General features: G+C 47.7%; 14 protein-coding genes and 1 long non-coding RNA gene across 21 annotated transcripts in view; 8 read left to right on the top strand and 7 right to left on the bottom strand.

Annotated features, from left to right (window-relative positions):
- LOC115252901 (phospholipase B1, membrane-associated) overlaps positions 1-2,885 on the top strand; it is a 4,605-nt gene extending 1,720 nt beyond the window's left edge. Inside the window, exons 9-16 of one of the 2 annotated variants that reach the window (XM_029849147.1) lie at positions 37-117; positions 185-250; positions 338-429; positions 532-613; positions 714-815; positions 892-987; positions 1,069-1,140; positions 1,215-2,885. In XM_029849147.1, the coding sequence (XP_029705007.1) occupies positions 37-117; positions 185-250; positions 338-429; positions 532-613; positions 714-815; positions 892-987; positions 1,069-1,140; positions 1,215-1,472 (849 nt within the window). In that variant the 3' untranslated portion in view covers positions 1,473-2,885. Of the gene's footprint in view, positions 118-184; positions 251-337; positions 430-531; positions 614-713; positions 816-891; positions 988-1,068; positions 1,141-1,214 lie in introns of both variants that reach the window. The other variant, XM_029849148.1, reaches the window with a different exon arrangement.
- A 906-nt stretch (positions 2,886-3,791) lies between these two features.
- Positions 3,792-8,494, top strand: chga (chromogranin A). The gene is made up of 8 exons (XM_011611956.2): positions 3,792-4,054; positions 4,230-4,279; positions 4,739-4,832; positions 5,342-5,410; positions 5,489-5,566; positions 6,073-6,339; positions 6,816-7,129; positions 7,477-8,494. Exons 1-8 carry the CDS (start codon positions 4,009-4,011, stop codon positions 7,558-7,560), a joined length of 1,002 nt encoding a protein of 333 aa, XP_011610258.2. The 5' UTR covers positions 3,792-4,008; the 3' UTR covers positions 7,561-8,494.
- A 247-nt stretch (positions 8,495-8,741) lies between these two features.
- Positions 8,742-11,444, bottom strand: ccn2a (cellular communication network factor 2a). Its single transcript, XM_003971612.3, has 5 exons — positions 11,082-11,444; positions 10,756-10,972; positions 10,426-10,677; positions 10,129-10,340; positions 8,742-10,034 (listed from the first exon to the last, which is right to left on the bottom strand). The coding sequence occupies exons 1-5, from the start codon at positions 11,130-11,132 to the stop codon at positions 9,738-9,740; spliced, it is 1,029 nt and encodes a 342-aa protein (XP_003971661.2). The 5' UTR covers positions 11,133-11,444; the 3' UTR covers positions 8,742-9,737.
- A 16,168-nt stretch (positions 11,445-27,612) lies between these two features.
- Positions 27,613-32,652, bottom strand: stx7l (syntaxin 7-like). 2 transcript variants are annotated; one of them, XM_003971611.3, is made up of 10 exons: positions 32,223-32,652; positions 31,349-31,442; positions 31,141-31,210; positions 30,972-31,062; positions 30,718-30,855; positions 30,554-30,600; positions 30,385-30,475; positions 30,232-30,304; positions 29,638-29,720; positions 27,613-28,907 (listed from the first exon to the last, which is right to left on the bottom strand). In XM_003971611.3, the coding sequence occupies exons 2-10, from the start codon at positions 31,431-31,433 to the stop codon at positions 28,812-28,814; spliced, it is 774 nt and encodes a 257-aa protein (XP_003971660.1). In that variant the 5' UTR covers positions 31,434-31,442; positions 32,223-32,652; the 3' UTR covers positions 27,613-28,811. The 2 variants fall into 2 exon arrangements, with proteins under 2 accessions (XP_003971660.1, XP_029705687.1); XM_029849827.1 differs by lacking the exon at positions 32,223-32,652 and adding an exon at positions 31,728-32,188.
- Positions 32,653-33,426: 774 nt separating this feature from the next.
- On the top strand, positions 33,427-35,594 carry LOC101065087 (protein LEG1 homolog). The gene is made up of 8 exons (XM_003971610.3): positions 33,427-33,793; positions 33,894-33,980; positions 34,081-34,154; positions 34,421-34,522; positions 34,648-34,766; positions 34,835-34,976; positions 35,063-35,159; positions 35,244-35,594. Exons 1-8 carry the CDS (start codon positions 33,496-33,498, stop codon positions 35,393-35,395), a joined length of 1,071 nt encoding a protein of 356 aa, XP_003971659.2. The 5' UTR covers positions 33,427-33,495; the 3' UTR covers positions 35,396-35,594.
- A 362-nt stretch (positions 35,595-35,956) lies between these two features.
- LOC115253035 (uncharacterized) lies at positions 35,957-36,680 on the top strand. Its single transcript, XR_003891352.1, has 3 exons — positions 35,957-36,068; positions 36,148-36,268; positions 36,361-36,680. It is a non-coding gene; the product is annotated as an uncharacterized lncRNA (long non-coding RNA).
- A 631-nt stretch (positions 36,681-37,311) lies between these two features.
- Positions 37,312-48,135, bottom strand: dpf3 (double PHD fingers 3). Of its 2 annotated transcripts, XM_003971609.3 has the most exons (12): positions 48,003-48,135; positions 43,619-43,779; positions 42,912-43,019; positions 41,567-41,700; positions 41,399-41,494; positions 40,948-41,020; positions 40,554-40,595; positions 39,740-39,877; positions 39,532-39,660; positions 39,241-39,353; positions 39,062-39,143; positions 37,312-38,919 (listed from the first exon to the last, which is right to left on the bottom strand). In XM_003971609.3, the coding sequence occupies exons 1-12, from the start codon at positions 48,032-48,034 to the stop codon at positions 38,852-38,854; spliced, it is 1,176 nt and encodes a 391-aa protein (XP_003971658.1). In that variant the 5' UTR covers positions 48,035-48,135; the 3' UTR covers positions 37,312-38,851. The 2 variants fall into 2 exon arrangements, with proteins under 2 accessions (XP_003971658.1, XP_011610257.1); XM_011611955.2 differs by lacking the exon at positions 40,554-40,595.
- A 435-nt stretch (positions 48,136-48,570) lies between these two features.
- On the top strand, positions 48,571-51,692 carry wdr21 (WD repeat domain 21). The gene is made up of 14 exons (XM_011611954.2): positions 48,571-48,826; positions 48,907-49,024; positions 49,101-49,228; positions 49,370-49,527; positions 49,638-49,720; positions 49,811-49,913; positions 50,004-50,147; positions 50,250-50,299; positions 50,387-50,466; positions 50,538-50,630; positions 50,735-50,832; positions 50,908-51,084; positions 51,197-51,311; positions 51,390-51,692. Exons 2-14 carry the CDS (start codon positions 48,918-48,920, stop codon positions 51,620-51,622), a joined length of 1,569 nt encoding a protein of 522 aa, XP_011610256.2. The 5' UTR covers positions 48,571-48,826; positions 48,907-48,917; the 3' UTR covers positions 51,623-51,692.
- Positions 51,693-51,700: 8 nt separating this feature from the next.
- Positions 51,701-56,543, bottom strand: zfyve1 (zinc finger, FYVE domain containing 1). Its single transcript, XM_003971551.3, has 12 exons — positions 55,402-56,543; positions 55,083-55,326; positions 54,734-54,994; positions 54,445-54,659; positions 54,259-54,365; positions 54,069-54,177; positions 53,904-54,001; positions 53,707-53,824; positions 53,339-53,509; positions 53,087-53,267; positions 52,907-53,020; positions 51,701-52,826 (listed from the first exon to the last, which is right to left on the bottom strand). Exons 1-12 carry the CDS (start codon positions 55,888-55,890, stop codon positions 52,594-52,596), a joined length of 2,340 nt encoding a protein of 779 aa, XP_003971600.1. The 5' UTR covers positions 55,891-56,543; the 3' UTR covers positions 51,701-52,593.
- Positions 56,544-56,758: 215 nt separating this feature from the next.
- pigh (phosphatidylinositol glycan anchor biosynthesis, class H) lies at positions 56,759-58,700 on the top strand. The gene is made up of 4 exons (XM_003971550.3): positions 56,759-57,413; positions 57,582-57,791; positions 57,868-57,951; positions 58,073-58,700. Exons 1-4 carry the CDS (start codon positions 57,237-57,239, stop codon positions 58,142-58,144), a joined length of 543 nt encoding a protein of 180 aa, XP_003971599.1. The 5' UTR covers positions 56,759-57,236; the 3' UTR covers positions 58,145-58,700.
- Positions 58,701-66,579: 7,879 nt separating this feature from the next.
- On the bottom strand, positions 66,580-69,245 carry rhov (ras homolog family member V). Its single transcript, XM_003971549.3, has 3 exons — positions 68,844-69,245; positions 68,666-68,724; positions 66,580-68,243 (listed from the first exon to the last, which is right to left on the bottom strand). The coding sequence occupies exons 1-3, from the start codon at positions 69,046-69,048 to the stop codon at positions 67,797-67,799; spliced, it is 711 nt and encodes a 236-aa protein (XP_003971598.1). The 5' UTR covers positions 69,049-69,245; the 3' UTR covers positions 66,580-67,796.
- A 501-nt stretch (positions 69,246-69,746) lies between these two features.
- On the top strand, positions 69,747-74,213 carry vps18 (VPS18 core subunit of CORVET and HOPS complexes). Of its 2 annotated transcripts, none has more exons than XM_003971548.3 (10): positions 69,747-69,911; positions 70,030-70,167; positions 70,258-70,399; positions 70,472-70,563; positions 70,713-70,963; positions 71,039-71,392; positions 71,473-72,735; positions 72,866-73,075; positions 73,171-73,407; positions 73,491-74,213. In XM_003971548.3, the coding sequence occupies exons 1-10, from the start codon at positions 69,851-69,853 to the stop codon at positions 73,785-73,787; spliced, it is 3,045 nt and encodes a 1,014-aa protein (XP_003971597.2). In that variant the 5' UTR covers positions 69,747-69,850; the 3' UTR covers positions 73,788-74,213. The 2 variants fall into 2 exon arrangements, with proteins under 2 accessions (XP_003971597.2, XP_011610255.1); XM_011611953.2 differs by having other exon boundaries at positions 69,747-69,915; positions 73,491-73,787.
- Positions 74,214-74,835: 622 nt separating this feature from the next.
- Positions 74,836-98,133, top strand: ino80 (INO80 complex ATPase subunit). Of its 3 annotated transcripts, none has more exons than XM_011611952.2 (37): positions 74,837-75,003; positions 76,094-76,152; positions 76,265-76,455; positions 76,539-76,690; positions 76,796-76,863; positions 76,933-77,079; positions 77,155-77,275; positions 77,360-77,565; positions 77,653-77,706; positions 77,804-78,007; positions 78,083-78,287; positions 78,360-78,427; positions 78,490-78,711; positions 78,789-78,869; positions 79,226-79,321; positions 80,090-80,149; positions 80,234-80,376; positions 80,792-80,876; positions 80,955-81,072; positions 81,241-81,326; positions 82,042-82,209; positions 82,279-82,412; positions 82,669-82,736; positions 82,812-82,905; positions 83,015-83,228; positions 84,686-84,826; positions 84,996-85,221; positions 91,724-91,851; positions 94,365-94,459; positions 94,699-94,771; positions 94,842-95,000; positions 95,129-95,231; positions 95,320-95,408; positions 95,744-95,899; positions 96,117-96,288; positions 96,727-96,954; positions 97,026-98,133. In XM_011611952.2, exons 3-37 carry the CDS (start codon positions 76,304-76,306, stop codon positions 97,232-97,234), a joined length of 4,725 nt encoding a protein of 1,574 aa, XP_011610254.1. In that variant the 5' UTR covers positions 74,837-75,003; positions 76,094-76,152; positions 76,265-76,303; the 3' UTR covers positions 97,235-98,133. The 3 variants fall into 3 exon arrangements, with proteins under 3 accessions (XP_029705090.1, XP_011610254.1, XP_003971656.1); XM_003971607.3 differs by having other exon boundaries at positions 95,741-95,899; XM_029849230.1 differs by lacking the exon at positions 76,094-76,152 and having other exon boundaries at positions 74,836-75,003; positions 95,741-95,899.
- A 93-nt stretch (positions 98,134-98,226) lies between these two features.
- chac1 (ChaC, cation transport regulator homolog 1 (E. coli)) lies at positions 98,227-99,823 on the bottom strand. The gene is made up of 3 exons (XM_003971547.3): positions 99,167-99,823; positions 99,037-99,072; positions 98,227-98,923 (listed from the first exon to the last, which is right to left on the bottom strand). The coding sequence occupies exons 1-3, from the start codon at positions 99,335-99,337 to the stop codon at positions 98,540-98,542; spliced, it is 591 nt and encodes a 196-aa protein (XP_003971596.1). The 5' UTR covers positions 99,338-99,823; the 3' UTR covers positions 98,227-98,539.
- A 3,425-nt stretch (positions 99,824-103,248) lies between these two features.
- On the bottom strand, positions 103,249-111,050 carry dll4 (delta-like 4 (Drosophila)). The gene is made up of 11 exons (XM_003971606.3): positions 110,594-111,050; positions 110,194-110,448; positions 109,823-109,880; positions 108,937-109,200; positions 107,426-107,486; positions 106,858-106,988; positions 106,592-106,761; positions 106,284-106,503; positions 105,035-105,773; positions 104,732-104,840; positions 103,249-104,302 (listed from the first exon to the last, which is right to left on the bottom strand). The coding sequence occupies exons 1-11, from the start codon at positions 110,645-110,647 to the stop codon at positions 104,297-104,299; spliced, it is 2,067 nt and encodes a 688-aa protein (XP_003971655.1). The 5' UTR covers positions 110,648-111,050; the 3' UTR covers positions 103,249-104,296.
- Between the last annotated feature and the right edge of the window lie 23,793 nt (positions 111,051-134,843).

The raw sequence follows: 134,843 nt of genomic DNA, 5'->3' as shown, positions 1-134,843 counted from the left end.
GGACCGTCTGACTCCCTCTGCTCTCTCCTGCTCCAGGGTCTGAACTTCGAGAAGGACTGGAAACTTCTGACGATCCTCATGGGCATGAATGACATCTGCGATTACTGCAAAGACAAGGTCAGTAGGTCGGTAAAAAGACGTTTTAATGAAACATGTGGGTGGACTCTCCGCGTTCTCTCCTCAGACTCTGTTTTCAGTGGATAACTTCATCCACTACATGACCGTGTCTCTGGAAATGCTGATGAATGAGGTAAAAAAGAAAAAAAGTAGAAAGTATCAATCGAGTATGAATCATTGAGGTTCCAGAGGCCCCCTGGGTGTTTCCTCTGCACTCCAGGTTCCTCGTATGATCGTCAATGTGGTCCAGATCTTGCCCATGCAGACTCTGAGGGAGGTGCGCAAGCCCACCGCAGGCTGCCTGCTCCAGAGGTGATCGCAATGACTCCTGTCATCATGATTCATGCAGCACTTGATGGATTAAAAGCACTCAGTTTTCATCCTCATCCTCCTCCCGCTGTCGTTCTTACTCAGGTCTTTCTGCTCGTGCCTGATAGAACCTGAAGCCAGCTCTCCTGAACTACGGGAGCTGATAGAGGTCAATCTCACCTTCCAGGTATGGTTTCTACATTAAGATAGAAAAACATAAAGACTGGGCTGTTTGATGAACGAAAAATCTGTCGTCAAATCGATTTTCACGTCCTTTCCGGGCACAGAAACGTCTTGAGGAGCTGCTCTACAGCGACCGTTTCTTCAAGGATGACTTCGCCGTCGTTCTCCAGCCCTTTCTGAAGCACGCCGACCCTCCCCGCCTGCCGGTACTCCTCCATCCCTCCAGTAAACACACATGTATCAAAGCTACACTAATCTTCACCTGCCGCTCTGTCTGAGCAGAACGGGAAGATCGACATGACCTTCTTCACCCACGACTGCTTCCACTTCACCATCAAGGGCCACGAGGAGCTGGCCAAGGGCGTGTGGAACAACATGGTGAACGCCATCGAGCAGTCAACCAAAGATGAAGACGAAGCATTCATCCGCTCATCCTTTTTCTCTCTGTCTTCCTGTTAGTTTCAGCCTGAGGGAGGAAAGATGATCGTGAGCAGTTTTTCCGACCCCATCGCGCTCATCTGTCCATCGATGGTAGGAGAACTGCTGCTGCAGAGCATCTTTAAAGCTTTTATGCGTTCAAACAAATGCATAGTAATGCGTCACAGTCTTCTGCGCTTGACAGGAACACCCATATATCTTCACCCGGCCGCTCTCTGCCAGGTCAGCTCAGCCTCGTCTGCAGCCGGGCGCTCCCTGGCGCGTCAGCGTCGCCTCCACGCTCTCCCTCCTCGTGGTGTCGGGCTGTCTCGGACCTGCCTAGCGTAGGTGCCGCCGGACTATTTGACGACAGCCTGAGACGACCCGCTGAAGTCCGTCAGCCCTTTCTCGGCGACATTTCATGTCAGCGATGCAACGCTACGTGAGGATCCCGCAACCTGAATGAATCCACTGAGACTTGGAGGGCGCCTGCGGCCTTCTGTGTGTGGTAAAACCTGTGGACAGTTTTCTTTTACTCCAACATAATTAAGTCAACATCCCTGACACACTATATTTGTAAATAAAACCGTATTGTGGCTACATGGCTATTTCTAATTTGAACGTTACACATTCAAGCTTGAGCTAATACGGCAAAAAGAAAAGAAAATCGCTACAAGCATCACATAGAGATGATAAAAGATTACATTTGGTTGAGTTTTCAGTCTGCACAACCTCAAATGTACCAACTAAGGATGCTGTTCTGCACCGAAGGCTAAACTAAAAAGCCTTTTTTGCGCCTCATCCTTCACATAGCACCAGATATCCCAGGAGTCCCATCTCTACAGACCTACACAACACCATTAACTCTCTTTGAACCAGTATTTTTGATGGATGCGGTACATCGTGTGCACTTATTTGGCACTGGTGAATAAAAAGATTGCAATTCTTCAGGAAAAATTGGCATTTCTTGGTGTAGAAATAGCTTAGTTTTTTTTCTATTTCCATCTGCTGGTCCAGTTCCTCCTCTGTTATGACACTGACGGTGAGGAACTAGGAACCACTTCCCCACCGAGTATTTAGAATAATGTAAATCCCTCTCTGTCTGCCTGCACAGGCATCCATTAGCTGCAACATCGTCTCTGTATTGACTGCACGATTAGTGCGATCACAACGACAGGTGGAAGCTATATTAAGACAGCTCAGGTTACTGAGGACACTCATGATGCACTCAGGGCAGGTTTGTCTTGGAAAAACACAAAAGAGCCCTGAAAACTGAGGATGATTTTTATTTTATTTAAAACATCGCTTGCTTATGTGTTTCCTAAAGTCCTGATTTTCTGCTGTTTCCCTGGGACTTTCCAGGGTTTTAATCAGTGCTTGTAGCTGCTGGATTTCATAATGATCTTATTAAATTCAGAGGAGAGGAGCCCTCTCCATGTTCAAACAACGCCGCCGCCTTTATGTGGGACAAATATGCATGACGCAAATTGGCCCTTTATTGTCGGCCGTAATGAGGAATGAGGCAGGAAATTTGAAGCAGCAAGCACACAAACCCACTGCTCCTGTGCATCTGCCTTTCTTTTTATCACCTGAATAAATAACAAAGGAGATGTTTAACTCGCAGCTGAGAGTCGGTGGTTTAAACAAATATTTTTAACCTGTTCTGCACGTTGAAGTAGAGGCTATGCATTAAGCCCAGTGATATAATGACTTTGTAAATATGAAATCACTCTTTTTAAATCAGACACATATGAAGGGTTTATCGGGTTCCAAACATGTTTTACTACTTTACCTACTTACAGTCAAGGCATTTCATCTTTATTTGGAAAAAAACAACAACCCTGTGAACATTAAATAGTTCTTTAATGCCAATTGTTTTGTTCTTTTTTTCTTGGTATACTGTGGTCGCTCTGGTGACACAAAGGTCATTAGTTTGATTATGGGGGCCACTTATTTAAGCGATAGATGTTCGGGAGGCTGCTTCATTAATTATCACAACCACCACAAAGATTAACTGATCATCAAAGTGTGCCAAAACGTAGTGAGAACAGATTGTTGTAGATACATTAATGATTTGAGTTTTGGGGGTTAAATTACATGCTAGCACTCAGAAAGGGACCCGCGGCACCGTTTATACAAATATCTCACTGCTAAGTGAAGTAAACTACCGTAACTGCTATTGTTATGTGATTATACACAATAACAATCATGTTACATTTTAGATTTTAAACATCTTTTTTAAAAAGGACCTTCAATTTGAACAGCTGACATCTGTGTCTTTGTGATTTGATCTTTGGGTTGATTAGCATCTAATTCTACCCATTTGCTGACGTTTTTGTCCACCTTTGGGGGTGAATTGTCCCGGTTATGCAATGGTCCACCTGTCCATGATTCAATAAGGCACAATAACGGCCCTCAATTTCAATAAACTGTCGCCTAGCAACATATTCAGGTAGTACAGAGACATCATTGCCAAATAAAGCCCCAGGAACCGTCTTTGTTCAATAATGTAATGGAGACAAAGACAACAAACTCTGCATCTGGATTTAAAAAAAAAAAAAAAAAAGAGGCGTTTTTTTCCCCGGCATTGACGCAAATATAGACTTAAAAAAAATCAACCCCGATCATTAATAATCCCTCAAACAAACCATTAAAATGTCAGAATCAGAGGATGTGCTCCAGATGTGCTCACAGTCACAGGTACATGACAATAGCGCTAATTAGCGTTCGGGTGACGTCACTTCCTGCCTCCGCGGCGGACTATAAAAGCGGGAGCTGTCGCCGGTGAGGTGCTGAAGGGAGAAGCAGAGAGGACGCGGAGGCTCATTCAGCTCTCCAGAGACATCGAGAGGCGACTCAGTTTGGTCCGGAATGCGCCTCTGATCCAGCCAGAGGTCCAATCAAGCTCGGCTGCTTTATTTCAATTTCCTGTTCCTGGAGAGCTTAACGCGCCTCGTCCGAACCCCGCAGCAGCATTAAAAAATGATCCGGAGTGGACTGTGCGTGCTGGCGATGCTGTCAAACTGCGGTAAGACCCCGCAATTTCTCAGGCAAAGTGAGCTAATGTGACGGTCTTGTGAGGAGCTCCAGCACCGAGGACAGCAGCCAAAGATGGAGAGGCTCACCTGCACCTTTGGCACATTTAATCCCCAGCGGCGTTTCCACACAATGATGTCATGATTCATGTTTGTTGTTTGTTCCAGTCCTGTCATTGCCACTGACTCCAAGTCAGCAGGAGAATGAGGACGTGAAGGTAAAGCAGCATTTGCACTATAATTCCTGCATTTTCCGCATTCTCTGCACATCTAGGCTGATCTTTTCTGCATGAAATTCAAACATCTTAACTTTCTAGAGTGGATTCAAGTCAGTGTGACCGTTTTTAGGGACAAAAGGAATAAAAGACCGAGGTTTATAGAAAAAAAAACAGGCTTGGAGAGACAACGGTATAAAGAATGGATGGAGATGGGAGTTTTGAAACGCAGCCAAGTGGTGTTCAAAGATTTTGGCAGACGTAAAGAAAAAGAGTGGATGAAAAACCAAGATCAGCGTGCGGCACAGGCTCGATGTCAGGAGCACAACGGGGGTCTGAGCGATTTTAAAGTTGCGTCTTTGGCTCACAGAGTCGAGATTTGTAGATTTTGTCCCCCCCTCCCCCATCTTAATTCTGTCTGACTGCATCACCGATGCAGTAAGTTCATCTTTCTGTCTGCAGGTAATGAAATGCATCGTGGAGGCTTTGGCAGACGTGCTGTCCAGGCCCCGCCCCCTGCCTGTCAGTCAGGACTGCTTGGTCACGCTGAGGTCAGGTAGGAGCCTTCAAAGGTCTGTTTTGACAGAATTAAAATAAAACAAATGTCGGGTCTTTTTGGGCTATTGTAAATGTTCCAGCACCCGTCGAGTAGGACCTGCTTCAGGATTTCTATCAATATCTTACGGCTAAGTGTGCAAAAACACAGCAAATGTATGCAAAAGAACCAAATATGTGTATTATAGCCTATTTTCTGACAATGAATTATCACAACCTTGCCTTCCTGCGCTTTTCTGAAAATCAGTTGATCGCAATGCATGCTGGGTAATAAAGGCCACTCTCAGGAGCACTCAGGGACGATGATGTAGTCACATGGCTGTGGCGTTACCTTGATCCCGTCCTTGCTGTGGTAAAAATCAATCAGCGTTGGTCTCTGTTACCGATATCAGCGATGAAGTGAAACAAGCACCAGCGGAGGGACGAGGAGGGGGGACGCGCTGGGCTGGAACGTGTTGGACAGATTCACTTCTTCTCACACGATTCGATGTCTTTTTATTCCGTCTTCAGACGACAGGCTCGTCTCTATCCTCCGCCATCACAGCTTCCTGGAGGAGCTGCAGGAGATCGCTCTGCAAGGTGAGTCGCTCTCAGCGGAGGACACCTTCGCTCATACCACCGGAGGAAGCAGCGGCTTATGATTCATCTCATTATCAGGTGGTCAGGAGGGAGCCGAGCGGGACGGGGGCGAGGACGCGGCCACGCAGGCGTCCGAGGCTGTCAGCAACATCCCAGGTGAGCTCTACCTCCACAGCTCCACTCGAATAACTATATAAAGTGATGGAATTTATCTTAAAGGGAACCCAGATCATTTATTTAATCATCTCCTCCTGCCTGACAGTTATGTGAACAGTGCTGCATGAATAATCCATTTGTCTTTGTGCATTATTCATAGAGACATTTAGAGCGAGCACTGATGCATTAATTTGATTGTTATTGCACATTTGACATTTATTAATGAGCGCCGGGGAGATTCTCCCTTCGCTTCTTTTTTCATTTAATAAAATGGAAAAAACCTGCAAACACAGATGAAGAAATTAAGCATAAATAATGGTTTAATTCATCAATAAATCAATTGCTTCCATCTCAACGAACTGAATAGTAAAAAACCTTATATGCTCGTCAAAAGTCAGGGAATTTGACCCCAATGCCATTTCCTGCTTTTGTAAAGTGGCGCTCTTTGTAACATCAGAGGAAAATCAATCCGCTCTAGTAAATTAAATTCCCCCCCTTGTTTACAGATCGATCCATGTTAGAGGCTTTAGGATCCCCCGGTGAACAATCAATCCTGTCGGAGCAAACGAAGCCGGGAAACAGAGACGCGAGCCGTCAAGATGGAGAGTCACCGAAGGGCGGCGAGGTTGCCGAGAAGAGGGAACACGAGGAGATCCCGGGACATCCCAGATCCCCTCATTCGGAGGAGGAATCCAGCGAGGAAAAGGCTGAAAAGAGGAAGGATGAAGAACGCGAGCAGGAACCTGATGAAGTCTTAACCAAAGACAAGGAAGGCGAGTCCAGACGCTAGTTAGCAGAATGCTAATGAGGGTGAGCTGCCACCAGAGGACTGTGGGGCAGCTTGAAGTGCATCAATCAGCATGATGAATCTGAGCCGGGGGAGGGGGGGGCACAGCTGGAACACTGACAGCCCTCCTAAAGAAATGATGTCTCCATGTCTGTGGGCATGGTTCCTGTCTGAAAAACCTCCAGTTTGAATCGTCACCTTTTGCGCTGTTTACGCCAGAAACTCCAGTTTTATTCTCAAGGTTAAAAAGGTCGATTAATATGCCGACTTATCAAAATAAAAGGGAATCGTTTGAATACGCTTAATTCCCGTAAAATGCCGCAATCAGAGTGCAAAGCTGCCAGCTGGCGCGGCGTCTTTCATTAGAGGGAGTGGAGAGATGCTCCTGTTGGCAGTCGAGACAAAGTGTTCCGATTCGAACGCTAACAGACGTCCGTCTTCCCTGTTTTTCCTTCCTGTCAGGTGGAGAATCTGGTGAAAAGAGAAGCGTACACAGGAGCAAACCGGAAGAGGAAGAAAAAGAGAAACGAGCTGCCCATAAACATCAGGAGAAGCGGGAGGATGAGACCCACCAGCGTTGGAGCAGGAGGGGAAAGTCAACGCCCGTGAAGACGGAGGCGCCACATCATTCCAAAGAGGCCTTTGAGGAGGAGGAGATGGAGGGAAGACGCGCCCAGACGAGCCCGGAGGAGAAGGAGCTGCAGATGATTGCAGGGAGGAGGCACGAGGAGAAGAGGGGGTCCGAGGAGGAGGGGAGTGCCAGCAGGAAGTCAGAGGTTTGCTCCTTCCTTTCCAGCCAGCATGGAAGCTTGTTGATTTCACTATCTGCCTTTAAATCAGAATAAAAGATCGTGGTGTCACTAAAATGATGCTACAGGTGTCATCTGGCTTAGCTCGCCCACAAACGGAGGAGGAGGCGGGACTCGTTCCTTTATAGCAGCCCACCAACAGGGGGCAGCTTTAATTGCAAAACTCAGTGAATTTAATTGCAAAATGCTAACGTTAGGATGCTAAAGCTCTCAAATAATTTACATTTGGAACAATGAATGAGGATACCTCCTGTTTCAACAATGACGACCACATTTTCACCCTATTATCTGCCACCCTTTCATGCTGTGCCCAGGATCAAGAGATCGAAAGCCTGGCGGCCATCGAGTCCGAGCTGGAGGACGCCGCGCAGAAGCTCCACGAGCTGCGGCGAGGCTAAGAGAGCGAGGACCCTTGGTGAACACCGCGGCCTCCTCGGCCCCCCCCGCCCTCCTCCGTTTCACCAGCTGCCTGGTATTCAGTGATATAGCCTGCGTGACAGGATTTGATCTCGCCATGTTTGTTACGACTTTGCGTCCTTGCACCGCGCTGTTGCAGCCTCCCTTGTGACGTGCGACCCGCCGCCACCTGAGTTTCTTTATGTTTCTCTGACAATCATCACTTTCTCCCTGCACAGATAGCCCAGTAACCTGAATTAGCAGATAAAGGTTCTTGTCTGATACCAGTCAGGGTGAGGCTGCACAGCTATAGTATGTACACTTGTACAAAGATCTTTAATTCAGATGCTTTGCTTTAGAAGAAGTGGTGGTCCAATTGTAGACGCCAAGGCGATACCCCGTCCTTTTTAGCAGAATCCTGTCGAAACTAATTTTGAACTGACCTAAATTTATCAGACAATAAATTTAAATGAGTTTATCTGGAAATGTCTGGGTTATTTTTTATTTTTTTTTGATTCAGTGAAAGATGTGTGTGTAGCGTATTTGTTGGGTGTATTTTGCTTCTGTGGGCGCCAGAGTCGAGGACATGAATCACCAGGCGAGCGCACAAGCTGTTTCTACAGCCTGTTCAGCAGGATGTTCACCTTTTCCATACGTGTGTTTGTCTGCTCTTATGAAGAAAAGGCAAGTGTTGATTTAAAAGATTACTATAAAGTCTCATTCTTTATATATTTAGCTCTTTATAATAGGCTTTAGGCTACTTTTTAACCTTTGCCTGCACAGACTTTTCGCACATTTTGCTGTGAACTTTGCAGCACCAGATGGCGACGTTAGACTGCTGGGATGTGAAAGGCTGCCTGACCAGTTTTCCATAATGGATTTGTCCATTTTCACTTTTGTCAGATGAACCACAATAAAAAAGATTCCTCATGAAAACACTTTACAAGCACGTTTCTAATGTAGCTGAACCACCTATTAATACTCATATTTTCGAGGTTCTTGCCCACAAAGGACCTCATTTGACTCTGTTTAGCTTCACTGTCCAACACCTCCGAGTTTATTAAGGATGGTTGTTTATTTATCCTCTGAAATGGTTTTCCTTCACCGTTCCTGATGCGTTCATGGTTGACTTCTATTCCTGGTCTTTGGTGTCACAACAAAAACACGCGGACATAAGGAAAAATAACGTGTTTGTATCAAAAAATATAACATTTTATTTCCAGCTACAACGTGAAACATGTAACATTTTTGTCACACTTCTCAATAAAATAAGTAAAAAACACAGCCGGCAATAAAACACACTATCGATACACGTCAAAGCACAGAACACATTTGGCTTTTAAATTAACTTAAACTGTACAAATATACACATCATTTACACATCAGCAATAAAAAGGAATGAAATCACAATTCTTCCAGTCATCTCGCTTTTTTCCTACAGACGGTCGCTTCCTTCCTTCTGACCTGGATCAGCAATGGTCGACATTTTCTCAGTGCCGTGGCGAAGCCCGCCGCGTTCCGTTACCCCGACCCCCGAATCAGCTGCTTCCTTTCTCATCCGCAAGCTGGACGCAAACACTGACCTTTCCTCTACAGAGTGAGTCGACTCGGACACAAGGCCCACATTCAGGCCTGCGCAACATGCACACACACCTACGCGCGTGCACACACACACACATACACACACACACACACACACACACAAGGACACATTCAGACCTGTTTGGACAAGGGAACACTGGCCCGCTGTGGTCTGCGTGCTCCATCTACAGCTGCTCAGGGGTCTGGTCTGAGGGTGGTGGTGGGTTTGGAGAGGAGATCATGGTATAGATAAGGTATAGACCGCAGGACATAATGGACAGGTCTATAAGGGGGGGGGGGGGGGGCTGGGCGGACACCTGACAGCAGGTATGTCAAAAATAGAAGTAATAGTGCAGGAATCATTTGGAGCTGCTAGGCAACCCTCTGTCTGTCTTACACGGCTGACGTGCACCAGCCAAAACACACACACGAGCGCGCACACTCGCAGACACCTGGGAAAGTGTCTGCGCTTCTTTTACAATGAACGTTAAACATTAATATATGCTGAGCTGCAAAACGAGATGGAGTTCCTTGTTTTTGTTGGGTTTTTTTGTTCGTTTTTTTCAAGTCCCAAGCTGCATCACGGTCCTCGAGTGGCTCACGCCATGTCCCCCATCATCTTCTTGTAGTACATGGACTCGAAGATGTCGTTCTCCCCCGGGCAGTTGTAGTGGCAGGCGCAGGACTTGATGAACATCATGTGCTTCTTCATCACCTGCCCGTCGGGGCACTTGAACTCCATGGGCAGGGTGGTGGTTCTGTGAGGGGTGCAGCAGCGCCCGTCCAGGCACACGCCGCAGAACTTTGGCCTGTAGGACTTGGTGGTGGTGCAGCCGGAGATCTCGAACTTCATGGGCTTGGAGACTCTGGGGGTGCGGATGCACTTTTTACCTTTCTGCAGAGGGATGGACAGATGTTCTTGAGCATTTTTCATCAGCGTATCAGATCATTAACAAAAGCCGTCGGGGGAGGTGGGGGGGGGGACTCACCCGGATGCTTTGCTCCAGCTGGGACTCGCATGGGCGCACCATACACAGCCGAGTCTGTTTCTCCAGGCGACATTCGCGATTGTCGTTGGTGACCCTGGTGGAGATGCCGAGGCCGCAGCTCTTGGAGCAGGCGCTCCACTCAGTAGTCTGAACCAGGCAGTTCTCCCTCATCGTGGAGAGGTCGGGGCCGTAGGTCTCCTCCTCCCTGTAGGCTGCGGAGGGGAAGGCCGGGTTAGAAAACCAAGCCCTGATAACGCCTCGCAGGTGCGGATCTTCTGCTTAAAAACATCAACTTACCAGCTAAAGCAGAGCCCACAAAGCTGTGTCTGTAGGGAGAATCACACTCCCACTCCTCGCAGCACTTCCCTGGAACCTTGACCCTCCTCGGCATGGGGCAGTCGGGGCTGGGCAGCCGTATGTTCATGGAGCAGAGAGGCACGCAGCCCACAGCTCCGTCCAGGCAGGTACACTGGTACTTGCAGCTGCTCTGGAAAGTCTCTCCGCTCTTGTACACGGTGCCTCCGAACACACAGGTGGCGCCGTCTCGAGCTGCGAAGGGGGGAAAGGTCAGGATTCGGGTTGCTCTCAAGGGACAGTAACACGACGGATTAAGCGGCAGCAGCTCACCTGTGCAAACGCCGATGCGCCTGTTGATGCGGGCCCCGAAGTCGCAGTAGAGGCCCTTGTGCGGGTCGCACACGTCTCTCTCGGTGCACAACTCCCCCATCTGCTTGGCGCACACCCTGCAGCAGCCGCAGCCGTCGAGAACCAGGCTGACTCCTGGGGGGCACTCGGGGGGAGTGGAGGGGCACGAGCACTGGTTGCCGCACTCCTGAGCCGCAGCCTGAGCCCGACAGGCAGACATTAGATAAACGCACTCTCCAGGAAGTCAAATTTCATTTGAACTTATTCAATCATCAGGGAAGAAAAGGGAAACTGTCGATTTTTCTTACCAGGTATGAGAGCAAAGCGCACAGGAACATCAGGAACATCATTTTCTCCATCTTTTCTTCCTTTACAGAAATAATTTGTAGTTTTTCCTTAAGCGTCGAGAAAATCTTCCCTTAGTCTCAGAGGTTGAGCTTCAGAAACGTCTTCCGATCAAGTCGATCTCTTGTCCCCTTCGCCTCGTAGCCTTGGTCTGCTGCTCCAGTCACGGTGGTTCTTCTCTGTCTTGGTGAAAGCTAGAGTTTAGCTTCGGTACAGAAGTGGATCTGAGCTCTGCCTGCCGAGCCGGGCTCCCTTTATACGCCCTGGCCCTCGCAACACGTCACTGGAAGCTGAATGGAGAGCCAGCCCTGGACAAACATGGACATAGCTGGCATTCTTTCCTCGCTTCCTGACCCCCACTCCAGACATCCCACATTCCTGCTGTCTGAAGGCAAGGCTCTGCTGCTCGGCCAAACAACACTGTCTCTCTCACAGCAGCTTTCATCTGGAATGGGAGGTTAGGTCTGGTTAGAGGCTTGGGACCCCACACTGGGAATTCCTGAAGACTGACTTCACCCAGAGACAGCTGGTGTCTATAAATATTAATTTTCAAAGAAAAATAAAAAAGCCTGCGGTTCAGGGGGGGGGGAGGGGAGGGGGGGGGACTGTTACATGACAACCGTTGACAAAGAGCAACGAATGAAGACAACATGTAATGACTGATGACGAGTGATGTGTGAGGAGTGTTTAACACTTAAAAAGAAAAAAAAATGCAACAGCGTTCCTCGGCCTTGGCTTCAAAAGCACCCAGACATCTGCACTTAAGTCAATTAGCAGCCAGGATAAGGGATAATGACATTTATTTGAATCATTAGCTGGTCATCCATTAGCGTGCTCTGAGACGGCTGCGCCCCTGCGTTCGCCTGCGGGACAATGCAGTAGCATTTTTGTGCACTGACAACACGAACAGCAGCTAGCGTGAGCTAATTGACACATTATGGTTGTGTGACAGAGATGCTTTGATGCTCAGAGACGCCTTATTTACATTCGTTTTTTTCCATTAGCCTATAGCAGCAGGCTAATGTACTGGCTTTAGCTGCTAGTTCAAGGTGGGTGCATCTCAAAAAGGTCATAAATGTAGAGCAACATGAGTAATTGAAAGAGGAAAGGTCGGCTTTTGTCGCCATGATGTTTGCAAATGGCTATTTGTGCCCAGTGCAAACACTTTGACTTATAGCTCCTGATTTGCTTTCTGGCTGTTAACATTACTCAGCAGCACCCTTAGCAACAGAGTCAACGTGCTAAAGGAAGAAATTAACAGTGGCAACAGTGCAGGTGTAAAGTAGAAACTGGAGAGAATAAGAATGGAATTTAGCACTAGCTGTGATTCATCCCCAGGTGTGTGTGCCTGTGTGTGTCCTGAGATGGAATTGTGAGTGGTGTCTTCGATTCCACAGCCCAACGTGACCCCTGGTCAGGAATAAGCAGATGAGTCGAAGGTGAAACATTCAGCAGCTTCTCACCTGTCTAACGAGGTTTAGGGGAAAGGATCTCAGGAAAGAGGCTAGACGAACATTTGTGTACTTTGTTCTTCCTGAAAAACACATCGCGCACACATCAGGCCAGACTTTTCTGAAGGGCCGCCTGGCTCCTTCAACGGCCGACAAATCGGAAATGAAACTCTGTAGGTGAAGGAATGCGCATTAGAAGCCAGCAGACGGGGTTGTTACTACGGAGGAAGCTTCCCCATATACGGAATTCTGCTCTTTTCCTAATATGGATATGTTCTTTCTGTGCTGGCTCAGTACAGTAGGAGCTCCTGTTAGGACATACGAATAAGAAAAAAGGGGAGGCGTCGGTGCAGACAGTGTGTGTTATTGTGTGTGCGGTGTCAGTCAGCAGACAGCAGATATCTGAGGAAACATCTTGACGGAGGAACGCGCTGCAGACATGCAGCAAAACAGGCGTCCAGCCTGGCCGCATCTGACGTGCGCTCGACTTATCTGACAGAACAGGCAAACTCTGGGACTCTCATCTGGGAGGAAGCCAAATCCCGCCGTGCTTTTTCTTTATTTAATGGCTGTTGAAGACTGACGAGCGCGTTATCAGAGTACACGGCGCCTCGCTCCTCGTTGTGCAGCCCAGTGTGGGGCCGCTCGCTGCCAGAGGTCAACCCAGGACTGAAATGTGACCCCGAACTATCGTCGTGACGCCGCTGGCGTCCGCGACTGTCGTTTCCTGTGTTGAGTTAGAAGGGCCGCACGTTTGCTGTTCCACTGGTCTGGATGTGTGGATGGGACGATTGTGGCGGCCAAAGGAAACACAGAGTGTTGCTCTCAGTGTGTGGTTGGCCCGGATAAGTCAGGGCTAAGTATAACCAGAACTATTTGTGTTAGACAGTAGCCGCGGGTCCAGATCAGTCATGGAAATAAAAGTGGCCACATCAGGGGAGTCTGATAAGCTCTGTGCCTGCTGGCGTCGCGCCCACTGTCTGATCTTATAGCTTTAATCGTGTGAGGTTAACAATAATAGTAATAAATGGCCCATTTCAGTCTGTTCAATGCACCACAAGGGTCCATAATGTTCAAAACATCTTGTGCCATTGTGGCAACAGGCGCAACTGTAACGCGCGACTAGCAACTCATGAGAAATATGGTATTTCCCAGCATGCTTTGGAGCTATTTAACATTAGCAATGTTCCGTAGTTAGCTCTGATGTCATTCTGAATTTGGGTCACGTGACCAGTGTAGTAAATCCGGGTCGAGGCTCGCTGTTCGTTGTTTCCCGCTACTTATAGCCTCATTAGCTCACCGCTGCGTTCATAGCTGCCGTGTGACCTCGGGCTGCATAACTCTGCTCCAGCTGGGATGTTTCGAACTGATCTGTTTATAAAGGAGGCCACATTTTTCTACGGCCGCATCAGCGTCCCACCATGACACCGTCCTTCTCACGTCTCCCCCCACACTTACGGAAACTTGACTTACCTCCCGGATTTCACCGACACCTCAGGTTTAATAGATGGTGATGATGTCATAGCTGCGCTGATGTCACACAGGAGGCCTCTGTGTTCTGCATCTCGCAGCAGTTTCCAGGCATCCAACACTGCTCACATTCAGCAGGACAGACACCCTCCCAGCAACGTCAAAGCTAAATCAGTAAATATCTATCAAAACAGAAGAAAAAAAGCAGTAACGGCGAAGCACTGCCCGGACTGAGATTGTAATAAAGGGCCGAACTAGGTCAGATGCACAGTAAAAGCAAACCAGGCTGGTTTGAACCTAATCTCCTAAAACTAAAATGGATTTAACAGCATTTTTAGCCACTTAGCAAAACATGCTAGTCTATTTAGCGTATCCGTGCCCTAAAAATCTAAATTTCCCATAACTGAAATGAGAAAAACGTCAAACAGTTTGTTTTACAGTGTAGACTTTGTTCCTTTTTGATCATATGTTCACATTTTAATGTGTTTTTGTCCATTTAGCAGGAAGACATTCGTCATGGGTCCATGAACGAACCAAGGCCAGATAGTAAACGTCAGCACTCATATTTAATTCATCACTTTTCAGTGCCCTTCAAACCTTAGAGCTACCTGCTAAACAGATCTGCAACAACAAACTGATTTAACTGTGTGTTTACAGTGTAAAATGTGATTCATTTGTGTTGAACTGCTTATGTGCTCGTCTACATTTCAAAGCTTTGGTTGTGTATCTGTGTTCAGCTGCCCATTTGACTAAATTCCATTAGCGGTAGCTGGCAGGCTATTGGAAGAATGTTCCCTGGCCTTAGCCTTCAAACCAACATGGTACGTGTACCCCCGCGCAGCCCCAACATAAAACCAGGAGCTCTAAATGATTTTCCCGCCGGCGGATTTGTGCGTCTTTGAACTCGCCGCCGCTCGGAGGAAAACAACGCGCCGAGAGAAAAGACACTGCTGTTATTGTGCACAAGCGTTCGCAGAGCTCAGGACTAAAGAGCACGCGTGTAAACACAAGGGCAGGTGAGGGGCCATGAACACAGAAACCTATGTGCACCTTTGTGGTTTTCATCCCATCAGCAGACGCACAGAAAAAAGGCAACCCGCTGCTTTTCCAATCAGCAGCCCGACTGCAAAATCACTCACGGAGGGTCTTTTAAATGATGATGTGTTGAAAGCAGAAGAGACGGGGGAGATCAAAGAGCTGCGGACAGATGGGAACTTTTTAAAGTCTGCCTATATGAAGAGAAAAGCTCTGGAAAGCGTCCATGGATCCGGAGCCCGGGGACCGTCCGTCGGGTTTTAACAATAGCGTCGGCGGGCAGATGAACTCTCAAGATGGAAACAGGGTCTATTTAAAGCCCGGAGCTGTGGAAAGTGTTCGGACTGGAGGCCGACGTGCGATCCAGATCTTTTTTCGGGAACAACCTGTACCAAATATTCGGTTTTTACGATTATTCGGAGCAATGAGCCGCGGCATGATATATGGAGCATCCCGTGCCAGAGCGCCGTAGTTGGACGGCAGTTTGCATTTCTGAGCTCGGTTTTCTTCATAAATCAGACGGAATGCTTTTGCCAGTGGGTTCCAACGGGGGGACGGGCGCTGTTTTCCTGAGCCAAGTGTTTTTGACTAACTGGAGCGCGCAGGTGGGGAACAAGGACTGGACAGAACACACTGGAACATTTCTGGAGGTGCACAGGGGCTGATGGGTAGCTGAACTCTGTGTGTGTGTGTGTGTGTGTGTGTGTGTGTGTGTGTGTGTGTGTGTGTGTGTTTAGACTTGAGATGCTGTGAGAATTTGGGCTCTTTCAACAATCAGCAGAAATTCAGCTGAGCTGCCACACACACACACACACACACACACACACACACACACACACGGAGGTGGAGGTGAGGAGGTCTGGACATAAACACAGCGTCGTGTGGGTCCCGGGACGGCCCGGTGCTTCTCCTCCGGTCACATCAGAAGATTCCGAATGTGCGGAATCCTTCCAGGGTCGAATGGCAGCCGTGACCCCGAAGACAGACGTTTCCATTTGTGTGTAAATTTAGCATCGTAGCTGCACGCGGGTGGGCGCACCCACATCTGCAGCACATTTGGACTTAAAGGAATAGCAGCAACCTTTGGGCTCTGGTGCTTTCCTGTCTGAGATTAGCTGAGGGTGACGCGCTTTCCTGAAGCATCACGCGGCTGAAACAAGACTCTTCGGTTCTAAAAACGCCGACGGGGAGTCCCACGATTTTGACCTCTGGTGGGGCCCGTGACCCACTCCCAGGCCGTGGCGGACGTGTCGTGCATGCAGTTGCACAAGGGCGTACAACAACAAAGAGACGGGTGTTATTACCAGAGGTCAGGACACTGTCACCAACATCGGGGCCTTGTTGTGCTCAGGTGACATCATTTCCTCTTAAGCAGTAAAACTCAGTTCATCACAATGTGGCGCGGTTCGGAACAGAATGGGCTGTTCTTGGTGTGTGTGTGTGTGTGTGTGTGTGTGTGTGTGTGTGTGTGTGTGTGTGTGTGCGTGTGTCCGCAAAAAAAGAAACTGTCCACTCATGGTGAAAAAACTGAAAAAAACGCGGACCTGCACACAGGACCTGCTGCTGAAAGGAACCTGAAAAACACACACGAATCCCCATCGAAACCCGAAGAATCCCGGAGCCGCTGCCAACCTTGAGACCCAAACAAGCGCCGCATTTTCTCGTCTGGTTTTGCAGGAGGAAGCTCGCATTTTTGAAGCGGGCACATCTGAAGGAGCAAATCAGCATTTCAAAGGAAGGTTTATTCCGCAGCTAGAACAGGACAAATAACCTTGGTTGGGTTTTCTTTTTTCACCGACTCAGACCACATCCTATCTTTTTACAGCGTTCGGTTTTTGAAAAATAATCCACGTTTGAATTGAAAGTCTTGCGGCCGGTGCAGAGAATGTAAATACGTATTCCGAGGCCACCGCTTTCCTACAGGAATGTCAGCTTCCCCTCTATTAGCTTGGCGCAGGAACGCATAGCTCAGCTAATTAGCTTCCTGCGAAAGCCTCGAATCAAAACACGGACTCTCATTACGCGCCGCTGCTTTGTCTCATTGGCTGCCAAGGCAAATGTTAACGCAAGTTGAGAAAAAGATGTAAAAATCCCACTTTGATTCAGAACACATTTGTGCTCAGAGGACAGGTGTTTCAGGCCCCGATCTCCGGTCCAGGTCGAGTCACCTTCGCATTCCTCATCCATCCATCCACACTGCTCCTCTGTTATGACGCCGACTCAAGGCTTTCACTCATGTCCTGTTTTCCCATCTCCTCCCCTGAGATCTCAAACTGTTCCTGAAAGTGTGTTTTTACTGTTACTGTTAATTACTGTCTGCCAGCAGGGGATGTGTGCTCTCATAGCGTTTCATTTAAAGCCGCACTTTTACTGTTTGTTTACTGCCAGTAAACTCGTCTTGCTCCTCAGATGGACCTCCTTGACTCATTTGGCAGCAGCGAACCCAAATTTCAATCTAACCGACCAATACAAGCTGCTGAACAGACAGTTGAGCCTCTCACAAACTCTGGGGCGGACCGCTAAAGATGGCTGATGCTAGCTGCTGCTAGCTGCTAATATGGCGGAAACTGTTGGAGTTTTACTTGATGGCGACAGATGATGTTATTGATTAATCGGGGTTTCCAGACGGTGGAATTGGGAAAGGCCAGACACGGGTCAGTGCATCCTGGACCTACCGGTTAGCATCGTGTACACGTGCTCAGGCTGGTGCAGGACAGGACGTCACTGTTGGGCCAGCTGATGGGTCCTGCTGGTGGTGTGAGAGCGAACCAGAAAAACAGCCGAACAGGAAGGCGGCTCTCACGTTGCATGTTCCTGTGAATGTGTTCTTTCACTGGAAAAGTTGCCGTCAACACGGGAGGTCAGGAAGGAGCATCTTTGTCCTTTTCCACAAAAAAGACGAATGAATCAACGGAGTGGGTGTAGATTTAAAATAATGAAAGTCTTCTACTGATGATCTGACTAATCCCAACCAAGAGCCTTCAGAGCACTTTCAACATTAAACCAGCCCACAGACTCCCAGAGGTTTCCCATTCTGGGAAAAACATCAGCAAAATGAAAATAGCCTCTGGATCTAAAGGGGCTTGGCTCCAGCCGGCGAGGGTCTCATTAGCGGGACGCCCTTTCCTCACAGCTGGACTTTTAGCTTTGCTGATGAGCACCCGCTCTGACCCTTTCAGAACCCAGTGTCCACGAGGCAGTTCCAGAGCCCGACCGCTCTGAGTCAACAACGGTGGAGGTGTTACTGCTGAAAACAGCAAAAAGAAGGGGAGGCCCGTTTCAGATGACTAATCGGAATGAACAAAAGGTGAACAATCAGCCTGGGAAGGAGTGATCCTTTAAGCACGGCTGTGAAAATATTACCCTTCCAGGGCTTTGCCTTTCTCTAAACTGTCAACGCCGTCTCAAAAGAGCGCCGTCAGTGGCTGATTTACAAGTTGTTGATGGAATAATGAGCTGCGATCTTTGTGACCGGTGGTTTCGGCGAACAAACAAATTAACAGATCTAACTGCTTCCAATTAACGTTTGTTGGATCGCGCTCGGGCCGTAGGAACAGCCCGGCTTCCCATCTCCCATAATTGTTTCCAGACACGCGCTTTCTGCACAGTGGCTGACAACACCCCTCCCAGTCTCCGTCTGGAACCAGAAGGCCTCTCCCAATCCGTCTGCACGCTCCAAGGTCGGAGCTGCAGCCGACACCCTGGATCCTCGCGGCGCAGCGGCAACCCGACCCCTCTGTCCTCATGGCTGCTTCAGCTGGAAGGTCACACCTTGATCGATAAGGCGAATCCACAGGTAAAATCATCACTTAAAAGGATCCAGCCGGGTTCCGGGCACCAAGCATTTGGGGACGGCCCGTGAGACTATTTGCTGCCTACCTGCTGTCTCCAGACTGACAGTGGAAACCTTTATGCACCCATCATCCTCTTCACAGCAACGTGGAATATTCCCCAACGGGAGCGGCGCAGGGTGGATTCCTCTGCAAAGTGAGGAGGAAGTGATGACGCAGGAAGGTGCGAAACCGGCAGCAGACGACCCGAGTTTGACATGTTTCTCCAACTTCTCCCTCGCAGACGGCGAGAATTGTGTTTTTCCACTCGCTGGCGGAGGAAACTGGGCCTGCAAAACAGAGTTTTAGAATAGTTTGGTGGTAATTTGGCAGTGAGGAAGCCCGACTGTCCGAGCAGCCAAAGCATGATTGCCCCCGCCCCCCCATTACAAATGCTGTTTATTTTTCTTTCATTGGAACATTACATAACTTCCACGCAGAAAATGAAGCTCCAGCAGGAAAAGCCATCAGCAGAAATCAAACAACAAAGCGAATAATAAGCTTTAAAATCACCACATGTCAGGTTAAAGGTGCTGTGTCTCGATGCTAAGCTGAGCTAAACATCCCAGATGTCAGCCTCATCCTGCTTTTGCACCCACCATAAAGTAAACAAAGTGATGTGCACCTCTGGAAAACTGGCAGCACGCTGTGAATCTGACCAACACGCACGCGGCAGTCGCATCACGCGTTCCAGCCCGCTGCTATTAGAGATGGATGGATGGATGGATGGATGGATGGATGGATGGATGGATGGATGGATGGATGGATGGATGGAGGGATGGATGGATGGAGGGATGGATGGATGGAGGGATGGAGGGATGGATGGAGGGCTCTGAAGCACACGTCTGGAGATTAGATCACGTCAGGACCCCCCCCCCCCCCCCCCTCCTGGGCCCCAGAGCCGTACCTGAGCAGGGCCCCAGGAGGGTCCCTCTTAACGACCGAAGGTTGCGACAGTTATGCAACCGTGAGGTGTCGTGCGACGCTGTATGAATGTGAAGCCTTGTCCCACCGGGGGAGGGGGGGGGGACCGGTGGGTCACAGTCTGACAGCGAGGTGTCCTGTCACCGCCTGTCAATACCGCGCCTGTCTCAGGGGCCCGTTTCCCAACCCGCGCTGGTTTTTACACATTTACACGCCAGATTAACTCCACCATCTCTGATTTGTCCGCGATGCGTTTAATGTCACTCAGTTTTATGTCTCGCATATGCAGCGAAGGCGTTTTTACACGTTCTGGCAGAATTCCTCCTTACGTTGCAGTCTGAGTTCCAAGGAGAACGCACAAACCCGGGTTTGGCGCTTCTTCTTTTGAACGCCTCTCTTCTTTACCTTTGCTTCTCACGGTAACTGTAACCTAGTATGTTATTCTCCTGAAGTTTGGACATGTGGTTTAGCGTGCCTGGCAGGGGCGGCGGGCGGTCCTTTTTGGCTGGTTCTGTTTATGCAGGTGCAGGACATTGAGGACACACCGCCCTGCAGAGCTCCCCCCCCCCCCCCCCCCCCCCCCCCCCCTTTGAGGGGCTTTTGAGAGCAGCAGACCCTGCAGTATTAGAAGGGGCCGCCTATATGTGGCATTTAGTGGGACAGCCCTGAAAAGGCATTTCCTCGGGTTACTGGAAATTGAGCTGTAAATGCTTTGAGACAAAGTCAAACATATCACAGGCAGAAATGTTTTAGTGACATGTCAGAGACGGCTGTTCAGTAACACATCACGGACAAGTGAATTATAACCCAGATGTGTAAAGGAAAACATCTGGAGGTACGAAGGTGAGCGAGCAAGCTCTTACAGATTTGAGAAAAGAGTTTGAAGGGCTTAAAATGAGCTGACAAAGAAAATACCACCAGTTTTTTTAAAAATTGAACTTTAACTGGAGCATCCATGAAGACCTGCACACAGACATGAAGGTTTCCTGGAGGTTCCTGACGTGGAACCCTCCTTCAGCGTGATGGTGCACTCACTTTTTAACTAAAAACACCCACTTGCATGCCAACATTTCCTTATATCTCATCCATCTTCCTGCTTTGCTCACCCAAATTTCCGAGCTAATGAACACTTTTGGTTTGTTCAGCCAGTAATGGAACTTTGGGCAAAGGGATAAAGGTCTGAAAGTATTAGATGGCAGGCCTGGGTTGTTTGTCCGGTGAGCACGCCGAGTTTGAGCAGGTCCTCTGCGCTGCGGATAACAGCAGATTACTGGTTAGATAAGTGGATTGTTGGGAAAAAAAATGTGGGGGGAAGTCCAGAATCGCAGAACAACACACGGCATTCAAGTTCAAGGCTTTGTCTCGTTCGTAAAACCCGGTGAGCCGGATTCAAGATGTACAAGTTTTTGGGAATCCTGGTATTTCAATCAGCCGTGCACATTAAAATACCAGAGCAAACAGAGCAAATCCTTTACTGATTGCAGTGAATGTGAACTAAATAACAGGCCCTTTGGCTACAGAAAGCAGAGTTTCTTCCAATAGGAACCGGTAAGTCCTCGTATTAACAACCTACACTGGTGCTGGCCGGTTTTGCACAAGGCTCAAAATGTATAACTTTTTTTTTTTTAAAAGAACCCTCCAGTATGTTCCACTTTAAAGCTTGTGAACTTTGGCACTAGCTTAAAATGAGCACATGCTCAATGAGCCACACTGTTGCTGCACGGGCACAAACACTGGCGCACACTTAACGCACACCTTACTGCATAGTACGCGCATAGACACGCGATACACTGCGCTTCCACATCGGAGGGAACTAGGTTGAGAAATGTAAAAGAAAACAAACAGGATTCCAGAGCGTTGCGGTGTGGCGTGAGGCTGCTGGACGGAGGCACAAAGAGTGGACTGTTCGCTGCGTACAGGAGCATTCCAGCTAACAGAACAGGCTCTGGGACGCTGTTGACCTAAGCTACTTTAGAATGTTTGTGCAATAGCTTTTGACCACTTGATTAAAAATACCGTTTGATGCTGGAGCGGCCATGTCCTGGCGAGGGGCAGTTCAGACTGGTCTGAGCAGAGCAACATGTTTCCGCATGAAGGGAGGGTGGTGAGCGATGAGCCGTTAGCTCGGAATAGGGAGCCACAGTTGAACCACTGAGGATGGATCTGTTGGCGTTGCATTGGCCAGTTATATAATAATGATTATGCTCAAAGACAAGAGCCAGGAATGTGCCTCAAATGACAAATGGAACGACAAATGCGACGTGGTTTGTGTTTTTGATGCTTTCGTTTGTTACATTTAGGTATTTTGGACAGAGGTGGTTCCCAAATCTGGATGTCAATGACTATTTTGAGGCCTGTGGCCTTTTTTTTTTGTTCTTTCCAAGCCAATAACTATGACAACTTCCTCCTATTGTAAGCGAAGCCACTAAAACCTGGGACACGCGTGCCACCATCGTGCACGGATGACATCATCTGGAACCAGGCTGCTCATAGTAATGAAGACTTTTTCCAGTTCCATCCGACTCCCTCAGGTGCAAACAAGGCACAGTTATGGATCAAGGATCTTCGGGGTTAGGTAATAATCACTTCACACAGGCACATTTGGGACAGACCGGCATCCACCAGGATGTATTAGAGATGTATTAACACAGCAGGAGCACCTACAGAGCAGCAAGCAGCAGCAAGTACGTCCAACGAGGTGACAACTTCAGGAGGATCTGTCACTTTAGACTGACTGATGACTCCTAACTGCATCAGAGGTGACTCTCATAGATTATTTTGACCCAGTACTGGACCGATCTGGTCACCCCCCCCCCACACACACACACACACACACACACACTATCAGCTGGGCTAGGCTCCACCCCCTCCGACCACATTAAGGATGGATGACGGTTGATGGATGGCGTTCCAAAGAATCTCCACCAAACCCTGGGTTTCTTCTGCTGCACGTCTCAGGCGCTTCGTGTTTAGACAAGTGTGAGCTGATGAGAGTTTGGATCCACGATTTGCCAAGAAAAATCAGGGAAGTGAACGCGACGTGCTCTTTCCCCCCCAGGCTAATACCATAGAAATGTCCTTGAGCAAATTTTTTAATGCCCAAATTGCTTTGGTGGAGCTGCCCCGCGGACCGACTCTAGAAGGCTGCGGTTGCACTTGGCAGCGGCCGGGCGTGAATGTGTGTAATTCTGTACGTGTGAAGTCAGGTGTTGATGAAAGAGAGTGTGTGCTTTGCAAATATTCCCTGGATAAATTAAGGCAAAAACTAAAAGTCCCTATAGAGAGCTATAAAGAAAGCATGTGATGTGGCGGCAGGCTTGCCTGAACTGATCAGAGAGCTGACCAAGCTAACCCCAGCTTCTTTAAACTCCCGCGGGTTCAGTTGAGAATAGGTTTGTTAAACCCACAGCGAGTATATAAAGATAAAAGCATCTCCCAAAAAAGCATTTCGATTTCATTCACCTTTATCGTTCTTTCAGCCGATCACCCGCTGTCTCATCAGTCGGGGTCCTATCGGGGTCGTGGAGGGCGTGGGTCTCTGTTCCCGAAGACAATTCAACTTTATTTATATGGTGTCTGTGACCCAGAGAGGCCTCCAAGTGAAATTATGGTCTGGTTTATCTGTGTTTGCATTGGTGGGACCACAGAACGGTACAGTCCCAGCGAAGCCCACACGCCCCACAGCGGATCAGGTCCTGATGTGATTTGTCACCTTGTAGCGTCCCCTTGTCTGGGGCTGCATCAGCTGTACCACACTTGGCAGCCTGATGGAGATGCCAGACAGTGAAATGGAAAGTCTGAGCATCCCCCTAGTGTGAAAACATGACGAACATATCACAACGCTGTGAAAAACCGAAGGCCTCCCTCCGTCCACCCTTTCCTCCTTTGCCCCGCACATTTGTCCGTCCACGTTCTCACACGGACCCCGGCCTCCTCATATATCTGTTGTGTTTGTGACAGCAAACTGTGTTTGCCGAGTGGGTCTCAGCCCGACACCCCCGCCAGTCAACCGCTCTTAACCTCTGACCCCGGCAGCCCCACCTGCTCACCCGGACACACTCACACACTCTTCACAACTCTTGTCCTGTTAGCTTTGTCCAGCACTGACGTCAAAGGCCTTTCAGTTCCACCTGATTAATGGGTATAATCCACTAGGGGCTCAGGTCCAGGATCTTTTCAAACCATCTTGTAGGACCATCTTCATGTTTTTATAGGTTTATTTACTATTATTACTAGACTTTCACATGAAAAAATAGAGCCGTGTCGGTTGTCTCTCTAGCCACAAAGCACCATTTGACAGGATGTGTTGGATGAACCTGCATCCCATGATGTCCCACCTTTACCCTCCCGACACTCAAGGCCTTAAAGCAGAGGCCTTGATTTTCTTCTTTATTTGGGTCTTCTTGGACCAGAAACGCCTCGTTCTTCTCTGCTGTTATGGTGGAGCTTCAATTTAGGTGGACAAACCCCATGAAACTGCATGTGGCCGTCACCATGGAGCAGCAACAAACATAGAAAATGATGTACTGTAGATTTTGTTACCTAATTACCGCAAATATGCCGAAGCCATTTTTCCTTTCTGGCGAGTTGTGTTTTTTCTTCTGCTCCGTTGAGATCCTCTGGGTTTAACTGCAGTTCAACAGGAACTTCAAACCAGAGTCAATTCCTGAAGTCCCACCATGACAAGCGGCCGCAATTTATTACCCACCAGCACAGGAACCGGGAATTAAACCAGCACTTGCGTAGAAACCCAGACTTTTTTTCGGACGCTCCCAGAGTGGCGGAACAATAACGGCTTGAGCTTTGTGTGGCCTCGCGTATACATTCACGTCTCTGTTTGTGCTCGTGCCTGTGTGGTCCCACACCAGCGCCCACATCCTTCCACAGCAACGTGGCCACCTGGGAGACCTCCGTTCCCACGTTTCCTCCCCGCCGTCCTCCATCCCTTCACCTTCACCGCTCATTCTTCTGCCCCACCAACGGCGAGGCGGCGAGATCCTGACGTCTGTTGTGTCTGACGGGGTGGGTTCAGTTTGCCCCCTTACATTTTTGTGCCAGGTTACATCCCGCTGGACAAACAGACTCCCTCATATATACGAGATAAGCAAGCAAGGATGGCATTTATGCTGTTCTCACACCAGCTGTGGCGCACAACGAACGAGGCGGGAGGTCCTCCTCTGTTTAAAATGAATAAATCCACTTGTGTTGCAATCAGAGATAACTGCAGGAGAACTCATGTAAGAGTTCAGGAATGTGTTAACACAAATCGCCCGCTAACGTCAGCCAAAACAGCTTTTTAGGCCAGTATTCAGCCATCAAAGTCAGGCAAGTACAAGCAAATGTGACGAGATTGTAGCCCCGTTACCAGGAAAACATGGCCGTATCCCCGCGATGCCTGAGACAGTCGGTCTGTGAGGTGTCCACACGGCAGCCTTGAGAGAGAGCAGCTGGAGAGCAAAGTGATGAGCTAAATGCAACCTAGTTGCATGACAACAGAAGCTCAAAGCGAGCAACATTCCATTTCAGGTGGTGGGGGTGTCGGAGTCGGTCAGAGACAAGCAGATAAATATGTTTGTGGTCATTTGAGGAAACCTCTGACATTGTGTCTCTGCTTTCAAGTCCGATCAACTGGATCCCCACTCATCATCCTGCTGTGTTTGAGCGCAGGAGGAATAAACAGTTGTCCACAGGCAGACGGGGGCCTCTGCAGCGTGGAGCCAACAGGTGAGCGCAGCGGTTTCCTCTCCTGTCACATAACTCAAACTTATTTCTTCCTGAGGAAAAACATCAATATTTACTAAAACACAGAGAGGCCTCTCAGTAATCCCTCATACCTCGCTGGTGTGTTGTTCTGTTCCGGTGCCAGTTGTCATCATACTGCGCCAGCTCTACCACATTTATGCATAATTTCCCCCCCATGCAAATAATAAATAATCCCCAAGCAGAGCTCTTTTTTTTTAACAGTAAACACTCGTGCATTCCTCCTGCTGGACTCGTGGGATGCATTCCTGTGCTGCTGGCAGGAATGTGGCCTTGGCGATTCTGGACCAGATTTTTCTAATTCAGGTGAGAGGAAGGTGCACAGACACAGGCAGGTAAACACCACCACCACCTCTCACTCCTTACATTTTACCTCTAGTCTCACTTAAACCAAACCTGATTTATTATTCAGCATAAATCTCATGGAAATTGGGAGTTTATTGACAATCATTCTTTCAAAGACGATGGTTAACCTACTTTTAATTCAGTGGATAACATTAGCACATGTGAAGCAGATAAGTTTTCCATCAGTATGATGCAATATAGTCAGAGCATCTGCTGCAGATGTGATGGAAGGTCACGCAGAAGACAAAACAGGACAGGAGAGGAGGCTAAACTGAAAGATAATACATTCTCAGGCTCTACCAGGGTAATTATTATGGACTGCTTTGCACCCAGAGCTCAGCAAAAGGCTCATTGTGTCCCCTCAAGGGCGCTGGAGTGGCTGCCTGAAACATGAGTAGCAGCTCTGAAGGACAGACTGGGCTCATTCACACGGTCACTGCCAAATAAACCCTCCAAAATGAAATATTTGTCATGAAAATGGGTTTAATCAAGCTTAAACTATCATTTGTTATGAGGATATGTGATATCCCAGCACATTCATCCTTGGCTGGGATTTTAAGTGTATAGTGGACCATGAGGCTGTAGTACAGGATGTCCTTAAATAATTGGTGCTTATGGTCTTCGGTGAAATACTGCCCCCTGTTGACAGCAGTGCTTTCTTCAATGTGGTACGTTAACATCCATCTCATTATTGATAACTGATACGATGGAATCTATCTTTTATGGACTTTAAGCTAAAAGAAATGAAAATATCTGCATTTCTTCACATTGTATGGTTAGATTTCGCTAAACTGCGGCTGCTTGTCTGACTGCAGGCCTACAAATACACACAAAGGAAATTTTGGCCAAAACAAGACTCAACTGTTGCATAACCATTTTCCCTAAAGACCCTTTGTAATTACATATTTACAAGAGCTAATTTACCAAATGGAAAGAACAGCTCATAAACCTTTTCCTAATGGCGCATTTAAAATGATGTCATGCGGCGAGTTGAGTGTCCACATTTGTGACACAACCATTTTATGCTCTTTTAATGACACACATCAAATGATTGGATAACTGTAAGCTGTGGAATCTTGGCAAGACCTTGCCACCGCCCCCCCCCCCCCCCCCCCCCCCAACACACACACACACACACACACACACACACACACACACACACACTTAATTGAGGCAGTAAACAGACATTAAGGAAAATGACAACCTCATGTCAAACTCTCCCCGTCCTCATCCCAGTCTGTCTCTGGGGAAAAGTGCAGCTCAGCTCTTTGCATCTACCTACAAGTTCCCGTGTGTGCAGTCAGCTCCAAATACTCCCTGTCCTACTGACGCCCAGTTCAACCTGTTCTCTGCACAACTGCCTGTTTACACTGTGTCCAAACCCTCCTCATCTCACGCTCCGCGGAGAGAACTCTGCGTCATGGCGGGCCATTGCTTCCACATCCCAGTCCAACACCAACACCGTCTGGTCTGACACACATCAGCTAAAACTCAGCTGCCAGATGTGTTTTCCACCCTTGTCAGAGGTGTGCCACGGGGAACAGCCTTCGTCTACTGAATTTTTTTTTTCCCCCATCTACATCACAGGTTCATTAATAGAACTTGTATCTTTTTCATATACTGCTCTTTATTTCATTCGATTGTAAAACACGACTGATTTTAACTCCCCAGATCTCCAGTTGAAGTGACTCAAAATTATATTTTAATTAAGAAGTGCATCTTTATTTAAGACCATGTATCTCGTTCATTGGGCACAAACAGGCAGCCATGTCTCAGTTTTAAACATTTGATCATCAAATTAGAACAGTTAAAGCAGATAAGAACTATTAGTAATATCATGTGTTAGTAATGCGTATACTAATTCGGGCAGTGTCTACTGCCTTTTTCTCATAACTATTTATTTATTGATACAGTTTCAGTGCTGCTGCAGTGTTGGAAAGAATCTCTGTGGCTTTTCTACTCCACACTTACAGCAGAAAAAAATATTTCATCTTGATAACAATGGAGTGTATAACGCAATATCAACTCACAACAGCATGAATTGTGACGAAGATTAAATAGCACTTAAAACAAATAAGACAACAGGAAGTCTCATAACTACATCATTAATCAGAATATTTGTCCCAAATCAACAGTCTTCATTGTTTTATTAAATTACAAGAAATTCTGGGGGTGGGGAGCTGCAGAGAATCCAGAGCAGATAATAATCACACCTCTGAGCCTCGGACACCAAACTGCAGCTTTAACATGCAGAAGCCTCCTCAGGTAACAGGTGGGGCTGCAGCGACGCTCCACCTGAGCTCACCTGAGCGGCGTACAATGAATTCAGAAGACCTAAGATGACGTCATTCTCTCTGAAACGGTTTCAGGAAAATGGACCAGCGTGTAAAAGCCACCTACAGGGGGAGCTGCAACAGCGCAAATAATGAGAGGAATCTCTCCTCCAGGCGATGTTTGATCTCTTTTTGCACTAAAGAAAAGCCTGAGACAGAGGTAGCTTCGACAAATGTTTGTTGCTATCTGATTGTTGAACCATAGTTCATAATAGTAATAGTTCCAATAGTTCCAATAGTTCCTCGGTGATGAACCCATAAAATAGTTTTAGTGTGGTCATAAATGCCGTTATCACGGGACGGGGTGAGCGTGGAGTTAGTGACGGAGACGTGACACAAGCTTACAATCGATAGCCGTTTCAGAGTTGGACATTTCATAGCACGGCCCTCAGGTGAGCACCAAAAAATACCCCTCCAAGATCTGGAAGACCCTTAAAGCTAAGGACAGCTGAGCGGGTGAGAGTTAGGCGGAGAAATGAGGGGAGAAAAGACAGCGTAGAGGCCGAGGAGGGTGGGTGGAGGAGGGGCGGAGGGAGGAATGGCCTTCACGATTTGACTGAACCCCAGATGATGAGCCCGACAACAACCGCAGCTATAGCCAGCACGATCATCAGGATGCAGATCTTCTTCCTGGAACTCCGCTGTGAGTGAGAGGGGTGACACAAAAAGTAAGATCATGAAAGGGATTTAGTGGTGAAGTGACTCACAGCTACCACATGAATCATACAGTTTAGCCGTGTGATTTACTGAACGGAGACACAATGGGTGCCTTGTTGGGGAGTACCACCAGAGGGGAGGAGGAAACTGTCCTCAAACTGTCTCTCCCTCTGACAACACTTACAGTTTAGTCCAATTACAGCCATTTTAGGCAGAGGAAAACCATTTATTCCTGTTAACGGGGTCATCGGAGTCTATCCCAGCAGTCACTGGGTCAGAGGCAGGACTACGCCCCTGCACAGGTCGCCAGTGAATCACAGGACACGCATACACTAACCCTCTTTTCCTCCAATACTTCCAGGAACTTTTATTACCAGGAATTTATTTAGCTGGATGAGAATATCCATCCTGGTAATGTGTCGGGGCTGATTTTGTAGGGGGACACTCGCCAACCCCTCCAGAGTTGTTCTGTTTTACCGATCATGTGACTGACTTGGCCCTTGAATAACATTCTTTTACCTCCAAAAGCTCATGAATTTTTCTGCTTCTGCAAATCATTTTTAAGACCTAAAAATGTGTCCATAACCTCGTACACGAAGTGGCTGCAATCCCCAGAAATGGAACCTCCTTAATCAAATTGTTTTTTATCATTAATTGCATTTTTAATCACATTATTCCAGGATAAAGGACATTTTTCTCCATTTTCTGGTTTACCTGGTAGTCTGCTGCACGTGACAGCTGCTGCGTGCCGCTGTGCACATGTGTCTCTGCACTCTCCACGTTGGCCTCTATGCTGTCTGCAGCACACACAGGAAAGACTCATTATATTTACAAGTGAAGCACCTGTGCACTAACCTACACAGACGTTTGTAACTCAAACAAGATCCCTGTTTTAACTTATCCATGCTTGCTTACATCATTGGTGAACTATTCCAGGAAAAGAGTTCACCGACCTCTGAGCTGAACCACGAACTTTGTGCAAACTAATCCTGAAATGATCTGTTCACTGTGTTGAAATGTTCAAATGTGTTGTGTCTTGTGAGCAACTGCTTTAAAGATTTAAAAAAAAACAAAGCACTGAGACTCATAACAGGCTAAGATCACCACAAATCAGTGCGCTGAGAATCAGATGTGATGATACTGTCCACAGATATGGTTGGCATTCGATTAAATAGGTTAGCTTAGCCTAGCATACAGACCATGGAAAACCACAAGCCTGGCCTTGGCCAAAGGTTGATGAGCTGATTAACATCAGGGTGGATGACAATGTTTCAGTTTTGTGGCTGGCGGAGAGACGGACATTCTCACCAATCATGTCTCCCTGCTCGTGGACCATCATCCCCAGGTCTTTGAAGATGTCGTTAATATCCGTGATGTCAGACTAAAGGGACAGACAGGCAGTTTTGTGTGAGAGATCGTGGCCTCTCCGAACTCTGCGTGTCACTTGACTTTCATCTGCACCTCTAACTGCCTGATGGATAACTCCCGCTCCTGGATCAGCCTCAGGTCTTCTTCAGTGATGGCCTCTGTCTGAGCCTGCATCTGGGAATCACTGCAGGAGCAAAATCAGGTGACACAACATGATACCGATGCTAGCATAAATAATATTAAAAATAAACAGTGGAGCTACCTAATAAACTGAGGAACATCTCCAAAGCTGTCTTCTGGTTGTCCTCCCTGTTAAGATAAGGTGATTACATTTGAGTGGACTGTGTGTGTGTGTGTGTGTGTGTGTGTGTGTGTGTGTGTGTGTGTGTGTGTGTGTGTGTGTGTTCAGCAGAGCTGGTCCCTCACCGACACCCTGGAGCTGGCTCTGACTCTGGCCACGAACTCTCTCTCTCTGTTGGCCGCCTCTCGCTGGATCTTTTGGAAACTGTTCAGAGCAGCGGAGAAGTCGTTCAACAGGCGCTCTTTCTGTATCTTTCTTTGCCTCTGAAGCCAAAAACAGAGCACAAACTTTAACAGAGACAAAAGTAAAGTTTCCCACCTGTCAAATTCAGGAATGCATGAATATACAGAGATGTTTTTAATTAGAGGTGAAGCAGCACCTGATCAGGGCCGACAGGGAGAGAACTGTACGCCTTCATCAGCCTGTCAGTCTCCTTCGCTAGCTGGTTGCCCTGCTGCTGTTTCTGTTGCCTGGTAACCAGAGACAAAACTGTTACCGAATATAATCGTTTTGCATTTGGAGGAAAACCACCCCGACGATGAGCTCACAGCATCTGTCTGAGCTGGCTGGTGTCCTGCTCTGTTCCCAGCAGAGAAACAGCCCTCTGAAGCTCAGAGGCTGGTGATGAGGAAAGACAACAGTGTGAAGGAAGTCAAACATTATTCACAAACATATCCACATCCTGCTGCTGGGTGTCGTGATGCAGCTTATTTTAAAGGCTCCACGTATGTATGTGTGGGAGAGAGTGTGTATTACTCAGCAGCGTCAGCTTCTGGATGCTGGAGCTGATGTTGTGAGCCAAGGCATTGGGCTCCTCTTGAATCCCAGCATGGTAGGACATGATGGAGGTCTGCAAGGAGAAGAAAAATGTAAACACTCGTATACACTCGTATGTGTGCTGCTATCGGCATTTCCTAACAGACATCTTAATCCAATTATTAAACATTTTCAGATCTAAAACAATCAGAATAATGCAAAACCAAAATGTACACTAGAATCATATGCAAGATTTACTATAGCAAAATTATGAATATGATACATTTAGGCAGAACTGGTTCATATGAGGCCGTTTGGAGTGTATTTTGAAGCCCACACTTAAAAACAACTTTTATACTACTTTGCTACTTTAACCTACATAGATTCCGACAGGGCCCGGGTCAGGACTTGTAACCCAGTGAAGTGGACTTCCTGTATCGGGGACCAATGCAAATAGATGCAAAATAAGATACAACTCGAATTCTCGACATTCTGTGGCCTGTAAAGTTGAAACGAATCTTTGGGCGTGTTTTTAATGAATCCCGTAAAGTCCCTCCAGCCTGTCAGATCTTCTCCCAGCGACCAAAAAGCGGAAATAAGACAACATCTACAATGACAGGAACACGCCACGGCGCGATCATCTGCTACTTTCTCCCAGACTACATTACTGTTGCAACGTCGTCATAGCGCCTCTAAAAGTCTGTCATTTGCCTTCAAAATCGCACAATCTCTGATCCCCACTGACGCGCTGTCCGTTCTGACCGGTCGCGGAGAATTTAACGCAACTTCAAGACGACGTTTATCGGTCCCGTCTGTCGGTTCCGTCACTCTTTCGTAAAGGTTCTGATGAGTTCTGGAAGAATTTGTGTTTTACCTTTCTGGCGTCTCGCTCAGCTGCGGAGTTACTTCCTGGTTGTGTGACCCGCCTCGGTCACATGACAGCTGCAGCCGCGAGGCCTGATCACGAGAGGGAACAGATGATGGTGGTGGATGTTCCTGCCCCGATGGATCAATAAGGGCTCTGTTTTTACACGACACTACCCGAAATCACACTTTAAGAGTAAAGAGATTACAGAAAGTTGAGTCCCCCGATCGAAAATCCACGAGTGGGAGAGGAAAAACCGCGACGTTTGATTTCTGAAGAAAAATCCCGAAATAAAAAGTGATGCGGAGAAAACTCTTCACAGTGTACCGCTTGAGCGCTTTTAAACCTCTCAATCTGTATGACTTTTTTTTTTTTAAATGTAAAGCAACCTTTGCTTTACAAACATCAATGCGGGTCCCCCTCCGTTAGCTTAAATGTTCAACTATCGCGTTTCTACGGTAGCCTAGAGTTGACAAATACATTTGAAGATTAAACCTGTTACTGTTACATGTCAGTTAGAATCTGGCACAAATTTGAGCTTGTGGTGCAATAATATCCTTTTTTGTATATAAAAAAATAGAGATAGTTGTATTGTAGACGACTTCTGTCGTGTTCCCGGGGTTACTTACATACGTAAGTGCCTCAGTAAAGGGAGCACAGGTCAATTTTTTGTTCATATTTTGTTTTGGGTCTCTTTATTATTTATTTTTGTTTTTTTTTAAGTTGAACATCTGCTGTGTGGTATCTGCTGTCAAGGTTCAGGTGTTTTAGCCACAAAGCACACCATCTGTACTTCCTTACCTATACTGAGAACTACTGTCACAACATTAAGATATTATTTTATGCGCTTATTTTCTTTTAAGAGTTTAAAATGACATTTTGTGTGTTTTATCATTATAAATCACACAGGGCTCTGTAACTGGAAAAGATTTAAAAAATCCTTTTTTTTAATATTTAGATAAATCTGCTTCTGCACCCAGGAAGGTCTCATCTTTCCCCCTTTATGAACAGCCCTGTCGATAGAATCATAAAACCTCTGGTTATAATTTCTTACATTACATATTTCCTGGCTTCAGGGTTTAATGGGACCTGCCGGTTATTAAACCATTTGTTTTGTTTGGACAATATTGGGCTCCATGTGCACACGTTATCTTATCTCCTCAAGGGTCCACTGACCCATTGTCAGATACAGAGTATTTAAGCCCTGTGTCAACATTTGGAGCCTCAGTCTAGAGTCGCTCCTCTAGGCTCCATCTCTGTCTGCAGTCCCAGCTCTGCAGCCATGCTGCGTTCCGTGCTCCTCAGCCTTCTACTGTCCTGCTCAGTGTCTCTGGGCAGTTCAGCTGTCATTCTTGACAACGGTGCGCCCATCCTGTGGGCACAAACGTTCAGCCAGTTGTCTGAGTTACCGATGCTGAATGGCACCGTGACTCCCAACCCCTGGAACTACCTCCATCGCATGAGTCTTATCCGACTCACGATAGCGGCCACAGACACTAACATGGGCTTTATTGGGAGCAGCGGCACTGCGAGTCCTCTCTGGGGACTGCCGCTGCAGCTTGCATGGATGCTAACGTCAGGTACACTGATGCAAAACATCTGATTCACTAGAGGGGTTTCCAAACGTAGCATTGGACACATGCACTATAGATGCAACCTGATTATCTGTTGATCCCACAGGCCGTCTCGCTGACCCAACCGGAGCCTCAACATGTGGCGTCCAAACGGGAGATCCCATGTGTATTTCCACTCAGAGCTGGTGGGGCTGTAAGCGTGACACAAAAACAGCGCTAAAAATAAAAAAAGAGAAAGAAAATAGAGCACCAGATGTGTTTTGGTTTTTTTAAACACTTGTTTCCCTCTTTAGGTGTGAATTACTTCAGTTCTGTGCTGCCCTTCCTGTCTGCTGTGCAGCAAGGCTTCATGGGAGCAGAAGTTCAGGTACTTTCCCGTCAAACCGCAGTATAGATTTGAGCTCATATTCTCTAGCAGGTCACCTTTTGAAAGCTTGCGTAACAAATACAGCCCATACCTTGTTTGCTTTGGCAATACTGTTCAAAACAAAAGTCCTGAAGTTAGCATGCAGCTCCTGCTTTTGATAAACCTATCAAATTCCTATTTTTGTTAGGAAATATAGCACTTCGCTCATCTCTTTTTGTCCCGATGTCATAGTCTGGAGATTTAAAATTGAATAAATAACTGTTTAGGTCCAGCTGCTGTTGCCTGAAGGCGAGGACTTTTGCGCCACATATGCCGATTGTGCCGCACGCTTCCCTGACGCCATGTCCAAGTGGGATGCCTTTTACCAGGTATACCAGCACTGCACCTTCCAACCATCTGCCGTTAGGATGGCACCCAGCCGTCCGACCCCCTGCCTTCACTTAAAACTACAATCATATGTTCAGTCTCTGTTTGTCTGTCTGTGTGTTTGAAGGGTCTGAAAGCTTTAGTTGACTCTCCTCTTCCTGAAGGCGTAAAGAAAGACACGCTCCTCGGCCTCTACTGGGCAGCACAAATGGCTACATCGGCTGGCTCGTCGGCCTGCAGCACCAGGTCGCCTGTCTGTCTGCTGTAACAGAAACTGTGAATTATAGGTTTAACTCTTCTCCTGGCTATCTCAGGCAGAGACATTACTCCTCCGCAGAAACATCTTTTGCAAACAGCTGGGTGAGCACAGCCGAGTATGTCGCCGCAGCACATTTCCAGTCCAGTCTGGAAAATTCCGCCATGTTCATCAAAAACCTGCCAGGTCGTGTGCTGAAGGCAAGTACTCCCAGCTCCACCTGTGAGTGCATTACTTTATTTAGACCAAATCTTCTCATCTTTTCGTTTTGTCTGTCACGTCGTAGTCGGATGATCGAGCTCCAAACATCGCTGACTTGAGTCAGGAGGAGAACCACACTCTGAGTATCTTCTCCTGGATGTCAACTATCAACAACATCCTGGGTGATACAGCCGTCCGCACCATTGTCGTCTTGTTTTAGGATTAAATCAGCGGGCTTTGCAGGGTAACAGCGATCGTGTCCACAGGTGGATCTCTGGTGCGGATGTGGAAGAGTGCCATGTGTTCGGTGACCACCAGGGAGAAAGGCAGAGAGATGCTGGGCCAGCTGCTGTTGAACCCCAGCTTCGCCACCAGCAGTTTGCTGACCATCATCACTGAAACGTCTCGAAGCTGCTGAGGAAGCCAGAGTTTTCGACTGACATCGTGGCCCTCCACAGAAATCAAACTGTGATTACATTGTTTAACGTATCACGTAGAACAGAACCCCAAGCTTTACCACCACTCTTATTACAAATACCAACAAAAAATTAAATTGTTTATTAATTCAATGCATTGCTTTTGTAAATCACTTGAAATAAATCTAGTTATGATTCATGTCCTTAGTCTTAAATACCAATACTTTGAGTCATTATCTCTAGAAATATGTTATGTCCAGCATATTTACTGAAAGCTAAGCTAAACACTGTCCTCTAGTGGTCACATGAGGAAGTAATAACCTAGTTGAGAAGCATGATAATCATATACAGTCTGTAGAGTTGTGTCTTGATGCACTGGGCCCTCTGGGAGGAACACAACGCATTTTTACAAGACAAAACACAGCAACATGTACTTTCCACCATTCTGGAATTTTATTACGCTGTAAACATATTTGCAAGCGTCTTTGAAGTGCTAAGTGTCGATCTCTGTTCATCTGCACGGCTCAGGCAGCAGTTAAGAGTTTCTGGTCCTTCCTTCGCAGTTTGTGCCCAGAATCAGCTGCACTGTTTGGCTCATGAGGAGCGTTTTCTCTGTCCTGGGAAGATTGTTGGTGGACACTGGGGAAGCATAGCCTGATCTTCCTGATCCACTTGGTAATGCGACTGGAAAAGCGGATATGTCTGTTCTTCTTCCCGGTTTGGTGGCTGTTCCTGAGTGCCTCTGCGTTCACAGCTCCCGTGATGCCAGTTTGTTTGGGAACCTGACAGAAGCTGTTGGTAAGAAAAGGATGTGCAGAACCTCCAGTGGCGTGATCCGCTTGTCTGCATCCAGCTGCATCATCTTCTTTAAAAAGGTCCACGAATGTCTTCTTTTCACTTGTGTCTCCATAATTCATCAACTCTGGGATCCCATCAAGGCTGATACTCTGTGTGGTTCTTGTTTCAGGCCCTGCGTCTTCCTCAAACCCCAGATATGACCTAAATCTCCAGCGCGGCTGTTTGTTGTTTTGTTTATGAAAATATAGAATAGTCCAGCACGTCAACTGATGATTGGCCAATGCAGGTGATGATTTCACTGAGCTCAGCATCATCACCTTTAGCTCTAAAGAGACCGTCTGAGATGGCTAGGTAAACCGCTGAGGCTCCAAGAGCCCACACATCTATGGCCCCACTCAGAGCCATACCCAGTCTAATCTCTGGCACCAATCTTCTGTAACAACCTCAGTTGGCCTTGCTGCTTTGTTTTTTATGATTACCCGTCATTAACAATATACATATTTTATCCATATGATGATGTAACAGTCGCTGAACAGGCACATTTCTAAACCCATCCCTGCCGGGCCGTCAGCACCGTCCTCAGCTGCCCATCAACTCATGCACAGCTAGGAAATGTGACCAGCCGTAACGTGACTTGGTCATAATCAGTGGTAGAACTGTCTGTTTATTCAGGGTGATGCAGCTTCCCTACTCTGCACAGCCCACAAACCTCCAACAGGGAAAGAAAGAGTGTGTCTTATGTCTCACCCATGCACCGTCTACCTCCGAACATCCCAGTGAAACTGCAGCTTCTGGTGTCACCAGTTTAATTTAGCCAAAGCATATTGGATTCCCTTTCAATACAAGATCTGTTGTTTCTTTTTATCTGTTGTGGTTTTGTTAGTATTTAAAATAAAGAAAAGCATAGACATAATGCAGTTTCAGGGTATAAATGTGGACTGGAGAAATCGGCAGCAATGCAAAGTGCACTAAAGTGGCGGTGGCGTGCTCTGTGTAGACATGGAATATTAAAATAAAGTCTTGTCTAACATTTGACTAAAACATGTTTGTATGATAGAACCATCCTCTACAGTGATGTCATCAGGAAGGTCGTAAATTCAGATGGATTACAAATGTGGCAGAAAGGAAGGTTTAATGGAAAAGTCTTTATTTCCAAACAAAACATATACATATAAAACACATTACACATTTCAGACCCATTTTGGATCATTTCATTAAACACATCAAGATGTTTGGAAAAGGAAGACGCTGGGGGTGAATCCATTACTTACGCAAAGCACAACAAAACCTTTTTTGCATGGTTTTCTACTCTAACACATGATTGTCTGATGAAAAACAACATATGGACAATGAAAATACACACAATGGAAGACGTGATAACCTGTGTTGATGCTTACACCCATTAAAATGTATTTTATTAATGTTATTACTGAACTTGTTTGTAGTCTGCTGCAGACAAAAACTACTTTAGCCACAAATCAGAATGGGAGAGAAAATAGACATGAGTCAGGCAAACTAGAGGAAGTACTCCAGCATTTAAAATAAAAAAACACAGGTGTAACAGTTCAATAAAACAAGAATAAAGGAGGGAAATGATGATATTTGCATCCACAATATTCTTTATAGAGTTTGGCTAAAACTAAGAAAAGCATGACTAAAGGTCCTGTTTGTGAGATTTGGCAGCATCTAGTGGTAAGAATACAGATTACATCAGACCTAGAAAATTAGTTAAAATGTTTTAGTTAATGAATCTGGAATTAGAATTAGCAAATTTGATCTTTGATCCACCTTAATGGTTTTATACATTAACATGCTGCTACAAAAGCACGTCTCTATATATTTAAATCCTTATAAAGATGATCAAAGATCTTACACACCGGACCATTTAGAATTTTACATCTAATCAAAACATAATCAGCAAGATCAAAATAATTGTGACAATAAAGGTTTTTCAATCGATATCAGCTAATAAAAGTGCAACATATTTGCATGTTTCTGCCCTTTGTCTCCCAAATCTACTGTCTTTAGGCGTTTACAAAATGCTTTCCGGTTGTTTTTGCAGTGTCTAATTGAGGTGCACAGCATCCCTCCAAGGGAACAAAAACCAGACAGCAATAAAAAAAAAATGTCACCGTGCTCTGAGGCACGATGCCCGCGGCTGTTTTATCACCACGTTTCCCAGTAGTGCGAACAATAAATCTGCACAGGGCTTGACAAAAGCCTGCGTTACCAAAGCTGAGCCTGTCCAGATATTAAATAATGTCACCGTCAAGTCTAAACACGGGAGAAGAGTAAAGCTGGGAGGGAGAACTTAAACAGACATAACTCAGGATCCCCCCTGCTGTAGATCCTGAACAGCAGACACTTCAACATAAACACACTCCAGTACAAACAGATTCAAATTTTATTTTATTTTTTTCCCAGATGTTTGGCTTCCGCCCAGAAATGCTGCACAGCGTGGGCCATTTTCTGGCTTTGGCAGCAGGCGAGGTAGAAAAACCACTTTATCTTGGCATCGTCTTCACCTGTAGGGTCGCTCGGCTGTAGCTGAGGGTGTCTGTGCCCCACGGAGAAAATTACCCTGATAATTAGCCTGCTAATACACCGTGTGTGTGAGTGTGTGTGAGGAAAGTGTGGGGTGAAAACCTCTGCTGAGGGCATCACGCTTCTCCATAAGCGGAGGCTTTGTCTTTTAGCAGGTCCAGACACAAGTGACAGCTCCAGCTCCCTAGAGAGAGAGACAGAGACACAGAGAGAGAGAGAGAGAGAGACAGAGACACATAGAGAGAGACAGAGACACACAGAGAGAGAGAGGGGTGTTAGTTTTCATTCCAGACGCCAGTAAAGCATCAGGCGTGTGGCTGTTGTACCCTCAGGAGGCTGGGTCATCGGAGGCTTCAGGCAGTACATGTGGTATCCTCGGTCACAGTCGTCACAGAACAGCAGCTGATCCTAAAAGGACAAGCAGAATTCTCCGTGTTAGCTAAACATTTGAAAGATGATCGATGCAGTCTGGACCAGGTGTATCAGGGTGGAGGGTCCGTCTTACATCGTTCTCTGAGGTGCCGCATATGCTGCACGACTTGCACTCTATGCACTGCCACTGGTACGTCCTCACCGCCTGCATCATGTTGTCGGTGAACTGCAGACACGTGGGGTGGCCTGTGGAGGGAGGACGGGGACACTGGAGTGAGTGTGGGGCCGGACGGAGAGTGTGAACGTTTTAGATCCCCGAGGAAATAGCTCGGACGCAGAGCCGATGGGGACAAAATGTGACACTTTTAGTCTTTTTGGTTGTCTTGGCATCAGAAAGAAGCAATCAAAAGATTTTGGTTCTCACCAGAGCGTCCACAGTCGGAGCAGGACACCAGCTCCTCAGCCTGGCCCGTCTTCCTGTTGGAGTCCTGGTCGCCCAGGCAGAAGTCACAGTAGTCGTTGGGGATGATGGTGCCGTCAGGACCCTTCTGAGCTGCAGACAACAAGAGATCCATGTCAAGAAAAGGGGCCTTTTCTCCCCTCTTTCTAATGTGTGATTATCAGGGTCTCACGTTTGTGGTTGTCTGAGGGCCGCGGGGGGGACGGGGCCGCCTCCGGTTCCTTTTCCTCCTCGCCCTCCTCCTCCGCCAGGTGAGTGTGGGTGTAGTGGTAGCTCAGGCCGGGCCGGTTTTTGTAGCGTTTTCCACAAACTGCAAGAAAAACACGAGCGCTCGATCAGAAAAACAACATCCAACGGAGCCCCGCCGTGAATTTTTCAGGTTTTTAACTGTTTACGCAAACAAAACCTCATAAATGTCTCACAACCAACTGCCGTGATTACAACTCTGAGGTCGCTTAATCTAAGAGGACATTAAAGGGAGAATTTACTACTGCTGATGCTGCAGTGGAGCTAAGGGAGTCAGATTATGCAAAAATATTGTGGATCTACAGCAGAAAGGATTGAGGAGCACGCAGACCTGTAGCCATCATAGAAGTATGAAGTGACGGCGCCGGATGTCACTGATTTCTACAAGTTCTCATATATGAGGGATCCAAATGAAACTCCTTTTCACTCCCACTTCTGCAACGGCTACAAAATGGAGGTCACGCCAGCGCCCGTGAGGGTGTTACAAACATGCATCCGTCAGCGCTGGCTGCTGCTGAAGCATCGTTTGTTTGCATGCCGCGAAGAAAGCGAGCGAGCTTTAGGGCACAGCGTAGCGCTAATGTCATGCAAAGCTACAGCCTTGACTTGAGGAGCCCCTGATGCAGCGTTTGAAGCATGAGATCTCTGAAAGGGATTAGCATTCAGGCAGCCATTCTCAAGACTGGATGCCCGGAGACACGGAGCATCTAAGAGGACAAGATGGCGACAGGTCCAGATACCTTCTTCAGCCTTTTTTGAGTTATGCTTTTGTTTGTATCTATCTGGAACAGAAAAGACACAAAGGCAACAAAATAATAAAGGAAAGACAGAACAAGACACAAAATGAGGAACGTGATTCATTTGTCGGGCTTTGTCAGCCCGTCTCTCGGCATCCCCGCGGCTTTCCTCTCCAGAGGGATTCTGCCCGAGTACGTAAATGGCATGCTAGTCTGGATTAACGGAAAACCCCTTTGTCATGCTGCAGCGGACTGCTTTTAGGACATAAAGAGAGCGGAAAATGAAAGACAAAGGTCTATAATTCATCTCTGATGTCTACAAATACAAAGAATTTGGAAGATGCATGTACAGAGAGGGAGCCAGCCCCCACCAGGCCCATGTGTTCTCTTCTCTTACTATCACAGACGTAGGGTTTGTCCTGGTCTTCAATGCTGACAGCTTCTGCTCTTCTGCGACTGGATCCTCTGTTCTGAAAGACAACACGGGCACACAAGCGTTGTGAGATTTCTGATTTAATTTAATGTTAAAAGGAGATAATAAATTAACAGTACTGAATTAAAAAATATTCTTGAATAAAATGGACATTTTTTGATTAATTTATAGTATCCTTAGCCCATTATAGTGTTTTTGATCATTTAGAAGGATATTTAAATAGATACTTAAGCGGCTTCCCCTCCATAGGTGCTAGCGTGCTGCTCTGTAGTGTCTTTTTTTTTTTTTACCAATAAAAAGGCACTAAAAGTGGGATTAGGTTTTCTGCTGATTCCTTGGTTATTTGACAATAATCCCGTCCTGCTAATACCTCTGCTGCTGCTGAAACTCCTTTGACTGTGCTCTCCACACTCACTTTGTTTCTGTTTCTGTTCTTTCGTTTCGGAGTGTCCAGCTCAAACTCTTCGTCGTCGTGGAAACCGTCCCCGTTTTCCTCTGCCTCCAGAACTCTCTACAGCGACACGCGTGCAAACACAGTCATCGAGAAACGGTTGAAGGATCCCGTCTGTCCCGATGAAACTACCTGTATTTCCAGCAAAGTCTCCTCCTCCTTACAGAGGTTGTTTTTTTTCTCCAGCACGCCATCGCCCCTGAGGAGGGCCTCCAAGGCCGTGGAATCCCCTGGAGGGACCTCGCGTTTCGGAGCCAGCTCGGCTTCTAAACGGGGGGCAGAAATTAAAATCTGTCGTTACTGTGGTTTTAAAAAAAAACGCCACTGCCACTCGTATAGAGGAAGGCCGTTGCAACCATTTCACCATATCTGGGCGCTGCTCGGCCCATGAGAGCAGCTTGAAACCATAACCCCGGCGATGTCATTCTCATGTCACGTGGATCTGGGATCGAAGATCGGAAAGAGCATTTGGGAAGCAGAGGTCAGATGAAATATGCTGCTGAATCATATTATGGAAAATGTAGGATCTGGGAGATCAGGGAGATTATGGGGAGGGAAGGGAAGCGGCTGCTGAGGCAGGGAGAAGATAAACTAGGAAAATCCAGCCGATCTTCAAGGATTTTCAATTCCATTCCTAAGTGACAGTGTGACAGAGCGTCTGTGCAGCGTCACCCGAAGACAAAAATGTCCCCGGTCCGGAAGCGTTAAATAAACATCAGACGTACCGGAGCGCCGCAGCAGAGCAGCATCGACTTTCCAGGATCTCTAAACAAAACAGCCTCTGTTAAAAACAGAGCTTGTCTATTTCTGCGTGTGACCGCTTTTCTGTCTCCCTGGAGTTTGTTTTTAACATTTGGGCTCTTCCAAAGATGAACTGCATCTGCGGGAAGCTCGGGAATATTATATTACGGCTGGAAGATGGCGAGGAGGAAACAAAAGTGAGGCGAATGCAAAACAAGGATGGGCCTTTATTTCTTCACTTATCAGGCTGCTGTGGCATTCCTTTGTTAACCCCCCCCCACCCCCATGATGAGGGCGCGCATACAAGCGCACGCGCGCACACACACACACACACACACACACACACACACACGAAAAGGCCAGACTTCCATCTCATAAGATTCATTACATTCTATTGCCTCATGGACAAATGATTAGAGAGGCCCGGTTTAGGGTGCTTCTGTGCCGCTGTGAGGGGGGGTGGGAGTCGTGTGGGGGGGTGTTTGAGCACAGTGCATGTGTGTGTTTGTGAACATAAAGAGGAGGCATTGATTCAGGGGGAAGAATGAACCTGGAGACCTGGGGGGAGAGAGAGAGGGAGCGAGAGAGGCTAACCAGAGCCAGATGGCCAGGTAGCGAACGCTAACGCCACCGAGCTCGCCTGACACTTTGAACACAAACACAACATGTACAGCAACGTGCACTCGCACAAAGGTGGCGGATGTGCCGTGAGCTCTGACAGTTTTTTCCTTTTTACCTAGGCGAAGTTCACACAGGCGGAGCTGGGGGTCGAGGGGCGCGAGGAGTCGTCTCTTCTTTCTCCAACAGCGGGCGGGGTAGGTATACATCTGTCCTGCTGCCTGGCCTACACACACCCACCCACACACACACACACATGCATAAATAACACATATGCAACACATAAAAAAGAAAAATCCTGCATTTATGGCCAAATTTTACAAACTAAAGACCCAGTGTTCAAGATTTAGTGCTCTTCCTGACTGGTCAGGTGGTTACAGGGTCATGGGTCCTTTTCTAAATCCGTTCTGCTAATAATTAAGGCCTACAGGAGGAGTGAGTGCCTGATTTTCAGCAGAAATGGAGAGGAAAAAACAGGATAACAACGGGGGAGGGACCGACCTAGAATAAATTCAAATATTGTCTGTTACTGTAGGTCTGCCACAAAGTATAGGGTGTGGCCTGGAGGGCTTTGCATACAAGATGGAGAGCGGGCTATTTGCGTCCGTCCCTCAGTAAAGAACAGATTGTTCCCTTTGGCTGAAGTGGGGACCCAGATGTGCATAAAGCATTCTTGTCATCGAGTGGTACCTCATATAATATAGAGGAGGGGGCTGTTTTATTAAAGAGCTGGTGTATAAATCCATCCTGCCCCCACAGAGTGTTTTCACTTTGATGAGGTCTTGGGTTACACTAGTGCCGTTGCTCGCCCTCTGCCCCGGTCACCTGGCTGCCGCTGGCATTTTTCCATCCAGATGTAGCAGTTGTTCTGGGCTACGCCGGTTTGAGAGTCCAGAAAGGGCATGCGCACGCTGCGCTCGGCACAGAGGCGAGCGTTGTAGCTGCGGCAGTGCTCGATGGCCTCCTGGTAGAACTGGTCACCGAGCCTGATGGCAGACAAACAGAGACAGACACTCGTCAGCCATTTTTGATTAAACTCAGGGTTCACTCCTGTTGAATTGCTTCCGTTCGGCTTTTTCATTTCCATGAAGCAATCCCGTTATTTAGCGTCTAACAGCTTTTTGGATGGTTTGCAGCACTAACATGCCCCGAGCAGCTAATAATTTACATCACCTGTGAGCAGACCCGGTCCATTAGTCAGATTTAACTGTGCTGGCGCCCAGAATGATGCATAGATCCAGGTCTGTGCGATCAAAGCTCACAGGATACATATGGATGTGCTCAGATATTGACCCAGCGAGAGTGCATGCATTATAGAGTGAGCCATCAATATTATTTTCTATAGCCTCTAACAGATCCACTGTTTTACACTCTCAGTGGGTTTCAGCCTTCATTTAATAGCTGAAATCAATGGGAAAATATGGGAATTATAATGGGTCAGAGCAAAACGAACACTGTCTGCCTGATCATTATTGGCTGCTCTATGTGAACACGTGAAGAATGTTAAAGAGTAGCACCGGTTGTATCCATTCCCACAAAGATGTGCAGTGTCTTGACGAAGAGGATGGGGGAGGAAAAGCTGTAACAGAGGCTATGAATAAAGCAGGCATGTATAGATAGAATGTTTAAATTGGGGCTTTGTTGATTTGAGCGCGCTCTTCACCCACGGCCTGTTTACGTTACCAGACATTTATTCACAGCAGAAGGCCGAAATTAAAGATTGTGTCTTAAATATCACCGAGGGCTTTGGGGGCATTTGCAGCAAAGGCACGATCACCAAGTTGTTTGTGATCTCAGTTAAGGTGAAAGAAAGAGGCCAGATGAACGCAGAGCTGTGGAATGTTGACAGACAGGGTGGGAGAGGCCATATAGAGCAATAAATGAAGATTCTTGCAACAGGTAACATAAAAAGCATTCCAGTAATCAAGGCGACAGCTTATAAAAGCATGAATTAGCATTTATATGCTATCTGACTGCAGCGGGTGATAGCAGCCTCAGTCATAAATAACTTAGGATGGGATCAAGAAGGAGAAGACATTACAGCTAATATCACTGTTCACATCTGTCTCTCATAACGTCTGGTGAGGAGGATGCATTCCAAACAGCAGCACCACAACCATGCAATCAGTGAGACCTCTATGGTGGCCTTTGTTTACACGTTTAGCGCCACAGCGTGCGCTCAGTGCGACATCTGCACTGGAACATGTGGTGTTTTGCTAGCTGAGGGGTTTTTTTTTATTCGGGAGACCTACGGAGATGAGGAATGCAGCTGGTGGGTTTTTACAGTACGGCCGAGCAGCGGTCGTTGTGATCCAGACAAATCCGGGAGACTTCCTGTCACATACCTCACATTCCCTGAAGTGAAGCTGCGCCTCATTCATCATTTGCTGCATCCCTGCTCATCTGTCTTCGTCCTGTGCTTTTGTGCTCTACTTTTAACTGCCATTGTCCCCAGGCAGCTTCGTAAACTCTTACGTAACCAATTGTAAGTGCTGCGTTCATGTGCGTGCACATGGATCGGTTTAAATGGGTTGTGTGTCCTCAGACATCCTCCCCCAACCCACTGAAAATGATCCCATCAGATTGGTCTTATATAATTCCAGGTTTGCATGTTGGACAACACGTTCTCCTTGGTCACCAGCTTCCTGGACACTGAGGGCTTGTGTCCTCATGATTGTCTCCCATTAACAGAGGAACTTTGTGTGCTCCTCAGTAAAAGCTTCCTCGAGATTGAGCTTATCCGCTTGAATCCAAAGAGTCTTCCGGCTGCCATTCCCATCAGACTCATCACCCGGGTCTGTTTTATTTTCTCTGATAGTTGCGACTAACAGCACACAGAGCTTAAAGAGCAAAAAGCAACCAACCATATGACGATGGAGATGCGAGGACATTCAGACGTTTCTCAACAAGATTTTAGTTATTTTATATACAATTTAAATCACCCAAGTTACTTGTTGTCTCAAACATGTGGGTCATTGCTAATGAATATGGTGAAAAAAATACTCTTTAAACATGAAACTGTTGAAAAGGGTCCTTGGCAGCAGTGGGGTGAGGAGGGCGTGAGTTATCTGCATCTGTGTCAGGAACCACAGGAAGAATGGGAGGAGGGGGAGGAGCCAAGAATGGGATGGAAAGAGGGGGTCTCTACATGTCCCGAGGCACACGTGCTCCCTTTCAGACCCTGTCACACTAATTTCCCCCCAACACGGGGATGTGTGTACGCACAAGCACGCGTATTTGTCTGTCCACAAAGGGAATAACGGGGAAGTGGTGCCAGAGTTCCAGGCCTGGAAGAGGCACAGAAGCTGGAGCCCTGAGCTAAAGATGTCAACATTTAAATATTTTATACCTAAAAAACAGTGTGCTTCGTTTCACCGCTTTCTGGGACACGAGAAGTAAAAGGTTTCCATTTTTAAAAAAAATCTGGAATATTTAATCACCTTTGCCTGGAAACCATTCCTGGATATTCTCAATCCCCCAGCTGGGAAAGACAAAGGCCAGAGTTCACCTCTGTGCTGTGGGTGTAGCACAAATGCACTCAGTGAGTGCAGCGAGACAGACCCCCCACCCCCCCCGAAAACCACCAACGCTCCCCTCTCACGCATATTGGGGGAAGGGTGGGTCTCTACGAAACCATCGCCTACACGCGCAGTAAACACTCACAATAAAAACGCACACATGTTGACCCCCTTCATACGCACATAATCACGCATCTACTTGGCCCACAATCCTCACGCAAACAGGGGCACGACAAATCCAGATCCTGGTAAATATGCAGGGGGGGCTGAATTAAACACCAGCTTTTATGGAACCATCTCTGCACGTGAAGCGTGTCCCTCATTTGAATACTTATCATGTCAGCTCTGAATTAATGCCCACTGTGCAAACACATACACACACACACACACACACACACACACACACACATGCTCATGGCGGGCCAGGATTAATCACAAGAAAAGATGCAAAGTGTGAATGATTGCCGACTGATGATGGTACGAACTCATCTTGGGTGCATATGAGACTGTGATCCATACGGATGACAGCCACGTTCTGTCAAGCCTGTCAAATTAGTCAGTTACACTGATACAGTTTGGGCCAATTTGACAGTGTTCTGATGCTGTTTGGTTCGGAGGGTTGGGATCAAGCTGCTGCTTTCAGCCTACGCGAGCACTGTTTTCCATTTCGTTGCAGATATGGCAGGTCAGGGGGTGGGGGTCTGTCTGAGAATTTCAAAATATAAACGGCAGATGGGGATTCCCTCCTTCCATTCTCTCTCTCTCTCTCTCTGTCCCAGCCCCAGCCTCTTTACATGCGTCTCAGCAGATGGACCCAGGAGACCTCTGGGACGCTGCTAATCTGCTGTTCAGCATGACTGCAAAGATATAAGCGACACAACATAAATATCCATATACACCTAATCTGTTTAGAATACACCAGATTACAGGTTTTTCCAGCCAGTGTGCTTCTCTTAGGATATTTCAGGTTGTCAGTGGGTTTAGACAACTATAAAATTCAGTGTTTCAACACCAAAGTGGATTCTCATCTGTATGTTTTACGCAACACATTCCACGTGAGCAATCAGATTTAAATGAGTTTATTCACTGCCAAGCCCTGGTGGCGGCTCTCTTCTCTTTATGCATATTATATATAAACTCTATTTTGGTGGCGCGTGCTGCGGAGCTGCAAAGATCATCAAGAAATCAGTTTCTGCATCTCCAACTTCAGGGGGAAAAACACGCCCCCCAATTATGTTATAGATTACGGGTTTCCGCTGCAGACATGAAAGGAAGTTAATTTCTGTTATTGGCTGCTATTTAATAACCGGTTATTCAGGTGGCGCAACAAAAAAGCCGCTCTGTGGCAATAAACGCGTGAAATCGATGCAGGTTTGCTCCTGCAAAGGTGACACAGTGTGTCAGTCGCTGTTATTACCGAGGAATACAGTCAAAGACAACTTTGTGACCAAGTGGAACCAAGTGCACGAGTGGAGATTTGCGCGCTCGTTAGAGATGCGAGCACTGATCCACGCTTCTAGACCATCATCTTTACTATTATTGCACAACATCACAACAACTGAACGGCGCGCGCGCACGGAGAATGCCCTCAAATGTCCTAGAAATACATTTAGAATGAAAGCACCTTTCGTTCTCATCAAATAAACTGAGAGCAAAGAGTTGTTAGTTTGTAGGGGGGGAAAAGTACTCACGATTTCAGAGGATTATGAATGACAGTCGCCATTTTCCTCCTGGACTGTAACGTAATATTCCAAATCTCGGTTTACTTTGGGACCCTTATGGAGAAAAAATACATACATACACAACAGCCAATGCGGTCCTGGGCACTGTGCGCCCTACCAATACAACCACGGCATGCACGTAGAGGGCGTGGCTTAAAAAGAGTATTAAAACCAATGGTCAGGGAAGACGTGATCGTTTCATGAAATATAATTAACTTTGCTTAAAGTGCTACCAGTTGGAAATGAAAATAACCAACATCCTGAGCTCTGTCTAGCTGAATTATGTATCTTTCATTAGCTGAAGGTGTCTTAGATAAGACAGCAACACGTAAACAATAATGCATCTTGAAATTGTCATTAATCATTTAAAAACTATAGTAGGCGCGGAAAAACCTACTTCTGGCATTACTTTACAACTTGAATGTTTCTTTGTAAGCGATTATATATATTTGTCTCAGACGTGGCTGATAAATAACAACCAATAGATTTCTGTGACGTCATTTACTATTGTTAAAGATTAACCAATGAACGTCTTCAGGAGGCGGGTCAATATGGCTGTAGCTGACAGCACTCCGGTTAGCATGTGAGGGGACTTGAATCTTCAAACTGTAAAATTATCAGTTTAAGGGGTTAAGATACAAGAAGTCTTATGATATACACGGAACCTATTTTGATAGACGTTGTGGGAACACTTACGTGCGATAAATTTAAATTAATCGTCTAGCTAAAGGTGTTTGAAAATGTATTGCTAACGTTAGCTAAAAAAGGCTAATCACAGCTAGTCCAGCTAAGAGGTAAACATGCTTGCCTGACACGTTGGAATCTGAGATATATATTTTTAAATGATCGGTTTGCTATTAATATCCTGCGTCAGAATATTTGGGAATGAAGAAATGGAATTGGCGAGAAGGGCTGCGGCCACACCGACGACCAGGTGCAGGTCAATATCGAGGCTGGCGCAGAGGTCAAAGGTCGTCTCAGGAAGATCAGCGGTTTGTCTAATAGTCTTGATGATTTTCTGACGTCCTTATACAGGATACCAGCTCATCATTTGTGCTGTCTTTGCAGGTATGGACCGAGTGAATCAGGGCCATCATATAGAGCATCTCGTGGGAGACATGAAAACCAGTCTGTTGCTGCTTCTTCCTCTACCTCGTCTTCCTCTCGCTCCTCTGAAACCAGCACTGCTGCACCAGGTCAGGCTCGGCACCAGATGCTGCCACATGAATGTGACAGTAACTAATACTCACTACTGAAGTTTAATCTTTGATCAACAGTTGTGCTCCAGGTATTGCTGTAACGATTGCTCGTGCTTTTTTTTACCCTCCCTACCCCAGAGCTGCCTGGCTTTTACTTTGATCCAGAGAAAAATCGCTATTTTCGCCTGTTGCCTGGGCACAATAACTGTAATCCGCTCACAAAAGAGAAATTACAGGAGAAAGAAAGGGAGAAAGAGAGGCAGAGAATGCTGGCAGAAGATGAAAATCCCAGAAAAGTGAGTTTCCTGTGAGATCACTGCAGTCATATGAAATATATACCACATTTATAATAGAATATCTGTTCTTTGTTATGGAAGGGCTCGACTGAAAGTTATCTTTTATCTAGAAAGCACCAAGAAGTGGACTGAACTCATCCTTGGTCCTACAGAAAAGGCACCTCGGCCTGTCACAGTTACACTCCTATTGCAGGTAGAGGTCATGTCATAGTTCTGTTAATGTGAGCCAGATGCAAATAGCTGTGATGAGGCATCTGAACCGTTCAGTACTTTATGTCTCCAGGCAGGTCCATGAGGTGAAGGTCAGTGGGATGAGACGACACAAACTGGAGATCCAGAGTACAGATAACAGCAACCCAAACACTGACAACTTTAGACTCATAGTGGTGAGAAGAAGCCCTTCACGCATGTGTGCTTCATGACAAGCTTTTTTGAGGTAAATTGTTCTCTGACTCTTTGTTCTTTGGCTCTTTTAGGCAGACTCTGCTTGCGAGCGAGTGTTCACAGTCAACGATGTGTCGCACGGAGGCTGCAAGTACGGCATCATGAGCTTCAGCAGCAGCAGCCAAGGATCTCTGTCTGTGGAGCTGTGTGACAACCTCTACTTTACCAACCGTAAGGTGGGAGTATTCCACGCTAAGCTGAAGCAGTTGTGCTACTTTATAACTCAATGATCAGAATCGTGCACAGGAGGAAATCTGACCTGGCTTTACCTGTTTCAGGTGAACTCCATCTGCTGGGCCTCTGTAAACTACCCAGACTCCCACGTCTTGTATCCTCTTGCAGGTGTCACTTAAACGTTTAAAACTCAAGTGCTGGTTTGATCCCACCTCTGTTCCTTTACTCTCCTGACTGTCAGACTTTGCCTGGTTGGAGCGGCAGATACTCCTGGCTGTGTCAGCTTGCTCCCTGCTTCCCTCTTCAGTAATTCCAATCCAGGTTATGATCAATAGCATCATGTCAACATGTGGTTGGTCGCCCCCCCATTTACTAACTTAATCTGTCCTCAGACCAACCCGGGATGCTCTGTAGCTTTAAGATCTCCTCAGCTTGGTCTTGTGCTTGGTGCCTCAACCCACAGTTTGATAAAACCTTCAGCACAGGTCTGTCGATGCCTCCTCTTTATTACATATTTATAACGAGTCTGACAGCCACCACCACTGACCTTTGTAGTGGTGACATCGGTAAATAACTGTTTTGTTTGCAGGTCTCTCTCATAGGGTGATACTGAAAGACGCAGAAACGGGCCGGACACAGACGTACAGCTCTAGCAGCGACGTTTTGGCTCAGCAGTTTGCTCTGAGGGTGAGACATCTCTTCAAGTGAAGGTGTTGGGCCCAGTAGGACACGGAATAGGCACCTGTACCGGTTTGTCTGCAGGTACCTGTGCTGTTTAATGGATGCAGATCAGGAGAAATCTTCAGCATCGACCTACGGCAGCGTGGTCGCAGGGATCACAACTGGAAGGCCAGTCGCTTCCACCAGGAGTCGGCCATCACCTCCGTGCGCGTCCTGCAGGATGAGAACTACCTGCTTGCTGCCGACATGTTGGGCCAGGTCAGCCTTGGTTCAAGCTTACTAATGACTAAGAAGATTAGAAATTTAAACATTCAGCAGATTAAGCCAGTCACATAAATACCTGCCATTACTTCTATTCATACTTTTGCAGATTAAGCTGTGGGACGTTCGCGTCACAAAGCCTGTGCAGGAATACAAAGGTCACCGCAACGAACATGCCTATCTTCCCGTCCATGTCTGTGAGCCCGAGGGACTTCTGATGGCAGGTATGAGAGACGCAGGTACCACTTGTGATTAGAAATACAGCCTTCCAGCCTGAATCCCGTCCTCTGTTCTGCTCTCAGTTGGACAGGATTGCTACACCAGATTGTGGAGCCTAAAGGACGGCCATCTACTGAGGACCATCCCGTCGCCTTACCCTGCTGCGAATGACATGATCCCCAGTGTTGTCTTCTCCTCCAAGATAGGTGGCTGCAGGGGGCTCCCCGGGCTGCTCATGGCCGTCAAACACGACCTTTACTACTTCCCGTACAACACAGACTACCAGGACGTTGGAGAGAAGAACAGTGGCTTTTAAGAAATTGCTTCTGTTCCATTTTTGCCAAATGTATAAAAGGACTCATAAAATAAATAAGCAGTTGATTGACAGCAACGTGGTAAACTGAGATGTTTTATACTTGCTGAAGAAAACAAATGTGTTGGAGTCTTAGTGAGACAAAAACTCGCACTGGGTTATTGCATTTTAATACATACTGTATGAGCTTACATGAGGATACAGGTTAACCAAATCCCCCTTCCAGTCATTAGGTAACATCCCAGGTTAATCTCACAGATCCTACATGTTCAAACTGGGCAGCCTGAGTAATGAAGCATCTCCTGTATGAGGGGCCAGCCTCAGAATCTTTTTTTCCCCCCAGAGGTGTGCTGCTAACTGAGCCAGCCACTCTGTAAACACCAGTCTGACCTCATAGCCTGGCTTTAATAGCAGGTTTTCCACAAAGCCATGAAATAAACCCTTTTTTCCTTCTTATATATGAAGGTTGCAAGTAAAAATGAACAGTCTATGTTAGCCTTATCGTCACATCTATTATTTGCCCACAACTAAAAACAGATTTGGGATTATGTTAGATGGTATTATTAAGTAGTCACATAAGTTGGAATGTGATGCTACATTTGCTTTCTTCAGATGGTTGGACGCGAGACGGCAGCTGAAACTGGCTGTTGATTCAGAAGACGTAAAACACTGTGTGGTACTGGAAGATTGTCAGATGGTTGTTAGGGTTTCAAGTTTTAAGGGGAGTTTTACAGCTTACCTGATCTCAGTAAACAAGTGTGATAAAGAGTTGCTTTGATAAGGTTTCCTCACTCCCACCTAGATATTCAAGTCTTATTCTTGCGTGTTGTTCACAGTGTGAAAGAGAGGCATAATCAAGTGACGTAACGGTGTTGTGCTAGCCGGGAAAGTCCAACTGGTAAAAGAACCCTTTTTTTCTCTCAACGTCTCAGTTCCAGTCTTTGCGTGGAACCTCGGCCACTCCGCTCCTGTTGCTAGAGCTCCCCGGCTTTCTCGTTGCAGCTGTTGCACACCCTCACTGTGTGGTCCCAGCCTCGAGATGGCACGGCCCGCCGTCCCTGAGAGCAGTCGCCACACACACCCTGGCCACAGGCGCGGCAGTGATGGATGGAGAGGCGAGGGGAGAACTCTCTCTGGCACTCGTTACAGGAATGGATGTCCTGGTCGGGGACCCAGTAGGCCGGGCGGGCTGCGTCTTTTACCAGGCCTGGAAGCACCAAAAGGATGCCACCACTGTTGATTTGTACCAGCAGATACTAGTTAAATGCAGTTGGATCTGAGGCTCACCCAGAGGTATGTCGATCGCACCAACTACAGCTCCTAACGTGTTCTGCACGGCCTCCCCGACCTTCCTGGCTATCAGGGTGCCTCCCTCCTCCTCTAAGGCAGCATCCAACAACTCTGCAACATGCAATTTAATAAAATCAAAACGTTAAATGTGTTGCTTCGAATGGAAGCGGTTCGTACCAGTTGGGATCCCCCTGTTGTGGAAGCAAGCGTCACAGACTCGTACGGGTGCCAGGCCCCAGCCCCTCTCCGGGACCGGCCGTGTTTTAGAGGAGCATGAATCACAGAAGCCCTCTCCACATGCACGACAGTGGTGCTTGGTGTCATTGGGTTGGAACTCTTCGCCACATTTATGGCATTTCTAAAGCACACAGATTATTCCTTTAAGATGTCGCATCGTTTCATAGTGATTCAACACAATATGTTACATACCAAGATGAGGGAGTTGGGCTTCCAGTAGGCAGGAGCTATCTGATCAGTGAGCCACGAGGTCACGGCTTTGGCAGGTTTGACGCTGAGTTCAGACACTGATTGAGAAATGTATTTGACTCCATCCAGCAGCCTTTGAGCAGCATTGTTGTTGTCTTTCAAGAAGCCGTCAGACTGAAAAAGAACCCAACAGACAGTAAAATACAAATATATACCTGATAAAACTGTTGCTTTTACAGCAAGGGTCTGACCTGACTGTCTGCACATTTACAAAAAATGTAAATATAGCCAAAATAGGCTCGCATGGAAACAGCATTTAGCAGTTAAGCTAAATGCTACATGAAAAAGTGACTATGCAATGATGTTCTTACCCCAGGCCATACATGCTGGATCTCTGTTCTAACCACAGTTTCCACTGGGTCCTGATTCCCATACCAGTATTGCCTACTTCTGTAGATCACTGCGCAGTTTGGACACTCGATAACATACCTGCACAGAGATGAATCTGTCTCACATGTTGGATTTGAACACGTTATTTCTTCTGAAAGGTAAGGCATCGTTTTCTCACCCGGACCATGCATAGATGGCCAGGCCAAACCAGGGTGAGTCAGAGGACGCTGTCGTTTTGGGAACCACAATCACCTCCTTCCCTTTTTCATAGCAGGCCTGCGGATTAGCACAGATTTTCAGAACCCCAACAAGCAGGTCTGGCCTCGGCTTACCTTCTGCTTACCTTGCATGTGTATATATGGTTGTCGTACTGTGCAGTGTAGCGGCAGCGGTGTTTGGCCTCGTGGTCAAGCCCCTCCTTTAGGTGATTCATGCTTTTTTTACAGCCCGAGCTGAAAGCGGACCCCCCAAAAATCTTTTTAACACTTAATCAGGATGCGATTTGATGCACAAGCAAGGACAGCGATACGTACCCACAGCTGAGGCAGACGCTGGAGCAGGTAAAGTATTCATCTGGGAAGAATGAATTACTGCTGATGTGCTCATCTGGAATGTCACCACTGAAGCTCTCACTCAAGGCCTGGCGCAGGAGACAGACAAAGTTAGTAGCACCACACTGTAGCCAGGTTAAACATCTGCCTCCAACCCGCCACCATTACCTGGAGAGCCTTGTAGATGACGCAGGCGGCGCGTGGCGAGCGGGTGGTGTTGTTATCCAGCTGCTGCTCCAGGCTGCGCAGCAGGCCGCTGAAGTCCGTAGGGGGGTTGTAGGTCCGAGTTCCGCGATACTGGATGGAGCTGAAAGCTTCTGGAAACAGTCCCAGCTTCCTGAAGCGCTCCTGAAGAAGGCGGTCTGTTGACTCAGCAGGTTTATCTGGAGAGAGAGAGAGAAGAAACGATCACATAAGTGAGATTCGGTCGGTGTCGACCCCGGAGTGTTTCCTGTACCTGATCCTAGGAGCTTTGTGTGGACGGTCTCGTGGAAGATGATTACTGCGGGACCGAGAGTGGACAACGGGACATCCAGACCGCAGCGAGCGGTAGTCGCCTTCAGCTCCTTGGCGAAATGTTTCAAGTACGCATCCGATGCATCACCAAGGAACTTGAAGAGGTCGTCATGGAGACGGTCCGCGTGGGTTCGATAGATTACCACATCAGAGACGGCCAAGACTTTAAGGAGCAGCCGCGTTCGTTGGCCCTGATTGGCTCCTGATAAGGTGAGGGTAAAACACACTTGGGTCAAACAGCCCCACCGTGTCCGCCACGTTTATTAGATATTGTTCTTTGTGCATCATACCAGCCCCGAGCAGGCCTTCTGTGTCAATGACTACCACATGATGAACAGGGTCCATAGCCGCCCATACCCCTACGGTGCAGGACTCCTGGGTGGGTGAGGTTGTGAACACCTCTCGTCCAAGGAAAAAGGTGTGGTTCAGAGTGTGAGACTTGCCCTCTCCGGTGTTTCCAAAGATGGAGACTACCTTGAGGAGCTCAGTGGGATTGCAACCCAGTCTACTCACAAACTCCTCCTCATCCTTCACCTGAGGATTAAGACAACAATCAGCCTTGTAGGCATGACGATATGTCATCAAAAAGGCTGGAATGTCGCGGTGTACCTGCATCTCCTCCCTCTCATCCACCAAACGGAAGCTGCAAACCTTCTCCAGTTCTGCTTTGAGGATTTCAATTTGTGACAGCTCAGCGCTCCCGCTGTTATCCTGCGGAGCTTTAGCGGTGGGGTAGGGAGACAGGGGGTGCTTCTTCTTGTTGACCCCGCTGTGGGTGCGCTTCTGGCAGTCCAAACACAAGTTGATCTTACAGCCCTGGCAGCGGACCAGCGCTCTGATCCGTCCGCCACTGGCAGAGCAGCTGCTGTCACCTTTGCAGGAGTCACAGAAAGGAACATGGCCCGGTGCGATCCGAACCCGGTCGTGATTCCTCATTCGCTCCTGGCGATGGAGCTCCAGTTCGCACCTGGTACACTGCAGGCTGCCACATTCATCACATTCATATGTGGCTTCATCTGAGCCGCCGCAGGCATAACTCTCCTGACAGCCCAAGACTGTGTTCAACCCTTTATCAACATCTGAACCTTGATGGCTCATCTCAAAACTGAGGTCCGAATGAGACAAGTAAAACAAGCTATGGCTCTGTTAGAGTACACGTAACCGGATATGATGTACTAGTCTTTTGTTTTGAAACCCCCCAAATCGCCAACTCATAACTCAAGTGTTAAACTTTTAATAGATATTGCAGAGTGTTCAGCTAAGGTCCAATGGTGTTTAGTTAAGGACTTGCGTAGCACAGTACGTTGAGATAGTAAAATAAAACACTTTCCCTGAGTAAAATTTACTTTTACTGTTAACCGCCTGCTACCTAAATTTAGCCATCTTGTCCGGTTCAAACTATTCCATCATTATATGTCAAAATAGGCCTCAACATTCGCCGTTAAACCGAAATTTAGTTGATGTTAATGACACACACGTAGACTGACTCCAGACAATAACAAACAACCTTGGGATCAGTCGACTGACCTAGCTGGATCTACTCTCGTCCCATCAACAACGACACGTCAACTAAATGCTGCCTCTTCATCACGGTCCATCGCGAGTACAGACCGATACAGGAAACGAAAGAGAGGAGAAAAACTTAGCTTGTGGGGCTTTTTAAAGGGTCAGACCGCTGTAGATGTTACTTTTACACCAGCTGATCGGCTTGTTTTCATACAAAGTTCATAAGTCATAAAAGCAATGCATTTTGGGAAATGGAGGACTTGTCAGTCCGCAGGCGAGCTGTAACTGTGTTAATATTCTGCTTCCATATGGCCTCTTTAAGTTTATATTATTATATACTAACGTATGCCCTACTATGTGTTTGTAATGCAGTGACAATGTTGATATTTAATTATCTAAAGTTGTATTTGTACGCAGAACAAGGTACTACACGCTACCCAGAATGCGTTGCGCCATCCAGCTGCTAAGGTGTTTGCTTGTATTTTAACCAGCGTACACCGACATTGAAGCGGACGGAGACAACATTCATGAACAAAACAACTAACTCCAGGACCTTGGACCTTTACGCTTAAAAGAACGTTATTATAAAAAAAACGTAAATCGACAGTTTCCACCATCCTTACTTTAAGTTCGTCAGATATCGAAACGTATATTCAGGTACATTTAACAAGTGTACCCTCAGTGCAGTTTAATCGATGCGCCCACACGTCCTGCTTGTGTCAGATTTATCTGTTTTCCCGTCGACACTGTGGTGATTTCATTATTTGCTGTTTAAAATTACGGTAAATTAAATCACGCAGTCGCAGTTGGGTTTTTCCTCGTAGCTGAAAGCCCAGTAAAGCAGCTGACATAGCCTGGGGACTGTTAGCCCAATGCTAACCCGCTTTCTATGGTGATTAGCTAAACATCGATTCTGCTCGTTTTTGTTGACGATCACGATGGAGGATGAATCGTTCACCGACATCTCTGGCAAACCCGTATCTCTGGACTGTCGGAACCACTCCAACTTTTGCAGGGAGTTTACTGTAAGCTCAGCCAAGATCTCTATCGGAAAAGTGCTGGCGTACACCTGCTGTGTTTGGCTCTTGGCATACGCTGTGTTTTGGGTCACGGAGGTCAGTCAAATACTTCTTAATATCCGCAGAAATCTGAAATGCATTGAGTCCTCTCATTCAGATCTATCGTTACTTTGATATAATGAATGCATGCAAATCGAATTTCCCCTCTTTTTTTTTAACGTGATGCAACTACTAATGAACAGTTCCCTGTCCCCTCTCTTGCAGAACACGGCTGTCCTGTCCAGCGCCATCCTCATCACCCTGGTTGGCATGACGCTTCACATCCACTTTGTGAAAGTAGACCACGAGTCTCTGCTGGTCATCGGCTCCTTGGGCATCCAGGTGTCCTCCAGCTACGCCTCTGGCCGAGAGACCACCACGTTCATTGAGATGAACAAGATCAAGGATATCGTCATCAATGAAGCCATTTACATGGTGAGACAAGCCACAAAGGTAATTCCTCTGTGAAATCATTTTTAGATCTTCTGAACTGCCGTCGTTCACCTTGCAGCAACAGATCATCTACTACCTGTGTGTGCTGTTGAAGGACCCCTCTGACCCTGAAGGGGCGTCGAGCGTCGTACCCTTGTTTCAGGTGAGGCTAATCGCAGCTCAAAGCCGCTGTCTTGAAGGCACCTTTCGGTGTTGATTATCGTCTCGTGTGGAAAATTTACCCTGTTTTTGATGGAAAACATGTGCGTGTCTGTGTCTCTCAGAGCTCAAAGCCGAGGCTGGACTGTCTGGTGAAGGTTTACAAAAGCTGCCAGGAGATTCTTTCCAAGTGCTGATGACAATCAAGTGGTGCATAAATGCTGTGTCTTGAGCTGTTTACCCTTGTTAACATAATATGCAGTTTATTTTCCCGTTTTACTCATTTTGTCACACGATTCACAAATATATGAATGATGTAAATGTACAGAATAATTCAAATCTATTAACAGAAACCTTTTAGCATTAGTTTTAGGTATTTATGCATTTAGATTGTATTATTATTGTAGTTTCTGTATTTTGTATCTAGTTTTGATATATTTTATGATATGAAAACCAATTAATGACACAAACAAACCAAGGTTATTGTTATTGCTCACTGGTTGTTTGAGGTTTGCTGATATACCAACTTTCTCCAGGAGGTGGCAGCACAATCACACTGCATAATTATCCAAGCCTGCATTACTCAAACAACGTAAATGTCAATAAATACAACAAACTTGGGAACATCGTGTCCACTCTCAGTGCTATTTTCATAAGCAAACAGAGAAGAATCTAAAAAAAATGTATCAGTGCGCTGTCAGATGAGTGGCGTGTGCAGTAAAGATTCAAAAATAAACGTTCACGCCTTGTTCCTTAAACGCATTCTCACTTCCTCTTAAGTACTAAAGGTGTTTTTGCGGTGTTGCGACTGTTGATGGGCTGGACCTTAACTTTTGGATGTTAACTCGTTCATTTTAAAGGTGACAATTATAAAAGTGTGGCCAGAATGATCTTTCCTGAATAAAATGAACATACATAAAAACACTTTTTTTTAATGTTTTAGTTAACCCGTGCTAAGATGATAATTTCGTTCCTTCATCCTTTTTTAAAAATTTGTGTTAAAATCCTATTTAACGATTGGATACTACATGTATTTTTTAGTTTTATGACATGGTAAATAATACAGAATACGCAAGCAGTTTCACAATAAACCGCTAGGAGTCAGTATTATGCGGAGGAAGTTTTGTAGGTTGTTCACAATCAGTCCTGCACATCTGGACACTGCAATAATCACGCATTCTTCTGGGCAATGATGCTAAAAGTATCAAGTTGCACGAATCTATTTTCACTCAAAACATTGACTGTCTTCAAACTCTCTGTAGGCATTTGTTTTACTAGAGGACGCATCTTCAAAGTCTTAGTTCTGCTGTAGAACTTTCATGCATCAATCATCATCATCTAACTGTTCAGATTTTCAATGCTTGTAGTGTTTAGTGGTGTGGAGATGGCCTTCATCAGATTAAAACAAACCTTCTATTTAAGGTGTGTTTGTCTCTGGATGAACTCTGGTGGGAAATCTGCCTTCACAAGATTTTATCTGCAGAAGCTTTTTTAAAGGCACAAACCCCTTTTTAAAAGGTGATAAAGTGTTTAATGATATGCTTATAGTTTAAAAGGCCTAACAGCTCTGAATCTGAGGCGCCCGGCTCCAGGCCATCCGTCCAGCACTCTCCGAGTCCTGCTCAGACCTGCATGGGCGCTCCATCCTCCACAGGCCATTAAAATAAACAGGAGGGTGTGATTTTCAACAGGGCAAACCTGCGGGAGGCCTCCAGGACAATGTTCACCTCCCAGAGGTGCAAAGTCAGTGACCAGGCGGAGGAGACACCCTGGGAGTGACCGAGTGTGACACCTCGGGGCTCGAGAACTGGCCTCATGAAGCAGCCGCCCTGTCCCTCACAGGTAACGTGGAGGCAACAAACAGAGAGGCTTTCTTTTCAGCAGAGGTGGGGACTGTTAATTACCCTCCTTTATAACAGGGCTTTAATGACACATTCACCTTTGTGGCTCCTCCTCTAGTCATTTCGAGAACATTAAAAGTGGTTTGCGCAAATTCTGACCTCCTTCTCTGATCTGTGGTAAATGTTTTATACAGATAATCCGAAGGATGAGATCTTGGGGTCAGTTTACAGGGACTGAGTGGTGGGAAGATCGACCTGGAGCCCGCTGAGATGGGGAGTTCCCCTTTTACCACCCGCCGTGCACACACAGAGGCGTGCACCTTCGGGTCGCCCACACGTGGAAAACATATTAAAGATGTGTTTAAAGGGCGTCAGACAGGGTCAACTTAGAAACGGTCTCCTTCTTATAGGAGGATTTTAGATTTCGGCGCCTCCTGCCGTGCCTTCTGACCTCTTGTTGCCTCCTCTGGTTGAATGCAAACGGTTTGCAGAAGTTGACAAAACCAGTTTGTGAGACAATGGCGGGATTGTGTCTCGCTCCTGCGCGCATTGTCGTCCTCGTGAGCCGAGGAAGCCGAGGGAAAATACTCTGTTTTTGTTTGAAATGCGCCTGTTTACCCGCTCAGAACAGTGGTCGGAGGCAGGTGTAATCTGACGTCTGTTTGGATTTGAATGTTTGGCCTCGGAGGGGGGTCGCGGCGCTCGGGTCAGCCGTGCGCTCTTGCAGAGCCTGTTGTTTTCTCCTCCACCACAACAGGATGATGTGAAGATAGACGTAACTTTTCCATCCTCTCAGAGAGGAAAACAAGTCTCAAGATGTGTTCTTCAACAAGAGAGAGATCACCTGAACGGGAATGTTTGACGTTGTGGCTGTTTTTACTCAGGGAGGACGGATTATGCTCGTGTTTGTTGAGCTTTTCCGAGTTGAATCTACGTCAGCGGCTCTGGAGGAAGCTGCGATTGAAAAGGTCAAGCCTGGTTGGCATTGTAGAACCGGTCTTGGCACATGAAGAACACCTACCAGCCTCTCAGGAACCATTTCCCTCACATGAACCTGTGACCAAATGCACGTTTCCAGTCATGGAAAGTGCTCCTGATAGCCATCTTAGCTTCTTTAATCCTAGAATCAGGGCTCTGAAGAGAATAAGTAGGCCGTTACACTGAGCTGCTGTGGAAGCGAGCGTCTGCTGTGATTAATAATTCAGTCTCCATGGGCCACTCTTGCTTACTCAGAAACCAGTTTCATGCTGGAAAGTCCCCCCTGACCCCCGCCTCGCGCAGGTGACAACCTAAAATCCCAGCTCAGGCTGTCACGGCGTGTGTTTACCAAAGCTTGTCTCACCTCCGCCAGACCGCCACCGCTGCGATCTGCTGGTTACCTGGGCAACGTGACACCTGTCCATTTTTTTTTTCAGTTGAAATGCAAATTGAGCTTTTGACTCAAACGGAAAACCGGCTTCCGCCGGCCACGCCCTCGCCGAGCGCCACCTGCGAGCCGCGAGGTGAGCTCCAGCAGACCTGCTGGCAGGAGATAAGAAAGGGAAGGAGCCGGCTCGACAGGTCCGCCCGGGTGGTGTGTGCAAACACACATCCGCTCTCCTCTGGGGCCAAGCCTGCCTCCTTTTGAAGCCTCTGGCCTGTACTGGTTCTCTGACTGGTCTGGCAGTGAGCGATGTGATTGCATTTCCCTTGTGACTCCTGCTGAGCGTGTGGGTCACATGTCGGCCCCCCGATCCTGCGTGAGGACCGGCTGAGTCAGGCAGCAAAAAACAGGCCGTAAATGAAAACAAATGTGCCTCTAATTCGCGACGCGCCTGTTCCGATTACCGACCCGGGCCGAGGAAGGTGACCTCAAACGCCCACGCTGATGTCACCCCCCGGCCGGGACACCTCGATCTAATGACAGAGCCTGATAATAAACACATGCGTGTCCCATACGTCACGCATAAGTACAGCACGCGCGCTCTGCAATCAGCTGCTGCGGGTATGCGAGTGTGGCGTGTGGAGCGGTGCCCCCACGCTCGTGGCACCTACAGCTCGCACTACAGCTCCACACGCAACGTGACATCACCAGAGCGAGCGGGCCGGGATCAGGGCCAGTCAGGAAGGAAATGGAGGATGACTGTTTGGTGTCTGACTTTTATTTCTCTCCTTCTCTGCATATGTTGCTTGTTAAAGGCAGAAAAGAATCTGCTGGCTGAACAGAGGAGGAAAGTTTGAAGACATAACAGTCCTTCATTTGGGTGCGTTTGACGCCACAGCTGGAGGCTCATTTACGGGACGTTATAACAGATAATGACAAGTGGTCCCTTGGAGCCCTCTTTCTGTTACATCATGACAACAGGTAGAAGAAACAACACACACTTGAACGTTTGTACATCCTGTTCTATAGACATTTAGGCTGTACTCACAGCTTACGTAAGGCTGATCCTGGGACTATTTTCTATATTCACAGATCTCCTGTGTCTTTAAACAAAATCAGATAAAACCACAAGAGAGACTCAACCTGATCAAAGAAATATGCCCGATTCCTTTTATGCAGATTCCACCCGACATATTGTAATATTTTACATTGAGGTGGCCTGATTGTAACTTCATGGAACTGTTTAAAGTTTCTTTCAAACCTGCTTCAATCAATTTGAAAACCAGTTGAATCAATAAAGATAATCAACCCATTTGGAGGTTACAAAAGTCCAATAGGTCTTGAGTGTTTACCGCCTCCCTGTCGCCCTCTTCTTATCCAATCATTTTCTTTGTTAATTTGGCCTTACCATGAAACCAAAGTGCCCCTAATTACTCTATTTAACAATTATACAGATTTAGACTGTTATGGTGCTTGTTCCGGCCTCGTAAATGCTCATGATTCACAAACATTAAAGTACACACTATTTGTTCCAGACCAGTCCCAGGAACCAAAGGCACCCAGTGTCCTTCGCTGCTCTCCCTCGTATTTCGCACTAATGGTTTTGCAACTGTAATTATAACACTTGTGTTTTTGTCTTCCCGATGAGGTCACGCTGGATCGATGTCGTAAACCGGATGAGTAGGTGTGCGCTTACTAACCGGACGGCAACCAGTGACTCTCTGTCAAACAAGTCCAAACACACCTGTGTCGCTCCGACTGAAACGCACAGTCGCCATTGTCGCCGATCCGAGGAGCAGGTAAGCAGGCGAGTACCTGTCACAGCTGTGCTGGTGCTACTACGATGGCTGACATCACCGCTTACTACAATGCCACAGTGTCACAACAACCCCTGCCTCCCGCCTCTCCTCAGTCTCCCCCGCTGTGAGAACGCCTCACCCCCTTGATTCCCAGACGGGCGCCACACCCATCCCTGCAGAGCGGCAGCCAATCCAGGCCCCTCTCGTGGGTGAAAACAATAACCGTCAGTTTTCAAACGGATCAATCACAAGTTGTTTCACCCGTGACTCCCGTTTGAATCTGACTATACAACCCCCCCCCCCCTTCCGCCGTGATCATCTCTGCACAGAAGGTCGTCCCTTTCAGTTCAAATCAGATGAAGATCACTCTCCTTTCTTTCCCAAAGATAACCCCATCGTTTAAAGGTGATCGTCCTCCTGAATAGCCCGTCAGACGAGGACAGTGTGCAGATAACACCCTGACACCTTCGGGGAATCAACATCCACACATCCCTTCTACTTTACATCACAGAAGCCACCGTCAGAAACACTCCAAACATGCAAACAATTAGAATATAATTGCGAGGAAAAGATTTTAAATACACTCCTGGCTGGATTGTTTGTGGAAGAAAAGTTTGGGGCTGCTTTGATTGGTAAAAGCAGACCTATAAGAGGTCAATCTGGAATAACTTTCAACTCTGGGGATGCAAAATGATCGATTTCTCTACGATTGAATTCACCAGTCTTCTTTTTTTGGGAGCAAAACTTTCATTTCTGCACCAGGCTGGGTCTTAGAGTCATTAACTACATAACGACCTCTGTAGCCCCCCCGTTTGAGATGCTAAATTCGAGCTGAATACACTCTGAAAACGCGCATATCGCCCGTCTACTGTGCCCAGCTTTGATCAGGCGCGCTCAAAGATCTACAGTCATTAAACCCTTCGATGCCCATCAGCAAAGAGGCCCAAACTGACGACATTTAGTCGTTCAAAGCGCCAGATAATGACCCGACTCGACTTCAAGCATCCTGCAGCAGCGAGCGGCTTTATCGGCTGCCGGTGCCGTGAGAGCGTCTGCCTGTGGGAAATTGTTTGCAGGTTCACCCTCCTGGTGTCTTACTCAACCTGAGCAGATGAATCTGTTGACTGTGGGACGGGAATAAACGTTGCTGCCTCCAGGCTCCCTCCCATTGGGGGAGGGGGGACGGTTCACACCGAAACTGACTGTTTATGTTTTGACAGTTTGTTTTCATTGAATCCGGTTTGTTTGTCTGATTGTGGTTGACTCTGGAGTTGAAAATAGATGGAAGGAGAAGGAGATTACCTGTTGATTCTTGGTAACACGCTTCACTGCTCAGGAGTGAGCGCGCACGGGCGCGCACGTGTGCAATCAGTGCAGCAAAGGCAGAATCTGCAGAAATCTGACTTTTCCAGGTGCATTATGGGTCCGGCGCGTGGCGATGACCTCGACGGCGGCGTGACGTCACAGCGGCGCCGAGATCCGGGTCATATGTGGAAGAAAGTGGAAGAAGGTTGGACAGAGAGGTTGTTTTGGGGCTTTTTATATATGCACGCGTGGAAAGGCAGATGCTGTACCACACGTTTCAGTTCCTGTAGGGTTCTACATTAATTCCAAACAATACCGGAACGCGCCAGCATTATGGAAGGTCCCCCAGGGACATCGATGAAGGATTGTTTAAGAAGTCACAGTCACTCACACACACACACACACACACACACACACACGGTCCAGGTTCTCAGAAAAAGTCGGACGGCAAACACAATAACAACAATTTTCTGGGGAATCTTTTGTCTGTCCGTGTGAACAAAGATGCCGGCGGCTGTGCCAAATCCTCCGCAGGGCATAACTGTTCAAACGGAACGAGGTGCACCAATGAGCTCCGTCATCGGGCCGGCGGACCTGTCGGTGCACCTGCTGATTCCCAGGCCTCAGTGCCAGTTTCGGACTGGAGCCAAACCCAGAGGGAGTGAAACTGGCCCGGATCCAGAGGAGGAGCTGGTTGATGACTCCTGATACGGGCGCTACAGTCAGAGGAGTCTGGTAGAGAGGGAGCAGAGCGGGAACCTAAAACCAGCGATTGCACAATGTTGTAGTGCAACTGCAGCCTTTGTACAAGTGTTGGGCTGTATCACAACTGTTTAATGACTCAAAGGATTGCCCAGGTTTCCTTGAGCAAGGTACCGAACTGACAAATGCTCATATAGGGTTGGGAGGTGAGTGGACCCTGAGACAAGATGAGAGACACTCGAGTGTTCTCCGATGGTTGTAGGGAAGACGCTGTAAATAATAGCAGACACCTCTGCAGAAACACGCTCCTGGTCATGAAGCTATCTTTTAGGACATTAGCTCCAACAGCCAGGCCGGCAGAAACATTTTTTAACAAGCCAAGAGTTCATTCTGAACCTCCGATGTCCAGAGGTCAAAAGGAAAATATTGGTTTTCAGGGGAAAATGCCTGTTTGAGTCAGGACTGGACAGAAACGGTGGTGAACCTGTAACTGAAAACTCAGAAGTGTTTAAAGGAGATGGGATGAGTAACAGTTTCAGGTCTGTTGAGCAAACGCTGACGGGAAAATTGGACTTGGCTCGGTCCAAATGTCAAAGGTCATGATGAGATATGATGAGATCAAGGCTACAGTTAGCATCAGGCTAGGGTTAGGCTAGACTGAAACCTTGAGACCTGGTAGACGTGACTTCTTAAAAAAACTTGTGGGGATCATTCTGTGTGTTTGATGATAAGCTTGTGTCCAGTCAGGTGTGTGTGTGTGTGTGTGTGTGTGCGTGTGTGTGTGTGTGTGTGTGTGTATTCCGCCTCCCGACAACCACGCTGTGATCGACTCGTTAGCTGAAACAATAGACGCGTTAAAGCAAAGACGCTAAAAGAGCAGATGGGGAATAACTTGATCTGACGATTCCTCTGCAGGTTAAACCTGGGTTTGCTTTTCATTTCCCTCTTGGCGTCGACCCGAGCTTCCCGGATCATCTCGGCTCGCAACAACTGGTCCCGGAGTCAAAAGGTCATCGCGTGATGTCAGATGTCAAAACCCTCGATCCTCTCCGCGACCTCTCCTTATGAGGTCATTTATTTTTTTTGCCTCAAGGTGAAGGCAGTCCTGCAGTGACCCGCTGATAACAGCCCTTCAAACAGAACCCAGTCATGTGACAGGAATGATGGAACACTGACTAATTGCTAACAGATTGCTGATTTATCGGGCCCGGCTTTTGTTTTTCCATCTCTGACTCACCCGCTTGGACCTGAACACAGCAAATCCGCTCGGTCTGAGTAGTTTTCCAAACTCGGGCAGCTTTAAAGAACCGGCGGTGGGTTGAACTGTCAGCTCACATGATTTAATCACCCTTCCAACCATGTTGGGAGACACGGCCATCAGTCACAGCATGGCACTGCCGAACCCCTCCGCATTCATGTGGATTGCATTAGAATCGGTTCGGCGGGAGCACGGCTGGAAGCCAGAGGTCACTTATCATATCTGTGGACCCAGGTCCGGTCCAGGAAAAGTACCTGGAGTGGAGAATCAGATTAGTGGAGACTCCCCGCGGAGAGCAATGGCTTTGTTTTCCTGCCTCCCCTAGATGCTAAATAATCCCAGCAGTCCCAACAATACAGGAGACTTTAGATTTTCCACTCGCTTTATTTGAACCACATCGTTCAAAGTGAACAAAAGGACACAGAAAATGACGCCAGTTGATAATGACAAAAGATACAAATGCTCATTATTGTCCACGTCTTGCCAAATCATGACCCGTTTAAAACAAACAGAGTATTCCGACTTCTATAAGAAGCACAAAAGCAGCGCAGAGCCCGCCCGGCTCTGCTGGCTTTGATACACATTTACATAGAAAAGTACTGGTTTCCAGTCACATAGCAGCAGTTAGAGGCCGTTCTGATGCTGCAACGATTGTCATTTGAAGAGTTAAGGAGGGTTTAAATGGAAAGAAAAGGGCCCGGCTGATGGAGGCGGGTGGAGGAGGACTCCTGCAGAGCCCTCTTGGTTCCAGACTGACGGGAGTTGGGTGACGAAAGCCAAAGTTTGCCTCTGGCAATCACAACCTTTCACCCTTCCAAACCCACAACAGTCTGAGAATCAAGAAGAGGGAAATACGGATCTACAGGAGCGCCCGCGAACGCATCCTCCAGCCCTGCTCAGCTGCTGGTGGCGTTCAGTAACCTGGGCGAGCTTGGAGGTGTGTAGAGCGGCTGCGCTAGCAGGGAATATCTAGCCAAACCAGCCCGGGGAGCCTTGACAGGCAAGTAAGAATGTGTGACTTCGCGCTGCAGCCGGGACGTGCAGCTGATGCGTATAAATAGAGCCGTGTCATCAGACACTGAAGGAGGTGACGCCCCAGCTCGAACGCAGAGCGACACTTTCTGTCGCCTTCTGCTTCGTGTTGATCAGGAAGTCCCCTCTGGGACTGGGGCGTTTCTCTGTGAGCTGTGGCCAGGAATACCTGGTTCTTTAAAAAAAGAGCTGCACTAAAGCAACGGTTGTTAACCTCATTAAATAAAACCAGGGTTTGCCTCATTAAAGCGGTTTGTACAATGTATAATGAAGCACAAATGTCTCCGGAGGCCAAAAGTGAGGAAACTGGAAAAACGGAAGTGCAGAAAACAGCGACGGCGCCTTTGATCCTTTGATCTCTCTCAGCTCCTCCGCTGCCACAGAGGTTTCTCTGGACTGGTCCCAGTATGGAGGAAAACACCTGGAACAACCTCGAGGTCTCTCCGCCTCCGCGCACGTCCGCTCACCGACCTCGCTGCGATTGTTTTCCTGAATCTTAAATAAATTAAATCACAAAAGAGTTTCGTCCACCAGGGGGAGTCGAGAAGTTCAGACGAAGCAGAAGAACTTCTTCCAGCTGCACCTGGAGAAGGCCTTCACCCGCCTGTCCGAGAACCTCCTCTTTTTGCTCTTGCGTGCTTTGTTCTTAATGGCGGCGAAGATGGCCGCATCAAAGGCCTCCTTCAAGTTCTTTTGTGTGAGGGAGGAACACTCGATGTAGTCCGCCGCCCTGATCTTCTCGCCGATGCTCCGGGCCCGGGAGCTCAGCACGGGCTTGACTTTAGAGCGGTTCAGGTTGATGAGGATGTTCACGTCCAGCAAGAGGTCCGACTGGGTCCCGACCAGGACGATGGGGGAGGACGGGTTGTGAGCCCGGATCTCGGGGACCCACTTCTTGGTGACGTTGTGGAAGGAGGTGGGATTGACCAAACTGAAGCAGAGGAGGAAGACGTCGGTGTGGCCGTAGGACAGCGCTCGGAATTCATCAAACTCCTCCTGGATGGACGAGAGGCGGAGGGTTAGTTTCTGACAGAAGGACGAGTGAAAACGGGCTGAGTCACCGAAGCGGAGAGGAAACATCGACAGTTGGGGTGAAGTATCATCCCTGAGTCACGGTTCGGCTCCTGACGCCATGGCTCAGCTCACGGGAGCGTCACAAAACGGCAAGTGCAATAAATCTGTCAGGTGCTGAAAAACTGCCCAATCGGTGTTATAAAAACGACCAAAATGATCCCAAAACGCTACAAAAATGAGAAGATGTTGCACCATTTGGACCTCTATGAATATTCAGACTCTTCCCACAAACAACGACTTATTTCAAAAGGAATAACAATTACTATTGTTCAAAATGACGGATTCTCAACACTTTTGAAACAAGGACAATTTTGAGCTTAACATGATTCCTGGGGGGATCTTACCTGTCCTGCAGTGTCCATAAGCTGGACTTTGACCGGAGATCCTTCGACCTGGACCTGACCTGTGGCAAAAGGCAGCAATAAGTTAACTCTAATCGAATTGTACTTCGAAATTGGGCTAATTTATTGAAATTCCATTGTGATTTCACTTCAGGAAAGCTGACAACAGCTCGTGACTCACCACAGAAGACGTCAAAGCCCGTCTGCTGGTACTCTGCCGGGTATCCATTGGAGGTGTAGCTGACTATCATGCTCGTCTTCCCGACGGCTCCGTCCCCGACCAGCATGCAGCTGATGACATCGGGGTCCAGCTCGTCCTCCCGGGTCAGTCCACAGTCGGAGGGGACGCGGGACTCGTGGTAGAAGTAATCCATCTGAGGTGGCATGTCGAGGCGCGCAGGAAGGTGGAGGAACGCGGACACTTCTCCAGCTCTGGCGGACTTCAGGCCGGGAGTCGGATGAGCGTTTCTGCCTTGTCTGACGGGCAGCGTGAGTGGGACGGTACTTATCTGCTGGGTTTCAGGGTTGCGCTCAGGCTGGTCGGGATTTACATAAACACTCCCACCTAAGAGGCGCAACTGTTCTTGCTCGGCGCTCCAGCAGCAAAAGTCCCTCTGTTGATTTTTTTCGCAGTTATAGTATCGCAAATTTATGATTAAAAGTGAATGCAAGAAAAATGGATTTGAATGCAGGTCGTGAAAAAAAACAACAGTTTATAGCAAAAGAGAAACTATTTAACCCACAAGTGTTATATGGACGTACACTGCTTGCCAAAACTAATGAGCAAATCCGCAAAAGTACTATGAATTTATAAATATCAAAATAAAACCTTAAAAACGGGCATTACACGTGTACACTTAGGTTTGCTATTAAGATTTGTGTTACACTTTGAAGATGTTTGAACATCATTTCAGCCAAGAGAAGCTGCAAATTATTGGCTCACGAGGAAAAATCACGTAAACTAGAGAAAAAATATCAGAATGATGCGAGAATAAAACTTAAATGGATATTTGATGTACACAATCACGAACTGCCCGAAAATCTGCGCAAACTGCGCCCCCTGCTGGTAGCATGACCACAATGCCCAATGTGATCACATGACTCGTCACCTGATTCTCGTGCTCTCCCTGTGTTGTGCAGTTGGAAGCTAAGCTAGCGGCATGAATGATTGAATTTTAATATTATCATATGTGTAGTGCGTACCGAAATATCGCCGGAGATTACACACCAGGACTCGGTTTAGAGGAATGTATGTAAGTAGGCCTGCTGGAGCCTTTTAAAAGGAGAACTTAATGCGCTGTCGACACAAGTCGTTTCAGTTTTTGGATGAGAACAGTCATTTTAGCAGCCGCGACATTTATTTATAGGTGGTGAAATAAGGTGGTTTACGCTTCATTCTGCCATGGCATCGATTCTGGACGAGTACGAGGACTCGCAGAACCGAGGGAAAAGCGCTCAGCGGCTAAGTCGCTTGTCGACCACAAACGTCGGGATACCGCATACAGGTGAGCCCCGTCTTATGATTCAGGCTGCACTATGGATGTGAAAACAATGGATTGCGCACTTAATCCTCACACCGACTGTCCCCATTTTAGGTTTCGTCAATGTTAGACTCGAAGAAGAGAAACCCATATTCAACAAGCAGAGGGTCGATTTCACTCCACCAGAGAAGATAAATCATCTTGTCGTCTGCAATAATCAACTCTGCATGAATCTAGGAAAGGATTCCCTGCTGAGGCAAATACTACTTTGCATGATGACTGCCCATCTTTATTTCCACCTTGTAACCTGGAAATCTTCTCCACTCAGGATCGACCTGACCAAACCAGATCAACGAAACCAGATTGAGTTGGGAAGAAAAGACGACAGCACAGTCCACAGACTCTTCCTTGACCCCACTGGTGAGAAAAACCCAGTAAACATTCACCTTTCATTCATTTCACCTTTCATTACATTCAGTCACATGCAGTGATTAACTATTTATTTGGAGGAAAGATATTTTTTTCTGACAACCTCATCGACATCCTCCTCCATCTTCTCCATATTGCAGGCTCACATCTGCTCATCGGCTTGAGCACAAGAGAGTGCCTGTATCTCAACAGGAACACACAGAAGGTGCGTAGTCTGTCCCGCTGGAGAGGCCACCTCATTGAGTGCGTGGGCTGGAACAAGCAGTTTGGCAACGAGACCAACACAGGACCCATCCTGGTTGGAACCAGTCAGGGCGTCATCTTTGAAGCTGAGATCTCTGCAACTGAGGCCAGCCTGTTCAACACCAATCCAGATCAGTACTTCAGACAGGTCGGGGCACGTGCAGTTTTTAACCCCGGCTTTTATGACTGGGACGCTGGATGATTCTGATTCCGTCCTGGACAGGTCCACTCGCTCGAGGAGGATGGTAATCCTGCGCCAGTCTGCTGCCTGGAGGTGGAGCGCGGCCTGGAGAACAAGGACTACATCATTGCCACCACCCGCAAACGCCTGTTCCAGTTCGTGGGGAAGGAGGTGGAGGGGTCCGAACAGCAGTGCTTTAGCTCCATCTTCAGCCAGAACCAGGACCAGCTGCCCAGTTTCCAGGAGTTTCCAGCCAACATGGGTTACAGCGAGATCACATTTTACACCTCAAAGCTTCGCACCCTCCCAAATGCGTTCGCGTGGATGATGGGAAACGGAGTTCTCTATGGTCAACTAGACTTTGTCAGGCCCAACTCTCTGTTGAGCGACGTGCAGGTGAGTGTGTGTTATTAAATTTACATCCCATACCCTCTTTGTTTCACATCATTTGTCCACGATCCTCCTGTTGCACACAGGTGTGGGAGTACACCTCGGACATTGACATTAGTGCCAACAAGCCCATCTCCATCGTGCTGACGCAGTTCCACTTTCTGCTGCTGCTCCACGATCGCGTCAAAGCCATCTGCACTCTAAACGGGGAGGTGGTGTACGAGGATGTGTTCCCAGACAAAGCTGGCACTCTGAAGAAGATGATCAAGGATCCGGTTGGTGGGCTGGTCTGGATCTACACCGAGAAGGCAGTCTTCCGCTACCACATCCAGCGTGAGGCCAGGGACGTTTGGCAGATGTACATGAGCATGAATCGGTTCGATCTGGCCAAAGAGTACTGCCGCGACCGGCCCGAGTGCATGGACATGGTGCTGGCCAAGGAGGCCGAGCACTGCTTCCAGAACAAGAGATACCTTGATAGTGCTAAATGCTATGCGCTAACCCAGAAGTATTTTGAGGAGATAGCGCTAAAGTTCATCGAAGCCAAACAAGAGGAAGCACTGAAGGAGTTCTTACTGAAGAAACTAAACAATCTGAAACAGAACGAGAGAACTCAGATCACCCTGCTGGTCACCTGGCTCTCCGAGCTCTACCTGAATCAGCTGGGCCAGCTGGAGAGCGACGGAAACACCATCATCTTCCAGGAGACCCGCAAAGAGTTTCACGACTTCCTCAGCAACCCCAAGCACAAGGAGTGCCTCTTCAACAACCGCAGCACCATCTACGACCTGCTGGCCAGCCACGGCAACGTGGACGACATGGTCTACTTCTCGGTCGTCATGCAGGACTACGAGAGGGTGATATCGCACTACTGCCAGCACGACGACTACAGCGCCGCCCTGGAGGTGTTGTCCAAGCACTGCGATCCGAAGCTCTTCTACAAGTTCTCCCCCGTCCTCATGCAGCACATTCCCAAAAAAGTAGTCGACGCCTGGGTTCAGATGGGCAAGCGGCTGGACCCAAAGAAGCTGATCCCGGCTCTGATGAACTATAGCCAGATGGGCAGCAGCCAGCAGATCAACGAAACCATCCGCTACATAGAATTCTGCGTGTACGAGATGACCGTGACCGAGGAGGCCATCCACAACTACCTGCTGTCCCTCTATGCCAGATACAAGCCAGACTCTCTGTTGTGGTACCTGGAACAAGCGGGCACGCAGGCCTCAGAGATCCACTATGACTTGAAGTACGCCCTCAGGCTTTGCTCTGAACATGGATACCTGCAGGCCTGCGTGCTGGTCTACAGGATAATGGAGCTGTACGAAGAGGCCGTGGACCTTGCTTTACAGGTAAGTGACGCAGTAGGTTGGAAATGCCCCGAGATGAATCGAAATACTGTTTTTCATCAGGTTATTTTCAACCCTGGAATAATACATTTTGAGAAATGGTGCTAACTTGTGATGTGTTCACTGTCCACAGGTGGATGTGGACTTGGCTAAATCTTGCGCGGACCTGCCCGAGGATGACGAGGAGCTTCAGAAGAAGTTGTGGCTGAAGATCGCTCGGCATGTGGTGCAGGAGGAGAAAGATGTGAAGAAGGCAATGAACTGCCTGTCCAGCTGCAACCTGCTCAAAATTGAAGACATCCTCCCTTTCTTCCCAGACTTCGTGACCATTGACCATTTTAAGGTCTGTAATTAGCCGACGTTCAAGCGTGTTCCATAAGAGTCCCATCCACCCTTACTGACAGAATGCAGAAAATAACAAAAGCCCTTTTCCCTCAGGAGGCAATCTGTAGCTCTCTGGAGGAGTACAATCAACACATCGATGAGCTGAAACAGGAAATGGAGGAGGCCACAGAGAGCGCCAAACGCATCAGACAAGACATCCAAGAAATGAGGAACAAATATGGCGTGGTGGATTCCCAGGAAAAGTGTGCCTCTTGTGACTTCCCATTACTCAGCAGGCCCTTTTATCTGTTCCTGTGCGGACACATGTTCCACTCCGACTGCCTCTTTCAGGTAAGGATGAGGCCGCACGCACAAAAACTCCCTTTTGCTGCTGTATTTTCTAAAAACACGGACTTCTCAAATCTCGCCTGCAGGAAGTGACCCCCCAGCTGTCGTCTTATAAGCAGACTCGTCTGGAGGAGCTGCAGAGGAAGTTGGCCGCTACCGCTCAGACCTCAAAGTCCCGGCACCGTCCAGCCCCCAAGGAAGAAGGAGACACCTCCAGCATAGGGAAGGGCAGCGCGGTCACCAGCCGCGAGCAGATCAAATCAGACATTGACGACATCGTGGCGTCTGAATGCGTCTACTGCGGCGAACTGATGATCAAGTCCATCGACAAACCTTTTATTGACCCGGAGAAGTTTGAGGAGGAGAAATCCAGCTGGCTATGAATGAGCGCTTACCGTGTACTATTTATGTCGCTGGCACTGTAGCGGCTGCATCGCCTCCATCTTTGTTATGCAGCTTTCAAGCTATTTTAAAGACCTTTGTATGCCACTGTCAAATAAATGATGCAAGATGTGGAGCAGGGGAATAGTTCCCAGCTTTAAAGTAGCTTCATTGTGCCTGAGCATCTCTTATATTGACAGAAGAAGGTTCAAAGCCTGAAATCTGACATAACTGCACTATTGATCAATTCCATGCACTTGATTTGTCTACTAAAAATACCGAATCTGTGATCCTTAGCCATTGCGTCGTGCTGGTTTTAGTTTTTTTCATTCACTCATTGTTTAGCAAATCAATGATGGAACATTCAAGCTCACTGTAGCCACCCAGCTTTGTTGTTTAAATGTAATAAATACTTCAGTGTCGAATAATCAGCTGTTCTGAGAGACAAGTGCATCCACGTAGGAGCGTGTGTTCATGTATGTAGTCGCACATGAGGTAGCGCAAGCAGACCATGGATATTTGAGGCAGAAAGCTAATTTATGCAGCTAGAAGGTGTAAACGTTGGAATTCCTAAAATTATTCACAGGTCTCTGTAAGTATGATGAAATACACATATACCCATTCCAAAGGAACACTGCTTAATGCATTACTGTGCAGTTGTGTTTATTAAAAATACGTATTTAATGGGTTCACTAAAATATCCTAAGCAACCCCCCCCCCCCCCCCCAAAAAACAACTTTCATTTTATTATAGACGTTAACTCCCTCTCTTTACCTAAAACGGATTTCCCCTGTGGTGACGTCAGACGTAGCTCGGCAATCTTCGCAGTAAGCAGACGCTACCAATCGACCTCGGGAATCAATCGATTACATTTCAGTAGCTTGTCGATTTTAGCTTTAACCCCCCGTGAATGACAGACCCGCGACTATTAGTATTAGAGATGGAAAAGTAATGTAACTGCGACAGCATTTGGTCTTGTGGGTGCCGAGAAGCGGGTCTCCTGCGATCTGGGATCGATTGAGTTGCCTGCTCATTGCTGTCCCCTCGCCATGGCGTCGTGTCTCTCCTCTCAGTAACAGAAAGTGGCCGCCTCTCTGCTGCTGCTGCCGACTCAAAGCTCGAAGACTCACTGGGCGACCCAAACCGCCATTTTGGAGTCAGAGAACCGAGAGTCGGCAGCAGCGGAGAGAGAGACGCAAAGGGGGACACGGGGCCGAGGTGAGAGTCTCCGTGGTGGTTGTTATCGCGAAGGAGCAATGGGGGAAGATGGCCGGGAGGGAGAAAGAATTTGAACATGGGGATCATTCGTTCACCAGGCAATCGAGTCCCCGCGAGTGTCCGCAACAAGAGCGGATGAGGCGCGGGCGAAGGGCCTTGCTGCCGCCGCATCGCGGCTAGCTTGTCTATGCATTCGCCGTGAAGCCAATATCATATCTTAATACATTGTTTAGATGTGGAGGTGGTGGCCTTAAAGAGACAGAACCAATTTGAATACCTCACATTAATGGCACGAGAGGACGTATGTGTCAAAATTGATAAGCTAATGTCTTGTGGTGGCTACAGAAGAGCTGCAAGCATGTCGTCACTGAAAACAAAGATCTGAAAACGGAACCACTTTGGCCAATTAATATACTGGTTGTTTCCATAAAATAGTTGCTTGGCTGTGTGTGTTCTCCGCCACCTTGACCCTTTACTATCCTTGATCTGTGGTAATGCTACTTACAGCACGGCAGCTAGCTGACAGGCTACACGCCGTGGTGCTGGCCCAAACATTAGCATTAGCGTAAGCTTCTGCTAATGCTAGCTCTGCTGTGCTAGTTAGCTGACCACATTACAACGGCGCCATAGCCCAGGAATCTAAGTAGATCATGATATATCTTAAAAATTGAAACACAAATCTTAACTATTTGACACCCCCCCCTCCACACTTTTTTTTAGCGTCCTATTACAAAAGGGAATAAACTTTGCACTCGGAATTAAATTAGCCACACAGCTGGTTTATGGTTACCTTGTTAGTGAAAAGTAGAATTATAGAGGATAATTTAATTAAAATAACTTAAATTTAGATTTCTAAAATAAAAAAAATCACGCTTTACCATGTCAATGAATTACAGTTTTTGTGGAGAAAAGTGAAATCAAGGCTAAAAAAGTCCAGTACAATCAGGTCTCGCACTGATATTGACATTTTAAAAGTTGAATTTAAAACAATACACATTTAAGCCACATTGCACACAAAATAAAGTCCCTAACACGTGACATTCACATAGTTTATTGTTGTTTATGTGATTATCATTGTTCTTTTCTTTAGGGTTATCGCTTTTGATCATTATCCTCGGATGCAAATCAATGCAGTCAATAATTAAAAAGGTCGGTCTGCTGATTATGACACTCCAAATCTCAATTTTTCTGCCCCGTTTCGGATGGCTGTAAAGCTGCCACTTGTCCCATGTTTGCTCAGACCTTTATTTTATGTGTCCAGTAAAGTCGTTGCCCTCTGGGGCAGGAGCATCTGTGCTCGATGGCATCAGGGCAGGGTGCCCTGATGGAGGTTGGGCCATTGGGAAGCTCCACCTTGGCCAAACCTCTTTACCTCCAGCGGCTGGAGAGAGCCCTCAAGTTAGATGGTTTCCTGCGCCAGACGTCGGGGGTCTTCAACAGAGACATACCCAGGTAGATTAAAGGCGGCGTGCAGGTGTAAAGGCCAGCTCACACCGCTGCCCAGTTTACATCGACTTTCCATTTTTGTTGGCCAGTGATGACAGCGATGACAGCGACGCAGCTCTGGGGACGGGGTCACCCCTGGGTCCTTCTGCTCCCCACTCATCTTTGACCGTGAAAAGGGAGCCATGTGAGCAGGAGGACGGACTGACTGAGGCGAAGCCCTTTAATGGAGCGCTGCTTCAAGGTGCCAAACATTCAGCAAAGGCTTGATATTCACTGATAATTACACATGACCGCTGGAAGGGGGCTTTGAAGTTCATGCCGTGTGTTTTTTTTGATAACTCTACAGACCACAAGGCTGATAAATCCAGCCTCTACAACTTCTCCAAGTTAAAGAAGAACAGGAAATGGCTGAAGGTATTTCAGATCCACCTGACAAACCCAAGTTGGTGTTTCGCGCCGCTCATCCCCCCCCTCTGTTTGCAGAGCATCCTGCTGAGTGACGACACCACCGACTCGGACACAGACTCCGACGACTCTGACTTCAGTTTGTCTCGGGAGGAGCTGCAGGACATGCTGAGGCTCCATCGCTTCTCCAGGCAGCATCAGAGCAAGTTCCACTCCGACCGCGAGGTGCGAACACGCACAGAACACGTTTGTTTGGCCACGTGAACGTTGCATTTATCCCACCTGTGTATATCTGACCAGCTTCACCAGTATAAATACTACAGCACTGGTCTCTTGTCCACCCATGACCCCTTCTATGAGCAACATCGCCACCTACTGGGCCCAAAGAAAAAGAAAATCAAAGAGGAGAAGAAACTAAAGGGTATTTTTATCAGCCCAAACCCGAAATACTGAACATTTCGGTCACGGTTGTTGATGTCGTGTGATTGTGTGTATTCTTTGACAGCCAAGCTCAAAAAGGTGAAGAAAAAGAAGAAACGGGGAGAGGGAGATTCATTGGACGAGGGGCTTCCCTACATCCCCAAAATCTTTGCAAAGTTTTCCCATGATGCACCGCTGCCCGTGGTCAAGAAAAAACATCTCACTATCGAGCAACTGAATGCACGGCGACGCAAGGTCTGGCTCACCATCGCTAAGAAGGAGATCCCCAAGGTGAGCATCTCAAGTAGACCTACACACCCTTTTGAGTGTGTGGTGAGTCCTTTTAGTTCTAATTATCCTTTTACTCCTCTTTTTAAGTCCTTCAAGCAGAAGACATCAGCCAGGAACTTGGTGCTGACCAACGCTAAAAAGGTCCGTGCCTGTGCTGCAACAATACACTCGAAGTATCGGCTCTTCAGCTCAACGTGGTGCTCATGAAGGCCAACATCTGCATTTTTTTGAACCACAGCTGGCTCACCAGTGCATGAGGGAAGTCCGGCGCGCAGCCATCCAGGCCCAGAAGAACTGCAAGGAGACGTTGCCTCGGGCTCGCCGGCTGACCAAAGAGATGATGCTCTACTGGAAGAAATACGACAAGGTGGAAAAGGAGCACAGGAAGAGGGCGGAGAAGGAGGCTCTGGAGCAGCGCAAACTGGACGAAGAGATGAGAGAAGTAGGCGGCGGGGAAGCCGTCCGGCGGGCTGCATGGCAGCAGAGACGCCAACTGGTGTTTTGTTTTCTGTCGCAGGCGAAGAGGCAGCAGCGCAAGCTGAATTTCCTCATCACGCAGACGGAGCTGTACGCTCACTTCATGAGCGGTAAGGCCAGCGCGGCGGGGCCAGAGGGAGACAGGGCACAGGAGGACATCTTGAGGAAGCTGGACGACGCCACGACGCAGAGACAGATTGACATCGGAGGAGGGCTGGTGGTGAACACGGGACAGGAAGACTACGGTACGGACCGGCCGCATTTGAGCAACCCGCGGGTGCCAAACAAATGTGGCTAATCCTGTTTGTATGTTGCAGACAGCGAACGCTACAAATCCCAGGCCTTGAGGAACGCCAAGGAAGCCTTCCAGATTCATCAAGAGAGAGTAAGTCCCACACACGCTCACACACACCTTCGACTGTTCGTGCTTATTCTGAACTCTTGTAGACGCGGATGTTTGACGAAGAGGCGAAGGACAGCCGCAGCGCCTCGCAGCACGCGGCCTGCGGCTCATCCTCCGGTGGCGGCTCAGGGTTCGGAGAGAGCTACAGCCTCTCCAACCCCTCCATCCACGCAGGCGACGACATTCCACAGCCCACCATCTTCAATGGCAAACTGAAGGGCTACCAGCTCAAGGGCATGAACTGGCTGGCTAACCTCTACGAGCAGGTGCGCCGACCCGTCCGGTGTCATGAGCAGGATCACTGTTGTCTTTCGTTTTTGGTGAACGTGTTTTCTTGCCACAGGGGATTAATGGAATCCTGGCAGACGAGATGGGGCTGGGGAAGACAGTCCAGAGCATCGCGCTGTTGGCACACCTCGCCGAGGTGAGAGGGCTCGACGCTCGAGGGCTTCTTTGTGCACACTTCAGAAAAGCTTTCCAGAAGATCTTCTTGATTTTTGCTGTCGTTGCTGGCTAATGAAAACATCCAACATCCAGCACCTGCATCCTTTTGCGTCCCACGTTTCTGCCTGTAGATTCCATCAGATGACTCATGACTTTCTTCATTGTTTCGAGTAACCGAGAACTGGCAATGTTTCGGCCCCCTAACACCAAAGTAGCCGATTCCAGGCAAATGTGTGCTTTCAGCCGAGCCGTCAGTGGCAGGAAGTCGCTTGGAATGTTCCTCCAGGACGTCCTGTGGCCGATCGCTCACATGCTCTTGTATTCTGTGTCCCGCAGAGAGACAACATCTGGGGCCCGTTCCTCATCATCTCTCCCGCATCCACACTCAACAACTGGCACCAAGAGTTCAGCCGCTTTGTGCCCAAATTCAAGGTGAGCGACCGATGGCGCTGCTGACCGAGCATGTTAGGAGGAAACACCTGCGAAATCCTGTCTGGGAATCTCGAAAACAAATTCCGAATAGGATGTATTGTCATCACCTGGCATCGCTGACACATACACCCACAGCTGCACTCGAGGGTTCACAACATTTATAACATAGAATCACAAGCTTTGTGAAGGTATAAATAAAGAGTTTAGAATATAACAGCCACATCTTATCTAATTTGCCATGTGTTTCAGAAGTATCCGGTAGGGGGCAGTGTTGCGCTGTGACACACTCCTAAATAGTTATCAATGTGCCGCTTTGTTCTGTTTTTGGTTGGACTCTGATAGGCTGAGCTCCTTCTTGTTTATCAAGCACAACAATATTGAGACTACACACACACACACATTTGTGTAACTCTTTGTCATGCCTAACAATCAGCTGGGGTTGTTTTTGCTTTCTGAGTCTGAAAATAAATCAGCTCATGTCTGTTTCACTAATGAGGTGTGAAAAGAGCCTATTATACAAATTCGAAGATAAGCTTCCTGTGCTCTGAACACAATGGCGCACCAGCATGTCGCTGAGTGATGTAATGATGGTCGGATCGTTTCACATCATTTTACTGCAGCGAGCGGAGCCGTGATTCATGCGGGTTTCCTCTGGCGCCCATCGCATGACTTTTACATCACACGGCCTGGTGCGAGAGTGTGAATGTATGGTAGTTCGGTGTGGTTAAATGTTCACATCTGTTAAAGAGTGGCCTGCTTCTCCGTCAGGTGCTGCCTTACTGGGGGAATCCTCACGACCGCAAGGTGATCCGGAAATTTTGGAGCCAGGTAAAGATGTTTTTTTTCCTCACTTGTCCCATTAGCTTTTTGTTCCCTCCCATTAGTCTGACATGTTTATCTACATGTGAACAGAAAACACTCTACACGCAAAATGCCCCGTTCCACGTTGTGATCACCAGCTACCAGCTGGTGGTCCAGGACGTGAAATACTTCCAGAGGGTCAAATGGCAGTACATGGTTCTGGATGAGGCCCAGGCGCTGAAGAGCAGCAGCAGGTAAAACACCCCACCAGGCTGCTGTCTTATCTTAAGCGAACATTCCCGACTTCTTCTTTAATGTGTTTATATGGGTGTAATGACACATAATGGTTGGGTGGGGCTTCTTTTGTCCCACCCGAATGATTCAGACCAATCACGAGGTCAGAGGTCAGCGACTGGTTAAGACCTCGCAGACATCTGACGTTCAACATTTGAGCTTTTGAAGGTTTAGAAGGTATTCCAAGCTATCACTCGGAAAAGGGGAAAAACAGATTTCCGTTATGTTCAGTCGAAAAAGAAAGTAAAAAGCTTCTCATTTATGCAATTTGTATTCAAAATAGCAGGTAATGATGGAATAAGTCTTTCTAGAAACTAAAATAAAACTATTTAAACTCTCGTCGTTCTCGGGATGAAATCTTTTCTCTCATTTCAGCGTCCGGTGGAAAATCCTGCTTCAGTTTCAGTGTCGAAACAGGCTGCTGCTCACGGGGACGCCCATTCAGAACACCATGGCCGAGGTGAGTTGTGCGCGTGCCCGAGTCAGCACGTGAACCCGACAGAGGTGTTGAAAGCCGTGTGTCATTGCTGTCCCTCAGCTGTGGGCCCTGCTGCACTTCATCATGCCGACGTTATTTGATTCCCACGAAGAGTTCAACGAGTGGTTCTCCAAGGACATCGAGAGCCACGCCGAAAACAAATCGGCCATTGACGAGAGTGAGTAGCGGCCACGGTCCCGGAGTCCTTCCTGTTACCCCGCTGGCAACACATTGAATGTGTCCAAAAAGCTTATACACGAATGTAACGGCGTTAAAGTGTGCTGTGCTGAGGGTTTGCAGCCATTTCGTGCTAAGCTTGTGTTGCTAATCAGCCATCATGTTTCAGACCAACTCTCCAGGCTGCATATGATCCTGAAGCCTTTCATGCTGCGTCGAATCAAGAAGGATGTGGAAAACGAGCTCTCGGACAAGGTAAAGGAGAGTAGTCTCCTGTCTGTGTGCGGAAAATCCAAACGAGCCTGATTTTTGACCGCGAACGCCTCCTTTGCATCAGCCTTGAGTGATGGCTGTGCTGGCAGATGTTGTCTCGGTGTCTCACACACACACAGACGTGTTGTACGAGTCTGTCAGAGGAGCGACGGGGTTCGCGACTCCCCCGCATCTGTCTTTATCCACCCCCACACCCACGTGCGCTCCCGTCAGCCAGCTTCCTCTTTTTCGGTTAGCGGTTGGGCCTGAACAGTTGTTGTTACTCCGTCTTCATCTAAGCGCGACTCTCCGACCAGAGGGCTTGGTGTGTTTTAAAGCTTGTGGGTCCCGAACCCATAAATTCATTTACTTGATTGATTCCATGTGTAAACATCTCGCCTGTGCAGTAGTGGTGCATCAGCGGTGTGTAATGGGACCACATGTTATGTGCATGCAGACAGCCTGAAAATCAATCATTTAGCTAAGCAGCTCCAGTTGAGCATGATTTCTTTCGCTCTTTTCTTCCCACACATAATTTGATTTAGTCCTCAAGTTCAGTCGACCGCAATAACCTTTGACCTCGGACGGTTGGGCGGATGGATCTACAATGTTTTTGTATCTGATTCATTTGAAGAAAAGTTCTATTTACTGCCTAAAACAACAGGAGCCTGTCAGGAAGCTGTCCCTGACCCAGACTTGCTGCGTCTTCCTTGAACAGATCGAGATCCTGACCTACTGCCAGCTGACGTTGCGGCAGAAGTTGCTCTATCAGGCCCTGAGGAACAAGATCTCCATAGAGGATCTGCTGCAGTCTTCCATGGGCACGGCTCAGCAGGCCCACAGCACCACCTCGTCCCTGATGAACCTGGTTATGCAGTTCCGGAAGGTACGGCCTGGGCTGAACAGGTGCTGACCTTTCGCCCTCTTTTTTACTAATCGCTGTGCTTCTGCGTAGGTGTGTAATCACCCAGACCTGTTCGAGCGCCAGGAGACACGTTCCCCATTCCACATGTCCCTTAAACCCTACGTCATATCCAAGTTCCTCTACCGGCACGGCCTCATCCACGCTCATAACCAGGCCAAAAACAAGTAAGAGGAAACTCCGAGACGCACTTCATTTTCACCAGTAGGCCCGAAATCCAAAGAAAACACTTCTGCACTGAACAGAATTTACATTTCTACTTACATTGTGAAATGCAGCTCCTCAGAAAGTCTGTGTCTTGTGGACATTGGCTGATTTGTGTGTCTCACAGGACAATTATCCCAATCGCAGCTATTACCAGGGTAAACGTGGGACCATATTCTTTTGCACAGTAACTGAGTCTGTGACTTTCTTCCCTTTCAGAATTCTTCAAGTGCTGCTGTCTCCCTTCTCTGCAAACCACATCCAGCAGTCTCTTTTTCACAGGAAAGGTGAGCAGATTTAAGCTCTTGACTCTTTGCCCCCTGCTCTTTTTGTATTTACCGTTTTCATCGTTACTGTTTTAGGCGATGACAGAGGAAGCTGTTTCTCGTTTCTGCGATTCATCGACGTGTCACCGGCCGAGATGTCCAATCTCATGCTGCAGGGCACTTTAGTGAGGTGGGACAAGAGCCGAGAGAAATCCGTCTCAGAGTGGTGCTCCTCCAGGCAGAAAGCAGTTATCACCTTCAGATGTGTGATCACCTCGTTTTTATGCGTTCCTTCACAGATGGTTAGCCCTTTTTCTGTCCCTCAAAGCTGCGTATCGGCTCCACCATCAGCGCCTTTTCAGCCTTGAAGAAGGCGTTCAGGAGTCCGCAGACTCGCAGCGGAGCAGAGAAATGTCACAGTCCAAGAGCAAATGTCTTTCTCGCAGGGACTTAATTCTGTGGCTGAACAGACCCACCGAATTTCCCAACACACACGCCAGCCCCGTCCTCCAGGTGAGTTATACCTGCGATAAACCGAAGCAGCACGACATGCTTTAGTCCATAGCTCCAGGTCCCTCTGACCCCCACTTGGCCTTTTTTAAAAAAGCCTTGAGGTCACATAGTTGACACTCGCCCACAGAACTGGAACGGGAGAAGAATTAGATGGATTGATGGTGAAATGAAAGTCAGCCTGTGTTACTTCAGCTTCTACTGGCAGTGAAAGTGAAGCAGAAAAATGGAGTGCGGTGTTTTTAGATTCTCAGGGAAGGAGCAGATCTGACAGATGGGTCCTATTGTGGTTTGAACTGGGCGCACTGGTGAGCAACTGGATTCAAACCACTTCCCTCATGCTGTATTATTCTCTCTGTCTAAAGACAGTGATGCTCGGCCATGCGTTCTAAAACACTGCTGTCTTGCCTTTGTGGTCCGGTACACATGTTCCAAGCGTCTTCTTCTCATTCTTCTCCACTTGGCTGATCAGTGCAGAAGCGCCGTGTGATGTGTTGTTTTGTTCCCATCAAAGAGTCTTGGCAGCTCGGCGGGCAAACGCACCACGCCTCGGCCCTTTTCATCTCTCCTCCACTGCTTTTGTGTCTGTTGGGCGCTGACAGCACATAATTCTTTCTCTTTTTTTGAGTTATTTGGCAGCACAGGAACCTAATTATTAGTCAGAAACAGGACAGGATACACAGCACATCTGCAGGGTCCAATTCAAACATGAGGAAGACAAACAGCTGCAGCCTGTAGATTCACAGCAAGGTCACTGCTGCAGTCAAACTATTAGTCGACTGAAGAATTCTGCACGCTTTCGGCTCTGTTACACTTGCCTTGAAGGCCAGTAAAAGGGATTTTTGCCTCTGGGTTCTTTTCTATGTCTCATTTTCAGTTTGTACTGTCCCTCGGGCAACATGCCTGTGCTTAAACTGCATTTTTGTCCATGATCTTATCACTGAATTTACCATGTTGGCTTCAACTCCAGAGCCAGTCAGGCGAAAGAACAGTAGGGTTTTAGGAAACCATTTTAATTATGAGACAAAGAAACGTACCTAGGGATTGATGGAAGGACCAGTGTCTGCAGACTTGAGAAACGAACCGCTCTAACTAGGTTCTCAGCCCTGCCATTAGGGGGCGCTGTATACTCATCCTTTATGTCGTGTCACATGGTGACGAAAGGATATTTAAACATATCTAATGCTCTACTTAGATCACACACACACACTTTTTTTTTTTTCCTCTAAGGATTACACGATGATGTATTCAGTCATCCTACAACACTAAACATAAAAAACAGCATTATTAAATACTTTATATAATATTTTTGTGCCTGTATCCAATATTTTATGTAACATTTTAGGCATGTTTCCCAGGTAAAGACTTACTCAAACTATGTGCTACACTTGTATCTGCATATTTCTATCTGTTGGCATTTTACATTTCTCAGTATAATACAGCATTTGTGTGTGTTTCAGGACCTGGTGTTTACAGCGTTCAGGCCTGGTATGATGGGATACACCGACACAGTGATTCACTGTCGAAACTCTACCAGGACATCGCTGCGGCCCTTCCAGCCCCTACTGCCACCCAAGTTTCTGTTAGCTGCTGCCCCCAGGGTGCGTGTGCGCGCGCAAACATCGCAGCTTTCCTCACCATCTCCAGCTTAGATCGTTTACTGGGGGAAATTTGACCGAAAATTTACATAATACTCGTTAGCGCACGTCCAATTTTTCTCTGTGTTTGTTGTGTTTTCTCGCAGTTTAATTGTGTCTTTTGGTTTCCTAGGTAACAGCAGTTCTCATGGAGCGTTATTGTGCCGACCGCAGCGCGGAGTACGAGTGGAGGGTCACGCGTGGCGGAGGGGGCACAGTCTTCAAAGAGTGTTTCCTCTATGGCTCCCCCGAACTTGCGTCCGACTGGCGTAGGAGGGCCAATAGCTTCCACCCACGTTGGCCGGGCGGCGCGATGGCACTCTACCCACGTCATGGATGGTCCTTCATTCGGATACCCGGTAAGGACTTTTAAAGCTGCTTCAGCAGGGAGCAGCAGTTCACATTACTGCAACTGTGAACGGTTCCTCTTCTCCTGCACAAAAACAAAACTCTTCCCATCTGCGATGAGGCTGGAGACCAGGCGGCAGGAATCTGCCAAGTCCCCGGTTTTCTTGCAGACCACCCTTAAGATGTGCGATGATGTAGCGACACTCTCATGGGTAGTCCAGGAATAGCTGCAACATTTGCTTTAGCAACATTTGCGCCTTCATGTGTGCACTGACAGCTTTATCAGATGGTGGCCAGCCAATCTTTCACAGAAGGGTGTAATGGGGGTCTGTGGGAGAATGTGCAGAGGCCAGTCTGGGGTCAGCAGGGCAGAGGCAGGCTCATCAACCTCCCCTGTCGCAGCCTGTCTCGCCGCCAGGCAGCCCCATCCCTCACAATAAAATGGAACCGCTGAGATAAAGAGACTCCTGCCGGAGGTCAGGCAGGCAAACACCTACGAGCCGTTTCCATGGAGGCTCGAACGTGGGATCGGGAGCGCTTATCACGAGGGCCCGGGCTCGTTTGAGCAAAGGGTCACCTGGAACTGAGTGGGAGCTGATTCGCTGCCAGCGTTCAGATAACTGATGGATGTCCAGGGTGAGAAAGGCCATTCCAGTTTTACAGACAACACTTCCCTTCTCACTGACCCGTGCAGCCCCCCCCCTTTGGCCATGCATTATGATGACTGCTCCTTTTTTGTGTTTGGACATAGGTTCCTGACACAAACAATAGATATACTGTATATGTCCTCTTTATACCCTCAGCCAAGCCTGTAACACACAACAGGCTGCTTGTTCTGCCACTTAAAGATGCCGATAGTGGAATTTTTTAGAATTATATCCATTTATATAAGGGACAATAAAAGGATCCGTTTCTCACGGGTTTATTAACATCTTATACCCATCTATGCACACACGTACTTGTGAGATTGTTTGTGTGTAAAAGTGAGAAACAAAACAAGTATTTGTGTGTCTGTGTGAGAACAGTCTGAAGGCTCTTGTGAAGTTATACGCAGGCAGACAAAGCGAGGAAGTTTAGCTACTGGTCATTGTTCCAGCGCTCGGTTAGGTAACACTAATAGATGGTGTGTGTGTGTGTGTGTGTGTGTGTGTGTGTGTGTGTGTGTGTGTGTGTGTGTGTGCATGCGCATGCATGTAGGGTCCATTCAGGGAACCATGGAGTGCTCTCACGGGCTGAGGTGTCTCCCTGCAGGATCTCCCATGCTTGCCAATAAACACACACACACAGACACACACACCAGACTGAGGTGGACTAGCTTCACCCCATCACCAGGGCTGCAAACTGATCTGATGTCAGTTTGGCCTCCTGCTCCTTTCTCAGCTTGAGTAGGAAGGAAGTGACCCAACGCGCCGGCACCCGTCCTCGGGCGAACGCATTGTTGCCACATCAAGGCCCAGATATGTACAGTAGCCCAGATGAAGTTTCCCAGCCTCCATCTCCTCTGGGCTCCCGGCCCCACACCTTCCAGAACAAACGGCAGAGCTGAATGACTGTTTGTTTTGAGCGCCATGGCGTGAGTACGGCTGCCGTCTCATATCGACGGTGGAATCTAATCACAGGACTTATTAGAAATCAGGACACCGCAGTGGAAAAAACAATTGAACCTGCAATGTCCTGTGCCTCAAATGAGCGTGTGCTGTTGACGTTGTTATGGTTACAGCGATGGATGTTTTCAGAAGTTGAGAGTGCGGCAACAGTCGAATGAAATCGAATGGAAAAAGTTACAAACTAGAAAAGGCTGCAGACACACGGGAGGGAGGAAACGGCACAACAAGTGGTGCAGCTCCATCATTGTAAGTGACGTGTGACGTGTCCTGGTTGTGTGTCCAGTGACATAACGGCGCGAGCGTACCTCCACTTATGCGGGAACAAAACACACTTGGGCTTTTGAAAAATCGCCCCTCTTTCCGCGTCGTTGGCCCCCGGAGAGTTAAAGGTGCAAGTGGGAGTCATCCGTAGCTCAACACCAGCGTGCTTTTAAACACACTGGTTGTTCTGTGCCGCTGGACGCTCATGACAAGTTGCACCTTGAAAGGAAACGGATTTGAACGTGCGTGCATTGGGAGCATTCACAGAACATTCCAGGGCGACACAGAAATAACTTCCCATGCTGTGTGGCCCCCCTGTGTTGTTTTCGGTAATCACAGGGAACGGCTCTGCTAAATGACGGCCTTCTCACTTCTCACCGGCTCTTTTTTCGGACTTATTGTGCGTCGAGATTTCGCCGCCACTGGAGGAATGTGTGTGACAGAGGCGGCGTGTATCTCGAGTGTGCGATCGAGACAGGCCCTGGCCCGGCCGCTAACATCAGGCTGTGGGAAACGCAATTCCATTTTCCTGTCCCTTCAAAGAAAACCTTGCTCTCCGCTTAAATGGCAGGAAGCGGCTCCTGGGTTCTCTGATAGACGGCAGATACAAAATGGCACTACAATCGTGTGTCTCTACCACACTGAGATGCAGCTGAATTCATGAAAATGTGCGTTTTTCTTTAATTATTCTGGTCCCATTTATGACTCTTAATGTGTCCCCAATAACTGAACTATCAGGTCCAGAACTGGCCTGAAGGGGGCGACATTTGCCATATTTTACCTCCGTACTGACGCCTTAAGACATCAAGACCGCTCATTCCGTCTCAGCCAGCTAACTTCCATCTGTGGTCTGCGATGGGTTTGTGCTGGCCGGGGGTAACGGTGGGTAATCTATCTTAATGACAGAGTTCACAGTGGGCTGCTGTGGTGTGGTGAGATTCCCCCATGAACCTCTACAGACTGTCTGTCTCTGTCCCTGCTTAATGACTCTTTGAGAACCAAGAGAAGTACTTATCTTGCATTTGAGAGGCGAGACGGTGATGCGTCCGCCGCGTCCATCGACTTTCCCCTCACAAATTCTCCCACGTTAACGTTTCAGCGTTGATTCTGCTGACGGGGATCTAAAGGTGACGTTTTCCTGTTAACATCTGGACGGGCCGATGCCACAGCAAGCAAAAATTGCATTTCAGTCTGAATACTGTCAATACACACAGAAGCAGCCTAATATTTCCATTATCGTCAGTGTGGAACAAGTGTTGCCCATTGACTTATTGATCGCAGTGTAATATATCATCATACAGTGAGGGGCTGACTCACATGGCCCCCCATCTGTCTCTCTTTCTCACATAACCATCCAGCCATTTTCTTTCATCAGGTCTTTTTTTTTTTTAAATTCTGCAATCTCATTGCTGTTAATCTCCTCTTTTTGATGGCATCTGGCCCACTTCCTCCCCTGGCTGAGGGTGGCTCTGCTCTCCGGCTTTAGAGGCAGCAGCGAGAGGGGAAGGGGACAGGACAGTAGGTTGTTCTGGCGTATTAATGAAATTAACGGGTGTAGTTGGTTTGGGAGTATCAGGCGCCAGGCACCAGGGCTGGGCCGGGGTTAATTAGCTGGCAGCAGGCCTCTAATTGGGTCAGGACCGTGTCAGGCCCCTGGCTCTGGCCCTACAGGGATTGGATTACACTGTCAGGGGACAGACAGTAGGGGGAGGACGGCAGAGAGGGTGTGTGTGAGGTGGGGGAGACAGGAGTGTGCTGGGCGCGCACGTTGTGGCAAAATAGGGAAGCACGGAGAGGGTGTGTGGAAAAGGCGGGAGGAAGGCTGGGGTCGCGCGGCCTAATCTGCCAGCAGGAGGTAAAAACGAGAGAAGATGGGGGGGCGGGGGGGCGGGGGGCTGAATACCACCGTTAGACTGGATTGGATTTAGGTGGGTGGAGAGGGGAGGGTAATATGAAAGGGGGGATGCAGAGCAGGTGGTGAAGCTTGATATGTGTATCCATAGAAACAGAGAAGTGGTGTGACACCACATGGGATTTGCTCGTGTTCTCGGGGTGTGGTCTAAACACAGGCTCCCTCCTCAGTTTGGCAGGAATAAAAAGTTGTTTTTTTGCGTCCACGCTGGTGCCGCCGCGTCCAAACATTTCTGCATTCCACAGACGCTTCGTTCGTTTAGCTGCTGTTTACGGCCCCTCGCGCGTCCCCCTGCAGCCACATGTAGCTTACTGTAAGCCATAAGTGTTATGTTGGAATGAGACGGACCGCTAAAGCCACCCTAAATCAGTTATTAGTTATCTTGGCTTCGCTTTATAGGATGCAGGGTGGGATTTGCGACGCGGATCTAAATATTTTGAACTCGGCCACCTTTTCCTGCAAACCGCACGCACAGATGGAGTTCCGGCTGTTATATCAGGCGTCGGACTGCATTAATAACTGATTAATAGGGGCGTTCAAATAAATCGAATGTCACATATGCCGCCGTAAGTCCAACAACGGCATCCGGATGCTCGAGATGGGAGTTTTTCATGTTGACAGTTTATGCCCAAGAAGAATTGGTTTACAGCCATCCAACATTTATCCCCGAACGACTGCAGACATCCTCAGACGGGGTCTTGAATCCGTCTTCAGACACGATGCCGGGCTCCGAGGGCTTACATATAATCACCTAAACAGAAACAGATTGAGCGCCGCAGCCTTATATGAGCATCTGTAGCCGCGCCAAGTCGCGGTTAACGTCGGGGTGTTTGTCAGCGTGGCCTCCAACACGGGTTGCCTGGTCCGTGCCCCCGGCTGAGCTGGAGGCCCGGTTAGACTGGCACCTGTGGTGAGGAGGCCCCCGTCTCATCTCAACCACAACATCGCCACTGCCGCCGCCGCCACCGCTGCGCTATTACGGCCTGGGCGCAGCCGGAGCCACCACAGACCCCCTTCACTCTCTGTCTGGGGCGGCTTTTTCCCTGTATTCCTCTCTGTGTGTCGCTCTCTCCTCCTTTTACTTTTCAATTCATCCGCTTTTGTTGACGCCAGGGACAATTACAGGGCTTTGAAGGCCGGATTTGATGATTGTGTATTTCAGACGTTGCTGTGCTGGTTTCTTTGTTCGCGCAGCGCTGAGCCACAGCTATGCACAGAAACGGAACACCGTGTTCCGAACACCATACAATAAAACTAAAGTTAGCCGAAACTGCAACAGATTAAGTTTATTGTCTGGTGCTATTTGTGTCGTGTGACTCATACGAGCTAGGACGGGTTGTCTTCTTTCTTTCTTTAAATGATTTCACGATATAATCATTTAAACATATATATAATTCACATTTAGTGGTTTAAAACAGGTCAGATAGCAAACAAATCCTGAACTGCCAGCTAATAATTCATTACTCTTTCCGCCGACAGCCTGAAGAGACTCGGGTTTACTAATTTTCCTTGACTAATCCTTTTAATCTTAGCCATTTGTAATGACTTGCAGAACATAACTTAGCATGCCAGCTGCGAGGGTTTTTCCCGCGATCAAATGGGATTTTTAAACCCCCCAAAAATAACATTGTTTCGGACGTCATCGCTCCAACGCTCGGCCGGTTGGTACGGGTCCAAACGTGTTTGACTGGCTATCAGCACTGAGCTGCAGGTGAGGCCGCCACCAGCTCCCCTGAGCCGTTCGCCTGTTCATCTGTTCTATTAGTTCCTCTTTAACATCTCGAAAAGCCCTGACCTTCTCTCGGGGTTAACCTGAAGGGCCTCGGGTCAGAGTTCAGCCCGAGTACACATTAGCATAAAATGCTACCAGATAAAAGCGGCAGGTGTGGTTGGTTTTGTTACCCATCGTGGTTGATTCCATGTTATTAAAGCTCCCGTTTAGTAATTTCGCTTAATTTAACAACGCCAGAGCAGGAAATCTGAGTGACAAGCCTCTTAGCAGGTTTGTGTTGTACATCGAAAGTCTCAGGAACAAACACTCGAGTGCAAATGGACAACCTGACTCTCCCCGAGGGACTCTGAAGCCACCCTGTCAGCTGACCCTGGCCCTGGCTTTAGGTCCTCCACACTTGGGGTCGTGACCCTGCGGTCAAGCACCACAGTGTGCCTGTCACTGGGTCAATGGCAGCCTGGGCCCCTTTCTTATGGTGTTTGATTGTGCAGGATGACGTTAATTCCTCATAAGCTGCCGATTGAAGGGAAAAACCATTCAAATTCAGAGCCGCTCCCCATATATGGACACGGGATGCGAACCTGGCAGCAACAGGGCACATGTTTTTAAATTTCTTTTATTCCCTTGTGCAGAATTCTGCATAAATCGCTGTCTCCAGGTCTCACTGTCGGTCTCGTCTGCGCTCGTCAGCTGCCCAGTCGATGGAGCACATGCTTCATTTAAACAACCACCAGATCAGGAACAGATTAAGGAAGATTGATCCCGGGGCTTATCCCCTCTGGCGAAAGGATCTTTATCCTCAATGACGTGGCCCCACGGAAGATTCCTATCGATCGGGAAAGAACAACATGCGAGTTGATGAGACGACTTTGCACTTATGTGACTGTTACTGCGGAAGATTTTAAATAACCAAATAGTTTAATAGTCTGATAATGAGGGCGTAGATCTCCCAAAGTTATCCTACTCTACCTATCTTAATATCTCTCTTGTTTTTTTCCTAGATAAGGAGAGTCTGATCATGGAAAGCGGCAAACTGCACACGCTGGACGTCCTGTTGAGCCGTCTCAAGTCCCAGGGACATCGAGTCCTCATCTACTCCCAGATGACCCGCATGATTGACCTGCTGGAGGTACCGGCAGAACTCACTGCACTTAAAAAAAAGTCTAAAACACACGTTTTATGGACCGCACGTGAGTCTGACACATGACCTCATCGACACACCTTCCCGGGACGTCTTGGCATCAATCCTCATTGTTTTGCGCCTGTTCCTCAACTGGTTTGTTTCCACTGGTAGAATATTGAGCACCAGTACCTCTAATCATCCTGCCTGTCTCTTGTTACTCCACTCATTAGAGGGCTAATTAACAGGTCAGGCCTAATTCGCAGGGTCTCATCTGCAGGGGAGGCAGCCAGATGGGAGGGATGACTGGAAGGAGTGAGGAAAGGGGGAGACGGGGGACGCGGGGCGTGTCGAGGGCTCGGATGAGAGAAAAATAGTTAATGAAAAAGAAGATATGCAGAGACTGGAGGGGAAATACAGAGCATTTGAGCTGCAATCAGGTTTTTTTTTTTAGTGTAATCAGCATGGAAAACCTTACTGAAGGACTTTCCTTTTTGTTGTGAACGTCACCATGGCGCCAAAAGCCTCTGGAACAGCACCAGGACATACTGATTCATCATATAGAAGCTGGCTCCACACTCAGTGTCCTTTTCTCTGTTTTAACAGGGGGGGGTTAAAGACCGTCTTCCTGTCTGTAGTGTGTTTAAAAAGTCAGGGTGAGAATGATCTTGAACGCACCGCGCCAGCTTCCCCGTCCCCTAACAGTAATGGCATCTCTCTCACTATCGGGTTAAAAGATCTACAAACGAATCGGTGTATTTAGGCCATCTGGGTTCTGTTTTCTTGACCGTATTATCTTCTGTTTGGGGATGAAAAACCGCTCCAGATGGAGTTGATTTCCTGAACGCCAGACCGTAAGTGAGCGAGCACAAGCGACTGATGCTAATCTCTCTGATTAGTGTCATTGTTGTTCGCCGCCGGTCCGCTGCTGGTTTTGCAGGTGACATCACAGGCCGGAGTGGCGGAACGGCCCGAAGAAAACTAATATCGCCGGCTTTCTTTGGCAGGGAGCGATGGTGGGAGCGGACCACCAAGTCGCTTGGCTGGCGTGTCTGCGGCTGCTGAGGCAGCGTTTGGCCGCATGGCTGCAGCTATGATTACAGCGCCGCTGGAAATGCCCACACCGACTGCTCGGCCCCAGAGCCATCAACTCGCTATATTTGCCTTTGTCGCTTCCTCTTTGTCATCCTTCCCTGACATGATGAGGAGCGCGGTGCCACATTATGTGATACGGAACATTCAAAATAGATTTAGGCAGTTTTATTGTGAATTTATGGGGCTTTTCATTATGTTTCAGGCGAGGTTTGCACATAATGGCTGCTGGGTTGAGGTCAGCGGGTAAATGGCAGCGCTGCATTTTTTCCGAGCATACGGTGCATTTAGGTTTTATGTATTCCAACAATCGGTTGGCAGGAGTGAAATTAGCGCTCGACTCTCGCAGTGTTGTGGGATGGATGATGGACGATAAATCAAGCAGCGCGACCAGAAATCAACGTCGGGGCTGCGCGGCCGAGAAGACGCTGGCTCCAGCACAGTCCGCAAACGTCCACCGTCTCCTGCTTCAAACGGAGGCGAGCAACAGATTTGGGCTCCCTAAATTAGCATAATTAGCGGAGGGAGTTTTAGATGGAGGATTTCTGACCTGCAGAAATTCCCCCACGTCGCTTTTGATTAAAAGCAGCTGAAAATGCACTGGCATTATTATTATTATTTTTTAAAACAAAACATCTGGAAGGCTGCTCTGGGGTTTCTGCGCGCAGGCAAATCTTTCAGGCTTTCAGCAACATCTGCAACATCCTGCTGGCAAACTCTCAGGATCCATTTGAACAAGGTCAGCAGCAGTTTGGAAAGCGCTTGGCTAATGGCGCCTAATGTAGTGTTCACTCGGAGCAGATGGGGCTGCTGGGAACAGGGCCAGGCGAAGCCCCCACCTCCCCCCGGGCGTCATGACAGTGGTTGTTGGGGGGGTCACAGAAAACATAATGTCAAATCATTGCTATCATTGGTAATGACTGCGAGAGGTGAGCTGTGACGGCTCCACGACATCGGGGGCTCTGACATGTCTGAGTGAGGGGGTCAGGGGTCCTGGCTGCACTCACCAACCTCTGCTATCACACCAAACACACACAGAGCAGCTTGTCCGGGGGGATGTGGGATCAGGTTCTGCTGCTCTCAATGTCTCTCTGGGTAGAAAGTGAGGTTTCAGCTGCAGCCAGCGTGCATAAGCGGTGCGGGGTTTTTGATATGTTGGACGCGGATCTGCAGGAAAGGTTCATGTTTCTGAAGAGGGAGTAAAAACTGAAAGGCAGGAGAACATTTGAGAGCTGCCAGAGCTCTGGGGAGAAGGTGTGAGGTTCCAAGTTCCTTCAAGTTTTGGAGGACGAGGGCAAAAAGCAGTGGGCGATCTTGGCCGGGGAGAGTTTAGGAGGAGAATTAGCCCAAACCATTCCAGGGTTTGTTTATTTTTAGTCGTTTTTACTTCAGTCGGTGGGTTTCTGAAATGTTTTGACTCATTTTTCCAGGAGTACATGGTTTACCGGAAACACACCTACATGCGCCTGGATGGATCCTCCAAGATTTCAGAGCGCAGAGACATGGTGGCGGACTTCCAGAGCCGGTGAGTGTGTGTATGTGTGTGTGTGTGTGTGCGCGTGTGTGTGCGTGTGCTCGAGTACGAAACATTTATCTGTCTTTTAGTAGAATTTATGTTGTAGCTTTTCATTTCCGTCTCTTAAACTTTTAATAGGCTGCTGTAAACGAATGCTGCGTCTTTGCTCTGGTTTATCGCAGCGCTGCAGCATTTATATGGGTGGACTTTACTGTTCTGTTGTAAACGATACCGTTCCGTCTCTCCAGGAACGACATCTTTGTCTTTCTGCTGAGCACCAGGGCAGGAGGACTCGGCATCAACCTGACGGCCGCTGACACCGTGAGTGGCTGCAGCACATCAGCAGCGCTTGTTGGAGGTCAATAAAGGTCACGCTGGGTTTCTGTTCCAGGTCATCTTCTACGACAGCGACTGGAACCCCACCGTGGACCAGCAGGCCATGGACAGGGCCCACAGGCTGGGCCAGACCAAGCAGGTCACGGTCTACCGCCTCATCTGTCAGGGCACCATCGAGGAGAGGATCCTGCAGAGGGCCAAGGAGAAGAGCGAGGTCTGAAACACAAAGGCGCCTCCTCACGCTCCCAAAGAGGGAGACGCATCCATGAAACGGCCCCGGCTTTACTGCAAATGTGAATTAATTAAGCAATCGATGGATGCTTTCTGTCCTCATGTAACAAGATCCAAAGGGTGGTGATCTCCGGAGGCAACTTCAAACCCGACACGCTCAAACCCAAGGAGGTGGTCAGCCTGCTGCTGGACGACGACGAGCTGGAGAAGAAACGTGAGTTGGTGGTGTTTTTTTTGGTTTTTCTTTCCGGAGACCTTGGAAGAGCGGGAGGAAACGGGGGATAAATTGCCTCTCCCCGCAGTGCGTCAGCGGCAGGAGGAGAAGAGGCAACAAGAGGAGAGCAGCAAGGTCAAAGAGCGCAAAAGGAAGAGGGAGAAGTACGCCGAGAAGGTACAATTGTTGGCGGGAGAGGTTCAAACTTGGCAAACTCCCTGTAAATAGCAGGACTTTGCTCTGCGAGTCCCTAAACTCTAAAAAAAGAAGTTAAGACTTTTCTCCGTCTCTGAGGACGACGATTATCCAGAGGTGGGGGGGGGGGGGGTCATTAGATGACATCCTTTGGGGATCCGATCCTTACCAGGTTTCACCACAATCTGGCTGGTGATTGTTGGCTTGTCTCGCCGTGCACGTGTCGGACGCCCGGACCAGCTGGACGCAGATGTTCCCGCTCACATTAAATGATTGATGGTGCCACAGAGCCTCTCTTCTTCACGTCTGCCCAGCAGAAGAGGAACGAGGAGTCGGAGAGCAAGAAGAAGAGGGAGACCAACCTGGTCATCTCCCACACAACCTCCGCCGACAACTCCAACCTCTCGGCGGACGGAGACGACTCCTTCATCAGCGTTGAGATGGACTCGGCCATGCCCAGTCCCTTCAGCGAGGTGAGGAGACTCGGCGGGGGGGTGGGGGGGGGCTACCACTGTATATGCTAGCACCCATCCATCCTCTTGATTCCACTCTAAATTTCTTTCTCATCCCTGCTCTCCTCTCCTTATTCCACACATTCTCCTGCGGTTCTTTCTCCTCCGACGTGTCCCGGTTCCCTTTACTCACCCCCAGACCGTGTGTGTGTCTCCGTGTGCTCCTGTGCATGCTCAGATCTCCCTCAGCAGCGAGCTCCAGCCCGGCTCCTTACCCCCGGACGCCGACGCCGACGAGAGCAGCAGCGACATGCTGGTCATCGTGGACGATCTGGTGTCGTCCGCGCCGCAGTCGCGCGCCACCAACTCCCCCGCGTCGGTGTCGGGATCGGCCTCCGACAACATGAACGGTGAGATGATGACAAAACCCGTTTTCAACGCAAACCACGCCCACCGCGTGTCGGTGCCGATGTTCTGATTCCAGATAATCCTGCTGCATACAGCGCGCGCGGCTCCGCTTAAGCCTCAGCCTCCCAAAGTGCCAAAAACAAAGTGTTTTCCCATCGCCGTCGCTAGTTTTGGGTTTTATGGGCTTGCGTGCATCAGCATAAAGATCCGGTGGTTACTGTAGGGGTCACGCAGTGGTGGTTGGGGGGGGGGGTTTAGGCACATCACCAGTGAGATGATGCAGACGCTGGCTCCTGCTCTGCTGACAGAATGGAAAGTTGTTTTTTTTCTGAGGTTGTACTTAGGGAAGAGACGGAGGGCGATCCATGTGATGTCATTGTTGTTGCGGAGTTTTGATGGACCGATCATTGATAAGTTGAGCCCTGTTTGCTGCCGTCCAGGGGTTCTGGGCCTGGACGCCATCAGCCCCGGCCGGGGCCGGTCGGGCCGGAGTCGGGGGAGACCTAAAGGATCGGGAGGTGCGGCCAAGTCAGGAGGGAAAGGACGCGGGCGCAAGTCGACGGCGGGCAGCGCCGCGGCGATGGCGGGGGCGAGGGCGGGTGCAGCGGCGGCGTCTGCGGCAGCGTTCGCAGCAGCGTTTTCCTCCTACAGTTTCAGTGTCTCCAAAGGTCAGTGAAGGCATCACAAACGCTCTCACCTTTGATGTCACGCGGCCTCTTACGCACGCCCTTCCTTCCAGCCGGCCTCTCCGCCACCAGCCCCCTGCAGCCTCCCCTGGCCCGCTCCGGGACCGGCGCCGCCTTCAACGCCAGCAGAGGCTCCTCCCCGCACGTCAGAGGGGGCACCGCTGGCCCCAGCCCCCACAAACAGCCGAACCACAACCAGCAACACAGCAGCCCCGGAGCCGCCAGGAAAGGGAAGGGAACCGCCGATCCAGGGACCCGATGACGGGCTCACGCCCAGAAAACTGACCTCCTCTCACTGTGACCACCACAGGAGCTCTGTGCCTGGACTACAGACTGATCTTCAGTTCCTACCTGCGGTTCAGTTTTTCCGCTCATGAAGGAGAGCCGTCTCACGTTGCTGTAATTGAATTTCTACAACCCATTTATAGACAGACTGAGATATTTTTTTCTCTCCTTGACACGAACCAAACGTGAACAAACAGCAGCTGAATCTTAGCCTGATGCACTGAGCAACGTCTTCCGTTTCTTTTACTTCTTGATCCTTTTGCCTGTGTGTAACGTGATTTGGCCATTGTCTCCCAGCGAATGACTCCAAAACAGAAACATTGACCCACGTCGACAGCTTTTCTACTAAAGCTCTTATTTTTCTAACAGTGTTAGCGTCCACTGCAACATTTGTCTACAAATTCTCATAGAAAACCTGAAAATTACACTTTGTGTGGTGAAATGGTGTTAAAAAAAAACAAAGGCACCCGGTTGACTTGGCATTGCTGCTAAAGATAAAGAAACTTTTAAAATTTTCTCTTAATTTTGATTATTTGATTGACTAATATTTAATTTATTTGAGGTGTGCAAATAAACAAATCATGATAAGAGCATAGGAGGCATTCACATGTGAAGTGTGAATTGTGCCGAGCTAATTTTTTTTTTTTTTAAGATTCTGAGAGAAGTGTTTTTCTTTGGGGAGAAGTCGGTCAAGTCGGAGTCCTCTATGTTGAGCACTACAACTGTAATATATGTACAATAATGAGAGCGACATTTCCTCTGGCTTTTCTGTTCACCTGTCTATTTTTATAGGTCGTGTGTACATACGAAGAGGCGCGGCAGCCGGTTTTGCTAACGTAAGGGGCTAATGGAAAAAATAAAGGAGTGTTGAATCAGTTCAAGTCTCGACTGCTCCTGGCCAGCTGTTGCATCACCTCTGCACCATTAATTGATATGATCGCGAACAGGATGAAAAACAGGGCAACGGTCACATTTTAACATTTTATTATTGCACTGAATGGAGCGGCAACAACAAACTGTCAAACAGGTCATTACTTTAAAACGGTCATTTCATGGACAGATGTTCAAATGGACGGACCGCACACCCAACTACAGATGTTTACAGAAATCAGACCACTTTCCCAGATGTGCAAACAGGTCCAGTGTTAAGGCAGGATGAGAGAAATCACACAAGTACAGTACCATGCTTGTTTTAATCAGACTGGATTCGAGGACAGATGACATGCAACCATTTTCATGCAAAGCCTCCGTTAGTGTAATGTAGTGTGACAATGGGTACAAGCTACTGGGCCGCCAACAGATGCGCCACTACGCTCAGTGCTGCTGCCTCCACAGAGAACAGGTGATGGTCTTCCACGTGCGGGCAGCTCTTCCTCATGAATTCAGCCAGCCGCAGCAGGTACTCGAGGTTGTGACCCGTCTTCCCCCTGGATATGGCGATGCGGGTTCCGATGTCTTCTGGGCTGGCCGGCCCCAGATACAGGGGGTTGTCTGTGGTGGCGATGTACAGCAGCGCCTGAACCGGTGGCTGGTTCTCCCCATCGGCGAAGAAGTCGACCATCTTGGCGATGTAGCCGCCACGCACCATCTCCCGTACGTTAAGGTATTTGAGGGCCTCCTCCACCTGAGCGCCCGTCACCTTAAACGCCACACCCCAAGTGCACGCCTGGAGAGAGAGGACAGGAAATTCAGTCAGGGTTGCGAGTTTAAACCCATCGCTCCAGCGATGCTGTGCAGGATCTCTGGAGGATGCAACAGGATGTGAGGCCTTCCACTTACGTCATCGTCTTCAATCAGCGTCACCACTCTTCCGGGCTAAGAATGAGGAAAAAAGAGAAATGACGTCATGAGCGGTGCTAATGACGCACAGCAGCGTTGCACAATCACCGACGACCACACTCAAACTTACCAACTCGTCGTTCCCCCGATGAAAGTTATCTCCGTGCCAGAAACGCCTCTTGTAGCCTTTAACGTAGCCAACCTTGCTTCTTTTGTACTTAAAATCTGGCTTCCACACCAGTGAGCCGTACCCGAAGATCCACAGGCTGCTCTTCCCAACGATGATGTCTTGAGGTTTCATGGTTTTTTGTACCAGAGGTGTTGACGATTAGACGGTTCGATGCTCTTCAATCGATGTTGTTAGCTTGAGGTGCCTAGCTAGCTAGCGTTAGCTTCCTCCGGTCCAGTAGCAGTGGTACCGGCTGGCTCGCAGGTATACCGCGGACGGTATTTGAGCCCAACTGCTTAGCAGTGGCTAAGATGGAAATTCGATGATGTTGCCTTGCACTGTGCATTGCCATTGCATTAGATTTGCCGCATTATGCCTTAAAAATCCATGGCCGCCGCCTTGGCCTTCGGATGGCTGGAGGAAAAAAGAAGGAACGCCACGTTCGTGCCAGCTGCTTCGCCGGCGACGGTTTCTCGAATTTAGCTCTTAAAAGAGAAAAGTTGCGTGTTCAAAGGGTTGGTGATGCCGGTTTAGGCACGCCAAACTAATTCTTTCGCCTCTACCCGACAACACAGCGGCTCAACCCGTTCCTTCGATGGAGCGGCGAAGCGGAGTTTGAGTATTTATACAGATCTGATAAGTAGGCGGGACAATGATTCCAATATTAGCCAATCACATTTGAGAACAGCTCCGTGACTTCGTCCTTACCCAATAAAATCAAACGCAGGTCTACTAAGGCGGGATTTAGGGCCAAAGCATCAATATGATTGGCTAAATGTTTATCTGACGCGCCCACTCCTTCCCAACTCTGAATGGACATTGACGTGTCACTCCAGTTGTCCCAATTGCTGATTGGTGAAATTTGTTGTCAATCTCATAAATTTCTGAGCCGGTCGGGCTGATGCAACTTTCCCCAGCGTTTCAAGGCCCCTCTTGCAGCAGGTGGGCAACACATCAAGACGTTGCATCAGTTGTTACGACGCCTATGCGTATTCTGTTCGATCCAAATCACACAAACAACATTGCACTGTAAAAATTGTCGTCGGTGTAAAAAAATTAAAAAAAAAAAAAAAAAAAAAAGGCTAAATAACACAACAGTTTGTTGTGAACCTCGATGTAAAGTATCAATGACAAGTCATATATGGCTGATAACCTACACCAGAGCAGGGGGAGAGGCCATCTAGTGCCATAGTTCCAACATCCAAAACATCGCTGTCATCCGGCCATCAATCCAGGCTCTTCAGCTTGCTGGAAAAATGGAGAGTTGACATTTGGGTGATAGTTTTGTTGTGTTGGGTATTGACGCGCAGGCTGGGTTGTTATTTACCGCCCCGTTTTTTAACAGGTCAGCTGTTCCCTTTTGTCAACAAACACATGCGTGCTTTTACACTAAACAAACACAGGCAGGGTGGACGATTCCCACAGGCCCCAGTTGTGTGTGGACAACCTGACTGTCCAGGAGGAATGTACGAAAACTCCCGGCATTCCTGCTGGATACCAGCCTGCTGTACCAACGGACTCATCTGTGCTCAATAGATTATCTATAAATAGATGGCATTATCTGCCATAGTAAGAGGCTGCACAACTGTAGGAATCCCAAGTATAATTCTGTTTTTGAGTGACTTTCCTCACTTCCTCCCTATATGCTCTGGCTTTTTCATGAACTTGCTGCGACAGTATCGGCAGGCGAGGCCAGGCTGACAGCACTAACTCGAATGTGATCCAAATTCCTATTTATTTAGTAATATCAAGCCACCTGGTCAGTTTTACTTTAATTTTTTTAAAGGAAATCATTCAAATGTTAATCGTAAATAGTTGTCTGAGTGGATCGGAATATTTGTGCTCATTTCTGCAGCACTCGCTGCAGGCGCCGCTCATTTTTTTATTTTTTTTTTGTCGTTGTTTTGTTTTGAGTGTGATGTAAGCGCTCTTAGTAGGTCAGGTCAGCCTGAAACAGGGTTGCAGTGACAGGGAAAGGGAGGAAAATAACAGGTAGGTAGTGTTCCGCTTTAATGTCCAGCATGTGGCCTTTGTACTGACACCCAGCGTTGGTTGTTGAGATGCCCTTAAGAGCGCAGTCATCAGCATCATTAGGAGTAAATCCACCTGTGGTGTGTGTGTGTGTGTGTGTGTGTGTGTGTGTACGAGTGTGTATGTGTGCACAAATGCATCCAGGGCGTGAGAGAGTTGCAGAAATTCAAAAATCCCATTTCAGAATCTGCTTCCTGTTGTCTCATTCATGACAGCGCTGTCAGGTGCCTCTCACAGTCAGGTGCTGTGCGTGTGTGTGTGTGTGTGTGTGTGTGTGTGTGTGTGTGTGTGTGTTTGTGCTCCTCGAAAGCCCAACGCCATCTGCTCGAGCCGGGGCGATGCGTGACAAAATCTCCTGGCGCTTTCTGCCTTTTTTTTGGGACCACGGAGGAAACAGGAAGTGATGTCACAGGGTCACAAACAGGATGCTGTGATCATAACACAATGAGAAGGCTGCGGGGACCCAGAGGGCAGAGAGCGAAGCCCCGGCATCGCTGCTGCCTTCCAGCGTGAGGCAGGGTTTGTGTCTGCACAGAGGTGCACGAGTGACCATGGTGGGAAAGAACTCTTCAGCCCTCTCAGGCCCGGTCGGGGGCCAAAACCACGTGGGGGAGGAGGAGGAGGAGGCGGCGGGGAGTTAACTGATTCATTTTTCTGATAAAGTGAGTGTTTTTCTAGTCAGGCCGGAAAAACTCCTTTTACCAAACTTGTTTTGCCCCAAATGCATACGCGTCTCCATCAGAAGAGGATGCCCAGGTCACCAGGGTTAGCAGGATGTGAGCGGGGGGGGGCACATCTCTCAGTCCAGCGTTGATTGCTGCTGATTGGGGCTGTTGAATATCTCAATTAAGTGGAGAGAGAAGAATGGAGGCGATCAACGGCAAAGATAACAACTTAGAAGCCACTTATGAGAAAATGCAGCTGAGCTCAACTGAAATTTCTGTGATTGGTGCATTTTGGATTTATTAAATCTGATATTTTACCTGTGCACTTTTTTTTTTTTGAAAATCTAATCTCAAAGATCTAAATTTATATCTAATATTTGGGCACTTCCTATGCTTGGATTGTGTCGTTGTCCTTAATTAACAGTACAACTACTTACAACACTCCAGTATTCCGAGCTCCAGTATTCCCAGTAAATGGGAATCATTGCGAAACCTACCTGGCTAAAATCAATTTTCAGCTAAAAGGAATTCTCAAAACCCCCAGAATTACCCAGTCTGACTCACCACTTTATCACTCTATTTCTCTTATTTACGTGGATTCAAACCAGATCAACTGGCCCCCATCTGGCCTCCCCTCCCTCCGGTGCCAGGCCCACTCCTCCCATTTCTTTGCACGACTGTTCAGAACCAGTGAAATATTGCTGTTAACCCCGAAGGCGCTCGGCCGCTTGTGAGCCTGTAAGTGCTCCTGTGAGGTTTTTTTTCTCTCTGTTTTTGTGGTGGTGGTGGGGGGGGGGGGTCTACGCGCCGTGTGACACACAAGCATGACGAGAGGCCTGGCATATGCTGCTGTTTTTATGGCACTACAGACTCCCCCCCCCCCCAAACCCAGTGGCATCTGTTTGGTTGGCTGATTGTGTGTGTTATGAGAGCTGGGGTTGGGTGGGGGAGCGCTCCCCTTTGCCCCCCCCCCAGTGCCTGGCTTTGTTTCGCCATTTCCAGCACGAGGGGGGTGGCGACTGTGGAAATGGATTTAAATTTCAAGCCAATTTGAGGGGGAGAGCTATGGGTGGGGTGGGGGGGCAGAGGCGTTTCCAGGAATGACTCAACGTAAGAATGCCGCGCTGTTTTCTGACGTTACATAGGGTGTGTGAACGTAAAGGCGCAGCTGGATTTCATCCCCCTGAAGCCCCCCCTGAAGCCCTTTACAATCGAACCCAGGTTGAAAATCTCCCTCCGAATAAAATGTGAGACTGACGGACGTTTACACTCCTTTTCATTATTAAAAGCCATTTTCAAACGTAGCTTTCAGCCTTTTCCCCCCTGGTATTTACTGACCTCAAATTAAAAACAGTTGTCTGGGAAGTTTTATTCTTCAGAAGTTTGGTCCTTATAAATATGCATTATATACAAAATAATATTATAAAACATATAAAGAGCAGTGTGTCATACTTAAATTAAACTCTGGAAATAATCACTTTAAAAAATTACATTATTGGTTCTGAACTCTATTATAGGCAGGCAGTGGTGTGACAGTCTCTTCTCCTGGTTTGGAGTCTCTTTGATTCTCTCAGTTACGTTGCATTAAAAATACTTTTTTTTTATGCAACTCTTTTCTTTCCCTTGGATCTCGCTGGCACGGCACTGGCTATCATGCCGTCGTGTTGTTTTTCCTTCCACAAGCCCACGTTGATTTTAAAAAGTGATCTTCCCAATTTAGTCCCGTAGTGCAAACGATCCAAAACAAAGAGGAGAGGGCAGGAATTTTAACTCCTCTCTTTAAGGCTTCTCAGTGAATTTGGGCTGCATACAATCTTCTTCGATGCATGGAAAAGTCCACCCGGTGATTCTCACATTGATTGACAGTTGAAGATTGGTTTGGGACATTCAGAACTCTCGGACCTGCGTCTTGCATAGCAGGGGAAGGTGGCAGGAGGGCGTGTGTGAAGGGTCATATCCTAGGCACCTTTGTGTTTTCTGTTTTCATCTGATTGGTTGGCTGCCAAAGTCATCATGATTATCGCTTAAGGCCAGGTCAGGAACGAGGGACGATCGATGATTAGCCTCCAGCACCGTCTTCTGTCCAGCACGGCCCGGGATTACAAATGTCACCAGTGTTCTTTACACTTTACGACGCGCCACAAACGCAGAGGTCCTTCACTGTACAGGATTTTGCATACAAACACTCGGTGGGTCAACATATAATTTCCTTTTTTCGTTGTTGTCCTTGCAGAGCAGAGGTCTCTGCCCTGTCCAGTTCTCAAGTGTTCCAGAGCAGCAGTGGACATCTTATAACAATCTCCGGTCTCTTCTCGGCATTTTGTAAACAATCCAGAATGTGACATTCTGCCTCGATTGTGTCTGTTTTCCTCCGTCCAACCGTTTCCCTCACAGTTTATACCTGTCGAGGACAGAAGGGAGAGTGAGACGTTGCAGCAGAACTACCACTGGGGACTGTTTTAACAACACTTCAGAACCATAATAGGTCAGACGCTGTGGTGTTTGCTTATTTTCATTGGATATGAGGATCTTAAAAATTCTTCCAAATGCCAAAGTAGTAAAGCATAGCGCCTTCGAGACCTAGCTGAGCCAAACATGCGCGAGAAAATATTCGGATTCTCGGCCAAAATGGCCCGTGGTCAGGGTAAAAAAAACAGGCGATGTCACTCATGGAGACCGTGGACTTCACCCCTTTATGTCCCCACTGCAACACAGCTCGTGCTACAGCCTCACGTGGTCTGCTGTCACGGATGTTGGTGCACTAGTGAGATATAGCTCACTTGGGAGGGCGTGATGTGTTTCACATTGAGGATCTGCATTTTTGGCTTACCTCGGTTGCTATGACGCATTCCCTCCTTTCCTCCGCTATAACGAATACCGACTGGTACATGGAGTCTCTCGAGGAGCATATCGTTGATATCCTACACTCTGGCTTTTCACTGCAAACACAAATCATGGACAGCTTTAGAGCAAACTAGAAGCACATGGCAGCGTCAGGCATGCACATGTCCAGCAGCCCATGTGTAGCTCAGCATTTGTCAAATGTGTATATAAAACCATTCAACTCCATTTACACCGGATAGGTCCAAAAAATAAGGCATAGTCATAAGTGCCCAAGTGTGGGTCCTCTTACCTGTACATTCGATTCAAGGGCATTTTGTCCTCTAAACATTTGTCATAAATTAGACTTTTATCCTCTTGCATCTTTTCGTCCTTGAACTCTTTTGATTTGGAGCTGTAAGGGTCCAAGTGGTAGTTTTTGTGGATAAAGTTCGATTTCTCCATGTCGCAGTCGACTTCAAGGCTGACTTTCTGGTTGGTGTTCTTCAGCTGGGACGCTGGGATCAAGTTGTCCCTCTGGACGCTGGACAGGTTGTTCATGGTCTCGGTTTCCGCCTGCTCTCTTTGGGCCTGCCTGTGGATGTGCCTCAGAGCCAAGCCCACCATGCACAGCAGCACCAGCAGTGCCACCAGCCCCACGGCCAGAGACACGGCCGCCCACTGGAAACCATCTTGAATTTCTCCCTTCGCCACGGGAGACGTGACAGCAGCGAAGAATTCACAGCGAGGTCCGGTGAAGCCGACCGCGCAGGTGCAGGTTGCCGGAGGTTTGCCCGGACCTCCTCCGCCGGCGCAGCGACCCCCGTTAAGACAGGGCCGAACGGAGCACTCGTCCAGGATTTTGTCGCAGTTGCGTCCACCGTAGCCGGCGGGACAGACGCAGGTGTAGTCATTGATTCTGTCCTGGCAGGTGCCGCTGTTGAGGCAGGGGTTGCCGGCGCACTCGTTGATGTTGATTTCACATCGCTGGCCAGTGAATCCGGCACGACAGCTGCACATCCGCATGCCACTGTGGATCACACACAGACCCCCTGCAGAAGAGGAGACAGATGTTAGCATAAACAGCAAAAACAATCCTCGGTTTTGCATAGTTCAACAAATATGGCGAACTGCACAACCAAACAGACAGCAACATCAAAGCAATTCATTTCCTGAGCAGAAAAAAAAGTAGTAAGCAGGCCAACAAACCCATAAAACATTTCAGTCATCGCCATTAAATCCATCGAGTATCTGCAGCCTTGTGTATTGTTGTAATCTGGGGCCAACACAAAAGCCCTGCCTGTTTACCTGGGACAGAAACCGAACCGTGTGGGATATTTGTCCTCTTTCATCAACAACTGCAGCGAGCCGTGGACGCATTTACAAGCTGCGACTACGAGCTGCCGAGTGTTTATACGCAGGACAATAGACACCGAGTTCCCACCAATTCCTGTTGTTTCTCACTGCTTCCAGTTGTAAGAATTCGAAAAGGGGGAAAAGGAGCGAGGGGAAGTTCAAGAAAGGGGGGTGGGAGGGGGTCAAAGAGGAGAGGAAGACTGTACCATTAGCACAGGGAAGCGACGTGCACTTGTCCACTCTCTTTTCACAGTTGAGTCCTGTGTAGCCGTGGGGACACTCGCACATGTAGCTGCGGCCATTGTCCTTTTCCCAGCACTCGCCGCCATGGAAACAGGGCGAGTCTGCACAGGTCAGCAGTCTGTGTTCACAGTGGGAGCCCTCGAAACCTTGGGGGCATGTGCACACGTAGCCGGTTTCAAGATTCTGGAGGGAAAAGACGGCAAGAGAGGACAAAGGTTATTTGGCGGATAGTCGACAGAGACGTGCCTAAATATTCCCGTTTCCAACTCACCGTGCATATGCCTCCGTTCCTACAGGGGTTGCTGTCACACTCCTGCATCTCCAGCTCACAGTTGACTCCCGTGAATCCGGGCAGGCACGTGCACGTGTAGCTGCCCTGCCCGGTGTTCATGCAGGTGGCGCCATTCACACAGGGGTGATGATGTGTGCAGAAGTTGAGATCTGGGAAACAGGAGAGGCGACTCGCATTGAAAACGAGGAAACTATTTTGTAAAGCCTTCAACTTAATCCAAATTGGGGGGGGTGGGGGGGTTGTACCTTGGTCACATAACAGGCCTCCCCAGCCCTCCTGACAGTTACACTGCCCTGGCAGCTCGCAGGTACCGTGCTTACAGGCCGGATACTTTTTACACTCGTCGCAGAATGTGCCCTGCCAGCCTTCTCTGCATCTGCAGGAGGGAAACAGTTCGTGTTTAGTTTATGGATCCTGTGAATGCTATAAATTTGTGGTTATTTCCATGAGCATCCTTTTCCAAAGGCATGCGTCTGGGAGTCTTTTTAACGTTCCGTGATCAGGCAGAAGCTTGAGCGAAGCCTTGTGGTTTAGTGTATCAGCCTAACAGGTTTAACCTCAATTTTGGTCTGATTCGGCTGTGATGGATTTGCATCTAAAATGAGGGCAAAATAGGATTCGGGGAGGAATTTCTCACAGTGATGTGTGGGAATTATGCCCACTGGTGAGTAAACATGGGGCAACGGAGACACTTTATGGCACCAACGGCTCATATTTTTTAAAATACACATGCAGGAATATATGGAAGAAGATTATAGCTGCAAATTGACATCTAGTTTTGTATATATATTTGAAAAAGATTCTAACACTCACACACACTCTCCAGGTTTGGAGCAGTTTCCATTCCTCTCGCTGCAGCCTTCTAGACAGATTGCTAAAAAAAAAAAGAAAGGGGGGAGAAACGAATATATTTTTAACATCCAGTTATTACGTTTCACTCACCAAGGCCACAGAGATCTTTGTTTCTTACAGATCTAAACCTGTCCTCCACACCCCCAGCTGCCAGGGAGAATGGGAGGGGGAATTTAAAAAAAAATCGGTTGAGGGTTTTGTTTGTCTCTCTGTAAGTGCCCCGGTCTTACATGACACTGATTTGAACGGGACAACCTTCCAGGCGGCGGCCGGTGAGCGGCCGGTTTAGTCCGGAACAGATGCTCGCTCTCAATAGCAGACAGCTGTCACTATTGTTGTTTGCGGTCTGCCGCCACCATATTTGCAGCTGCCACTGCCGCGCGCCCAACAATGGCCAGGGACTCCGCGTCGCTGGCGCGTGGCGGATAATCGCGCCACGATTAACCTTGGCGCGTGCTGCCGGCACCCCACCGCTCGTGGATTAAGTTACCGGGCACGCGCTGCACGGTGCTTAATGAAGGTGCAGCAGGAAACGTGATATTTTTTCCTACTCAAACACGGCTCTAATTTGACCCGCCGACAGTAAAGTAACCTGAAATTCCAGGTACGCAAACACCTGTGGTGAGCTAAAATGGCTTCTGTGTTTGATAGGTGAATATTTACGCTGTAAAACACCACAGTGTGTCAAATTTGCCTCCACAAAACAGGGTGAAATTTCTGCTGAAGTTTCAATAAACTTTTAACGATTGACCCAATAACCTGCTTAACTACAAATACATTGATTCGATAATGCCTCCTTTTCCACCATCACATTTTAGAATAAGACATCGGAAATGTCGTCTACGAGCGGCCTGGACCGTTTAAATTGAGGACACGGGGCCACTGGAAGCCAAACCGGAAATTATAGTGTCTGAAAGATGCCTCATCTATCTTTCTAGTGTATATTTTCCATAGTCAGAGATGATTGATGTGTCTGTAATTGAAGCACGTGACCCCATCTGGTTAGAATTTGGCTCCACTGTTAAAATAGCACATGCCAATTTCTCCCTCAGCGCCCAGAGTGATATGGATGACAGATAGGCTGTATCACAGGCGGTCACATATCCAGCACATGGTAACTATTACTCTCCTGCTGCCTCTTTTCAAGTTGCTCTTTGATTAATCTCTTTGAAAAGGGCCCTTGGTACTGTGGAGCCCAATGCCACCGGATCTTCTAATAGGTCTGGACAGAGGTACAGAATTGCTGATCTCGTAGGTGATATCTTCACTGAGTTCCACACCAAAATTGCTAATGCTTGTTACACTCTTTGGCCGGTGACCTATGACCTTCTGGGCCCACATGCGTTCTTTTAATTGTAATTACACCAAGTTCAGTCTGCTCAAACGGCCCCGTGCGAACATCTGGCTCAGCCTCTGGATGACTCTACCAGAATGCAGATATGCGGGTGCGATAAACTTTAGGGTGTTCTTACGTTCTTCGCAGTATTTGCCCTTCCATCCCGGCAGGCAGGACAGCTGCCCATCCCAGTTGCAGGTGTAGTGGCCGAATCGGTCGTCCCTGGGCGTGCATTTTTTGGAGCAGCTCTCTCCGTAGTAGCTCTCGTTGCAGATGAAGCGGTAAGAATATCTGAGCTCTGTCTGTTTCACCGTCAGAGCGTCCTCAGCCCAGTCAGTTCCTACCGCCAGCTGGCTCCGGATGGTAAATAAGCTTATCAGTAAATCTTGGTTGTTTGAGTCTGAAAGATGAAACAAAAAAAAGTAGAAGGAGGAAGTCAGTGGGAATAAATTACAGGATAATTGTTCACCTTATTGCATGATTGCAGTTTTATAGCCACAAGTGGTAACTATTGAATAACTTTCATCATATCATATTGATGAAAGGCAAACTCTGGTTGTAATTTCTTTTTTTCCTCTTCTCTCTTTCCGTCAGCAAAAAAAAAAAAAAAAAAAAAAAATTTCCCAGGGCAGTCTCCTCTTCCAAAGGGCGGAACAGAGTAAGGTGTAAAATACAGGAAAATGTAGTCGGGGGGATTTGGCAGGCACCGCGTCTTCTCACCAAAGACCACAGCTCTTTCCCACGCCAAAAATAAACCAGAGGAAGTTCAATTGTATTGGGTATAAGAATGAAAAAGGTGTTCTGAAGTTCAGATCAAGAACAGAACAGGCGTGAAAATGAGTTAAATTGTAAACGGGTTTTTAACACAGAAGGTGAGGTGAGGAGCCTTCTAGTGACTCATTTTGGATTATTGTAGTATTTTCTGAGCCAGCCTGGGTGTAAAACGGGGGAACTTGGAGAGCATCGTGACTTAAACGTACAGACAGAGCTCCCTCCTGTGGTAAAAAAATGGCTGCACTTACCTACAGGTAGATTTCCATAAGGTGAATGCCAGGCCTCAATTATTAATGAAAATGACCCCTGGGGAGAAAACACACTCAGTTAATTGAGATCCCACTTTGCACACAGCTCCCCACTAAAGCGCATTACAGTGGTTGTGCTCTCATTTGTTTTGAGGTCGGCTGTTTCACCAGTTTAGAGGACATGTGTGCGTTAGATTCTTCTCGATTTTGAAGTGAGCGTCGTAGTGAAGCCTGTTTGTCAACACTGTTACCTAATAATATGGATTAGACGCGCTGGCCAGTACGGGTGCGCTCACGAAAGTACTGTGGCGTCATAATAACGCTCACTGGAATAAAAGAACTCCAGTGTGCGCGCCGGTGCGCGATCTTACCGGCCATCCGAAGTTGAAAGGTATCTGGATGGGTGAAGCGCCGCTGTCCTTGGCGCTGAACGAGTTCGTCCCCAGCACTGCTGTCATTGTACTCCCAAAGATGCAGTCACCTGGCGAGACCACCGCCTGATAGTTCTTCAAGCAGATCCTGAAATAAGTCCTGCAGTGGGGTTTGCACGCGTTTCCGTTTGCCAGCAAACCTTTGTGATTTTTAAATTCGTTCAGACTGAGCTCAAAAACGCCGGATCCAAACACCTAGAAGAGAAGGAAAGACGATTTAGGACCGGCGCGGTTATGCACAGCTAATGGTTTTTTCTGCTTTTATATTCTAAAAAGAAAGACGTAGCTCTCCGTGTTGGCGCTGAGACCACAGGGGGAGATGTCTTATCCTCCTCCATACCTGTGATATCAACGTGGTGCTGAACGCGATGGTAAAGGTGAACCAAGCTGCCATCCTTGTCGCTTCTCCAGGGCAGCCGCGTCACCAGCCGAACAAAACCTCCCTACTCCAAAATAAATAAACCAAGGGGGAAAAAACAAAAACAAAAAACAATCAAAAAAGGCGTATAAATCCTTCTTTTCACTCCAAGGGAGCTCTCAAGTAGCTCCTTGTGTGGCGTGCGTCAAAACCGTTTCCAATTTCCAAGTTATCCAAAGGTGAGGGAAGACCAATATCCACAGCCTCGCTTCCTTTCTTTCAACAGGCGTCCTTTCCTTGCATGGTACTATACTCCACAATTGTCTCCCCGTTATGTGTGCGCAGCTCGAAACTTGTTTTGGTGCTGAACTGGGTGCGTCAGTGCGCCACGGATGTTCTCCACTCGTCTTATTACTCCTGAATGAACCTCAGCCTGCCTCCTCCCAGATATATACACTCCGCTGCTCATTACATAAACTGTCAGTCACGCCGCTGACACCGCCCCCTCTACATATTCAAACCCCCTTCCCTCCCAACCCAACAATTATCCAGATTTAATACCTACTGGCTCTGCGCTGACTGACCACCATGGATACTGGGCGATTATTAACAAGCCCAAACATCTGTTGACTTATTTTTAGTGCGCAATTCGCTGAACTGGCGAGAGTATGGACAATGAAGGAGAGCCGAAACTTCAGGAATGGAAAGCAGGAATTCAATTACTCCTTCTCCTTTCGCCCTTTTACCCTCGGTTACTCTCAATTGCACGCCTAATTAGCCCTTTACACGTCGTCAAGGGGCCATACGCACTATTTTATTCCTGACTGCATCCAGACGGGCTGTATTAAAAACAGTGACGCAGAATTTTGTCTAGATCTTGCGTAGATGCGAGATTCACATTTATACCCACAGTGCGCACAAAAAATCTAAAACGCACGTTCAATTAAGAGTTGATTTTTTTTCATTATCAAAAGACCAATTCCTTGAACGTAATGCTAATCCTATATCTCCACATTGTGTCCAATTTCCCCACTTTCCCACCCCCCACCACGTTATGTTGGGTGTGTATTTCATCTTGGCGGTGGCGTGCGCCCCTTCATGCCCACCCAAGCGTTTAACGGTTTAGCAGCAGCGTGCCTCCTATTGTTGCGGCGCGTGTCCTTTCTCGCCCTCATGCGGGTGTAATGTGCGGGACGGGAACATTTAACTATTCAGCTGTATGTAAATGCGCCCCCCACCCCTCGTCGCTCCCTCTCTGCGTGTGTCACACACAATCACCTGCATGCGTAAAATGGTTTTATTTCTCCCAGTTGTACCCTCTGACGGCTAATGGGAATGGCCTGTGCTCCACCAGATAAAGTAATAAATAAATGGCCCGAAATCGGCAGCACTGATCTCACATTACTAATATATTTACATTTGGATTATTTACACCCGTTCTTGATTCATTTTTCACTTTGTAAAAATGCGGATTCAGCTTCTTTAATTAAATTAACACGGACGAGGAATTATGTTCCTGAAAGTGTCCCTTCATCAAATGCAGGGAAGAAAATTCGCCTTCCATCTCTGCCCCCCCATATGTACAGGTTGTTTTCTGGTAATCTGATTGGTTGTGTCGGTTACTCGATCACCCGTGTCTCTCTCATTTACCATCTGGTGGGAGACTGGCAGCCCGACGCACCGTTTTGGATCGTCTGTTCGCGAAGGGAGCGAGCCAGTTTCGCTCCGACCTGTTCATCTGAATTCTGTTGGGCATCCTGTCGTGCGTTTGTGCGGGAGAACTCGTGTAATCCCGCAACAACACCCACGAGGATGTTGTTATTTGTCGCGCTGTGATGTATTTAATCAACTCCTGCGTAGAGGATGTGCTGGGCGTCTGTCAGAAGCGGCAAAGTGCGCGTGTTTATTAATATGGAATAGTCAGGTTATTAATATGACTATTAATATCACATGGTTCCAATGTGATCATCACGCTTGATGCCAGTGGTGTTGTTCCCCTGACCTTGAGTGTTTGCCTTTCATCTGTTTTCCTACAGTAGCTGTGAGCGAAAATGGAAAGCGGCTATATTTATTCAGTGTTTATATGAGCCAGACACAGTGGATCGGTCGAATGCTGCTCATATTGACACACCTGTTGTTTCTCCAATGGGTCCACGGAGACACAATGGCGAGGCTTTATGCAGCTCCTTTCAGTGTCCGCATGCACTCGGCTGCCGGTTCTGCTACTTGTTGACTCAACAATGCTTGTGATATTTTTGTGAGCCAATCTTTTGAAGGTTTGGACCTCTCTAATGCAGCTGCTTAAGTGCGCTCTCCTCCCTTTGTTTAATTTAGCAACATCCTCCATCTGTACCATTCTGGGTTTTAAATCATAGATGGAGAAATGGGTCGTGATTCTCTCTTGCAACATCACCCTTATCTGCTTTTATAGCCGTGCTGTCCAGTCCGGCTACCCTGGAACGGTCATAAAAACAAGTGACGATTGCGGCTTATGGTGTGTTTAAGAGGCGAGCACAGCTGATAACACAAAATTCTCTTCATAATGAAAATGGCGAATGACATGTGAGCCACATGTTCTTTTATACGCAGATGTAACAAAGCACATATGTGCTGTCATAAGTCTGTCAGATGACATTTTTTTTCATTCTCTGCTCACTGGATTTGGATTAGTTGAACTTTATGAACTTGGAAAAACAACAACTTTTGTCTCTCAGCACCCTCATTTGCAAAGAACCAGCAGCAATGCTGTCAACAGATGCTTTTGTGGTCTTATTTATAACATCTCCCGCTGAAAAAGCATTGTATTGTTACACCCTTATACGATGCCAGAGAACAGCTGGAGGCTACAGTGAAACCAACTGCTCGCTGTGGCTCATACCGATGATGTTTGGACCCTTATCATTCCACAAACTGGAGGCAAGGCAGCAGTGCCCCGATGACTGGATCACTTCAGGCCTTTACCCGGCTCCATTACAGCCCCTCCTTCAGCCCACTGGGATGACAAAAATGTGGATTTGTGGGTACTGGTCAGAGTGTTAGGTCCGTTTGACGGATGCCCCCACAAATGTTTGTGGGTTTGGAGGAACGCTACCGAGCCACGGTTCCTGTTCTCACCATTCTGCGCCAGTCTTTCATGAATAAACAGTGATCTTCTGACAAGGGAGCATAAACAGGTCGATCGGCCGTGCAAAAGAATATCTATTGTTGTGGATGGAATGTATGAAATGTTGCCACATTATTCCAGGATGACGTCGTGCTGGCATTCACAATTTTGAGCTTCTTACGAGTCATCTGAAGTGTGGAAGCTACCGAATATGTGTAGCCTGGAATGACATAAGCGCCATCCTCTTGAATAAATATGCTTTTCAAATATATTTACACATGTGCTTTCTACAGTATCAAGTCGAGGCAGCGTGGACGAAGAAACGCTGAATTGATCCCACAGTAAAGCGCGACTGCAATAAAACAGCGAGAAGAGATGAATATTCACAGTTTTCTGAATTTACCGTCGTTTAATGGCGCTTTACATAACTAACGACCTCAGAAATTCATCACTTGATTAGTTTTAGCCTTCAGCTAAAGTGCGATTCTCGTGTTAAAGGGATACTTCAGTGTGTGATGGAGAGTGAGTCCACAGAAATGTTTTTGAGCTGTAAGAGCATCGATTAGGTGTTTCTCTCTATTGTCCAGGTGATTTGGCCCTTTGACCTGACAGTTATGTGGCAACAGATGGATCTGAACCTGTTGATCCTGCCACCGGGACGCCTTTATTGTCCATCTATATTTGCTCTGCTTGATGCCCCTTATGTCTGGAGTCCAGCTGGACGTTGCCATAAATCATCAGTTAAAAGGGAGGGCCGGTACGAGGCGGCTGGTCGACAAGTGACGTCAAAGGTTCAGACCAGCGAGGTGCCGTTTATGAGCAGCTCTTCAGAAGTCCGGGGCGACCTACATAAACGAAAGCCTCGGGGATTCTGGATTTCTCATTTGCTCCACTTGCAGGTGAAGGAAAAGTACGCGGGGCCATGAATTAGGCTGAAACCGATACCAGTGAGTCACTAATGTCAGCGTGATCATACTGACATTTCACTGGAGCGTAGCATCCTCCAGCCCGCCGCGCCACGTCCTAACCTATGCTTTGTGTTGGAACACTTTCTTTTCTTGGGCTTTCTGGTGTTTACTGCAAACAGCGGCGCTCCTGCACCGACCTGGCCTTTTGACAAGTACACAGGGAACAGGATCCAGCAGGAATGCCGACGCTGCCTTTTTGGAGAAATGTGGGATCTGGAGCAGAGTGCCAACGTCAGTTTAAGAAGGCGAAGGCAGCAATTCTGTCAGATTAAAATCACACAGCTATTGGAGGCTTGATGTCTGCTGCGTTTCAGTGATCTTCGACATTAGAATTGACCACCAGGTGGGGATATTTCTGTTGTCAGCCAATAGGGTGCCTTTTAGATAACTACGACCCGATTTGCTACAGATTTGCCCCTTTGCAGCAGCTGCAGCTTTAGCTACTCATTAGTGTAGCCACAAGGGCAACACTGTCGTTTCCAACACGAGTTTTATTGCTCATTTATGAAGGGAGGGAAAGGCTGCTGTGATCTCCCCTGGAGCTTTGATGCTTTATTGTCAAACGGTTGCGTGAAACATAGCTGGAAACGTGCCCTTTTGGAACCAGTTCACTCACAGATTGAGTTCTTTAGTGGACATTGCATCCATATTTTTGTAATGTGACTTTCCAGTTTAATAATGACAATAACAGATATTTATTCACAGAGGTGTCCTGGTTAAGTGGAATTCTTGTTTATTTCTACTTTATTTATTTTCCTGCCCACTTTTTACTTCTGTTTCCATGCAGATACCTCTACTTTCTTCTTACACATTCTTAATTTTGACCTATTTTGGGATTTACGTCATTTAAAAAGAGCAAAGGCATTAGCCCAATACAGATATTGAATTCAATCATGATTGGAAGAGGAGCTATAGGACCTCCTTTTAGTTTGTATTCTCTAAACATGAGAAGTGAAGAGGTCTACAAGAAACACTTATGCTGAGTGGAGGACATACGAATATGTCCACGACAGTGGGACGAGACGGCAAAATGTCCGGAAGCACCAGCGAGGAGGCTCAAAGCCACCCCCTCTGGAACTGTGGGCATACCTGCAAGAATTCACTGAAGTGTTGGATCCAAAAACAACTCTTTCCAATTGCTCTGCAGCTTACATGCAAGTTTCATGGTCGGGGATTTCAAAAGGTTCTTGTCTGCAGGAAAAAGTTCTAGGTCACCTACAGCAGCAGATACCATTGCAGGGCACAGAAAAGTCCAGCTCTTGATTTTGAGAATCACAAGAGAAAAAGGAGAAGGAGCCCTTGCGGCTGTCTGCGCTGCACTATAAATACACTCATGGATGTTCTTCTTTCCTATGTTTCAGTTGGTGGAGTGAGTATATTACACTTACATAGTGCTCTAAAATGTATGTATTCATTGTCCCAATATTCAGTAGCTGTATGCTAACATTGACTTAAGAGTTTCACAACAATCTTTAATCTTTAATAATAACAAACTCCAATTAAACCTCCTTCACTGACCTAATTTGTCCTGATTTTTGTCCTCTGTTCTATAGGACTTGACCATACCCAAACCACTTAAACAATCAGAGCGCAGTGAGGGCTCCCAATCCTGGGAGGAGGAGGTCATCTCTTCAGTACTGCGAAAGATTATTCCTCAATAAAGTACCAAGCAGCTGGACACTTACTTGGGGTGCCCAGGCGATCCAGTTGAGGTGCTCAAGTCTTTCCAAAGCTGTGTGCCAGCTGTCACTTAAACTTAAAACGGACCCCTCAGCATTAGCAGCCTGCAAAAAAAAAACCTAGTGTGGCAGGACTGAATGTCAGGCTAATCAGTGCAGGCGTTGACTCCACTACTTTAGCGGCTCAACAAAGCCTTTTTGTAGTTCTTTGTTGTGTGCCAATGGACTTCTTCTGTACTGCTTTAGATCCTTGAACACACACACACACACACACACACACACACACACACACACACACACACACACACACACACACACTCAATACAAAGCAATTATAATGAGAGTTCTACCTAGTTTTGTCCTTAAATGGTATTTTTTTTGTCTGACTTCATACTTTATTTTACTTTTAAGAATTTTTCCCATGCTGTCATTTGTACTTAAATATGAATAGAAATTTTATATCGGTAATTTGACCAAATTAGTTTTACACCCCTGTATCAACACATCTTCTAGAGTATTAAATGTGTGCACTTTTGACACCACTAAATATCTATGACTTTTTCCTGGAAATTGGTTAATATAGAGTGAGGATTTTGGAAAAACCCCCTGGAAAATTGAACTCGTTATATTGGTGGTTGATGACATTATGGGACCCAGATGGGAATTATTCAGAAATAGGATGCAGAGGCTGTTATTACTGACATGATGTCAGTGTGTATAGATTTTGTAAATTCACTGCCGTCTCTGCTCTTCAACTCACGTAGCCATGGCAACACAGGCTATACACTGTGTGCTAAATTTAGTGACGCTGCTCCTGGAGTTGATAAAAGCACCAAATATCCAACATGAAAGAACCTTCACTATTAAAACGGGGGCTAATATCACTCACTACAGACAGCAACTGGGTTTTGGGGTCGTTTTTTTTCGATCGCCCCATCCCCATTAGGAGCCTTAGACAGTGGATGGAGTCAGCACTGGGAAGAAAATCCCACTTTGGGCCTGAATGTCCCGGTGGAACGGTGCCACAAATGTGGGTGTTTAGGAGTGAGAGTGAAGTGGGTGTACGCAGCCTCTCCAAAGCCCTAACCACAATGAGATTAGTGTCAGTTGGCAGTATTAATCCCAGTAGTCCAAGCTGGCCCACCGTTAGTTGAGGAAAACACGGCGGGGGGGGAGATTCAAGGTTGGCTTGAGTCGGCTGGGGCGACTTAACTTAATAATGGATTAATCAGATGCTTTTGCATTTTCGTTTTCGCATAAAACGAGAAGCAAAACAAACACTTAACAACAGCGTCAGACGTGGTGAGATGAAAGATTTAATGGTGCTTTTATTTTAAGTGACGTGATGAAAGTCTACCCCGAACTTGTTCTGACGTGGAAACGATTATAATTAGGTGGTCAGGCGTGTTTGACTTTAACACCTGTATTTGTCGGGAACTCAAAATGTTAATTAAATATGAAATCATTTTTTAAAACACACACATTTGATTTTAGCTCAGACTTTTTTAGCTCAACCTATTTGATGAAAGTGCTATCTTTGCAGAAACTGCCTGACTCCCCCAGCAGAGACATCCCCGGGCTCCCCTCCCTTCCCCTCCGACGTTGGTACGATCCAAAAAACCCTCGGTGGTTTGTTTGCTTGGGAAAAGAGAATATCCTCTGAGGTCAAGTCAAACAGGATGTGTTTGAGTGTGGTCCTTCCCTCCCATTGGCTCTTTGTAATAACGCTCTCTGCGGGACAGATGCGCGCACCCCCACATGTGCACAAAAAAGTGCACGTGCGTGTTCACATCTGTAATGACATATGTGAAAACTGCCTGCTGGCTGCCGATGTGACATGCTATCCAGTTGTATTTACCTAAAAATGCGGAGTTTGTGATTGGAACGGAGCGCTGGGAGTGGGAGTGTTTGAATAAGCCCTCGCGTTGGGAAAATGTCGGATGGTAAAACTAACAAACAAAGGCTGAAGCAGATGGAGACGCCACTTAGCCAGCGCACGAGCGGGCCGTCGCTGCATCAGCGTCTGCCCGTCGCTAACTCTTCGAACCTCCAGAACAAATCAGAGTCAGTGTCAGTGTTTGTTAGCTGCAGTTTATCCAAGCAAACTGGAGATTTAGCGATTTCGCAAGAAAAGGCCCAGCAAATTTAACGCGACCGTCTGCAAACATGGTTTCATCAGAGAGATGTTTATTTTGTGAAAGGCTATCCCCGGTGAGGGTTTTGCGTATGCTCGCTGTGGACCGGGGCATTAAAACGGATCTAGTGGTGCTTTTGCTCGAGACCATAATGGAAGGATCCCGATTTCAAAAAGTGTGCTTCACGTTGTTTGACTCGTCTTGATTTGGAAATGATACACATGGCCTGCTGCCACATTACGCAATCCTCCGGCACGGCGAGGGGATGCAGATTCTCTGTCCCGAGTCCTGCCAAACCCAATCACACGAGCGCTTGTATACAGTCAAATCAACCCCGAATCACCGCAGATGTCATAGTGCGTTTACATGTACACAGGAGCGTGCTCTTTTCCTAACTTCATGCATGCTGGAGCTCCTGCAGAGGGACGTGGAGCCTGCAGTGAACCTGGGAGACGTCCACTGTTACGCCAGGCTCCCCTCCTGAATGTCAGCTCAGGCAGTCGGCCTGGAGCCGGACACGGACGGCGGCCTGGCGGCAAAATAGTGGTCACGCCAATCAGGCCACTGCAGGTTTGCAAGTCACATTTGTATCTCAGGTAGCGGAGGAAAGGTTAGCGGCTAAAAAAGGAATCAGCTGAGAGTGACTCCACAGGTACTGAACAGGTTCTGACATGGTGGTCAGTGTTTATTTCTGTTATCAGTCCACAGCTCTGCTAAATACTGTTCAGCTGTCTGTTTATATCAGAGCTGTGGCAGCACATACTGGTTATACTGGGACAGAAAGGGCTCCAGTTTGTGAGACGAGAGAGGCTAAATAAAGTGGTTGTAGTGGGATAGAGAGGCTAAATGGACTGTTATAGTAGGATAGAGAGGCTAAATGGGCTGTTATAGTGGGATCGAGAGGCTAAATGGACTGTTATAGTAGGATAGAGAGGCTAAATGGGCTGTTATAGTGGGATAGAGAGGCTAAATGGACTGTTATAGTAGGATAGAGAGGCTAAATAGACTGTTATAGTGGGATAGAGAAGCTAAATGGACTGTTATAGTAGGATAGAGAGGCTAAATAGACTGTTATAGTGGGATAGAGAAGCTAAATGGACTGTTATAGTAGGATAGAGAGGCTAAATGGACTGTTATAGTAGGATAGAGAGGCTCAATGGACTGTTATAGTGGGATAGAGAAGCTAAATGGACTGGGAAAGTAACTTGAACCCTGCGAGGCTTTAGGTAAAGCTGGATGGAGATGTTTAGGTGAATACCAATTGTAATGTGGAATGCAGACAACAATAACCAGGTGTGTTTATGGCTGTTGCGGCGTTGCACTGTCGAGGGCTTATTACCACGAGTACTGTATGTCAGACATTATTCCTGAATGTTGTAATTTAGGTCAAATAAATCACAGATGACTCAATTATCCTGATGTTTTGCAAGACCACATCTACAGCGCACATCCTGCTGAGTTTAACAGATGATGGTGTCACGAAAAGGTTAACCGGCTACGGCTGGAGTCCAACATGAAAGCGTGGAATTTGCCTTTAACTGCCGTCACTTTTTTCCACCATTGCCCCCCCCCCCCCGAAAAAATTTCTCAGATTGCGCAAAATGCCCCATTGGCAGAGAAAAAAGAATGGAATATTGAAAAGGAGGTAATAGATCTATTAGAAGACCCTAATTGGAGGCCATTGGCTTGGAAATTGAATCAGTTCGGAAGGAAAGGTCAGAGGAAATGACCGCAGGGTCAGTGAACCCCACCTCTTAACCACAGGAAGGGCTCTGTCACAATAGCGTCCCCTGCATCCGTGACAACCTGGCTAAATTATGTCTGATAGAAGGAGCACGAAAGACTCATCAGCGTTCATTTAGCAGCTCCATAACGGAGGATTCCAGCCTCCCATCAACGCCACCAAATCAGTCGCACCTTTCAGAAGACGTCTGAGCCTGCGCCCCTCGATTTTGGTGCATTATGGAATTAAAGAAGCGGCGTCTGGTCGCCGTTCCCAACTTGCAGCACGAGCTGAGGAGGCTAATCTGCAGCCAAAGTGGCGTTTGACCCGAGGAGATGATGCGCCTCCACAGGAAAGACAGCTGGGCATTTGAAACACTGAAACACACACGAAATGCACGTTTCCTCCCATTCCTACGCTTCCACGCGTCTCAGCCATTCCCACCCTGGTGGCAGAGCCCTCGGCGAAGGTGCCGCCTGCTCATCAGCTCTATTCATCCATGATTTTGCTTCCAGTAGCTGTTTTTTTTCCTTCCCTGCAGTGATTTGTGGCAGCCTCGAGGTGCAGAGGATGAGACGAAGGAAGTATGTGAGGAAAAACTGTCGTGAGCTGGAGGATGAGCGTAATGATATTTCTGATGGTCCTGTGGTATTTTTGGATAGCCGTTGTTTTTTCCTCCGTAAATTCCAGGTTCCGGCTGTTTTTCCTTCTCCTTGTTCCCAGCCTGTGAACGCAGGGCCGCTTCCTCTCCCTCCTTCCTATTCTGAGCCTCTGATTGCATGGAAGTGGGGGTGGTGAACAGGATAATGCGTGCATGTGTGTGTGGGGAATCTGGAGGGAGAAATGTTGTAATATGTATATTTTTTTCCGCTCACTGAGTCACTTCAGACTAATGAAAGCTGGTGTATCTCCAGTGTTGGGTGGAACCGCTGAAAAAGATGCGTGTTAACTGTTCTCCATGTGTTGTTTTTGCTGATCCAGCCGGTGATGGGAGGTGTGTGTGCGTGCGTGTGTGTCTGCACTCCATGGAACAGAGAGATGGGTCTCACTTAAGCCAATCCCGGCTCGGAACGTTCACGCTCTTATTTTATTAAAGTCTTTTATTTGACACTTGCATTGCGGTTTCTTCACAGCATTCAACCTCTATATTCTCCAGCGTTTATACGCTCGGAATTTCATCCAGCTTCTGCCGCGTGACCTTCGATTTCCATCCAGTGTTGAAACAAACACTTGAAATGACACTTTGACACGCTGGGGATGTCTTTGTTTGTCTGAGGGAGTTCAGCCGGCACATTTCTTCCTTTAGGAACCAGGATCGAAGCGTTGCCGTGGCTGCGGAGTCCAGGACCTGGGCTATGTTGTGCAGTGCACCGAATAAAGCACGGCGGGATTTCTCTTTGAGTAAATTTGGGAATTGAGACTTTACATCTTAACAACCGCGTCTAGTAATCTAATTTTCTGGGGCTTGAATCACAAATATGTTCTGGGCCAGTGGCAGAGGACAGTTCACAGTTTACTCTGCGTAGGTGGAAGTGAGTCTCACAAATGTCAATGAAAGCACAGTGGAGAAAACTCCAGAACAGGCTCTGGAAAACCTTTGGGAAAAAAAAAAAAGCAGGACGATGACCTCTACAAGAGTTAAGAGACCTAAATTACATCAATTTCCAGCTGAATTTGATCGCAGTGTTTTTTCTCCTGAGCTAGCCAGGCGCTAACGCAGATTCAAACATGCTGTCAACCAACAATTCCCTCGAATGTAGAGCACTAATTTACAGCATAAAGCGGTCGGTCAAAGTCGAATGTCAAAGCAATGTATGTGTGTGTGTGTGTGTGTGGGTGTGTGTCCTCAGTGTTGATATAGAAACAAAGTCACACTGCAGCCCGTTCCTCTGTTTATTGCACAACAAGCGGCACAAACTGCCGCCATCTTGCATTCTTCCCCCCGTCCGCAGTGCTGTGGTTGAACGTCGACGGTTAACGCGCTGACGTGCACACAAAAGCACTATTTCAGGATTTCTCTCTGGGGTCTCTTGACTGTTTTATGCAGCTGCTTTGTCAGATTTATAGGCCTTACAGTTTTTTCCCTTTTGGAGAAGAACAGTAGTGGTAGCAGGTTTTCTTTCTAAAATCTGGCTCTTTAAATGACTATAACATTTGTTTTTACATTCTCTCCTTGCATTGCAATATTTAGATTTTACTAGATTTTACTCTTTCCTGCTTCCCTTCAGTGACTTCCAAGGAGATCTTGGCCGGCAGTTAAGCTGTTTTAGCTGTTTTCATTCCATCTATATCAAGATGGGAGAAGGATACTGTAGCATTTTCTGGGGATTATGGAAAGTGACTCAGGAGCTTTCTGCTGGAAAACCACATCTTCTGATCCTCCCTCCCCGCTGGAGGAAGGAGATATGGCTGCTGTTATCTGACTCTAAATCTTTCAGCCATATTTTTGCATATCTGCAGCAAAGCAATATGATTTGTGTTTGTGTTTGTGGGCCTGTGAGTGTGTTTTCACGTGTCCATGAAAGCCAGAGTGGGACCAGAGATGGACAGACAGACAACCGGCCAGTGTGAAGTTTTGCTTTACGGGGAAGGACGGAATTTGTCCTTTCCTGCACTCGTACATCAATATGGCAGATGTTTCCTAAAGGATGGATCATGAGGCCTTTCAAACACATTCACAAACTACCTTAATTGCTGTTTGTTTTGTCTCCCCCCGCCCGGCATTCTGGGCCTTACGTCAAACATCTGAGGAGCATTTTGAAAACAAAAAAGGAGCTTGTATCGGCTCATGCACGTTTGTCTCTGGGACACACGGGGGACTGTGCATTGTTCCCAACCTTTTATCCCCCCTCCAACCATTTGATCTCCCAAAAAGTGCTCGGCCTGTCCGGGTTCACTCGTTTGAACCCGGCAGCGAGTCCCATTCATGGTGTTTTTCCATTTCTGTGATGGGTATTGAGAGGCGATAGGATATCAAGCGCACCTAAGTGCTTCCGTTTCCTCCCTCTTTTTATTTTCTTTCCTTTCCTCCGTGGACTCTGCCTCTCTATCAGGGGCCCCACACATGCTCCGTGTCACGTCCTGTATCCCGAACAACAAGGATTCGCCGGACACCACCGGAGATCAATGTACAACTTTGATGCAAAGTTGATGGCGTTAACGACATTTCCTCCCCTGCAGGGCAACAACAGCGGTGCATCTGAGGCCGAGCAGATACACCAAAGGGGCCATTACTCAAGTTTTGGAACGCTATCAGCTCCCATCCATGGAGTTTAACCCCAGAGTGAGGGTTGCAAGCTGTTAGGGCCTGTCAGACGTGCGGGACAAGCTCCGTCCTGACTGGCATCTTAGTTTTCCTTGCAAAAGGGAAAGAGAGGAATGACCTCATGCTTGAGTGACTCAACGTCGTGCCTTAAATCTTCTTTGTTTTAAAGCAGAGGAATGTCAGTGAACGCACCATGGCGAGGACTGACACATTCAGGCCTGCGGTTTTACATTTGCTCTGTGGCAGAAGAGTTACGGGAGCACGGTGCAGAGCTGCCTCCAGCCCCTGCCCTCTCCGTGGCAGCGGTGATTCATGTGATCGAGGAGAGTGTGGGAGGGGAAGTGGGGTGGAAGGAGAGGAAGAGAGGCAGGAAGTAGGGGGGAAAAGCTGGTCTATCAACGAGGCCTGATAATGGAGACCCACAGGAAACTGCTGAGGAGGATTTTCCACGATGTCGCACCAGAGCCCCGGCGCTGAAGTTGTTTCACACACACACACACACACACACACACACACACACACACACACACACACACACACACACACAGCTCCCAACACTTGGATCTTTAATCCCACACATGCAGGGCCCACCCACTCCCACGAACCAGCAGCCAAAAAGCTTCACGTTAAGCGCCTCGATCGGCGTCTTTAAATTGATCCGTCAGCACCTTCTCCTTATCTCCCTCCCTGGCTGCACCTGCTCCACCGGCGGCATCGTGCCAGCTTCTCCATCCAGGCTTGTGATTGGCCGAGCAGATCAGAGGTGGCGAGTCTTGACAGATAAACAGGGCGAAAATGCAAATCTCACCGGGACGGATGTGCGTCTTCAGAAAGTTTAAAGTGCAGGTCTGCGCCGAGCCCTCTGCGTCTGATCTCACATCAAAACACATTCATCACATTCGAGACAAAGCCGACCGAACGCGCTTAGCGAAAGGTGTCCAAAAAGGAACTCGGCTCCCGGCCAGATGGACTTGAATGGACGGCGATGAGACATGTGTTAATATGTGTGTGTCGAACATGTTTGTCCCGTCCTCGGACAGGGAGGGGCCCTTGTTTTCCTTCTGCTCTTCCCTTTGGTCACGCTGTTGTTCCCCCCTCCCCCCAGCATACATCACATCCCATTAGGAGGGCTGCTGCAGCCGCTGCTGGGTCCATCTTTCCCAAATGCACGCTGTAACGAGCGTGCAGACACACACACACACACACACGCACACGCAGCGTGGGCCCAGGAGGAAAATCAATGCTGAGAAGACCTTGCCTCTCTTCCTACGGTGCGGTCGTTAGGGAAATGGCGAGGCAGTTCCCTCTGCGTGCGTCTGCTGCTAATGACATCTTTAGGCCTTCATGCTTTGGGGCTGCTGCTGTTTTTGCAACAGCTAAACGCCTCCGATCACCTCCTGATGTAGAGTTTCTACTGCGACGGATGGTTTACGAGCGCGTCCCTGGCTCTACGTGGTGTGCCGCTTGTTTCAGAAGCTTCCCATTCTCAGGACGTCCTGTGGAGCGCCCCCCCCCCTCCCAATACACACAAATATGCACCCACACATACTTTATCCAATCCATCCCCTCCTCCACCCCTCCGCCTCCAGCTTCTTATCTCTAGTGTCCAGGCAGTTGCATGTTTGTTTGTGTGTGTGTGCGTTTGTGTTTGTGTGAAAGGACACAGTGTGTCGCATCTGTGCGTGAGAGCATTTTTGTGTGTGAAGGCAGAGTGATAGGTGTGAAGTACAGTCACCGAGGTTGCCTTTCAAGTCCCCCACCCCGCCGTGGCCAGTCAGGGGTTGAGGGGGCAGTTTTAAGTTGCACAGCTCAGTCAGCATAATTGCAGCATTTGTAGAAATTATAGTAATAACAAAGAAAAGTGAGAAATTAGTTTCACACACAAGTTTCACTGCATCCGCCGTATCACGCTAGCTAGCCGCAAGCTATCTGCGTGGTTGGCAATTTTCGGGACTATTCCTTCCATCGGAGATGAGAATTTAGGAGCAATCAAAACATGTAATCAGAGCAATGAGGTGCAGATGGTTTCAGTTGGGTTTGCGAGGGTGGATGAAGTCAGGCTCTCCTGACAGCATGTTTCTGTCTGTGTGTGTTTGCAGCGTGTTAAAACACTGGCTCCAGCTGTTTACAGGCGCGGGGGGAGAGGTTCCTATACTGCAGAATTTATGCCTCCGCCACGCCAGAAAAACGAAAGTTGCCTTCTGAGAACGTGGGACGCAAAGATGTTGACTCACAGTTGATTCTGGGGATGTTTGTCACAGTTTCTTTTGTTTACCTCTTCCGCGCACACGTCCTGCCTTTACTGAAATATTTAGATTCGTCTGTTTTTTTCCCCTTTCTGTTAGCATCTCTGCGTTGTTTGAGCGTTGCCGTGTGGGAGCGCTCCTCCATGTTATCTGTCACTTTGTGTCTTGCTGTGATTTGGGGATTGTTTGTCTATGTTTTTTGCCTTGATTATTATGGGATGCAGCTTGCTGCTGAGCCACTTCCTGTTTATTGTCCTCATCCTGGCCCCGGGATCATCACTGACATCACAAGGTTGTTTACGTTGTGGGAACCAAGGTAAGCTATATTTAAAAGGAGCGTGAAGCCATCTCTTGACTTTGACCTCAGAAAGGTCAGCTAGTACTCCTGATATATGAAGGAGACAAAGCTAATAGGTTTAAGGTGAATCTCTCCTCATCACCTCCCGTTAGAAGCACGTTTCTTTTGAATTAAGATGAGCTCGTTCATTGGTCACTGAAGGATGAGGATGTCCCAGAGCAACATATTTCTCATGCTCAGCTCGTCTGCAGCTAATCGCCGTCCCAGGGCATTTATAGAAGTATCGCCGCATTTCAGTGACACGTTTTATTATGAGTTTTGTCTCTTGATGAAAAGCAGAACAACAACTATAGGAAAAACAAACAATCACTGTAAGAAAAATAGTGGCTTTTGGATATTTTTTTGACAGAGGTCAGTCACCTCGGATTCGGGAATCTCTGTGTTCGCTTTCCAAAAATGTGGAGGAAATCTGCAGCCCGAGTGTGTCAGCCCCCCAGTCTCTCTCTCTGTCACACACACACACACACACACACACACACACACACACACACACACACACACACACACACACACACACAATTGCACTTTTGAACCACACTGTTCTGCAGGGATTTTTCTTGTTGATGCAATCCAGCAACTGAAAAGCTGCATACATATGCAAACGATGGCGTTTAATTGGTTCCAAACACCTTAAATTCACCTTCATCCTTCACTTGAGATGATGATTTGGTATTCAGCTCATCACTCTGCCAGTTAGCTTAATAAGAAGAGTGACGTGCGCTTGAGTTAGCTTTAGCTTAGCGCACGGATGCATCAATGTCTACAGCCACCTCCTCCACCTCCACACCTGGACAGGTGACCACTCAGGAAACTGCTCCGATTGGCACATTCGGGTCAAGCAAGCAGAGCTTGTGGTGAAAAACACGAAAAGGGCTGCAGGAGGGAAAAGATGGAGGTAAAGAGGCCGCCTGGCTGTGCAGAGTCCACCCTGAAGAGTCATTGTGCAGGGTGGAGACTCTTTGCTGCCCCGGTGCCAATCAGGTCGACAACTGCGCTGCCAACTTCTGCTGAAACAAAACTGAGGAGGGAGAGTGCAGTTGGCTCTCGTTTTATTTTCTCCTCCCATTTCCTGGAAGGTCCTTCATTTTGTCCCGTCTGTCCGCCACACTAATGCACCCTGACAACAACACACCTCCCATTAACTGGCTAATTTCCCCTCTTGTTGCGTGTTTTTGCAGAAGCCATTAGGTCCTCGTCAGAAGGAAGCCGTCAGTAACTTTTCCTGGACGACGTTCTGAGCTCAGCAGATCGTCAAAACCGGTCTTTGGTTTGTTTAGAGAGTCAAATCAAAATTTCAAGTTGCGCATTTATTTATTGATCGTTGTTGCCGCCCCCATCGCCCATATTGTCGCGACGGTCTGCACGTTTCGTTATCTGTCGCTACGTGATCCGTTCCTTTGCTCTTTTCCCCGTGAACATTCAAACTCGGGGCTTTTGCTGGGATAACTCCCGCTTTACTCAGATGAGCGTCGCTAAATCCTCTCTGAGTGAATCGGGAACCGGGAGACGATGTTTTCTCTTCACTTGTCACTGTTCTTTTCACAAAATCAGACTCACAATAACGAATATAATGTTTTTTTATGTGCAGTGAGGGTGATATTTGCTCTGTGGGGACTAAAGCTACAGGCTAGGCTAATAAATCAGCACATTTTTCGTGGCTGCTGTACATGAATGGGGCTCATGAGTGGAGCTGTTACACTGTTTTTGACTTCCTTTAACTTGCTTTGTGCTGCTGTTCTGGCCGTAATTGCCCTGCCTCCACACACGGGGTGGTGCTGATGTGGCGGCGCTGCAGCCTCCTTCGCTGCGGCTGCTTTCATGCTACTTCAGGGGAAGTCGAGCTTTCCTGGTCAACAGCTTGTCAACAAACGTGCTGATTATTCTGATTATCTGCCACTTTCAGGCAACATTGCGCTGAAGACCAGACGGTGAAGTCAGACTTTGCTCGTCTTGTTTACTACGGTTCCTCGACGTGAGTGGCCGACTGAGTAGCGTGATTTAAGGCCGCGCCCTCCCCGCCACCACTTGTTAATCAGCTTCAGGAGTTGTCGCTTTGGTCGCCATGGCTACAAATGCTTCTGCTAGTCTAGGTTTCCTCTCCCCTCTTACCTTTCCTGACATCCTTCTCTCTCTCTCTCCCCCTCTGTGCTCATGGCCTTATACCTCCAAGCCTGGGAGCGGAATTCTGGGAACATTTTTCCATGTGAAACAGCGAGGGTCAGCGCAGGGGTGTGACGCCACGGCATTGTTCCCGCTGCGAGGAGAGGAACCGTGCGCCGTGAGGCCAATTCCTGTCCGCTCCAAAAAAACAGCCACTTTCTCACACCGCTTTCCTTCCTCCGCCAGACAGCTCAAAACAATCCCAGAGTGTTTGTGGGTACGAGGTAGAGCTCCACAGGCCAGAAAACAAGCCGGTGGTGGGAGAGGGAGATGAGAGGTATTAAAAAAGGAGGAGAAAGGCTTTTTTTTCCCCTCTATTGGTTTATACGGCGCGTTTATGGGCCATTGAAAACAAACAAAGGGGAACGAAAACCCCACCGTGCCCGGCTCGCACTCCTTGAAACAAGAGGCGCTCTGACAATGTATCAAAAGTGAGCCAAACCAGCAGGCTTTGGCGTAATATTCCCATGAAAACCATCGCTGCTACCCTGGTTGTCGTCCAGTTGCAGCCATTCTGACCATATAAGACAGTGTATCATCTGTTTAGAGGGTGAGACAATATCAAAGCAGCCAAACAAGCCCTGTTTCTACATCAAAGGGTGGAGCGGACTCCTCTTTTCAGAGCTCAGCTACTTTGTTTAAAGTTTATATGAAAGTTTTAGTGAAGCCATGAAGACATCCAGACCCGGCACACGCTTAATAAGTTCCAAATGCCTGTCTGTGAGTGTGTGTACATGGGCTGTATTTGCTATGCAGAGGCGGCCCTGCATACATACGTGCACCTCTCAGACTCAGATGATCCTCCGCTCCCTATTTTTGTCCCCGCGACCAGCTGTCCTATTGTTTTAGGATATGCAATCTGTACTTCATGACACCTCAAAAGCAACATTCTTCCCTGCCTTATCATAACTCTGCTCACTGTACGGAGCCGATGCTGGCAGGAGTCCTTAACTCTGTCTTCGCTGTGTGCTTTCCTGTCGACTGCCAGGAGGAAACCAGATAGGAAGGATGAGCCTTCCAAAATTCCTCTCATACGTAAAAAACGGGTGACGTTCCTAATTTGGCACTCGGCTTCCTTTTGAAACATCCTTCAAGGGTCGTTTTGGCTCACTCGTCGGACTTTTCATTTATCTTTCTTTTAATGAGTGTTGTTTGTTATTTCTTTACCTGCTCTGGGACCTGAGAGCAAAGCGGAGGATGGGAAATAGCCGCGGCTGCTCTCTAGAGTTTCCTGCCTGTTGTCGGGTTCGTCTGCGTGCGTGCCCCGTCCTCCGTCGTGCTCGCTCTCTCCAGACCGCCCGACCCCCCTCTTGTCTGACGGCTCCTTTGTGTGTACGTGCATGCGTGGGCTGGATGTCTGGGAAAGCCTCTGACACAGCTGAGGGAGGAGATGAGCAACGGGCCTAATATAGTTTCACAAGTGTGTATTTGCATTTGTGTGTGTGTACCATTAAGGAAGCACCTGTCCCATGTGAACGTCTGTTTTGTTGCATTTATCTGACCCCTCTCACATCAGGTGGCTTCCTGGTGTGCGTCAGATGCCGTTGCCCCAGACCTGCTGGGATTGGTTGATCTAGGCTCCGCCCCTTCCCCTGCAGGCTCCATTGATCTTTATTGGGCCGTTGCTTCTTTCACAGTTCTTCCAAGATCCAACATTAGACACAAGGCTGCGACTTTTTAACCCTTCCGCTGGTCTTCCCAGAACAATTGGAAGTATTTAATAAAGCTTTTGGTTTCAATTTGACCATTTTATTAACTTATTAACAGCTAATTAAATTTGATTCATGAATTTTGATGACGCCTAATCTTTACACGGATCTTTTGTAGAGCAAATGAAGCTATATTTCACAACACAAAGGGAAATACCTAGAATTAAATCCAACAGAGCGCCTCATGCAGGTGTTGATGTTGCACCAGAAACTGTTTCAGCCTCTGAGCGAATGGAAGACGGAGGTTTCAGTATCATCTGAGAATGTTGCTATTCCCCATCAACAGCCAGCAGGAGCCAGAGGCTGAGCTTCTTAAAGCTTCCCGAGATATCGGTGAGAAAGTCACTTCACAACTTCTTATCCTGAAGTTCTGGGTAGGTTTATCCTTCAAGTGACATGAGTGCAGGCTGGACCAGTATAACCAATCTATTCCAGTCACAGTAACTGGGGATGCACCACTGACAGCAGTTGTCAACACTGGTCAGAAGTAATATATTTATTTGCAAATCTCTGTACGCCTATTTGGGAGGTAAAAGCCGCCTATACTCTTCCTATAGCGACTTTAAAAGGTACTTGAGACACTTCCTCAACATCTGCGCCCAGCGTAGCTTTACATTCAGATCAAAGTTGCGTTTCAGCTGGTAAACAGGACACTCGTCCTGTCCTATTCTCATCCTGATGATTGCTCTTCTGTCTGTTCTAGACCCACTCGGCATTGTTCCACCAAAAAGGTCGCACTTTAAAACGCCACCAAAGTTATGAGTTCAGTGCCCTTGTTTTGCACTGCCACAGGCCCTAAACCACTAAATCTGAGAAAAGCACATTTTTAATTGTCCTCACAACAATTCTGCCCTATTTTTTTAACCTGCAGCCAGCGAAGGTTTTGAACTTTGTTTGCTAACCAGCAGGAGTCTTTTTCCTTGATCCCTTCAAAGGCGGTGTACTGTATCCTCTGATCCGAGCCCAGGACGCCACCAGCTGGGTTATGACACACCCTGTTTGGGGAATTAAATGATGGTGGGAGAACAGAAACAGTCTGAAACCCCCACCCCCTTACCCCCCTACCCCCACCCTTGCATCCATCCATCAAATAATCAGGTACTTGTGTGCTCCTGTTTTCTCCAGAAACAGATAACCTCCTTAACACTGTGATGCATTATTGATCCCGCTAATGAAATCCTATTCACTTACTCAAGGACTCAGCTGCTGACGGAACCAGTTTCTTCAAAGAACATCAGTTTGAAAGGAAAACTAAAAGGAAAAATGGCTCCTTTATTGTGTGCTTTACTGTCACACCGGCAGAATTGAACAGAAGTGCTAAATAAATGATAGAAGGCAGTAAAAGAATGATTTGAAAAGGACCCTTTCTCTTACTGCCCTTGTCTGGACAAGGACAAATCCTCCCCTTCCCCAAATAACAATGCGTGAAATGTCAGTCTAGCCCGGCATTTCGATAATAACCGTTCCCCATTAATCCCACATTGCTCTGTGCTGTCCAGGTTTATTCCTTAAGAGCATCCCAACTGCCGCACGGAGCTGATAAATAGACCCTCAGGACAGCAAACGTAAGTGCCTTTATGAGTGGCAGTAATCAAACGTGGCTTAAAGGAAGTGATTCAATTACTTTTGTGTGTCACACGGCGTGCGCTCCACCTTTCTGTTCTCTTAGCCTAATGGCATAAGGACTGTAAAGAAGACATTCCCAGTGACCTGGGTCTTTATTTTGGAAATCCATAGTGGGGATAGGGAATTTACAGGGATGTCACTGTTTAACACCAACACAATTTAACACTTTCAAAAATGCTGTACAATCTCCTTTTAGAGAGATACTTCTTGTATTGGGTATGGCATTCTGGAGATTGTTTTTCTGCTTGCAATACGGGCAAATATGGGAGGCGCAATGATGGCGACAGCCTGCTGGAGATAATGCATGAGAGTGCAGCCCATTTTTGGAGTCCTATCATATCTAGGGAGATACAGATGTTGTCACTACAGTCTGGTTAGTCGCAACGAGTCCTGAACTTTGTCAGCCTTCTGTTTCTGCTCAACAGCATTTCGGCACCCGCGGGAGAAAACAAGGTCGTTTTCAACATTTCGGAGCTGTGAACCTGAAGGATTCAGGTAGTGCGAGTGCACGTGGTTGTCATGAAAGTTTGTTGATGGGCTGCTCTATATGTCGCAACCCCTCCTCCGCAACTAGTGGAACAAGGAAGTGGAGCAGGATCTAAATGTAATAAATGAGTAGGTCCTGCTTGGTCTCCTCATGGTAACCCCACCATCCCTCTGAAGCTGAAGGGAAATAATGAGCCTAATTAACTCAGGGGTCATTTTCAAGTAATTTCCCTTTTAGTGGACAGGGGTTTGATACCATTTGTTTGGGGAATATGTCCCATTATCAGTCAAGTCCCAGGGATATTTGGACTCTGGTAAATTGGATGTCAGAGCAACCTACAAGTGTTCTGATTGGCAACTGAGACTGAAGCCTCTGTGTGTGCTCATTAGTGCTGCCTGTTAACAGTCAGAGTTTAGTTTTTACCTCGTAGCTGAGTGCGACATTATCAAACTGAGATGTGTTGTGTCACCCATGTTTTTGCATGGGCGTCGTTGTGTTTCTGTGTGTGTTTTTGTGTGGTGGGGGAGTCTGTGTGCATGTGTGGGTTTCCCATCTGGGGCTTGGTTCCCAGGGATATTCGCTCCCCAAGGCAGAAAAGTGACATTGACCAGAGTCTGATTTGGTGGGAGAAACATGGCTCCTACATACGTACAGTGGAAAACAGGGCCTCTCTCTCTCTCTCTCTCTCACACACACACACACACACACACACACACACACACACACACACACACACACACACAGCCATCTGGGCAAGGCAAATGTCAATTACATCCAATTCACCTCATGCTACTCACGAATCAAAGCTCCATTACAACAATTGTGTTCACTGTACTTCAATAATTTATGTGAGTCATGAATTTCCTACTAATTTAGCTCCATTTCATTAATCTCTTCAAAAACCTGCCTCAGTTGTTCCCTGATATATTGGCCCAGTCATTCCAGATTTGTCAACTTCCAGAGGGAACTATTTTACCAGCTTCATGTTGTCGGGTTTATACACAGTACGTAGATGGGTTTTTCCAGCAGTGCTCAGGGAAATGTGCACGGAGATAAAGGAACCTTGTGGAGACCACCATCCATCTTGTCTGCGTGTGATTAGGCGACACAAATTAATTCCACTACTGTCAGCGGGGATCAGATGGATGCTTGATGCACTCCGCGAGGGAGCAGTTTCTTTAAAAATAGGAAGGTTTTACCAGTGATGTAATCTGAACTCCACAATCCCCTTTAAAATAGACCCAGAAGAGATTTAACTCAATATTCATCTGGAAAAAAAATGGATTGTATTCTCCTGTTTCTGGCCTCGGTAGATCAAAATCAACATAACACAGAGGAGTTTTTCCAGTCGCGTAACACGTGTTGTTGCGCTGCATCTTTTCTCGGGTATATTCCGCATCACTGTGGTATCAGTGGCTTTTGCAATGTCTTATAAATGTAGACAATGTGTCAAGATAACCAATTTGATGGTAAATAAATGGCGCCGGCCAAGTGCCTTTTGCGTAAGCTGTGAACGATGATTTACTTTAGACTGCAGACAACATATTAGCAATAACATGCCTGAAATTGCACAGCAGCTGTGGTTGGGAAATTTGTTTTTGAGGAGCCCTATACATGCACCACAGCCTGGACACTCTCCTTATCACTCTTATCCTGCGTGTCAGATCTTGTCTTGGAGGATTCTTATCGCTGCTGCCTTCACATCAGTCTGCCTACAGCTTGAGGGATTTTTTTCAAGTTCTCTATTTTGTTCCAAATAAGATATTTAAGAGCACGGACAGCTCTGCTGACACTCGGGTTCCCTAGAGAACTGATACGCAAAAAGATTGATGGTGTGTTTATCTTGGTCTTGATTGCTGCAGCAACGCTCACACGAAGGCTTCAAAAGCATAAAAAGGCAACGGCGTGAAGCACCTGTGGCTGCCTGAGCCTCAGAACCAAAGCTATCCTTCAGCTTTTCCAGGCATTCATGTTTTTCATGGCTTGGTCTAGAGAGGTTGCATGTCACAGCAACCGAAATGAAAATAAGAAGAGGTGTATGGCATCTCATCAGGCTGAGCCACAACAGCACATTAGTCCCACAAAAGTCCCAAGGTCATGCAATTTTTCGGGCATTCCAGAGGCTGGAAGAGTGACAGCTCGCCTGGTGATTGTCTGGCTCCGGATTAGCGGAGGGGAGAGAAAAAAAACATATCGGACCAAAAGAGCAACAAGGGAGGAACCCTCAAAATGCAGCAGAATGCAGATTTGTCATTAGACAGAAGGAGGAGAGAGAGAAGCCGTCCTTGCTGGGACCAGTCACACACTACTAGAAAAGTTTAGCAATCGTTGATAAAGTAAGATAAATGAATTAAATGATTGCTCCAAAAGTCTTAACACGCATTTTTCTTCTCTTGTAATTTATCATGTTGAGGAATCATCAACTTCAAACCGCTGCTGTGTAACAGCGCTGCCAAAATACTTCGCATTTTTGAGAAAGTTACCCTGAGGTGAGCGCAACTTCCCAGGCCTCTCTCACTGTACTTTGGCTGGATTTAAGGTTAATATTTTAAGAAGCTACCTGTTTACTTCTGCCAACAAATTGGGAGGATATTAGATTATTTAAAATCTTTTACACTCACGTGTGTTGGCTGAGCAGGTTCGGATTTGAACTGGGGAATTTTAAGGATCAGTATTGTATCACTTTTTTTCCTTGGTTATGTTAAGATGAAGAACGCTCCTCTGAGCCTAGCACGGATGCACGTTGGTGGTGAACAGTCCGAATAGTTTACAT

The sequence above is a fragment of the Takifugu rubripes genome, chromosome 16, assembly GCF_901000725.2.
Source record: "Takifugu rubripes chromosome 16, fTakRub1.2, whole genome shotgun sequence".
NCBI classification, from domain to species: Eukaryota; Metazoa; Chordata; class Actinopteri; order Tetraodontiformes; family Tetraodontidae; genus Takifugu; species Takifugu rubripes.
Note: the sequence above shows the minus strand (reverse complement) of the source record. Positions and strands in the feature narration are given on the sequence as shown.

Bases quoted from the DNA above. Each gene is read 5' to 3' on its own strand.
- dll4 (XM_003971606.3), bottom strand. From the start codon at position 110,647: ATGGCAGCTTGGTTCACCTTTACCATCGCGTTCAGCACCACGTTGATA. The intron at 110,449-110,593 runs GTATGGAGGAGG...CTTCTCTTCTAG, and splicing joins GCACCACGTTGATATCACAG to GTGTTTGGATCCGGCGTTTT. The intron at 106,989-107,425 runs GTGAGTGTTAGA...TCCCTCCTGCAG, and splicing joins TCCAAACCTGGAGAGTGTGT to ATGCAGAGAAGGCTGGCAGG.
- zfyve1 (XM_003971551.3), bottom strand. From the start codon at position 55,890: ATGAGCCATCAAGGTTCAGATGTTGATAAAGGGTTGAACACAGTCTTG. The intron at 55,327-55,401 runs GTACACCGCGAC...CTTAATCCTCAG, and splicing joins ATGAGAGGGAGGAGATGCAG to GTGAAGGATGAGGAGGAGTT. The intron at 54,366-54,444 runs GTAATGGTGGCG...CTCCTGCGCCAG, and splicing joins TCATCTACAAGGCTCTCCAG to GCCTTGAGTGAGAGCTTCAG.
- ino80 (XM_029849230.1), top strand. From the start codon at position 76,304: ATGGCATCAGGGCAGGGTGCCCTGATGGAGGTTGGGCCATTGGGAAGC. The intron at 78,008-78,082 runs GTAGGCGGCGGG...TTTCTGTCGCAG, and splicing joins TGGACGAAGAGATGAGAGAA to GCGAAGAGGCAGCAGCGCAA. The intron at 80,877-80,954 runs GTGAGTTGTGCG...GCTGTCCCTCAG, and splicing joins TTCAGAACACCATGGCCGAG to CTGTGGGCCCTGCTGCACTT.
- wdr21 (XM_011611954.2), top strand. From the start codon at position 48,918: ATGAAGAAATGGAATTGGCGAGAAGGGCTGCGGCCACACCGACGACCA. The intron at 50,833-50,907 runs GTGAGACATCTC...GTTTGTCTGCAG, and splicing joins CTCAGCAGTTTGCTCTGAGG to GTACCTGTGCTGTTTAATGG. The intron at 51,312-51,389 runs GTATGAGAGACG...TTCTGCTCTCAG, and splicing joins CGAGGGACTTCTGATGGCAG to TTGGACAGGATTGCTACACC.
- rhov (XM_003971549.3), bottom strand. From the start codon at position 69,048: ATGCCACCTCAGATGGATTACTTCTACCACGAGTCCCGCGTCCCCTCC. The intron at 68,725-68,843 runs GTGAGTCACGAG...CTTTTGCCACAG, and splicing joins GGGCTTTGACGTCTTCTGTG to GTCAGGTCCAGGTCGAAGGA. The intron at 68,244-68,665 runs GTAAGATCCCCC...TCGTCCATCCAG, and splicing joins TTATGGACACTGCAGGACAG to GAGGAGTTTGATGAATTCCG.
- dpf3 (XM_003971609.3), bottom strand. From the start codon at position 48,034: ATGGCGACTGTCATTCATAATCCTCTGAAATC. The intron at 39,661-39,739 runs GTGAGACCCTGA...TGTTGTCTGCAG, and splicing joins GCCCTCAGACAACCACAAAC to CTCAGAAGGGTCCTGACGGC. The intron at 38,920-39,061 runs GTACAACAGCCA...CTCTCTCTCTAG, and splicing joins GATGACCCAGCCTCCTGAGG to GGAGCTGGAGCTGTCACTTG.
- stx7l (XM_003971611.3), bottom strand. From the start codon at position 31,433: ATGTCCTACCATGCTGGGATTCAAGAGGAGCCCAATGCCTTGGCTCAC. The intron at 30,856-30,971 runs GTGCTGCTTCAC...TTTTGGCTTCAG, and splicing joins TCCCTGTCGGCCCTGATCAG to AGGCAAAGAAAGATACAGAA. The intron at 30,476-30,553 runs GTAGCTCCACTG...TTGCTCCTGCAG, and splicing joins GATGTTCCTCAGTTTATTAG to TGATTCCCAGATGCAGGCTC.
- chac1 (XM_003971547.3), bottom strand. From the start codon at position 99,337: ATGAAACCTCAAGACATCATCGTTGGGAAGAGCAGCCTGTGGATCTTC. The intron at 99,073-99,166 runs GTAAGTTTGAGT...CCTCATTCTTAG, and splicing joins ATCGGGGGAACGACGAGTTG to CCCGGAAGAGTGGTGACGCT. The intron at 98,924-99,036 runs GTAAGTGGAAGG...CTCTCTCTCCAG, and splicing joins CGCTGATTGAAGACGATGAC to GCGTGCACTTGGGGTGTGGC.
- vps18 (XM_003971548.3), top strand. From the start codon at position 69,851: ATGTGTAGTGCGTACCGAAATATCGCCGGAGATTACACACCAGGACTC. The intron at 70,964-71,038 runs GTCGGGGCACGT...CGTCCTGGACAG, and splicing joins CAGATCAGTACTTCAGACAG to GTCCACTCGCTCGAGGAGGA. The intron at 71,393-71,472 runs GTGAGTGTGTGT...TGTTGCACACAG, and splicing joins CTCTGTTGAGCGACGTGCAG to GTGTGGGAGTACACCTCGGA.
- ccn2a (XM_003971612.3), bottom strand. From the start codon at position 11,132: ATGGAGAAAATGATGTTCCTGATGTTCCTGTGCGCTTTGCTCTCATAC. The intron at 10,973-11,081 runs GTAAGAAAAATC...TGTCGGGCTCAG, and splicing joins GCGCTTTGCTCTCATACCTG to GCTGCGGCTCAGGAGTGCGG. The intron at 10,035-10,128 runs GTGAGTCCCCCC...ATCCCTCTGCAG, and splicing joins AGCTGGAGCAAAGCATCCGG to AAAGGTAAAAAGTGCATCCG.
- pigh (XM_003971550.3), top strand. From the start codon at position 57,237: ATGGAGGATGAATCGTTCACCGACATCTCTGGCAAACCCGTATCTCTG. The intron at 57,414-57,581 runs GTCAGTCAAATA...CCTCTCTTGCAG, and splicing joins CTGTGTTTTGGGTCACGGAG to AACACGGCTGTCCTGTCCAG. The intron at 57,792-57,867 runs GTGAGACAAGCC...TTCACCTTGCAG, and splicing joins TCAATGAAGCCATTTACATG to CAACAGATCATCTACTACCT.
- LOC101065087 (XM_003971610.3), top strand. From the start codon at position 33,496: ATGCTGCGTTCCGTGCTCCTCAGCCTTCTACTGTCCTGCTCAGTGTCT. The intron at 33,794-33,893 runs GTACACTGATGC...TTGATCCCACAG, and splicing joins TGCATGGATGCTAACGTCAG to GCCGTCTCGCTGACCCAACC. The intron at 34,767-34,834 runs GTCGCCTGTCTG...TGGCTATCTCAG, and splicing joins TCGTCGGCCTGCAGCACCAG to GCAGAGACATTACTCCTCCG.
- chga (XM_011611956.2), top strand. From the start codon at position 4,009: ATGATCCGGAGTGGACTGTGCGTGCTGGCGATGCTGTCAAACTGCG. The intron at 5,567-6,072 runs GTGAGCTCTACC...CCTTGTTTACAG, and splicing joins GGCTGTCAGCAACATCCCAG to ATCGATCCATGTTAGAGGCT. The intron at 7,130-7,476 runs GTTTGCTCCTTC...TGCTGTGCCCAG, and splicing joins GTGCCAGCAGGAAGTCAGAG to GATCAAGAGATCGAAAGCCT.